Consider the following 144,179-nt stretch of genomic DNA (forward strand, 5'->3'; position numbering starts at 1 on the left):
ATGTTAATCCTTGGATGTATGTTCACTCCCACAACGGCGCAAACATCCCTTTCTAATTGTGCACATAACCAAAGAAGGAAAAAAAAAAAAAAAAAGTTGGACTGCATTTTGTGGATACCAAATTCTTTTGGCAATAATTTCCCTATTGTCGCTAAAATAGCCTGCAGACGTACCAAATGTTATGTCCCCCCCGTCGGTGGACTATTTGACTTTGAGCCCAAAAGCCGATTTGGAGCAATCAATTGCCACCTTTGACATGTGCGGTTTGGAAGGTGATGCAAAAGGGCCATCTGTCCCGTTCACGTCTTTTGTCCCGCTTCTAAATCCGCTCGCCACTCATACTCGACGCTCGTTCCCAGCCCGAGCGACTGGTCAAGAGTTCCTGGCCCTGGAAGCGTGTTTGGTTGGCCCAGGGCCGGCTCGCGAGGGGTAGGGGGGGTCTCGGTCCTCTAATTCGCCGCTTTGTGCGCCAAGAAGCTAATCTGGCTGTGCGAGTGGAAAGTTAAAGATGCTTTCACATGGAAAACTGGAGACGGGGGGCCCACGGGGGGGATTTGGCCTCGCGTCCGTGTGGGAATGTTGGGTTTTTGCGTGCCGCCCTGGCAACGTTCGGCGATGTGGGCGGAGTCAGCAGTTTCAGAGTGACCACTGTGAAGGTGTGGCCATGTTTTTTTTTTTTAACATAACAGCGATAGACGATAGGTGAGTGACATATTTGCAATGAAATTTTACAAACAAATTTTGCCTTGAATCTATCAAGTTGGTCTTAATTTTATTTGCAGGTGTCGCCGATACGCTTAAGCCTCGTGCTCCGAGTGTTCTTGTGTTTTGATAGTTACCTTTAATAATTTACCAGGTTTGCTGCGATCTTGTGCGGCGGCGGGCGCGTGTTCTTTTGTTCTTGTCATAGGGAAGAAAAAAAAAAACGTGTTTGCTTTTGAGACAAGGCTCAGAGCTGCGACTCCAATTATTCGCCCCATAAAATCCCTAATTGGGCTTCGCTTGGCTTTGCTCTACGACGCCTCCCCGCCTCTTTTTTTGAAGGTTTTGCCCTTCCTTCTTCTGCGGCTGCTGCTGCTGCTCCTTACTTTGAAATCTGACTTAATCATTAAAACACGAGCACGGCTTCTGCTTTGTGAAATGAACGGCGCCCGATTTCTTTTATCTTCGTCTTGTGAGGATTTTTTTTTTATATCAGCAGCTTTGCATCCTCTTGATTCAGGTTGTGTGGTTTTTTGGTCGAGAGGTGAGATGTTTGATGCACTGTGTTTTTCTATTTTTGCAGATCTACAGACGAGCTTGGTGTGCGCCGTTGTGGGTGAGAGCACAGCCGACATGATTTGACAGAAATGATAGCGACGCCTTTCTTTCCCTTCAAATGCAGTGTTCAAGAGTTAAAGCATACATTTGAAAAGTTTGAATCCTGTGATGCAAAGCTTCAGTTTAGCAATCATCTAAGTCTGTACACTGGACGCAGATCTCCGGGAAGCTTTTATGCCTGCTTTAGGTTTGGCCCCAGAGAGATTGGCAGTCAGAAAACATAGCCTCTTGCTAACGAGAAAACTTTCTGCTTGAATGAGCCTCTGATTCCCACTGAATGCTAAACAGAACACGCAAGAGCACAGCGACCTGTCATTTGAGTCGCCCCGGTGATTGTCGTTCAGCTGGAGAAAAGGTTTTTTTAAAACGCATTTTCAGCTGTGATGTGCCCGAAATACATCTTGCACCATTTTTTATTTTCTCATTAATATACCGAGTCGCCATCTCTGACATTCTCGCAAGGCTGTAAAAGGATCAGGCCTCTGAGCGCCGTCCATGTGGACTGATGAAAGATTAAAAGGATTGTTGAGATTGAAGGCACATTTAGTACCCCGCTGAGGTCCAATTTGGCGTCCCTGCGCAGCCGGCGAGGCTATAACGACAAAAAAGAAAAAAAAACATGGTGGCGGAACGACGGCGCTCGGTTGTGATGCGACGTGGACGGAGGAAAAGTCGTGGAGACATGGCAACCGCCGCAAGCCCGCAATCATTTGCAGTGTGGCCAATCTCTTTCTGCACTAATGGCTCTGCGGGGGCATACAACCTGCAAACAATAATTGCGCCATGGACACACGCTAATGGAGGAGTTTACATTGTGCCTTGTGTTTTTAGCACAAATCCCTCACGTCATGTTTCCACCAGAATGCGACACAATTTTAACAATATATCATATTTCATCACATAATATCGGATTATAAAATAAAATATAATTTTAAATATATTTATGAGGGGGTCTGGAAAAAAAAATCTGCTCTCCCTGGATCGCAATCATTTTAGAGCTCCTACTCCAAAGACCCAACTATTAGCATACAAACAATCAAGAAGTCTATTTCCATCCCATAATGTGCCATGCTTATTTTGATCACAGTTCTACTCGGTTTGTGACGAGGGAACGGCACTTGCCCTTGAACACTGTCGCCCTTCGAGCCGACACTGAACTGCAAGATGACAAGCAGCGACCAGCGGCGCTAACAACTGCGTGTCCGTCAAGAGGAAGTTGCAGTCTCGACGAGAGCGACAGGTCGGACCTAGTCGAGTGTTTGCCGTCTCGCCGCCACCGCGGGCTTTTATTACGTACCTGGACGTGGGAGCGCAAAATAACAGCATGTCACTGGAGAAGCTCAAGCATTCGAGTCGCTGTTAAGTGCTAATGCGCCGCATGTACTGGTGACTCACTCACTTCCGCAACATCGACTGAGAGTCGTAGATAAAAGAAAAAAGGGGATTAAATGGGCAAAACTAAAGCAACATCAAACTTAAATTTAAAGTGTTACACATTTTGCATATATTCTTTATCCTCTGTTAAAACATCTGCTATTACTGGAGCTTACTTAACTGTTAAAACTCTTCTTTGCATCTGTAGGATTGTAATATACTGCCACCCGGTGGCCAAGGTCCGCAAGCCGAAAATAGCACAAGAGATGCAATGAATTAATGTCATTCTCATTCAATTCGAGTTTAAATTATTCCTCCGTTTCAAACCAGCATTACATGATGTTTCGTTTGGGCATATTTCTATCATAGCTTCGGTTTGTTTTTAGTTCAAAATAAACTTCAATCAGTCAATGGGGAAAGAACATTTGAGTGTTTTGAATGAACCAAAATGGTCACAGAAGAATTTCTAAAAGAAGCTTGAAATGGTAACCAGTTTTGGGCCAAACCATGATGATTTTGATGCTAAAAGTAGAGCCTTAGCTTGCAACGAAGGCACAAGTTGACTAAAAGCTCGGAGCGCTCCCACCGCACACGCTTCCTCCCATAAAAAGCGTCTGAGTTATGACGGGCCGCCGCCTTGTAAAAACGGAAGGCGGCGCATAACCGAGTCGTGTGGCGTGTCATGACCCGCCTATCATTACATTTTATAGCCGCTGATTCCAGGAGCAACCCGGCTTTTGGCTAGCCCGATACATGCTAGCATTAGCGGTAGTTTTGGAAGGAAGGGGGGAAAGCTCTTTTACACTGCGCTCCTCAAAAGCTGAGTACTCTCACGTTGCGTACGCCAAGGTTCACCAATATTGTGACACATGGGGTTACCACGGCAACAGAGGCTATTCTCATTATCGCAACTAAGCTTAGGATCAACCCAATTTCGACAAAGCCGTTCCGTTAAGCGACCAAATGACTGAGTGTCGCCGCTCATCTTTTGAATGTGGATCTTTTATAAAGCGTCTAAACAACGGCGCCGAATGCTAATGCTCATGCAAATCATCACCCGAGGCGGCGATTCAACACAAATAAGAGCCTTACAAGGACTTTCAAGTCAAAGGGACTTTAATATTCATGTTGAGATCTGGGCGACTGCTAAATTAATTAGCCGCAATGTGTAACAGCAAACGCTAACTCAAAGGATGCCCATTAAACACCACCAGTTTGTCTTGCTGGGTCACTTTGAAAATTTACAGATTGGCAGCACAGATCATTTGTGTTCAAGGGAATTAGATGTGGAAAATTCCATTTTGATTGCTTGTAAACAAATACAGCACAGCAATTGTTTTTTTCTTTTAGGAACCTGTTTACAAAATGTCAATAATATTCAATATGGAATAGAAAAGCTTGTCCAAAACAGACTAAGCTTGACAAAAAAAAAAAAATTCTCCCTCAGTCAAAATGTACGACTTAATAAATAAAAGGATGTTAAAGGTTGAGCAGTTGGGCTGACAGATGAAAGAAAATTGAAGGTAACGTTGGCGCTCAATAAACTGGGAATCAGAAACATGAGCACATGTCCCTGGAAATGGCGCTTTTATCAGGCCAGCGGCACGCTATCCTTCAGCGCAAATAAAACAGTTGCTACAAACAAGGCAAATCTATAATTGAGGTTACGGGAAAAAGCGTTCAGGATGGTTTTCTTTTAGCTTTCCTTGTTGAGACAATTTAGTACACTATAATCTATCAATCGGATTGGACAGAAAGAATATTTCGAGAGACCCCGACAACGAGTGCGTGCGGGGCGCTGTAGTAATCCCAGCGGCCAATCAGCAATGATGCCCTTAAAGACTCCAGTTTAACCTTACAGTATCGAGGGAGGCTTGACCTTTGTGTGAAGATGAAGCTTCCTTCAGAACTCCAGCGTGGCGAGTCGACGATGGAGTCTGCGATCAATAGTGTGGCCGCTCGCAACGTCGGGTAAAAATAGCAAGCTGCCACGGTTTTCCTTACATTCTGTGTGGGCCATCTGGTTGGCTAACGTGGTGCGAGGCACCAGGATGAAATACGGAAACATTTTCCAAGATGAAAACTCGGACAGGATGTTTCTTAGTTGGCGCAAAACTCATTGTTTGCTTTTTGTTTTCCTGAGAAATATGATACAGCACCATAAATAATATCTCGGATGTGTTGCTTTTTTTGCATTCTAATTAGAGGCGCTAAAAATCTGGAGTGTTTTAAGAACCGACAAATAAAAAATAAATTAAAAAAAGCTCCCACTTTGTTAAAACTACTCCAAAATACTACATTTAAACATCCAATGATTAACTTTTTTTAATCTTTTTCTTTCTCTTTTCTATCTGCTAATCCCATCTGTGTTTTTCCAAAAGAATTGACAAACTCATTATTTCAAAGGAAACTTTTTAATTAACCTCCTTAATTAACCTTGAGCGCTTTGTGTTGACGGCTCCGTTCCAAAGATCCGGGGTTTTTTTTTCGCTTCCCTAAAATGATATCCCCCAAATCAGTACAGACGCTCACTTTATTGACCGGCCTCTACTTGCGCTTCCACCCATCCGCTCATTGTGAGATGACCCGGCGTAGTCACGTGACCCCGGCCGCCACACGTACACTGGCGAGTTGATGAGTCGTTGATGGAGAGGTCGCCGAGGTTGCGATGCGAACGGAAGCGACGCTCGGCTGGCTTTCTCGTGTCTATCTGGCCCGACGCCCGCCTTAAAGGCAAAACCTGGGCCGACGACTTTTGTTATTTGGAAAGGTGGGGGGAGTCCGATCAGGTCAGAGTCTATTTTCTACTTCTTAGCGCCTACTGTCATCGCTTGCAAATTATTCGCCTCCACGGAGAGAGAAAGGGCGAGGCGCTCGGAGGTGAGGCCGATTTGTCTGCCAGTGAGGCTGCACCAAAAAGTCGCAGCCGTTGACCCGAGAAGTCGAAATCGTAAATTTCAAAAACCAATACGCCGGGAAAGCGACCAATCGGATCAAGCGTTCTTTTTTCGAGTCGGCCTTGGATGCGGCACCTTCCAGGGCCATCTGTTTTTTGCATCTTGGACCGATTTGAACTCGATCAAAAGACAGCGCCTGGCCCGGGAGCCAGCTAATGTGCTCATTAGCATTGGCCATGGCGCCCGCGAGCATTCGCCGGGCATTAATGAAGTAAAGCGCGGCGCTAAACAATGGGAGCCCGGGTCTTGCTTCGGAATGCTTAGCCAGCCGCACACGAGGGCTCCCTAATGACCCGACAATGTCGACTTGGCCGCAGTTCAATAGGCTCTTGTTGTCGACTTGCTTCAACGTCTTCTATGTAGACACGCTAGTTGTTTTTTTTTAATTCACTGGAGCTCCCAGTAATGAGTACAGTCTTTCCTAAAAACACTGGCCATGGCCATAAACGCCACACCCTAAATAATTACGACTCAAACAACCTTATTGATCTTGGGGCAGCTTACGGTACCAAATGCACATTCAACCTAAACAAAAACTCAATAGGACAAGGTCGTAGGAGACCCGCTAACGAGGGGAACGGGCCGCGGCGCAGGTGGAAAGAAAGGAAGAAATGATGCAAGACAATCACGTCGTCAGGAAATTGTATCAGAAAAACATGCCCTAAATAATTGGAACTGTCTTTAGGAAAATGCTCATCACTAAAATAAACCCCGCCCCAAATGGCTGGCAGGTATTTTGTACAATCAAGAATATGTTGAAAGTATTTTCTAATCGGAATATAAATCTGAATATAATCAATCACTTTAAAAATAAATAAGAATAAAATAATAAATACAACAAAATGAATAAATAAATAAATAATATATAAACAATAACACCTCGCCTCTAATAAACTGCTCCTTTCATGCATCAGGAGGATGGCCTCAATTCGAAGAGAAACCTCACTCCAAAGAATCTCAGCTCAACATCACGCCTCCTTATATACCTTCAAAAACACTCTCCGTTCTAAAAGAAACTCATTCCTCACCTCAAATAAATGCTTCTTTTTTTTTTGCCTTAGGGACAATAGCCACAACTCTGAAAGACAATCTTCTAACTAACCGGGTGCGTCAGACCCTTAAATGCAACTTCACGTCAACTTGACGTCTCCTTTGTTTTCCCTTGAGACAACGGCCTTTACCGTAACAGAAACAAGGCCACAAATAACCACCGTAATATAAACCATTCCCCAAGTCCGTCCGTCTGTCCACCGCAATAAATGCCTCGCCTCAAAGAGACACCCGGATTTGTTTTTGGCCGGCGAGATAAACGAGGCGAGGCGGAGGACACGGCGTCTCAGGAGTGCCGCTTGACGGGGCCGCAGCTCGACAGTAGATCACCGAGTCGGACGCTTCGTGGAAATTCCCAATGTCGGAGATGCTTGGGAATATCAATAGACGTGTGATTGAGAGCAACCTGATGGGGGACGCTGGGAGCGGCAAGCAGCCAGATACTAATCAGTCTGCTGTCGCTACAGTGCAGACACACAACATTACGTCCAAGACAGGATTCTACCCTCAGGATCTTACGAGGAAATTCAGACTCTTAGGAAACATGGGCTAACAACAGCATAGTGTTAGCATTTTGGCTAACGCGCTGTGCTAACAGCTACGTGTTACTTTGGTATTTTACAGTAGAACGGCATCAAGTGACACAATGCAAATAAACAAATCACCTTGAATAATATTTCCAAACTGGCTACATGAAAGACACAATGTGTACCACCAGAAAGAAGAAATTGCAATTCCAAATTTAGCATACTAATGATGACTTCAAAAGGTAGCACACCGGGGGAGGAGTGTGACCTTTTCGCTAATGCCGTGTTTATATTAGCTGTGACTTACCGGCTTTGCTTGTGCTGGTCTTGCTTTTGCTTCATATCATTATTACGATGATGCTCTTTTGCTGGCGATGGCAGCAGTGTGGCAAGGCCTCTCACATTTTTTAACAGCATTTCACAAACGCAAAATGGCCGCCAGCAGTCTGTGAAAGCTCACGCTCCTGTGTGGTCGCCATCGAGGCCATCTCGGATACTGAGGAGAATTAACACAAAACAGAGTGGGGGAAAAAAATGTGTTATTCACGTTGTACCTCACACCAACTTGCACACAGGGTGGTGCAGACTTGTTCCACGAAAATGGAGGAGGAGTGGGGGCACTTCCCCTTGTGTTTTGGAAACATGCTAAAAGCAATTCAATATGCCAAGCAGTTGAACAAGAAAAGCAGTCTCGAGATCAGCTTGCACGGCGCTATTAGTGGGTAAGTGTGATCATTTGTGGAAACAATGAGATATTTGATATTCTCTTTTCAATTTAGTAGCTTACCGATAAAGAAAAACACACACAGTGTTGATTCTCTTTGAATAGAATCTTACGTCAAATAATAGAAGCTGCGAATCCATTCCATGCGACGTAAACAGGATTTAAGTCCTCCAGGTGAGTTAAACGTGCCTATCGGCCTAACAAGCTGTTGAACGGTGGCGGTTTTCTGTCCCCTTCAAGGTTACATAGCACAGGTGTCAAACACAAGGCCCCCCCGGGGGCCCGTCACATTATTTTATGTGGCCCGCGAAGACAAATTGTGCATCAAATTTGTGTGTCATTACTCGAATTGCAAATTGTCTTTACTTTTAATATTTATACTCGTCTGATTTGAAAATGAGTTATTTGTCAGTTTGTTATGTAGCTTTTACTGTATATAATATGAGGTGCTCATACATTTATTTGGGTTGACAGTCACAATGGCCCTCTGAAAGAAGCTATGACTACAATGCGGCCCGCCGAAAAAAAGAGTTTGACATCCCTGTCATATACATAGGGCTCTTTTTGAGCGTACGACCTCGCTTAAGTAGTGTTTGTTTGAGGCTTTAGGCTCTCATGCTTTGTTCCTAACAAAAGAGGCCGCCTGTGTGCCTTGCTACGGCGCAGCCCTTCTCAAGGTGTCCTTCAACAAACCGCGTTTATCATCGACCTGTGTGCGTTATGCGTGTGTGCGTGCGTGTAAATGTGTGCTTAGCACGTTTGTGTCACTTCCATCGGCACATCGACAAAAGCTCACCATTGTTTTCACCAGAAGGTCATGAACGTGTCAATTGCGTCTCGCGACAATTGAGCAAAGTGCAGGCAATTTAAACGTATTTGTATGATATGGTAATTATTATCATAATAACTGCAAGTGAAGAATTGTGACTGTCACTGTTCGGGTCTGGAAGCGAAATCGACTCAAGAATCCTGGCAACCGAGGTGGGTGAATACAAATGATGACAAGAGGTTAGCTTGCAAGCTCGCTTGCGAAGATCAGATGGGATGGATTCCAGTCACCTAAGGCAGTTAGGCTGATATATTTTTGTGCTTCAAATAATGAGGAATATTTGCTTTGATTGTCGCTTTGATTGACGGTTGAACGGCCGGGCATTGTCTCGGGGCATTGGGGAGAAACGCCCGCAGCATTCGGGCACGGTTGAACTTTTCCCAATTGTCAAGCCTCATTTTGGGTACTTTGTGATTTCTTTTTGCATCATTCAAATTTGGCAGGCTTGTCAGCACTCTTCTGGGAGGGTCCAATTGAGAAGATATTTGACATGGATTTTGACACTGTCTTTGCAATGATTGGCCGGACTCCATTTTTCCTCTGTGAGGCTTAAGAAACAGAATGTTCTCAGTGGAAAAACGACATTTTTCACAAATCAAAACCCAGATCCTCTTTGAAAATGGAATGGACAAGATGATGTTTCCCGTTTGATAGAAAATGTCACTAGTGAGCTTTTGCCATCAGAACACCGGGGCTATTTAGGTCTCCGACGGACAATACAACAAGCCTTTAAAAGGACTTTAATAAGACTCGCGGATGTGATGGGATTCCCGCGGGGGTGAGAGCGGGGGTCTTGTCTTGACAGAACAAGGAGGGGGGAAGAGGGGGGGCCTGGCTACAGTTCTGCTTCTTGTCCCGAATCTGAGGAGGCTCAGTAAGGCTGTAGCAGCTGAGAAAACATTTCACCGGGAGACAGACGATGCAAAGTAAAACCAATCTTTTCCTACCCCCGGCCAACAGCTGGAACAATAAACGCTGTGATTTAGGACGGGTTAAATCTACCTCCGTCGAACACAAATAATCTGGAGGCTATAAAAGTAAAACAGCGGCGTAAAACCCCGGATTAGCCGGCCCGCCGTTTGGTTTTTAGCAGACGTCTTTTGACGATATATTAACCGACATTTTTATTCATTTGCCCGCTCCTGTTACACGCCGATTCTTCAGTCGCAGCTGCCGCGGCATTTTCACGCCGCTCCTTGATCGCACGCCGTCTGTACTCTGAGGTCATTACGTCCCCATTTCTGTGCGTCAGCTGTGGGAAGTCCAAATACATTGTTTCTGAGGTGAAGCACATTTTCCAGGTATCTACAGTGCATCAATAACTAAATTCCAATTTTTGGATTTAATCTCCCCCTCACCTCGAATCCTAAGAGCTTTCCCTTTCCTCACCTTTGACTAAATTATTTACGCTTTGTTCGGCTAATGAGGCTAACAGCTAAAACCTGCTGACAAAAACAAATAAAAATTTCATCGGGGGGAAGTGGGGAATGTTTTACTCGTGCGTAACTTAAATGAAACCTTACACTGACGTTTTTTTTTTTGCAAAGGCTATCATATTATCCTGAGGTAATTGCGATATTAACCTTATTTATTCCGACTGCCGCACTGTACACAAACGCTATCCCACTAGGCTATTTCCATATATGCAGCGAGCTCCCAAAATTTTTTTTTGGCAGCCACAAGTAGAAAAAGCACATTAGTCGGCTGTAAAATTGACATGGAATTCACACCGAACTCTCATCAAGTCCCTCGGTGGAGGAAAATGACTTCCACATCACGTTAATTTTCATCGGAATGTGCCAAAAGTGCCATGGGCTGTTTAAATCACAACGTATGGGCTCGTGGGCGGGACATTATGGAGCTGAAAAGACCTTAAATGTGGTCTGGGAGAAACGGCCAGGCTTTTAATTAGTTTCCACGCCAAATACAGCATTGGGAACACAGACCTTGCTAGGGTCACGGAGAGTTTGCGCGTTACTAAAATCCAGACATGCAGAGCGAGCAAACGCTACGGAGGAATAAATATAAGTTTTTCAACTCAATTTGTGACGCGCTGTTAAAAATCAGGACCCCTGCTGGGAAGCCAAAGGCCGTGCTGTCGTGCCGTGGCTCCTTCCAGCGCGTTTACTGGACCGCTTTGCGCCAGATTTCCCTCAGCCTGGGACCAGTGACAGCTTAATCTCCCGAGAAACATAAATCCATCTCAAGATTTCCTCCTCCCAGCGGTTTAGGATAATCAGCAGCAGCGTCTGCGCTCGGTTGCAGACAAATCAGTGATTATCAGCGCTGGCGTTGAAGTGGAGAAAAGACGCAGAGAACGTTGGGCAGCCGGCGTTACGAACAGCACGGAGCCAAGGGAAATCTCCATTGTGCGCACAAACTGCACTGAGTCATCCGTCAGATGTTGGTCAACTTGTAATGAAATAGTCCACTCGTGTTAATAAGAATTACTTGTCATTTCCTGAGGCGTTCCGCACTACATTTCCTGCCATAAAGCCTTCTCGGAGGTTTCATTGATTTCACGTCCACAGCCGGCCGGCCGGCGTGTTATTAGACTCCCGGCAATTCAATTCTGGTTATTAAAGGCCAATCGCTGTGGCTGTAAACAGATTATGACTGTTTGCCATGTTTGGACAAGGCAGAAAATACTTGGGGGAGAAGAAATTGGGAATATTTAGAGAAAGGCGACATTTTGGGGGAAGACTCTGTGGACTAGCCACAGCTCTTGTTGCTCTCGTCGATCAAGGAGCTATCGTAGTAGTATTTAGTATTTTAGCACAGACAGACGGCACGGGTAAACTCAAAATCATTGTGCACGCAAAAAGCTGCTTAGTGACTAAAGGACAAACAGGGCCAATAGGAACAAAACCATTAAGTAGAAGCACAACAAAATAACTGTAGAGATCAGAGATGAAGACACACGACTTGAGTTTCATGTGCAGCTAGCTAGCTAGCAGCTAATGCAAAATGTAGGCGTCTGTCTCTTGACTCGAAAACTGCCTAAACACATCATTTATATTTTGGTATTTCTTAGCAAATTGTGGTGGTTAAATATTTTTGTTCTACTTTCTTCCTTCCTTCCACCATGTATTGCAATAGCGTAAAATTAAGCATGTGGCGCTTTCTGACATTTCCTGTTAGAGGCCTTAGATTCCCAGAGAAAGCCACGAGGGGCTCACAGTTGTATGTTTGCAATCCCCGCCTGCCGCTCTTAAACTTCATCTGCAAAGTAATTGGATATTTCTAACGTACGCGTATTAGCGTCCGCTCTGACGGCTGTCGGCACTCGGGCTCGCCCGTCCCACCGAAGGAAAGTTGAGAACTGTCAAGATTTGCGTGGCCCGTCGCCACAAACGGAGGCGAGGTCTGAGCTCGCAACGCTCCGTTTACACGCCACGGTGAAATAGCGCCTGGAAGTCCTCGCCAGTCCAGCGCCGTTTGGTAACATGAGGAACGGGGATATTTCTGCACCGACAGAATGTCAAGCGCCAGGAATGTAATGAGCTTCACCGCCATATAAAATACGCACAAGATACTTAAGGAAAACACTGCTTTAACTGTCCATTTTAAAGATTGGGAATTTGAAAATGTAAATAGTATAATTTATTTGGCTTTAAAAACATTTAATATAATAATCCTAATATAAAATAACATTCTGATTAAACATTTATGAGATAATTTTTTAAAATAATTTTGACTATAATTTTTTGCACATATTAGCGTATTAGTGATCCTGTTTTTTTTTAATTTATAAAAATGCAATTAATCTTCGGCCCTTAAATAATAAATAAGAATGAACTCCGATGGTATGGCGTTTTTTTTTGTCTTTCTAAATCAGATTCCAAAAGAGGAAGATGTCAACCGAAATCAATTCATCTTTGATTAGCGGCGACAACGGAGGAGGGCAGATTGGCGCGACGGCCTTAATTGGAGTCCCGGCACCCCGGGAGATGTTGCGACCTTGCTCTTATCTCTGCCGCCTCATGCATGATTGATAAATAAAGAAGAAACGCAAGATGCCTTCCAAAGCCGAGCTATCTAAGCTCATTACGGGCCGGGGCCCGGCCGTTTAATTTGCCGGCCGCGGATATGACGGGACGGCTCAATAAGCATTTCATCTCATGAAATCCCATATTTGCTCGCTGTGCCGCCGCCGAGTTAAAAATAAAACAAAAAGACAGCAGTTCCACCTTGAGAATCGCTTTTATTACACTCATGAATTATTGAAATTGAAAACGTCGTGTTTACCTCCCAATATCAGCGGGACCATCCCGAGCTTTACTTGCACATTCCGCAACATAAGTAGCACGGGCGCCTCTCCGAAGACTCCCGCTTTTACAGCCTTGTCACCGGCTCGACGCGGCTAAATAAAACAAGCGGCGAGTTTTTTCTTTAGATCTTTTCTTCTGGCAAAATAAACAAATTTAATGCGGCCCCGGCAATAACAGCCGCGCGATGTTATCCCCAAACTCCTTTGGATTGTTTCCTTTATTTGTCAAGGACCATGAACGGAAAAAAAAACGTAAACTTGGCTTTACAGATTCTCTGTCTCAGATTATTACTTTGTAACAAATTTTGATTTGCACTTCCCTGTGGCAGGTAAAAGAAGAAAATGAAAAAAGATAAGGATATGCAAAAGTAATGCACACTGGCGAATTTTGATGCACGGCCCCGATGTCGTAATTGGTCGCAGAGACGTTTGCCAACAGTTTGATGGTCGCAAAGAACTTTTCCTGTCACAGGTCCTTTTGAACATGTCACATGTGTATATAGAGAGAGCGAGAGAGCGATAGATAGATACATATATAGTAACATATATTAAATATTTACATTTATATTAATTATTTATGTTACTGTGACATACTTTAGTCTGCTACACACTTGTTAGAGCACTTAATAATTCAGATCAGAACAGCCTTAGAGAAAGACAGTTACGTCAGTTATGAGATGAAACGGTTTAGGCATCTCACATTCGTCCGGGATAAACAGAGATGTGTCACGCTCAGTATTAGAAAGTGTGTGTCGTGATCATGATAAATGATGCGGTTGATACAGTGAATGAGGATTGACATTCAAAATAATGAGTACCAGCGTGCATTAGTCACAGTCTACACAAATACGAATTGCACGACTCGCTCACAAGTCGTGCCTGGAAAAATAAACTGTAGTTAAAAGGAGTCGATGCTGGCAGGCTTGGTTTCTTGAGCTCGCTTTCGAACCGTTAATCAATAAAGCCCCCCGGGCCAATGAGACTGTCTGGAAATGTTTATTCCAATGTGCTCATATTACCTGGAAAGCCAGCTGATAACTTCAAGATGAATTGCGCCCGCAAACGGGCTATTAGCAGTCGGCCCGCGTGTGCCCGGCCGGCCGAGGGCCTGTGCCGGGCAGCGTGTAAGGAGACACCGCGCGAGGTGGCTTTGCTGTTCCCGGGAGCGATGATTGCGCGTGTAATTGCTTCCATGAACCGGCTTCGCCATGTGTGCCGCATTATCTCAGCCAAAGAGAAATCAAAATACACGCAGGTGAGCATGTCGGTTGTTGTTTGAAATGACTCGCTATTATGTCATGGGATCCTGCCGGAGCCGAACCTTTGAGGCGCCCCTGTGTGATGTTTTTAAATGGCGGGGGGAGTTTGTTCAACCTTTATATAATTGCAAGCCCCTACAAACAAGATGGGACCACATGGAATTTGGGGGTCCACAGAGGGTTCTTGTTCTGACTAAATCAAACACCTAAGGATTGTTGCTGCACGTCAACGCGAGGAGCACGTAAGTTTGGAATGTCTGACATGAGCCGTTGATGTAAATGAGGTCTAAAAACACGTCAAGAATCCTTGCGCCGGATGTAGCAAAGCTGCCTCAGAACATAACGAGATCTCTCCAAACTTGCCGCCATTTTATTAAAAAATATATATAGTTGTGAGATTTTAGTTGCACCCTGCACAGATTCGAGACAGCTGGGTGGAGCAAAAATAATAAATTGAAAAATATATATATATTTTCCTGCCATTTCCTCAGCCACCCCAAGGGCACCCCAAAGTAAAAAAAATCCTAGCTCCGCCAGTGGTCCCGCCGAGCTGTTCAAACAAACCTTTATTTTAGTTTTAGCCAACATGTAAAAAAAGCGCTAACATTTCACACAACGGGAGGTCTCACTCCCGCAGCATGCCAGGATATATATGTAAAAAAAAAAAAAAATCGGGTCACATGGCCACACTCCCCCAACACCTGCCTGGATAACCTTTTTGCAGCTGCACTTCATGAATACATATCAGTTCAATTTAACACTTGGCTGCCTGTTTCAGTGAACTTTTGTATTATCTGCCCGCTGTGCACGCACGTGTCACGTCGTATATGTCAAACATAGAAAGGAAACTGCACAAAATGGAAAGCACTGAGAAAGCATCGCAATCGTTTTGCTAACTACATCATGAGAATTCTGAAGAGCTGACATTGAACTGAAATGATATGATATCTTCTCAGGGGAAAAAAAAAATAGAATGGCACATGTACGTTGCCTTCACGACATTTACGATAACAAGGAGATTCAAAATCTTGAGGATCCCTAAAAGAGTGTCCAGCTCAGATGGTTTGAGAGTGGAACACCTCCACATGCAGCATAATGCAGTCAGTGCACGCATTACAAGGACAACGGGACCTTCCGCGGCAAAGCCCCGCCCCTCCACATCCTGCAACCATATTAGCGACTCAACATTCAATCAGCAGGTGCGTTCAGGCGGCATGACATTTACCGACAAAGAGGGGGCTGGGACCTTCGTGTCACAGGCTAATTATGGACAACGCGCTCTCTGACGCAATTAAGAGCACAGTATGAGCCAGGGCGGGCGCTTTGTGGATGACGCCACCGCCAAGGCGAGAAACGCACGTGAGCTTATCGTTTGATCGTCGATGAGAAAATCATACTGACAGGAAACTTCATTATTTATTTGTCGAGCTGTGCAAAAAGTAGCGACACAATGAACAGTTGCAGTTATGCAAATTAAGATTATAAAAGATGACGTGAACTTTTTTAAAATGAACTGTTTTCATTTGTAGGTGAAGTTCAACAGCAGCCAAAAACCTCGCTTGCCGCCTCCATGTGATCAACTTTCAAAGCGGCAGCTATCGACACCCCCTCGTATGATTTACGATATTTCCCCGCGCGGTAACTGCAAGCAGATTTGAACAACATCAATTCCTCCAGATGCTGATGAGACGGAATTTTAAAGCGTCCGCGGCGGTTCGATACTGATAAACCGCGTTGGCGCACACTCACTCGGGTAAAAAAAATGTTATACGCAGATTTATCGCACAAATCTTTACAGCTATGCTATGGCGCGTAGTAAATTTGGCAAATAAAACAGCATGTGGCGCATTTACGCTGCATTTTAATGCCCAGGCGCAAAACAAGGATGTGAGGGATAATGCATTCATTAAGTCGCGTGGAAGTAGCAAAAAAGAAAATGGGGGTAGGATGTTTTCATAAACATTAATTTTGATACACATAACAAGCACGGAAATTGAACAGCCCAAGAAGGATTTAGAATTTCCCAAAGACAACAAAAAGTCACTCCAAGGTTTATTTGAACCATCGAGGCAACAGCTCTTTGAACACCAATGGTGCAGCAACACGTGTAGACAGACAATGTCATAATATTCACGGGCATATCCTCTCCCAAGAAGATCAACGGCGCTGACTGCTCTTATGTGAAAACCGCTTTTAGACATACAAGATTGATTGGTGTAAACACGGTCACCATCACGAGCAAATTACGTCCCGTCGGCGTGCGACGTCTAGCGGACTAAGAAGGTTAATCACGGGAAGGCATTGCAAAGGCTGTTTTGTCCTGCGTAAATTTGCCGCCGCACTTGTTTTAGGATCATCCAAACAGATGCTTTTGTAAAATAAAAACAAAACAACAACGCTGATCCAATAAGTGTCTAACGGAGCGCAGAGACCGGCAACAAACTTCCCCTTAACGCTTGTCGTTTGCAATTACGTACTCAATGCGAGTAGGCGGCAGGTGATTGACCCCGACATGTTGATTTTTTTTGGTTTTGTTGTGTGTGTGTGTGGGAACACAGCCAAAAACAACAGCAATGATTCAGCTGCGTTGCTGCACATACTTATTGTTGCCTTCCAACACTTTGATATTGGCACTGATGGGGAATTTAAAAGAAAAAAAAAAAAGCCCGGCGTTGGAAGTCGACTTTGATTTGCTGATTGTAGACATGACGCGATGCTTTTGCTTTTCATAATAGCCATCGGGATGATTGATGGAGGCTCATTTGGATCCGGTTCAGCGTTACCAAAAAAAGGAAATTAAGCACACATTTGATTTATGGACATAATTAACGGTAAGATGTGACGACGTACAAAGAGCAAGCCGGACAACTCTGCTATTATTAGATTCAAATGGTTGTTTATCAGTTGAATCCCTTAAAATGGCCATTAATGTCATGTGCAATTGGTTGAATCAAAGCCGGGATGTTTGGCGAGATGCGTTTTTGATGAATATTTAATCATTAATTATTGTTCCGTCTTTGCCTTTTCTGTCAAGCTGTTAAGCATTTTGTCGGACGCGATTGTTCACAGCGTCGGTTTTCATCAAGTATTCATGATATACTGCCTTCGGGTTTGATGCGAGCGGGCAGTTTGAAGGAAATCACGGCATCGGGATAAGAATCGGCGGATTTTACGAGGTGGATATTTTCCAGTCAATTTGCATACGATTGCTAGTAAATTTCCATGGCAAGTTCATGGCAAAAATGGAGGCTCATTTCATGGAAAGATTTTATTCCAGTATAGATTTTGAGCAAAAAGCATTTTGTTTGGTCACAAACCTGACATGAATTGCAAAAATATATATAAGTTAGCAATTAAGAGCCAAACTTTAGTTCATGAAATTTTGACTTAAATGCAAGAATTTGTCATCTGTTTTTTTTTTCTCTCTTTAATGCGTGTGGCCGGGGTATTTCCGTGGCACGATGCTCCCGAATCTCCCGGTTATAGCTCAAGCGTCGCTGACTAGAATCTCCCACGCGGCCACTTCGGTTTCTAAGGACGAGGAAGACGTACGCGTAATGGCATTCATTACAGGCCAGGCAGATGCAAATCGCAACGTGGAAGCCGAGCGGCGTCGACGCTGACCTTGAAGAAGATGAGATGAGGGCGTAATGGATCACACCGCGTGCACGCACTCATCTGTGAAATGCCAGCCAATATGCAAAGGGCGAAAATGTTTCGGCGCTGATGACAAAGCGACAAATCGTCGATGATCTGTGCCTGTGTACTTTCTGGTGCAGCGGTAATGAAGCTAGCTTAGCAACAGTAATGACACTAGTTTAGCAACAGTAATGAAGCTAGCTTATCGTCACCATTCATATCGAATCCATTTTTCAATCATGGGACGGTGACATGAATTTATACATTTGTACACCAGCAGCCGTATTTAAAAAAAATCAATTCTGATTGGAGGCAAGCGTAAACTGGACTAATGTGATCTCTTCGAGCTGCGGCTGTTTGATGCTATTTACGATCTTCAAGTTTACTTTCTCGCTTTTTTTTCCCCCCACAAGTCATCTGGGAGAGACTCCATCAGGGTACGGACGACCTGCTGACCTGCCGTGTTTGAGGCTTAGCTTTTATACCTTCAAAAACAATACATTCTATCGTCATAAAATTGGTGAGGAAAAACAGCGTGAAATAGCATAAAGCCCTCCAGCCGTGACACGTCTCCCCCCCCACCGCGATTCCCTCGCTCTACGCAAGCGCGACTACATTATTAATTATATTGTTGACGCGAGAAGCCAATTGAGGCGCTAATGAAAAGACACAAAAGGCGCTCTTTGAGAATTCCAGCGCAAATCTCATTACATGTGCTTTTTTCAATTTGCTAGCATGCTCTTGGGGGGGGGGGTAGTAGACGTGGGGGCACGCGCAGAAGGTTAAGCACGCGCTCGGATTAAAGCCGGTCAGTCAGACTGCACATGCTGATACAAAACGGCTGACACTTGGCGACATGGGCTCGTCGCCATTTTCTTTTTCTTTTTTTTTTTTACCTTAACAACCCATCTGCCAAATCGGGTCACAGTTAGCGAGAGAACTCTCTTGTTACTTGGCGGTGTTTTTCAATTGCACCGTAAACATCCTTTCATGACAATTCTGTTCAAACTATGCTCTGACTGACACGGAAAAAACAAAGCAGGTTATAACTGTCAAAAAGGAAGAAATGAAAGTCGCCCGAACGGCTGATAAAAGTTAAGATTCTAAAAAGTTCTCAAATATAATAATAAAAATTAAACTAGTTAAATAAAACATAAAAATGTGTAAGATTAAAAAAAGAAAATCTAAATTTACTGTATTAGGAGGAAAAATGTCAAATTGAAACAAAATACAGACACAAATAAACTGAGATGTACAATTAAAGTAAAATAAAAAAGAAAATCAACTTAAACTAAAAATAATAAAAAGTACAGGTTTAGTTCAGACACAAAACAATTGAAATAAAATGAGTAAAGAAGATGAAAATAGTCGTAATAAATTATAAAAATATATATACATAATATATATATTTTTTAAATTAAATATATGGAACTATATAATTAACTTACAATAAAAATGTGAATATGTTCAGGACAAAATGCTCTCTGCAAAGCTGATGTGCCCGTAAATAAAGTTGTATTCTATTGTGTTTATCTAATCTGTATTTATACTAGGGGCAAATATGTGCATTCCATGAAAAGAAAGAAAAAAAAACCTCCTGATGATTTTGGATAGGATTTGACTCAGCTGGTCAAACACAAAGTGATTCACGCAAGCGTCCATGTTTGTTAACCGTGGTCGTCGGTGGCGACAATAGGCCCCTCCCCGCCCCGCCGCTCACGTCGCATGGCTAAGCATCGCAGACACTCGGTGCCGCATCTCGGTTCTAAAATAAAAATGCAAATATCATCATCGCCGCGATTGTCCGCATGCGAGCGTGAGATTAAAGAATTAAAGGATTGTTCTTGTCATATGACAGCGAGGATGTATTTTGGTGCCAGTGAAATAATTATAAACACAAAGTGGCGGCTTGCCGATGAAAGGTGATTTAATACCGAGATTTAATGGTTGTAATTAGTTGGGGGGGGGCGGATGGCGGGGTACAACCCCCCCCATCCTTTTATGGCAGCTCGGATGTCTGCGCCGATAAGGAACTTGTGCATAAAGGACTCCCTCAAGCATGTAAACAGCATTCAGTAAGCCACTTTTGCCAGTAGAAAGTACTTTTAATTAACTTGCTTTCCTTTTTTTTTTTTCATCTGCTCACGAAGGCCACAAGGAGAGTCAAAGTCTTTCTTGTTTACCCAGCAAAAAGCAAGACGCGGCTACGACGCGGGAGAATATTCAATGTAAATAAAGATGCCAAACACTTAATCCCGCAGGAAGATGAAAAGTGACTAAGCCGTTGTGGGCGACCGTGAGACGGCGGCGCTCCAGTTGTGACTCGGTGCGATTATCAAGCCGGGAAGACATCGGGACGCTTCTGGATGCTACGCGAGGACACCGCCGTGCGGCAAAATGGCTTGAAAAGAAGTTTCTCGAAAATACAAGCGGGAATATAAATTAATGCTTTCTCGAGAAATTTGTCAGCGTGTGCCTTCCGAGGCCAGATTTCGTCGCAAACGTGTATCCTCGGCGACTTTCTGCCGTACGATTTGCATGGTAAGATGTCGCTTTGGGCGCAAAGAGTGTTTGATGAAAAGTGGTCTTAATAAGGACAAGGAAGGTGCCATTGCCGCTCAAACTGATGGATGAGCTGCCGGCTGCGATGTGAAAGTGGCCCGGCCTCCTCCTCCTGCTGCCGCTCTTGTTGGCGGGTTCAACAAAGTGCTATTTTCTCCAGGGGAGACGCGGCGTGATTGAAGTATTTTCGACAAGGCAGAAATGCGATGGCACGCACAACGCTGGTGACAGTGACACACGAGGGGACAGATTAGCGTGTACGCTTTGCCTCGCTTTATTGTGAGAGGTGACATAGTTCACCTCCGTGAGAGCTGCGGTACTCTGGACGCACCTCTTGTTGATTTGGCCGAGCCGAAAACCGACACTAAAATGTAGAGGTTTTAGGAGCTTATAGCGTCCAATCAAACAGGTTCGCCGATTAATCGGTCAGGCCCTAATTAATATTTCATATTTATTATTAATGATTATTTATAACAGTATATCTCAACACACTAACCCAGGGGTGTCAAACTCCTTTTTGTCGCGGGCCACATCGTAATGATAGAGGGCCATTATGACTGTCAACGCCATCCATGTATAGGCTACGCAACACTGTTTTGAAATCAGAGATGAGTAAAATTTGCTTAAATATTTTAAAAAGGTGAAAGATTAAAAACAGCAATATCTCTATTCTTGAAAAGTGAAGACAATCTGCAATTTTAGCACTGACACATTAAGTCGATGCACAATTTGTCTTGGCGGGCCACATAAAATGATGTGGCGGGCCGTATCTGGCCCCCAGGCCTTGCGCTAACCCAAACGAACCCTAGTGCTATTTTTTACTATTAACAACATTTTATTTTACCATTGTATTTTAATGACCCTTGTGGTTCGTCGTGACTACCTTGAAGGAGCTTGCCAACTGGCTACATCATCCTTCACTGTGAGAAAGACGTAAGCGATATCCCGTCTCAAAGAATCAAAAGCGCGCTTCTGTCAGATGGATCTGATGCCGGCTGATGTACATATCAGTGTCGGCGTATAAATCCTACTTGTCACCGTCAGCTGCCATCGCCGCTTTTGTGTCGCGGGAAAATGAAACCATTACCTGTTAAGCTGACGCTACGGCCGCGGGGTCATTTTTCTTGCGAGCGACTTTTTGGACACTTGTGATTGAAAACACGTGGCGGCCCGTGAGTGACAGCTGGTGCGGATACTGGAGCTACGCCAGGAATTATTTTTAAATTTTTTTCCCACACAGAAACCAAGCAAAATTTGACAAATACAAAACTATTCTTAAAATTAAATATCTAAAATATGCTGATTATTTTTCTTAGAGCGTCACTTTTTACGATCATGGAATGAGGGCGAGGCAGGCTAAAATATGACGCAATGTATCATGTTCGCCTGTCGCTATTGGGTCCTTCAGCCTTACCAGAAGAGCCCCTGCCCCGCCCATCCTCATCATTTCTCAGCTTTTGACAAGCGGACGATGATACGTATTTCGGGATCTGAAAGATATCTGCAGGTAATTGGTTCTGCACTTTGAGACCAGCGGGAGACGGAGCTGCTTTTTTTTTTTTTTTTGAAGGTGTGATTGAATTTCAGTTGCTGTGGGAAATGGAGGGAGTGTGGGTTGGCTACTTTTGTATTTAATTTGAGTCTGTTCCATTTGCTTACTTTCTAGTGGACTATCTATTTTCATTTTTGAATAGCGTATTTTTTGTTTTTTTCCACTTGCACCTTGTAGCTGTTTGTATGTTCCCCAAAGTGGCTGCCCCCATAATTCACCTGTGAGGATCTTTTGCCAATAGCTGCCATTGATTTTGACTCTGAGGCAACCCAAGCCTCCATCGAAAAACTTTGATACTTATTTTTAAAAGGCTTTTCGACAACTCCGAGACAGGCCACGACACAGGGGAGATGCATCACAACCCAGTGGTGATGTTTTGCTGTTTTTATTTTTATATTTTCAGACAGACAATGGGGAAAACAACCTCAAACATTTTTTCTTTCGCTGTGATATTTTGAGAATCTTGGTTGCGTTTAACACTGATGGACGGAGGAAGCGCGTCCACCGCTGCATCTTGTGCCGCTAATCCCTTAATATGCGTGGCCTTGTAATGACATGCACTGACCCACTTAGTTCCACTCTCACTCCCCTCAGCCGCACTGGCATTTACATTGCCGCCACCGCCGCGCTTTTCGTTACGGAGTAGAATACGCTTCTGCGGCGTTAAAATTTAAAGTGGAGACCTTAAGTGTGAATTTATTCCTTTTACAACCTGTTACGATAAGGAGGAGCTTTGTTCAGTCAGACCTTAGCTTCGTCAAATTGAAAATTCTGCTTTGGCACCATCTTGTGGCGTGCGTAGGCAATTACAAACATGTTTGCCCGAGTATCGCTATTCATGGCAGGATTTGGTGCTTACCTGAAATGCTTTTTGCCACCAATGCCTCTTTAAATGTGTTCTAAATAAATAAATAAAGGCATGTCTCTTTTGAGCGGTTTAACTCGTGACTGCTGTACACAACTAAAACAAAGCTGTGGCACGTGCATAGTGGAATGGATTTTGCGGCGCCGCAACTGTGAATGAAAGCTTCTTTTATCGGTAAATTCCGCAATTTCAACCGGCTGTGATAACAGAGGGGCAAACACCGGCAGGGCCTTGAAGGAATTTCGTCTCCGCCAGCATCCTGCCAGTTTTGTTCCGCTGCCCATTTGTCAACAGGATGTCCAATCGCTCAGTGCCAGGCGGGCAAATCAGCACCTTGTCACTTTTGACATGACAATCGCCGCGCTCAGACAAGTCGGCGCGGCTGGCGTGTGCCTCGCGGCAACGGGGATACATAATAATAAAAAAAGGTACCCAGAATAAAGCCAGGCCCCAGCACGCATGCGATCTGCCAAAGCGGACATATTAGAGTGGCGAGGTGCCTTTGGGATGGAGGACGTTTCTTTTATCACGGGAATCAGAAACCTGATTGAGCGGCGTGACCAAACCTTATTGGGTCTTATCGCGAAATGACAAAGACTTATGTGGCTCGGCATGTGTGTGATATATGCAAGATGACTTGCATGTGACATTTACTTCAAGAGATCATGTGACACGTTTCTCTGGGAGAAAGAACTTAAGTGGATCAATGGGAAAACGAGTCATCGTCATTCGATCATTATTAAGAATTTCATCACTGTCATTTTGTGCTACGGTGATTCCTTGCTTTGACTTGCGAGCGCAACCTTGAGATACTGGCAGGGTTAAAAATGTTGATTTTGAACGCTATGCTAATCTAACATTATTTTCTATGCTACTGTATATTGACCTAATTATTATTGTTGTTCTTTGTCAATAATTCAAATGATTTTCCCTTTCAGGGATTTTTGTAGCTCAAGGAAGTGCAAATGAATTGGACATGGAGAAAGTCTCAACGACGGTAGAAGCCTGGAGGCAAACATTGATACCAGATCTATTTAGTGGCGACTTCACAGAAAGATAATTAGTCCCCCCACACACACACACACTTCTAAGTAATTGGCCTTACTAGTGTCCGAGTGAGCAGGACTGCGATTACACAGGGGAGGGTGTCATTTCGGCGACCCGGCGTGGATGAGTGTTCTCGTATTTTTATGACATTCCCACATCTGCTTTCACATGTTGTGCACTTAGCAGAAATATTCACATATGTTGCTCACACAAATCACAGAGGCCATAAAAGAAGCGCCGCAGATTCATGGTCCAGTGATTTAATATCAAATTTCTCATTCGTTATGAATGTGGGGAAAAGTAGCAATATTTCAAAGAGCTCTTATTAATTTCATGTGAAAATTTTTAAGGGGTCATTTTGTGAATAGGTGGATTACAGTATGTTGTTCAACAATGTATACAACACAATGCTCCAATATTTTATTACACAATTTTACGCTATGCTACGTTGTGTCGTTACGCTACGTCATGCTATGCGAGAGGTTCCACTACGGGGTTTTGTTGTCAAGCCGGAATACAGCAATTTTATGCTAAGCTACTTTATGGTAACTTTGAGAAACAAATGTAATTTTTTTGTTTTTTTTTAATAACTGAAACCACCTCCAGCTCAAATCGTCATTTCCCATTGAAATGAATGCAAATGCCATTAATCTGCTCCACCCTCCCCTTAAAAATAGCACCGTATAAAACTGTAGTTTCAAACTATGACATCATTAAATAGAAAAAACTTTGCTAGCACTTGAGCACAGTACAAGACGTAAGAGAACTGAAGTTGACCGCAACCGCAGTTTTAATGTGTATTCTTCGAGTAGCTGGGACAAAAGCATATGTGGCCAGCTGTACACAATTGGGCAACACAAACTGGCTGAAATGTGTGTGAACGGGGTTCCGCTGGATGGCACTTTCATTTCCGTGATGTGTTTTTAATGGTGCTTCAGGAAGGGGCTATTAAGGTTATGATGGCCTCTCTCGTTGGATGGCAATTTGTAATGCGCTTTTGCGCATAATGTAAGCACGTGTTATTACCTAGGCTGCTAAATATGAGACGTCGTTATGATGTAATTAATGACTTCTCCATTAGCGCCCTGGAGACGGAACCGATGGAATAAAAACAAGAAAATTTAAACTTCTGGCCCTGTAAGGCAACCTTCAGCTTTGATGTTTATCGTGCTCCACCCTGGCAAACACGTTGCGCCGGGTGATTCATTGACGCCGAGTAAAGTCTGCAAACTCAAAGTGCGGCGTGACGAGAATCTCCTCGGGGTGCCATTACCCTGACACTCCACGCAGCAGCCTACTTTTTTTGCCGGTACGATGAACCCGCTTTTTCTCCTTTAGCATATTAAAGGTGTGGTCTCGAACCTGCCACCTTGTAGGTTTCCCACACCGCCAAACGCGGGCGAAGCCAGCCGTTATCATGCAATTACTTGTTGCCCAGCCTTTTGTTTCCCTTGCCAAAGCGTTCACAGCACAAAAGCGACGCAGTCTCATTAAAACATCACTCTGCTCCATCAGGGGGGAGCTCGCGGCCTGCCAGACGGTTCTGCGCCAATGCCGTGGGCCCGTGCCACCTGCCACGTGGAGGCTCAATCACCTCAATTTAAAAACAAACAAAAGACGCCTGCTAAAGTGGCTTCTACTCGTTTGAAATTCAGCTCTCGTTCCCAGAGCGACAATGCGGCCCGACGCCCACCAAGGGACATTAAGTATTTACCTGCAAAGCCACCACAGCTATTTCAGATCAATTTGATGGTGTTCCTTTAATACAAAGTGCTGGTGTGAGGAGGAGGTTCGCAAACTAGCCTGCGCAAGGTATAATCAACGTCCCTTTGATCTCCCGAATTAGTGGCGAGGAAAGATGTTTGTTATAATCATTCCCCAATTAGCCCTTTTTGAATAATTGCTACTTGCCAGCATGTTGTGAAATGAAGCTACGCTACGTGCACCTGATGTAATAGCGGCCTGTCAGGGTGTCAATGCTTCATACTTCATTTTTAAAAATGACAGTACCATGCCGTACAGAGGAGGCTGGCTTTGTATAGATTACCGTTATTTTTGGATACTTTTTCGTTATTTTTATAAAGTGAAGTCTGACAGGAGCCGAGACCTGTCCGACAGCGCTGCAACAGCGCCCCCTAGGCTATGTCGGCCCAACCTTGTCGATGAAAAACGGGTCGTTGGTATTAGCAAAATGAGCTTTTCTGCGCCTGACGGGACCTAATGACACCGAGAGGTGTACGTAATGTGCCGGAACCTCATTACGTCTTCATAATCAACTCGGGCCCGGGGGGCTTGCTTGGCAAAAAGGACGTCACACCCTCGGCACCCTTTGGAAGATGCGGCTATTAATCCGACATTTTCTGCCGTCGCGATCCCTTTTTTGGCGTCCGGTGGAAAAACTGTAAAGAAGCAAAAGCCGGAAGATGCGGCAGTGATCTAATTAGCGTGCCGTCGTTTGCTCGTTTCCAAGGTCACGGTGAACCTTTCCCCTAAATTGGTGACGTTGATTTTCTAATAAGCGGGCTGGGATTGCTTTAGCGCACTTTTGGCGAGGCAAACTCCCATCGGGGGCGGGGGTGCGGTTGTGTTTTTAATTAAAACCAAATTACATTGTTGGCGTAATTAAAGTGGCTCCTAATAACGCATTGTTTAATTAGGAGGTTTCGTTGATTAGATGCCCAAATAAGGATGAAGCTTAACAAGATGTGACATGGGGAAAAACAATCAGCAGCCACCACTCAAGTAAGGATTTTATGGGGCTTTAATTTTCACCGCCCCTTCACCGTGAAAATGGAAACATTCGATATGAAATTAATACAAAGCATATTTATTAATGACGCATGTGAATAATCCAGACGGGGGTGCGCAGGAATGTGAAATGATAAATAAAGCCGCTCAAATCCCGGCGCCTAAATCCAATTTGAGGATTCCATCAAAAGAGTGCTGCCTCTATTACCTATTAATAATCAGCCTGGAACAAAAAGCAATTATCAACCATTCAAGCACGCTGAGTTGTTTTGTTTTTTTTCCTCAACATTGATTACATAGGCAAAACGGGAAAGCGCTCGGTTGATTCCGCATCCTTCATTACGGCATTGGTGCAAATCCAAACAGCAAAAGGTCTCGCCTGCAGACAAGAGCTTGCTCGGCTTCGGAAAGCACTTGTCGGCGCTCATTTACCCCGCTGACCCTGAACGCTATTTACGATGCAATAAAGCCAAAAGCAAAATAATTGCGGCGTCGCGCCCGGAATAGAACTCGTGGGCCAAGAGTGGCCTGCAAGTCGACAGCGTGAGACAAAAGACCCGCACAGGCTCGCCTTAATACGGTCCCATTACATGGCAGAACCCGGCCCGGGATTTGCCTTCCAGAAGCAGACAAGGAGCCCATTAAGGCCACCGCAGATGTATTTCAGCACCTCAGAAAGTCTGGCGGAGACATCTTGAGACGCATACTTTTGTGCGCCGCACGCTTTCTAGCAAATGACCTTCCGCTGGCCGAGTCCATACCGGACATTAGCTTCACATTTTGTATTGACGAGGCCTGTTTTATGGGGCTCGCAAGACCTCGCTGGGTCAGCGCCATAATATGTTTGCGTGAGGGCTGTAAAGCTCATGATGGCAAATAAAATATGTCCTTTAATGAACTTTTATGGGGAGGAGCGGAAGCTTTCGAGAGCCGACGTAAGCATGCGGCGTAATGCGAATTTCCACTGCTGCCCTGATCTGGATGACGCCGAGAGAAATTTCCACACACAGCAGCAATAACAAAAAGGATCTCATTTGTAGTCACTGGTAAAGATTGTGATTTGGCTCATTTATTAAGCGTCGCTGTGTGAAAGAGTGACAATACATGGATGGGTTTTGTATCGAAAGCACCGGCGGACAAATGGCGGATATCTCCTGAGAAACATCACAGTATCTCTGTGAGACTGTTTGCTAGCTGGAAGGCAGAAAAGGTGTTCCATTAATGTGGCCCATTTACCATTCAGTCACTTTCTGGTGTTCACTCCAGTTTTTCCCTAATGAGGCGTTTAAATGTATGATCATTAAAAAAGTATGTCTTTTTTTATGAGGCCATTTACAGATTGCCTATTGGAGCAGATCTTCGAGCGAACCTGCGTCTGTTGTACGCGGCAAATCCAGACGGCGTTATGATGGATGATGGCGGCGGGGGAAGGGAAAGGACTGCTGGACAGGGCGCAGCCTTCCACCTCAGTAGCCGGGGATGGCTCGGCCACATGCTGCTTGCATCATTACACAGCCTCGGCCGGGACCTCGGGTGCCACCCTGATTGATGGGCTCCGTCGGGCCAAATGGCCCAATGGAGGCATTTCGTCCAGACTACGGCCCGGCCCATCCGTCTTGAAAGAGGCCTTGCCGGCTTTATCCGGGCTGCTCCTCTTAATCCCGCCTGCTGATTAAAAAGGCTCGCCGGGCGCCTTGATGAGTCAATATTGCAACAATTGGGAAGAGGCTTGATGTCAAATTCATAAATCAGAAGTGTCACAGCCGGTGTGATCGGCACCTGCGCTACGTCTGTCGCTATGTCATTAGTCATGTGACCGTGCCGCACAACGGCCTGTCATGTGATAATTACGGGAAATCATCTGTCCGATGATGGTAACAGATGGCGACGTGAGAGCGAGGCGCTCTTCGGTTTGTTTGTTCTGATTATCGTGGCGCCGTTAAAGCACGCAAGAGTTTAAAGGACAAGATTCCGCTATCGCCCTCAGCGAGCACTTAAACATGTTTCAAATGCCAAGTATGTCTTTGGTTACCATGACGACTAGGTTGGACCCAGGAGGGTGGTCCTTGTTCAGTTCCCGAGTCTTCAGACCCAAGATCTGACTGTGAGCCAGACGTGCTAACAATGACACAACTGTGCTGCACTGTTTACTAAAATGTGAAACAGAAACAAATCTCAGATGCCAAAGTTTTGGTGCAATCGGTTCGGTAGAGTTTGCGTAATCCGGCTAACAGTGACACAGACAACATAATCCCCGTGGTGGAGGTAATGACAGGATTAAGCTGTGGATCGTGGCCAAGAAAATTTTCATTGTGGGAAGAGAATTCAATATAAAAAAAGCAGGACGCCAGGGAGCGACATACAATTGCAGCCAATTGCCTCGATTGGCTCATTTTGCTCAGTTGCGGCCTCGGTCGAAATTCGTTGCGCGTCGGCCAAGGCGACGTTCCCTGGCAAGCCGTTTGTGCGAGTGTAAACCAATGCGTCACCGTCTGCCCGCTGGATAGCGTAGCCCCGTGCGGCCAGATGCCGTGAGCAGCTGCACGCAGCTTGCCTGCTACCTTAACGCCTCAATAAGTCTCATTACGATAATGGTCGCTTTACGTTTTCATCGTCTGCCGCTTTCGGGAAACTGGACGCAAAACAAAATTGAAAAATACCAAACAAAATTATCGTTTTTTTAAATTTTATTCCGGGAATTTTTGATTCCCAGTTCAATGAATGTCATTTTAGAAAATTTGTGTGGGTTTTTTTTTTTTGGTTTCACTATTCAAAACCGTAATGAAGCAGGAAGCTTTCCAGCTGGCTGCTTCCCAGTTGCCGGTCGGAAAGCCGGGGCGCAGGGAGGGGCGGGAGGGGCACCGAGGCCGCCGTCCGCCTGGCTTAATGAGTTGCTCACGCGTCAACACTGGCACCCGCTCCAGAACATCTGCCTCTCGGGTACACAGTTTACTTACATTTCACCTGCGCCATTACTCCCGATGAGCCATCGTTTACTTAGCTCTGGTCCGGGGCGTCGCCCGATTGTCCGTCCTATAAGAGGGCAGTTTGGCGAGACCCGGGGTAGCTTCTTCAGCAAGTCATCATTGCTGAAGCTTCCCCAAAGCGATTATCGATCATTGTCTGCGATCCAACAAAACGTTGCTAAAGAACAATTTGGGTAAAACTTGTATAACGATCTGTTAGCATGTACTCACTCCCTTTTATACGGTAATGACGAGTGAGCACGGACGACGACATCCTCTAATTACCTCGCATGCACGCGTAACCGGCCCGACCGTGACATTTAGCGAGGGCTTCCTCCGCCGAGTCGCCAGGTGAGCCGAGAAGATGGCATTAGGTGATAAGCTTCATTTCCTGCCGACCTCTCATCAGCACTTTTTCCCGCCGCCTTCAAGTGCGGACGATTAGCATCAGGAAGCGTATCAGGACAAACGTAACAAACGCGCTCTCAAGGTGAACCTATTCAGGCCGCAATCTTTCCTCAACGTAGACGATCGATTTTTTTTTTTTAGGTTTATCTGCGTTTTTGTGTCCTGAGTCCCTCGGTACCCCCGCAACAGGGAACAGCCTTGTTTACGTCGCTACAGATTGCTGTCATTCAATCAAGTCAAAGCGTGTCCTTCATAGTTTGGGCCGTGATGTAATGCCACTGTCGAGGTTTATTAATTGATATAAAAGACGGCTTGGATTAAGCCGGGGCCGTTTGTTCATCGGAACGACCCATTCTTTTCGCCTTCGCCCTTGGGAACGAGGGCTGCAATAAGGTTGTTGCGGGAACGCCGCGAGCTTCCTCCGGCAGGGGTCCGCTCCGTTCCGACGCAAATAAGTTGATTATGTCAGCGAAAAGCACCCCCAGTCGTTGTTTAGCGCTTGTAACGCTTACGACGGCTAATTAGCCGGGTGGGTTGCCTTTGATTTATAGTCCCTGCTATCAGCTTTTAATCAGCCGGGAGCAACGATCCGTGTGCGGCCCCAAAACCTCGTTCAATTACTAAGCGTTTGATCGTGACGGAAATGCCAAAGACCGAGAAGATTGTCACATTTTCTGCATAGATAATTCAGATAATTGAGTCATAATTAGAGCCGACGCATCGTTCGACGATTATGAAGATGACACGCCAGTCTATCATTTATTCAAGAGCCAGCACAACAATGTGGCCTCGGCGGAGCCGTAACACGAGATCTGGCATTTACCCGCCTTCCCCCTTTTTACACACAAGCTGCTAAGCGGCGTACTTTGACTACCGTGTGTACCGGACTATTTCTGAAAATTGTCCGACAGCGTTGGTGCTGTTTATACTGACCAGAAAATGCCGTTTTTACAAGTAGCATAAAAGGCCTTGTAAATGTAAACAAGTCGGCCATTGCTAGCCGAGGTCTTGAGTCGTCTCTCAAACAAACAGCGTCACGTGATCACAGATTTAAAATCAGGCGAGCCAATTCCTCGCCGAGCGCCGCGGCCGTTGTGCGGAACATTTACCGGATCCATGAGATTATGAACGGTCATCATTACACCGACGCCGACGCTTCTGCAACGGCCGTGATAAACACAAAGCAGGAGAGACAAGGAGACGGCTCATGAAACCTAAGAGACTTTCCTGAGAGAAAAAAAAAAAAATCAATCGGTGGAAGAAAAACAAGTCCAAAATGGCAGATATGACGAAACATTATGAAACAAGCAACAATCACCAATGTCGGTTTACAGTACTTGTTTCTATTTTATAACCAGTAACACGATGTTCTTTTCAAAGCGCTGTCGATCTCTATGAGCTATTGGTATTCGAGAAAATATTCCTTTAAAAAAAAAAAAAAGCTTGACATTTTAGCGCTGAACAGGAACACAGGATGGTAAAACAACATCATCTCAATGTCACGCTGCTTGTGATGAAGCTCCGAGCGTGGACTAATAATAGCAAAGGAGCAAGCGCACCAACACAGTCTGCTGTGGCCCACGTTAGGCTGCAGAACTTGATTGTGCTCCAATGTACACGTTCCTCCTCGGCGATGAAGCTTTAGCTCATGACCGTTTTCAACTGTACCTCCTCAGTCCGACGATTTTTCTTTGCGCTAACCTTGGCGGTGAACTTGTCAGTCATAGTTTGGAGTACAAATACACTGGCGTGGTGCTCGGCTACACACTGAGCCGAGTTGCTGAGGTCAATTTGCTCCCCCTTGCTCATCCACAAGCTATTGATTTTTCTCTTTGACGTCTCTGCTTTTTTTTTTCCTCTCCTTGCCCAAAAAAAGCGTACTTTTGTGTGAAGAAACGTGGCACAGCGGTTTCCCTTCCGTGTTGTTATAGAGTAAGAAAAATAAACTAAAACGACTGGCAGTGATTAGACGTGCCCTTGTATTGTAAGTGGCGGCAAGACGGGATTCGTTTTGGCCAAAGTCTGCCTCATGATGATTATTATTCTGACGAGTGAATAGACCTTTGAGGGCTTCGACGTTCCTAAAAATTCAACAATTATTTGCAAATATCCTGGTGAAAATGTGTGCGACAGCTTCAGTGATTGACACAAAGTTGGGTGAGCAGGACGCACTAAAGTGTCTCGAGGTGGCAAATTGAACAGGAATTCCATTTGGGTTTTAAGTGCTTCTCAGGCGAAACCCAGGGGTTTATTTTGATGAAATTCTACTCGAGAATTTTCCTAGAGGAGCTCCGATTGAAAGCAGGTCTCCTACATGATGATTTGTCAAATTAATTCAACCATCATCATCATCAAATGCGGAGGACGTGTAATAATTCAATTTCAGAATTGTGTGTGCTTTTTTTGAGTTCTGACATGATGCCAAGGATAACTGTAGCAGTGACGAATGGAAATGAGGTTGTTTTTTTTTCGTCGAGGGCTCCATCCACAATTTGATATTCATCCCCCATTCTCCGAGAGTGGAGCTTTATGGCGCAATCTAAACCTCCGTGACCCACACTTTCCCTTTGCGGCGGCAATGGCCCGCATGCTACAATTGTGTAATTTTTATCAATCACGGCGCCAGCGGATTGTCGGTGGAAACCGAGGAACTGAGAGACATGAGGATCAGGCTGGATCCGGGGAGCCCGAAATGATATTTATTGGTTTGTGGCTCATCGCTACAACTCGTCAACCTGTGGGCAAACACAGGACTTACGGAAACTCAACTGCAATCCAGATATGCAGCAGTGAATAAACAGGACAAAGCTAAAAAAAGGCACTTTACGAATGAAAATTTACACTTTATGCCTCAATACAACACATAGAATAGCAAAAATGGAGAATCACAGATTCTAAAGCTAGCTAGCTTCAGCTGGCTAGCTCTTTAATGACATAAAGGTGTCAAGGAAGTAAACTGGAGCGATACATCTCGACCGAGAATGTTAACATCTCGGAAAAGTCACACTTGACATGTTAGAAAAATTCAGTTTAGGCTCCTGCGAACGACAGGTTTTAAATTGTACGAATTAGCCCCGCCTCTACATTTGTGTATGTAATGCAGCAGTTTGCCCAATTCAATTCATAGGTGCTAATTTAAATATTATCAAAAGTTGATATGCGGCCAACGTGAAAAGCCACATAAGTGCCGTTGTCTTATCCCACCAGCATTAAATGTCAAGTTCGCACGTACTACGAATATGCCAATCTATCTCATTATCACATTTGCAAGCGAGCGATAAGCCCCAGAAGAGCGAGAAAGAACATTCCCATGTTATTTAAGCATCGGGCTGCTCAAATATTTTCTGAAGCAGCTTTGACATTTCGCCAAATCTAATTGCAACCTCAAAAAGCTCTGAATAAAACAAACGGCATTGAGGAGACGTGGCCCTGATTTATAGACCAGAAATAGACGTCCAAAATAGGTTGATTTTTAGATCTAAAATAGGTTGATATATAGACCTAAAATAGACGCCTAAATTAGGTTGATTTATAGACTCTTAGGTTGATTTATAGACCTAAAGTAGACGTTTAAAATAGGTTTAATTATAGATCTCAAATAGACCAGAAATAGACGTCTAAAATAGGTTGATTTTTAGATCTAAAATAGGTTGATATATAGACCTAAAATAGACGCCTAAATTAGGTTGATTTATAGACCCTTAGGTTGATTTATAGACCTAAAGTAGACGTTTAAAATAGGTTTATTTTTAGATCTAAAATAGGTTGATATATAGACCTAAAATAGACGATTTATAGACCAGAAATAGACGTCTAAAATAGGTTGATTTTTAGATCTAAAATAGGTTGATATATAGACCTAAAATAGACGCCTAAATTAGGTTGATTTATAGACCCTTAGGTTGATTTATAGACCTAAAGTAGACGTTTAAAATAGGTTTATTTATAGATCTAAAATAGGTTGATTTATAGACCTAAAATAGGTTGATTTATAGACCTAAAATAGTCAAAACTAAACTGTCGAGGTAGGGTCATTCAACAAAGTTTCCCAACCCTTGTTAATTTGCAAAATCTTGATCTTGGCTCAATTTACTAGACGTCTAAATTAAAACCATTAAATATGATCATATTTTGCAATTTTGAAGTCTGAACAAGCCGTAAGTTGTATAAATAATGCACAGAAGTTGTTTGGGTTTAACAAGCATACTGATCCGTACATGTGAATTGGTTATTCCTGTACCACTGATAAAGATAAAAATAAGTTGATTTTCAGACCAAAAATAGACGTTTAGAAAAGGTTGATTTTTAAACCCAAAATTGACTAAACAAGGTTGATTTTTAAACCAAACATAGATGTATTAAATAGGTTGAATTTTAAACCAAAAATAGACGTCTAAAAAAGGTTGATTTTTAAACAAAAAATAGACGTCTAAAATAGGTTGATTATTAAACTAAAAATAGACGTCTAAAATACGTTGATTTTAAAACCAAAAATAGACGTCTAAAAAAGGTTGATTTTTAAACCAAAAATAGACGTCTAAAATAGGTTGATTTTTAGACCAAAAATAGACGTCTAAAAAAGGTTGATTTTTAAACCAAAAATAGACGTCTAAAATAGGTTAATTTTTAAACCAGAAATAGACGTCTAAAATAGGTTGATTTTTAGATCTAAAATAGGTTGATATATAGACCTAAAATAGACGCCTAAATTAGGTTGATTTATAGACCCTTAGGTTGATTTATAGACCTAAAGTAGACGTTTAAAATAGGTTTATTTATAGATCTCAAATAGACCAGAAATAGACGTCTAAAATAGGTTAATTTTTAGATCTAAAATAGGTTGATATATAGACCTAAAATAGACGATTTATAGACCAGAAATAGACGTCTAAAATAGGTTGATTTTTAGATCTAAAATAGGTTGATATATAGACCTAAAATAGACGCCTAAATTAGGTTGATTTATAGACCCTTAGGTTGATTTATAGACCTAAAGTAGACGTTTAAAATAGGTTTATTTATAGATCTAAAATAGACCAGAAATAGACGTCTATAATAGGTTGATTTTTAGATCTAAAATAGGTTGATATATAGACCTAAAATAGACGCCTAAATTAGGTTGATTTATAGACCTAAAGTAGACGTTTAAAATAGATCTAAAATAGGTTGATTTATAGACCAGAAATAGACGTCTAAAATAGGTTGATTTTTAGATCTAATATAGGTTGATATATAGACCTAAAATAGACGCCTAAATTAGGTTGATTTATAGACCCTTAGGTTGATTTATAGACCTAAAGTAGACGTTTAAAATAGGTTTATTTATAGATCTAAAATAGACCAGAAATAGACGTCTAAAATAGGTTGATTTTTAGATCTAAAATAGGTTGATATATAGACCTAAAATAGACGCCTAAATTAGGTTGATTTATAGACCCTTAGGTTGATTTATAGACCTAAAGTAGACGTTTAAAATAGATCTGAAATAGGTTGATTTATAGACCAGAAATAGACGTCTAAAATAGGTTGATTTTTAGATCTAAAATAGGTTGGTATATAGACCTAAATAGACGCCTAAATTAGGTTGATTTATAGACCCTTAGGTTGATTTATAGACCTAAAGTAGACGTTTAAAATAGGTTTAATTATAGATCTCAAATAGACCAGAAATAGACGTCTAAAATAGGTTGATTTTTAGATCTAAAATAGGTTGATATATAGACCTAAAATAGACAATTTATAGACCAGAAATAGACGTCTAAAATAGGTTGATTTATAGACCCTTAGGTTGATTTATAGACCTAAAGTAGACGTTTAAAATAGGTTTATTTTTAGATCTAAAATAGGTTGATATATAGACCTAAAATAGACGATTTATAGACCAGAAATAGACGTCTAAAATAGGTTGATTTTTAGATCTAAAATAGGTTGATATATAGACCTAAAATAGACGCCTAAATTAGGTTGATTTATAGACCCTTAGGTTGATTTATAGGCCTAAAGTAGACGTTTAAAATAGATCTAAAATAGGTTGATTTATAGACCAGAAATAGACGTCTAAAAAAGGTTGATTTTTAAACCAAAAATAGACGTCTAAATCAGGTTGATTTTTAAACCAAAAATAGACGTCTAAAATAGGTTAATTTTTAAACCAGAAATAGACTTCTAGAATAGATTGATTTTTAGATCTAAAATAGGTTGATATATAGACCTAAAATAGACACCTAAATTAGGTTGATTTATAGACCCTTAGGTTGATTTATAGACCTAAAGTAGACGTTCAAAATAGGTTTATTTATAGATCTAAAATAGGTTGATTTATAGACCAGAAATAGACGTCTAAAATAGGTTGATTTTTTAGATCTAAAATAGGTTGATATATAGACCTAAAATAGACGCCTAGATTAGGTTGATTTATAGACCCTTAGGTTGATTTATAGACCTAACGTAGACGTTTAAAATAGGTTCATTTATAGATCTAAAATAGGTTGATTTTTAGACCAGAAATAGACGTCTAAAATAGGTTGATTTTTAGATCTAAAATAGGTTGATATATAGACCTAAAATAGACGCCTAAATTAGGTTGATTTATAGACCCTTAGGTTGATTTATAGACCTAAAGTAGACGTTTAAAATAGGTTTAATTATAGATCTCAAATAGACCAGAAATAGACGTCTAAAATAGGTTGATTTTTAGATCTAAAATAGGTTGATATATAGACCTAAAATAGACAATTTACAGACCAGAAATAGACGTCTAAAATAGGTTGATTTATAGATCTAAAATAGGTTGATATATAGACCTAAAATAGACGCCTAAATTAGGTTGATTTATAGACCCTTAGGTTTATTTATAGACCTAAAGTAGACGTTTAAAATAGGTTTATTTATAGATCTAAAATAGGTTGATTTATAGACCAGAAATAGACGTCTAAAATAGGTTGATTATTTAGATCTAAAATAGGTTGATATATAGACCTAAAATAGACGCCTAGATTAGGTTGATTTATAGACCCTTAGGTTGATTTATAGACCTAACGTAGACGTTTAAAATAGGTTTATTTATAGATCTATAATAGGTTGATTTATAGACCAGAAATAGACGTCTAAAATAGGTTGATTTTTAGATCTAAAATAGGTTGATATATAGACCTAAAATAGACGCCTAAATTAGGTTGATTTATAGACCCTTAGGTTGATTTATAGACCTAAAGTAGACGTTTAAAATGGGTTTATTTATAGATCTAAAATAGACCAGAAGTAGACGTCTAAAATAGGTTGATTTTTAGATCTAAAATAGGTTGATATATAGACCTAAAATAGACACCTAAATTAGGTTGATTTATAGACTCTTAGGTTGATTTATAGACCTAAAGTAGACGTTTAAAATAGGTTTATTTATAGATCTAAAATAGACCAGAAATAGACGTCTAAAATAGGTTGATTTTTTAGATCTAAAATAGGTTGATATATAGACCTAAAATAGACGATTTATAGACCAGAAATAGACGTCTAAAATAGGTTGATTTATAGACCCTTAGGTTGATTTATAGACCTAAAGTAGACGTTTAAAATAGGTTTATTTTTAGATCTAAAATAGGTTGATATATAGACCTAAAATAGAAGATTTATAGACCAGAAATAGACGTCTAAAATAGGTTGATTTTTAGATCTAAAATAGGTTGATATATAGACTTAAAATAGACGCCTAAATTAGGTTGATTTATAGACCCTTAGGTTGATTTATAGGCCTAAAGTAGACGTTTAAAATAGATCTAAAATAGGTTGATTTATAGACCAGAAATAGACGTCTAAAAAAGGTTGATTTTTAAACCAAAAATAGACGTCTAAAATAGGTTGATTTTTAAACCAAAAATAGATGTCTAAAATAGGTTAATTTTTAAACCAGAAATAGACTTCTAGAATAGATTGATTTTTAGATCTAAAATAGGTTGATATATAGACCTAAAATAGACACCTAAATTAGGTTGATTTATAGACCCTTAGGTTGATTTATAGACCTAAAGTAGACGTTAAAAATAGGTTTATTTATAGATCTAAAATAGGTTGATTTATAGACCAGAAATAGACGTCTAAAATAGGTTGATTTTTTAGATCTAAAATAGGTTGATATATAGACCTAAAATAGACGCCTAGATTAGGTTGATTTATAGACCCTTAGGTTTATTTATAGACCTAACGTAGACGTTTAAAATAGGTTTATTTAAAGATCTAAAATAGGTTGATTTATAGACCAGAAATAGACGTCTAAAATAGGTTGATTTTTAGATCTAAAATAGGTTGATAAATAGACCTAAAATAGATGCCTAAATTAGGTTGATTTATAGACCCTTAGGTTGATTTATAGACCTAAAGTAGACGTTTAAAATAGGTTTATTTATAGATCTAAAATAGACCAGAAATAGACGTCTAAAATAGGTTGATTTTTAGATCTAAAATAGGTTGATATATAGACCTAAAATAGACGCCTAAATTAGGTTGATTTATAGACCCTTAGGTTGATTTATAGACCTAAAGTAGACGTTTAAAATAGATCTAAAATAGGTTGATTTATAGACCAGAAATAGACGTCTAAAATAGGATGATTTTTAGATCTAAAATAGGTTGATATATAGACCTAAAATAGACGCCTAAATTAGGTTGATTTATAGACCCTTAGGTTGATTTATAGACCTAAAGTAGACGTTAAAAATAGGTTTATTTATAGATCTAAAATAGGTTGATTTATAGACCAGAAATAGACGTCTAAAATAGGTTGATTTTTTAGATCTAAAATAGGTTGATATATAGACCTAAAATAGACGCCTAGATTAGGTTGATTTATAGACCCTTAGGTTGATTTATAGACCTAACGTAGACGTTTAAAATAGGTTCATTTATAGATCTAAAATAGGTTGATTTTTAGACCAGAAATAGACGTCTAAAATAGGTTGATTTTTAGATCTAAAATAGGTTGATATATAGACCTAAAATAGACGCCTAAATTAGGTTGATTTATAGACCCTTAGGTTGATTTATAGACCTAAAGTAGACGTTTAAAATAGGTTTAATTATAGATCTCAAATAGACCAGAAATAGACGTATAAAATAGGTTGATTTTTAGATCTAAAATAGGTTGATATATAGACCTAAAATAGACGATTTATAGACCAGAAATAGACGTCTAAAATAGGTTGATTTTTAGATCTAAAATAGGTTGATATATAGACCTAAAATAGACGCCTAAATTAGGTTGATTTATAGACCCTTAGGTTTATTTATAGACCTAAAGTAGACGTTTAAAATAGGTTTATTTATAGATCTAAAATAGGTTGATTTATAGACCAGAAATAGACGTCTAAAATAGGTTGATTATTTAGATCTAAAATAGGTTGATATATAGACCTAAAATAGACGCCTAGATTAGGTTGATTTATAGACCCTTAGGTTGATTTATAGACCTAACGTAGACGTTTAAAATAGGTTTATTTATAGATCTATAATAGGTTGATTTATAGACCAGAAATAGACGTCTAAAATAGGTTGATTTTTAGATCTAAAATAGGTTGATATATAGACCTAAAATAGACGCCTAAATTAGGTTGATTTATAGACCCTTAGGTTGATTTATAGACCTAAAGTAGACGTTTAAAATGGGTTTATTTATAGATCTAAAATAGACCAGAAGTAGACGTCTAAAATAGGTTGATTTTTAGATCTAAAATAGGTTGATATATAGACCTAAAATAGACACCTAAATTAGGTTGATTTATAGACTCTTAGGTTGATTTATAGACCTAAAGTAGACGTTTAAAATAGGTTTATTTATAGATCTAAAATAGACCAGAAATAGACGTCTAAAATAGGTTGATTTTTTAGATCTAAAATAGGTTGATATATAGACCTAAAATAGACGATTTATAGACCAGAAATAGACGTCTAAAATAGGTTGATTTATAGACCCTTAGGTTGATTTATAGACCTAAAGTAGACGTTTAAAATAGGTTTATTTTTAGATCTAAAATAGGTTGATATATAGACCTAAAATAGAAGATTTATAGACCAGAAATAGACGTCTAAAATAGGTTGATTTTTAGATCTAAAATAGGTTGATATATAGACTTAAAATAGACGCCTAAATTAGGTTGATTTATAGACCCTTAGGTTGATTTATAGGCCTAAAGTAGACGTTTAAAATAGATCTAAAATAGGTTGATTTATAGACCAGAAATAGACGTCTAAAAAAGGTTGATTTTTAAACCAAAAATAGACGTCTAAAATAGGTTGATTTTTAAACCAAAAATAGATGTCTAAAATAGGTTAATTTTTAAACCAGAAATAGACTTCTAGAATAGATTGATTTTTAGATCTAAAATAGGTTGATATATAGACCTAAAATAGACACCTAAATTAGGTTGATTTATAGACCCTTAGGTTGATTTATAGACCTAAAGTAGACGTTAAAAATAGGTTTATTTATAGATCTAAAATAGGTTGATTTATAGACCAGAAATAGACGTCTAAAATAGGTTGATTTTTTAGATCTAAAATAGGTTGATATATAGACCTAAAATAGACGCCTAGATTAGGTTGATTTATAGACCCTTAGGTTTATTTATAGACCTAACGTAGACGTTTAAAATAGGTTTATTTAAAGATCTAAAATAGGTTGATTTATAGACCAGAAATAGACGTCTAAAATAGGTTGATTTTTAGATCTAAAATAGGTTGATAAATAGACCTAAAATAGATGCCTAAATTAGGTTGATTTATAGACCCTTAGGTTGATTTATAGACCTAAAGTAGACGTTTAAAATAGGTTTATTTATAGATCTAAAATAGACCAGAAATAGACGTCTAAAATAGGTTGATTTTTAGATCTAAAATAGGTTGATATATAGACCTAAAATAGACGCCTAAATTAGGTTGATTTATAGACCCTTAGGTTGATTTATAGACCTAAAGTAGACGTTTAAAATAGATCTAAAATAGGTTGATTTATAGACCAGAAATAGACGTCTAAAATAGGATGATTTTTAGATCTAAAATAGGTTGATATATAGACCTAAAATAGACGCCTAAATTAGGTTGATTTATAGACCCTTAGGTTGATTTATAGACCTAAAGTAGACGTTAAAAATAGGTTTATTTATAGATCTAAAATAGGTTGATTTATAGACCAGAAATAGACGTCTAAAATAGGTTGATTTTTTAGATCTAAAATAGGTTGATATATAGACCTAAAATAGACGCCTAGATTAGGTTGATTTATAGACCCTTAGGTTGATTTATAGACCTAACGTAGACGTTTAAAATAGGTTTATTTAAAGATCTAAAATAGGTTGATTTATAGACCAGAAATAGACGTCTAAAATAGGTTGATTTTTAGATCTAAAATAGGTTGATAAATAGACCTAAAATAGATGCCTAAATTAGGTTGATTTATAGACCCTTAGGTTGATTTATAGACCTAAAGTAGACGTTTAAAATAGGTTTATTTATAGATCTAAAATAGACCAGAAATAGACGTCTAAAATAGGTTGATTTTTAGATCTAAAATAGGTTGATATATAGACCTAAAATAGACGCCTAAATTAGGTTGATTTATAGACCCTTAGGTTGATTTATAGACCTAAAGTAGACGTTTAAAATAGATCTAAAATAGGTTGATTTATAGACCAGAAATAGACGTCTAAAATAGGTTAATTTTTAGATCTAAAATAGGTTGATATATAGACCTAAAATAGACGCCTAAATTAGGTTGATTTATAGACCCTTAGGTTGATTTATAGACCTAAAGTAGACGTTTAAAATAGGTTTAATTATAGATCTAAAATAGACCAGAAATAGACGTCTAAAATAGGTTGATTTTTAGATCTAAAATAGGTTGATATATAGACCTAAAATAGACGATTTATAGACCAGAAATAGACGTCTAAAATAGGTTGATTTTTAGATCTAAAATAGGTTGATATATAGACCTAAAATAGACTCCTAAATTAGGTTGATTTATAGACCCTTAGGTTGATTTATAGACCTAAAGTAGACGTTTAAAATAGATCTAAAATAGGTTGATTTATAGACCAGAAATAGACGTCTAAAATAGATTGATTTTTAGATCTAAAATAGGTTGATATATAGACCTAAAATAGACACCTAAATTAGGTTGATTTATAGACTCTTAGGTTGATTTATAGACCTAAAGTAGACGTTTAAAATAGGTTTATTTATAGATCTAAAATAGGTTGATTTATAGACCAGAAATAGACGTCTAAAATAGGTTGATTTTTTAGATCTAAAATAGGTTGATATATAGACCTAAAATAGACGATTTATAGACCAGAAATAGACGTCTAAAATAGGTTGATTTTTTAGACTCTTAGGTTGATTTATAGACCTAAAGTAGACGTTTAAAATAGGTTTATTTATAGATCTAAAATAGGTTGATTTATAGACCAGAAATAGACGTCTAAAATACGTTGATTTTTTAGACTCTTAGGTTGATTTATAGACCTAAAGTAGACGTTTAAAATAGGTTTATTTATAGATCTAAAGTAGGTTGATTTATAGACCAGAAATAGACGTCTAAAATAGGTTGATTTTTTAGATCTAAAATAGGTTGATATATAGACCTAAAATAGACGCCTAGATTAGGTTGATTTATAGACCCTTAGGTTGATTTATAGACCTAACGTAGACGTTTAAAATAGGTTTATTTATAGATCTAAAATAGACCAGATATAGACGTCTAAAATAGGTTGATTTTTAGATCTAAAATAGGTTGATATATAGACCTAAAATAGACGCCTAAATTAGGTTGATTTAGAGACCCTTAGGTTGATTTATAGACCTTAAGTAGACGTTTAAAATAGATCTAAAATAGGTTGATTTATAGACCAGAAATAGACGTCCAAAATAGGTTGATTTTTAGATCTAAAATAGGTTGATATATAGACCTAAAATAGACGCCTAAATTAGGTTGATTTATAGACTCTTAGGTTGATTTATAGACCTAAAGTAGACGTTTAAAATAGGTTTAATTATAGATCTCAAATAGACCAGAAATAGACGTCTAAAATAGGTTGATATATAGACCTAAAATAAACGATTTATAGACCAGAAATAGACGTCTAAAATAGGTTGATTTTTAGATCTAAAATAGGTTGATATATAGACCTAAAATAGACGCCTAAATTAGGTTGATTTATAGACCCTTAGGTTGATTTATAGACCTAAAGTAGACGTTTAAAATAGGTTTATTTTTAGATCTAAAATAGGTTGATATATAGACCTAAAATAGACGATTTATAGACCAGAAATAGACGTCTAAAATAGGTTGATTTTTAGATCTAAATTAGGTTGATATATAGACCTAAAATAGACGCCTAAATTAGGTTGATTTATAGACCCTTAGGTTGATTTATAGACCTACAGTAGACGTTTAAAATAGATCTAAAATAGGTTGATTTATAGACCAGAAATAGACGTCTAAAATAGGTTGATTTTTAGATCTAAAATAGGTTGATATATAGACCTAAAATAGACACCTAAATTAGGTTGATTTATAGACTCTTAGGTTGATTTATAGACCTAAAGTAGACGTTTAAAATAGGTTTATTTATAGATCTAAAATAGGTTGATTTATAGACCAGAAATAGACGTCTAGAATAGTTTGATTTTTTAGATCTAAAATAGGTTGATATATAGACCTAAAATAGACGCCTAGATTAGGTTGATTTATAGACCCTTAGGTTGATTTATAGACCTAACGTAGACGTTTAAAATAGGTTTATTTATAGATCTAAAATAGGTTGATTTATAGACCAGAAATAGACGTCTAAAATAGGTTGATTTTTCGATCTAAAATAGGTTGATATATAGACTTAAAATAGACGCCTAAATTAGGTTGATTTATAGACTCTTAGGTTGATTTATAGACCTAAAGTAGACGTTTAAAATAGGTTTAATTATAGATCTCAAATAGACCAGAAATAGACGTCTAAAATAGGTTGATTTTTAGATCTAAAATAGGTTGATATATAGACCTAAAATAAACGATTTATAGACCAGAAATAGACGTCTAAAATAGGTTGATTTTTAGATCTAAAATAGGTTGATATATAGATCTAAAATAGACGCCTAAATTAGGTTGATTTATAGACCCTTAGGTCGATTTATAGACCTAAAGTAGACGTTTAAAATAGGTTTATTTTTAGATCTAAAATAGGTTGATATATAGACCTAAAATAGACGATTTATAGACCAGAAATAGACGTCTAAAATAGGTTGATTTTTAGATCTAAAATAGGTTGATATATAGACCTAAAATAGACGCCTAAATTAGGTTGATTTATAGACCCTTAGGTTGATTTATAGACCTAAAGTAGACGTTTAAAATAGGTTTATTTATAGATCTAAAATAGGTTGATTTATAGACCTAAAATAGGTTGATTTATAGACCTAAAATAGTCAAAACTAAACTGTCGAGGTAGGGTCATTCAACAAAGTTTCCCAACCCTTGTTAATTTGCAAAATCTTGATCTTGGCTCAATTTACTAGACGTCTAAATTAAAAACATTAAATATGATCATATTTTGGATTTTTGAAGTCTGAACAAGCCGTAAGTTGTATAAATAATGCACAGAAGTTGTTTGGGTTTAACAAGCATACTGATCCGTACATGTGAATTGGTTATTCCTGTACCACTGATAAAGATAAAAATAAGTTGATTTTCAGACCAAAAATAGACGTTTAGAAAAGGTTGATTTTTAAACCCAAAATTGACTAAACAAGGTTGATTTTTAAACCAAACATAGATGTATTAAATAGGTTGAATTTTAAACCAAAAATAGACGTCTAATAAATGTTGATTTTTAAACAAAAAATAGACGTCTAAAATAGGTTGATTTTTAAACTAAAAATAGACGTCTAAAATACGTTGATTTTTAAACCAAAAATAGACGTCTAAAAAAGGTTGATTTTTAAACCAAAAATAGACGTCTAAAATAGGTTGATTTTTAGACCAAAAATAGACGTCTAAAAAAGGTTGATTTTTAAACCAAAAATAGACGTCTAAAATAGGTTAATTTTTAAACCAGAAATAGACGTCTAAAATAGGTTGATTTTTAGATCTAAAATAGGTTGATATATAGACCTAAAATAGACACCTAAATTAGGTTGATTTATAGACCCTTAGGTTGATTTATAGACCTAAAGTAGACGTTTAAAATAGGTTTATTTATAGATCTAAAATAGGTTGATTTATAGACCAGAAATAGACGTCTAAAATAGGTTGATTTTTTAGATCTAAAATAGGTTGATATATAGACCTAAAATAGACGCCTAGATTAGGTTGATTTATAGACCCTTAGGTTGATTTATAGACCTAACGTAGACGTTTAAATTAGGTTTATTTATAGATCTAAAATAGGTTGATTTATAGACCAGAAATAGACGTCTAAAATAGGTTGATTTTTAGATCTAAAATAGGTTGATATATAGACCTAAAATAGACGCCTAAATTAGGTTGATTTATAGACCCTTAGGTTGATTTATAGACCTAAAGTAGACGTTTAAAATGGGTTTATTTATAGATCTAAAATAGACCAGAAATAGACGTCTAAAATAGGTTGATTTTTAGATCTAAAATAGGTTGATATATAGACCTAAAATAGACGCCTAAATAAGGTTGATTTATAGACCCTTAGGTTGATTTATAGACCTAAAGTAGACGTTTAAAATAGATCTAAAATAGGTTGATTTATAGACCAGAAATAGACGTCTAAAATAGGTTGATTTTTTAGATCTAAAATAGGTTGATATATAGACCTAAAATAGACGCCTAGATTAGGTTGATTTATAGACCCTTAGGTTGATTTATAGACCTAACGTAGACGTTTAAAATAGGTTTATTTATAGATCTAAAATAGGTTGATTTATAGACCAGAAATAGACGTCTAAAATAGGTTGATTTTTAGATCTAAAATAGGTTGATATATAGACCTAAAATAGACGCCTAAATTAGGTTGATTTATAGACCCTTAGGTTGATTTATAGACCTAAAGTAGACGTTTAAAATAGGTTTATTTATAGATCTAAAATAGACCAGAAATAGACGTCTAAAATAGGTTGATTTTTAGATCTAAATTAGGTTGATATATAGACCTAAAATAGACGCCTAAATTAGGTTGATTTATAGACCCTTAGGTTGATTTATAGACCTAAAGTAGATGTTTAAAATAGATCTAAAATAGGTTGATTTATAGACCAGAAATAGACGTCTAAAATAGGTTGATTTTTAGATCTAAAATAGGTTGATATATAGACCTAAAATAGACGCCTAAATTAGGTTGATTTATAGACCCTTAGGTTGATTTATAGACCTAAAGTAGACGTTTAAAATAGGTTTAATTATAGATCTCAAATAGACCAGAAATAGACGTCTAAAATAGGTTGATTTTTAGATCTAAAATAGCTTGATATATAGACCTAAAATAGACGATTTATAAACCAGAAATAGACGTCTAAAATAGGTTGATTTTTATATCTAAAATAGGTTGATATATAGACCTAAAATAGACGCCTAAATTAGGTTGATTAATAGACCTAAAGTAGACGTTTAAAATAGGTTTATTTTTAGATCTAAAATAGGTTGATATATAGACCTAAAATAGACGATTTATAGACCAGAAATAGACGTCTAAAATAGGTTGATTTTTAGATCTAAAATAGGTTGATATATAGACCTAAAATAGACGCCTAAATTAGGTTGATTTATAGACCCTTAGGTTGATTTATAGACCTAAAGTAGACGTTTAAAATAGGTTTATTTATAGATCTAAAATAGACCAGAAATAGACGTCTATAATAGGTTGATTTTTAGATCTAAAATAGGTTGATATATAGACCTAAAATAGACGCCTAAATTAGGTTGATTTATAGACCTAAAGTAGACGTTTAAAATAGATCTAAAATAGGTTGATTTATAGACCAGAAATAGACGTCTAAAATAGGTTGATTTTTAGATCTAAAATAGGTTGATATATAGACCTAAAATAGACGCCTAAATTAGGTTGATTTATAGACCCTTAGGTTGATTTATAGACCTAAAGTAGACGTTTAAAATAGGTTTATTTATAGATCTAAAATAGACCAGAAATAGACGTCTAAAATAGGTTGATTTTTAGATCTAAAATAGGTTGATATATAGACCTAAAATAGACGCCTAAATTAGGTTGATTTATAGACCCTTAGGTTGATTTATAGACCTAAAGTAGACGTTTAAAATAGATCTGAAATAGGTTGATTTATAGACCAGAAATAGACGTCTAAAATAGGTTGATTTTTAGATCTAAAATAGGTTGGTATATAGACCTAAAATAGACGCCTAAATTAGGTTGATTTATAGACCCTTAGGTTGATTTATAGACCTAAAGTAGACGTTTAAAATAGGTTTAATTATAGATCTCAAATAGACCAGAAATAGACGTCTAAAATAGGTTGATTTTTAGATCTAAAATAGGTTGATATATAGACCTAAAATAGACAATTTACAGACCAGAAATAGACGTCTAAAATAGGTTGATTTATAGACCCTTAGGTTGATTTATAGACCTAAAGTAGACGTTTAAAATAGGTTTATTTTTAGATCTAAAATAGGTTGATATATAGACCTAAAATAGACGATTTATAGACCAGAAATAGACGTCTAAAATAGGTTGATTTTTAGATCTAAAATAGGTTGATATATAGACCTAAAATAGACGCCTAAATTAGGTTGATTTATAGACCCTTAGGTTGATTTATAGGCCTAAAGTAGACGTTTAAAATAGATCTAAAATAGGTTGATTTATAGACCAGAAATAGACGTCTAAAAAAGGTTGATTTTTAAACCAAAAATAGACGTCTAAAATAGGTTGATTTTTAAACCAAAAATAGACGTCTAAAATAGGTTAATTTTTAAACCAGAAATAGACTCCTAGAATAGATTGATTTTTAGATCTAAAATAGGTTGATATATAGACCTAAAATAGACACCTAAATTAGGTTGATTTATAGACCCTTAGGTTGATTTATAGACCTTAAGTAGACGTTCAAAATAGGTTTATTTATAGATCTAAAATAGGTTGATTTATAGACCAGAAATAGACGTCTAAAATAGGTTGATTTTTAGATCTAAAATAGGTTGATATATAGACCTAAAATAGACGCCTAAATTAGGTTGATTTATAGACCCTTAGGTTGATTTATAGACCTAAAGTAGACGTTTAAAATAGGTTTAATTATAGATCTCAAATAGACCAGAAATAGACGTCTAAAATAGGTTGATTTTTAGATCTAAAATAGGTTGATATATAGACCTAAAATAGACGATTTATAGACCAGAAGTAGACGTCTAAAATAGGTTGATTTTTAGATCTAAAATAGGTTGATATATAGACCTAAAATAGACGCCTAAATTAGGTTGATTTATAGACCCTTAGGTTGATTTATAGACCTAAAGTAGACGTTTAAAATAGGTTTATTTATAGATCTAAAATAGGTTGATTTATAGACCAGAAATAGACGTCTAAAATAGGTTGATTTTTTTAAATCTAAAATAGGTTGATATATAGACCTAAAATAGACGCCTAGATTAGGTTGATTTATAGACCCTTAGGTTGATTTATAGACCTAACGTAGACGTTTAAAATAGGTTTATTTATAGATCTATAATAGGTTGATTTATAGACCAGAAATAGACGTCTAAAATAGGTTGATTTTTAGATCTAAAATAGGTTGATATATAGACCTAAAATAGACGCCTAAATTAGGTTGATTCATAGACCCTTAGGTTGATTTATAGACCTAAAGTAGACGTTTAAAATGGGTTTATTTATAGATCTAAAATAGACCAGAAGTAGACGTCTAAAATAGGTTGATTTTTAGATCTAAAATAGGTTGATATATAGACCTAAAATAGACACCTAAATTAGGTTGATTTATAGACTCTTAGGTTGATTTATAGACCTAAAGTAGACGTTTAAAATAGGTTTATTTATAGATCTAAAATAGACCAGAACTAGACGTCTAAAATAGGTTGATTTTTTAGATCTAAAATAGGTTGATATATAGACCTAAAATAGACGATTTATAGACCAGAAATAGACGTCTAAAATAGGTTGATTTATAGACCCTTAGGTTGATTTATAGACCTAAAGTAGACGTTTAAAATAGGTTTATTTTTAGATCTAAAATAGGTTGATATATAGACCTAAAATAGACGATTTATAGACCAGAAATAGACGTCTAAAATAGGTTGATTTTTAGATCTAAAATAGGTTGATATATAGACCTAAAATAGACGCCTAAATTAGGTTGATTTATAGACCCTTAGGTTGATTTATAGGCCTAAAGTAGACGTTTAAAATAGATCTAAAATAGGTTGATTTATAGACCAGAAATAGACGTCTAAAAAAGGTTGATTTTTAAACCAAAAATAGACGTCTAAAATAGGTTGATTTTTAAACCAAAAATAGACGTCTAAAATAGGTTAATTTTTAAACCAGAAATAGACTTCTAGAATAGATTGATTTTTAGATCTAAAATACGTTGATATATAGACCTAAAATAGACACCTAAATTAGGTTTATTTATAGACCCTTAGGTTGATTTATAGACCTAAAGTAGACGTTAAAAATAGGTTTTTTTATAGATCTAAAATAGGTTGATTTATAGACCAGAAATAGACGTCTAAAATAGGTTGATTTTTTAGATCTAAAATAGGTTGATATATAGACCTAAAATAGACGCCTAGATAAGGTTGATTTATAGACCCTTAGGTTGATTTATAGACCTAACGTAGATGTTTAAAATAGGTTCATTTATAGATCTAAAATAGGTTGATTTATAGACCAGAAATAGACGTCTAAAATAGGTTGATTTTTAGATCTAAAATAGGTTGATAAATAGACCTAAAATAGACGCCTAAATTAGGTTGATTTATAGACCCTTAGGTTGATTTATAGACCTAAAGTAGACGTTTAAAATAGGTTTAATTATAGATCTCAAATAGACCAGAAATAGACGTCTAAAATAGGTTGATTTTTAGATCTAAAATAGGTTGATATATAGACCTAAAATAGACGATTTATAGACCAGAAATAGACGTCTAAAATAGGTTGATTTTTAGATCTAAAATAGGTTGATATATAGAACTAAAATAGACGCCTAAATTAGGTTCATTTATAGACCCTTAGGTTGATTTATAGACCTAAAGTAGACGTTTAAAATAGGTTTATTTATAGATCTAAAATAGGTTGATTTATAGACCAGAAATAGACGTCTAAAATAGGTTGATTTTTTAGATCTAAAATAGGTTGATATATAGACCTAAAATAGACATCTAAATTAGGTTGATTTATAGACTCTTAGGTTGATTTATAGACCTAAAGTAGACGTTTAAAATAGGTTTATTTATAGATCTAAAATAGACCAGAAATAGACGTCTAAAATAGGTTGATTTTTTAGATCTAAAATAGGTTGATATATAGACCTAAAATAGACATCTAAATTAGGTTGATTTATAGACTCTTAGGTTGATTTATAGACCTAAAGTAGACGTTTAAAATTGGTTTATTTATAGATCTAAAATAGACCAGAAATAGACGTCTAAAATAGGTTGATTTTTTAGATCTAAAATAGGTTGATATATAGACCTAAAATAGACGATTTATAGACCAGAAATAGACGTCTAAAATAGGTTGATTTATAGACCCTTAGGTTGATTTATAGACCTAAAGTAGACGTTTAAAATAGGTTTATTTTTAGATCTAAAATAGGTTGATATATAGACCTAAAATAGACGATTTATAGACCAGAAATAGACGTCTAAAATAGGTTGATTTTTAGATCTAAAATAGGTTGATATATAGACCTAAAATAGACGCCTAAATTAGGTTGATTTATAGACCCTTAGGTTGATTTATAGGCCTAAAGTAGACGTTTAAAATAGATCTAAAATAGGTTGATTTATAGACAAGAAATAGACGTCTAAAAAAGGTTGATTTTTAAACCAAAAATAGACGTCTAAAATAGGTTAATTTTTAAACCAGAAATAGACTTCTAGAATAGATTGATTTTTAGATCTAAAATAGGTTGATATATAGACCTAAAATAGACACCTAAATTAGGTTGATTTATAGACCCTTAGGTTGATTTATAGACCTAAAGTAGACGTTAAAAATAGGTTTATTTATAGATCTAAAATAGGTTGATTTATAGACCAGAAATAGACGTCTAAAATAGGTTGATTTTTTAGATCTAAAATAGGTTGATATATAGACCTAAAATAGACGCCTAGATTAGGTTGATTTATAGACCCTTAGGTTGATTTATAGACCTAACGTAGACGTTTAAAATAGGTTCATTTATAGATCTAAAATAGGTTGATTTATAGACCAGAAATAGACGTCTAAAATAGGTTGATTTTTAGATCTAAAATAGGTTGATAAATAGACCTTAAATAGACGCCTAAATTAGGTTGATTTATAGACCCTTAGGTTGATTTATAGACCTAAAGTAGACGTTTAAAATAGGTTTAATTATAGATCTCAAATAGACCAGAAATAGACGTCTAAAATAGGTTGATTTTTAGATCTAAAATAGGTTGATATATAGACCTAAAATAGACGATTTTTAAACCAGAAATAGACGTCTAAAATAGGTTGATATATAGACCTAAAATAGACGCCTAAATTAGGTTGATTTATAGACCCTTAGGTTGATTTATAGACCTAAAGTAGACGTTTAAAATAGGTTTATTTATAGATCTAAAATAGACCAGAAATAGACGTCTAAAATAGGTTGATTTATAGACCCTTAGGTTGATTTATAGACCTAAAGTAGAAGTTTAAAATAGGTTTATTTTTAGATCTAAAATAGGTTGATATTTAGACCTGAAATAGACGATTTAAAGACCAGAAATAGACGTCTAAAATAGGTTGATTTTTAGATCTAAATTAGGTTGATATATAGACCTAAAATAGACGCCTAAATTAGGTTGATTCATAGACCCTTAGGTTGATTTATAGACCTAAAGTAGACGTTTAAAATGGGTTTATTTATAGATCTAAAATAGACCAGAAGTAGACGTCTAAAATAGGTTGATTTTTAGATCTAAAATAGGTTGATATATAGACCTAAAATAGACACCTAAATTAGGTTGATTTATAGACCCTTAGGTTGATTTATAGACCTAAAGTAGACGTTTAAAATAGGTTTATTTATAGATCTAAAATAGACCAGAAATAGACGTCTAAAATAGGTTGATTTTTAGATCTAAAATAGGTTGATATATAGACCTAAAATAGACGCCTAAATTAGGTTGATTTATAGACCCTTAGGTTGATTTATAGACCTAAAGTAGACGTTTAAAATAGGTTTATTTATAGATCTAAAATAGACCAGAAATAGACGTCTAAAATAGGGTGATTTATAGACCCTTAGGTTGATTTATAGACCTAAAGTAGACGTTTAAAATAGGTTTATTTTTAGATCTAAAATAGGTTGATATATAGACCTAAAATAGACGATTTATAGACCAGAAATAGACGTCTAAAATAGGTTGATTTTTAGATCTAAAATAGGTTGATATATAGACCTAAAATAGACGCCTAAATTAGGTTGATTTATAGACCCTTAGGTTGATTTATAGGCCTAAAGTAGACGTTTAAAATAGATCTAAAATAGGTTGATTTATAGACCAGAAATAGACGTCTAAAAAAGGTTGATTTTTAAACCAAAATAGACGTCTAAAATAGGTTGATTTTTAAACCAAAAATAGACGTCTAAAATAGGTTAATTTTTAAACCAGAAATAGACTTCTAGAATAGATTGATTTTTAGATCTAAAATAGGTTGATATATAGACCTAAAATAGACACCTAAATTAGGTTGATTTATAGACCCTTAGGTTGATTTATAGACCTAAAGTAGACGTTAAAAATAGGTTTATTTATAGATCTAAAATAGGTTGATTTATAGACCAGAAATAGACGTTTAAAATAGGTTGATTTTTTAGATCTAAAATAGGTTGATATATAGACCTAAAATAGACGCCTAGATTAGGTTGATTTATAGACCCTTAGGTTGATTTATAGACCTAACGTAGATGTTTAAAATAGGTTCATTTATAGATCTAAAATAGGTTGATTTATAGACCTGAAATAGACGTCTAAAATAGGTTGATTTTTAGATCTAAAATAGGTTGATAAATAGACCTAAGATAGACGCCTAAATTAGGTTGATTTATAGACCCTTAGGTTGATTTATAGACCTAAAGTAGACGTTTAAAATAGGTTTAATTATAGATCTCAAATAGACCAGAAATAGACGTCTAAAATAGGTTGATTTTTAGATCTAAAATAGGTTGATATATAGACCTAAAATAGACGATTTATAGACCAGAAATAGACGTCTAAAATAGGTTGATTTTTAGATCTAAAATAGGTTGATATATAGAACTAAAATAGACGCCTAAATTAGGTTGATTTATAGACCCTTAGGTTGATTTATAGACCTAAAGTAGACGTTTAAAATAGGTTTATTTATAGATCTAAAATAGGTTGATTTATAGACCAGAAATAGACGTCTAAAATAGGTTGATTTTTTAGATCTAAAATAGGTTGATATATAGACCTAAAATAGACGCCTAGATTAGGTTGATTTATAGACCCTTAGGTTGATTTATAGACCTAACGTAGACGTTTAAAATAGGTTTATTTATAGATCTATAATAGGTTGATTTATAGACCAGAAATAGACGTCTAAAATAGGTTGATTTTTAGATCTAAAATAGGTTGATATATAGACCTAAAATAGACGCCTATATTAGGTTGATTTATAGACCCTTAGGTTGATTTATAGACCTAAAGTAGAAGTTTAAAATGGGTTTATTTATAGATCTAAAATAGACCAGAAGTAGACGTCTAAAATAGGTTGATTTTTAGATCTAAAATAAGTTGATATATAGACCTAAAATAGACACCTAAATTAGGTTGATTTATAGACTCTTAGGTTGATTTATAGACCTAAAGTAGACGTTTAAAATAGGTTTATTTATAGATCTAAAATAGACCAGAAATAGACGTCTAAAATAGGTTGATTTTTTAGATCTAAAATAGGTTGATATATAGACCTAAAATAGACGATTTATAGACCAGAAATAGACGTCTAAAATAGGTTGATTTATAGACCCTTAGGTTGATTTATAGACCTAAAGTAGACGTTTAAAATAGGTTTATTTTTAGATCTAAAATAGGTTGATATATAGACCTAAAATAGACGATTTATAGACCAGAAATAGACGTCTAAAATAGGTTGATTTTTAGATCTAAAATAGGTTGATATATAGACCTAAAATAGACGCCTAAATTAGGTTGATTTATAGACCCTTAGGTTGATTTATAGGCCTAAAGTAGACGTTTAAAATAGATCTAAAATAGGTTGATTTATAGACCAGAAATTGACGTCTAAAAAAGGTTGATTTTTAAACCAAAAAAAGACGTCTAAAATAGGTTGATTTTTAAACCAAAAATAGACGTCTAAAATAGGTTAATTTTTAAACCAGAAATAGACTTCTAGAATAGATTGATTTTTAGATCTAAAATAGGTTGATATATAGACCTAAAATAGACACCTAAATTAGGTTGATTTATAGACCCTTAGGTTGATTTATAGACCTAAAGTAGACGTTAAAAATAGGTTTATTTATAGATCTAAAATAGGTTGATTTATAGACCAGAAATAGACGTCTAAAATAGGTTGATTTTTTAGATCTAAAATAGGTTGATATATAGACCTAAAATAGACGCCTAGATTAGGTTGATTTATAGACCCTTAGGTTGATTTATAGACCTAACGTAGACGTTTAAAATAGGTTCATTTATAGATCTAAAATAGGTTGATTTATAGACCAGAAATAGACGTCTAAAATAGGTTGATTTTTAGATCTAAAATAGGTTGATAAATAGACCTAAAATAGACGCCTAAATTAGGTTGATTTATAGACCCTTAGGTTGATTTATAGACCTAAAGTAGACGTTTAAAATAGGTTTATTTATAGATCTCAAATAGACCAGAAATAGACGTCTAAAGTAGGTTAATTTTTAGATCTAAAATAGGTTGATATATAGACCTAAAATAGACGATTTATAGACCAGAAATAGACGTCTAAAATAGGTTGATTTTTAGATCTAAAATAGGTTGATATATAGACCTAAAATAGACGCCTAAATTAGGTTGATTTATAGACCCTTAGGTTGATTTATAGACCTAAAGTAGACGTTTAAAATAGATCTGAAATAGGTTGATTTATAGACCAGAAATAGACGTCTAAAATAGGTTGATTTTTAGATCTAAAATAGGTTGGTATATAGACCTAAAATAGACGCCTAAATTAGGTTGATTTATAGACCCTTAGGTTGATTTATAGACCTAAAGTAGACGTTTAAAATAGGTTTAATTATAGATCTCAAATAGACCAGAAATAGACGTCTAAAATAGGTTGATTTTTAGATCTAAAATAGGTTGATATATAGACCTAAAATAGACAATTTATAGACCAGAAATAGACGTCTAAAATAGGTTGATTTATAGACCCTTAGGTTGATCTATAGACCTAAAGTAGACGTTTAAAATAGGTTTATTTTTAGATCTAAAATAGGTTGATATATAGACCTAAAATAGACGATTTATAGACCAGAAATAGACGTCTAAAATAGGTTGATTTTTAGATCTAAAATAGGTTGATATATGGACCTAAAATAGACGCCTAAATTAGGTTGATTTATAGACCCTTAGGTTGATTTATAGGCCTAAAGTAGACGTTTAAAATAGATCTAAAATAGGTTGATTTATAGACCAGAAATAGACGTCTAAAAAAGGTTGATTTTTAAACCAGAAATAGACTTCTAGAATAGATTGATTTTTAGATCTAAAATAGGTTGATATATAGACCTAAAATAGACACCTAAATTAGGTTGATTTATAGACTCTTAGGTTGATTTATAGACCTAAAGTAGACGTTTAAAATAGGTTTATTTATAGATCTAAAATAGGTTGATTTATAGACCAGAAATAGACGTCTAGAATAGTTTGATTTTTTAGATCTAAAATAGGTTGATCTATAGACCTAAAATAGACGCCTAGATTAGGTTGATTTATAGACCCTTAGGTTGATTTATAGACCTAACGTAGATGTTTAAAATAGGTTTATTTATAGATCTAAAATAGGTTGATTTATAGACCAGAAATAGACGTCTAAAATAGGTTGATTTTTCGATCTAAAATAGGTTGATATATAGACTTAAAATAGACGCCTAAATTAGGTTGATTTATAGACTCTTAGGTTGATTTATAGACCTAAAGTAGACGTTTAAAATAGGTTTAATTATAGATCTCAAATAGACCAGAAATAGACGTCTAAAATAGGTTGATTTTTAGATCTAAAATAGGTTGATATATAGACCTAAAATAAACGATTTATAGACCAGAAATAGACGTCTAAAATAGGTTGATTTTTAGATCTAAAATAGGTTGATATATAGACCTAAAATAGACGCCTAAATTAGGTTGATTTATAGACCCTTAGGTTGATTTATAGACCTAAAGTAGACGTTTAAAATAGGTTTATTTTTAGATCTAAAATAGGTTGATATATAGACCTGAAATAGACGATTTATAGACCAGAAATAGACGTCTAAAATAGGTTGATTTTTAGATCTAAAATAGGTTGATATATAGACCTAAAATAGACGCCTAAATTAGGTTGATTTATAGACCCTTAGGTTGATTTATAGACCTAAAGTAGACGTTTAAAATGGGTTTATTTATAGATCTAAAATAGACCAGAAGTAGACGTCTAAAATAGGTTGATTTTTAGATCTAAAATAGGTTGATATATAGACCTAAAATAGACACCTAAATTAGGTTGATTTATAGACTCTTAGGTTGATTTATAGACCTAAAGTAGACGTTTAAAATAGGTTTATTTATAGATCTAAAATAGACCAGAAATAGACGTCTAAAATAGGTTGATTTTTTAGATCTAAAATAGGTTGATATATAGACCTAAAATAGACGATTTATAGACCAGAAATAGACGTCTAAAATAGGTTGATTTTTAGATCTAAATTAGGTTGATATATAGACCTAAAATAGACGCCTAAATTAGGTTGATTTATAGACCCTTAGGTCTATTTATAGACCTAAAGTAGACGTTTAAAATAGGTTTATTTATAGATCTAAAATAGACCAGAAATAGACGTCTAAAATAGGTTGATTTTTAGATCTAAAATAGGTTGATATATAGACCTAAAATAGACGCCTAAATTAGGTTGATTTATAGACCCTTAGGTTGATTTATAGACCTACAGTAGACGTTTAAAATAGATCTAAAATAGGTTGATTTATAGACCAGAAATAGACGTCTAAAATAGGTTGATTTTTTAGATCTAAAATAGGTTGATATATAGACCTAAAATAGACGCCTAGATTAGGTTGATTTATAGACCCTTAGGTTGATTTATAGACCTAACGTAGACGTTTAAAATAGGTTTATTTATAGATCTAAAATAGGTTGATTTATAGACCAGAAATAGACGTCTAAAATAGGTTGATTTTTAGATCTAAAATAGGTTGATATATAGACCTAAAATAGACGCCTAAATTAGGTTGATTTATAGACCCTTAGGTTGATTTATAGACCTAAAGTAGACGTTTAAAATAGGTTTATTTATAGATCTAAAATAGACCAGAAATAGACGTCTAAAATAGGTTCATTTTTAGATCTAAAATAGGTTGATATATAGACCTAAAATAGACGCCTAAATTAGGTTGATTTATAGACCCTTAGTTTGATTTATAGACCTAAAGTAGACGTTTAAAATAGATCTAAAATAGGTTGATTTATAGACCAGAAATAGACGTCTAAAATAGGTTGATTTTTAGATCTAAAATAGGTTGATATATAGACCTAAAATAGACGCCTAAATTAGGTTGATTTATAGACCCTTAGGTTGATTTATAGACCTAAAGTAGACGTTTAAAATAGGTTTAATTCTAGATCTAAAATAGACCAGAAATAGACGTCTAAAATAGGTTGATTTTTAGATCTAAAATAGGTTGATATATAGACCTAAAATAGACGATTTATAGACCAGAAATAGACGTCTAAAATAGGTTGATTTTTAGATCAAAAATAGGTTGATATATAGACCTAAAATAGACTCCTAAATTAGGTTGATTTATAGACCCTTAGGTTGATTTATAGACCTAAAGTAGACGTTTAAAATAGATCTAAAATAGGTTGATTTATAGACCAGAAATAGACGTCTAAAATAGGTTGATTTTTAGATCTAAAATAGGTTGATATATAGACCTAAAATAGACACCTAAATTAGGTTGATTTATAGACTCTTAGGTTGATTTATAGACCTAAAGTAGACGTTTAAAATAGGTTTATTTATAGATCTAAAATAGGTTGATTTATAGACCAGAAATAGACGTCTAGAATAGGTTGATTTTTTAGATCTAAAATAGGTTGATATATAGACCTAAAATAGACGCCTAGATTAGGTTGATTTATAGACCCTTAGGTTGATTTATAGACCTAACGTAGACGTTTAAAATAGGTTTATTCATAGATCTAAAATAGGTTGATTTATAGACCAGAAATAGACGTCTAAAATAGGTTGATTTTTCGATCTAAAATAGGTTGATATATAGACTTAAAATAGACGCCTAAATTAGGTTGATTTATAGACTCTTAGGTTGATTTATAGACCTAAAGTAGACGTTTAAAATAGGTTTAATTATAGATCTCAAATAGACCAGAAATAGACGTCTAAAATAGGTTGATTTTTAGATCTAAAATAGGTTGATATATAGACCTAAAATAAACGATTTATAGACCAGAAATAGACGTCTAAAATAGGTTGATTTTTAGATCTAAAATAGGTTGATATATAGACCTAAAATAGACGCCTAAATTAGGTTGATTTATAGACCCTTAGGTTGATTTATAGACCTAAAGTAGACGTTTAAAATAGGTTTATTTTTAGATCTAAAATAGGTTGATATATAGACCTAAAATAGACGATTTATAGACCAGAAATAGACGTCTAAAATAGGTTGATTTTTAGATCTAAAATAGGTTGATATATAGACCTAAAATAGACGCCTAAATTAGGTTGATTTATAGACCCTTAGGTTGATTTATAGACCTAAAGTAGACGTTTAAAATAGATCTAAAATAGGTTGATTTATAGACCAGAAATAGACGTCTAAAATAGGTTGATTTTTAGATCTAAAATAGGTTGATATATAGACCTAAAATAGACGCCTAAATTAGGTTGATTTATAGACCCTTAGGTTGATTTATAGACCTAAAGTAGACGTTAAAAATAGGTTTATTTATAGATCTAAAATAGGTTGATTTATAGACCAGAAATAGACGTCTAAAATAGGTTGATTTTTTAGATCTAAAATAGGTTGATATATAGACCTAAAATAGACGCCTAGATTAGGTTGATTTATAGACCCTTAGGTTGATTTATAGACCTAACGTAGACGTTTAAAATAGGTTTATTTAAAGATCTAAAATAGGTTGATTTATAGACCAGAAATAGACGTCTAAAATAGGTTGATTTTTAGATCTAAAATAGGTTGATAAATAGACCTAAAATAGATGCCTAAATTAGGTTGATTTATAGACCCTTAGGTTGATTTATAGACCTAAAGTAGACGTTTAAAATAGGTTTATTTATAGATCTAAAATAGACCAGAAATAGACGTCTAAAATAGGTTGATTTTTAGATCTAAAATAGGTTGATATATAGACCTAAAATAGACGCCTAAATTAGGTTGATTTATAGACCCTTAGGTTGATTTATAGACCTAAAGTAGACGTTTAAAATAGATCTAAAATAGGTTGATTTATAGACCAGAAATAGACGTCTAAAATAGGTTAATTTTTAGATCTAAAATAGGTTGATATATAGACCTAAAATAGACGCCTAAATTAGGTTGATTTATAGACCCTTAGGTTGATTTATAGACCTAAAGTAGACGTTAAAAATAGGTTTATTTATAGATCTAAAATAGGTTGATTTATAGACCAGAAATAGACGTCTAAAATAGGTTGATTTTTTAGATCTAAAATAGGTTGATATATAGACCTAAAATAGACGCCTAGATTAGGTTGATTTATAGACCCTTAGGTTGATTTATAGACCTAACGTAGACGTTTAAAATAGGTTTATTTAAAGATCTAAAATAGGTTGATTTATAGACCAGAAATAGACGTCTAAAATAGGTTGATTTTTAGATCTAAAATAGGTTGATAAATAGACCTAAAATAGATGCCTAAATTAGGTTGATTTATAGACCCTTAGGTTGATTTATAGACCTAAAGTAGACGTTTAAAATAGGTTTATTTATAGATCTAAAATAGACCAGAAATAGACGTCTAAAATAGGTTGATTTTTAGATCTAAAATAGGTTGATATATAGACCTAAAATAGACGCCTAAATTAGGTTGATTTATAGACCCTTAGGTTGATTTATAGACCTAAAGTAGACGTTTAAAATAGATCTAAAATAGGTTGATTTATAGACCAGAAATAGACGTCTAAAATAGGTTAATTTTTAGATCTAAAATAGGTTGATATATAGACCTAAAATAGACGCCTAAATTAGGTTGATTTATAGACCCTTAGGTTGATTTATAGACCTAAAGTAGACGTTTAAAATAGGTTTAATTATAGATCTAAAATAGACCAGAAATAGACGTCTAAAATAGGTTGATTTTTAGATCTAAAATAGGTTGATATATAGACCTAAAATAGACGATTTATAGACCAGAAATTGACGTCTAAAATAGGTTGATTTTTAGATCTAAAATAGGTTGATATATAGACCTAAAATAGACTCCTAAATTAGGTTGATTTATAGACCCTTAGGTTGATTTATAGACCTAAAGTAGACGTTTAAAATAGATCTAAAATAGGTTGATTTATAGACCAGAAATAGACGTCTAAAATAGATTGATTTTTAGATCTAAAATAGGTTGATATATAGACCTAAAATAGACGCCTAAATTAGGTTGATTTATAGACCCTTAGGTTGATTTATAGACCTAAAGTAGACGTTTAAAATGGGTTTATTTATAGATCTAAAATAGACCAGAAGTAGACGTCTAAAATAGGTTGATTTTTAGATCTAAAATAGGTTGATATATAGACCTAAAATAGACATCTAAATTAGGTTGATTTATAGACTCTTAGGTTGATTTATAGACCTAAAGTAGACGTTTAAAATAGGTTTATTTATAGATCTAAAATAGACCAGAAATAGACGTCTAAAATAGGTTGATTTTTTAGATCTAAAGTAGACGTTTAAAATAGGTTTATTTATAGATCTAAAATAGGTTGATTTATAGACCAGAAATAGACGTCTAAAATAGGTTGATTTTTTAGATCTAAAATAGGTTGATATATAGACCTAAAATAGACGATTTATAGACCAGAAATAGACGTCTAAAATAGGTTGATTTTTTAGACTCTTAGGTTGATTTATAGACCTAAAGTAGACGTTTAAAATAGGTTTATTTATAGATCTAAAATAGGTTGATTTATAGACCAGAAATAGACGTCTAAAATAGGTTGATTTTTTAGACTCTTAGGTTTATTTATAGACCTAAAGTAGACGTTTAAAATAGGTTTATTTGTAGATCTAAAATAGGTTGATTTATAGACAAGAAATAGACGTCTAAAATAGGTTGATTTTTTAGATCTAAAATAGGTTGATATATAGACCTAAAATAGACGCCTAGATTAGGTTGATTTATAGACCCTTAGGTTGATTTATAGACCTAACTTAGACGTTTAAAATAGGTTTATTTATAGATCTAAAATAGACCAGATATAGACGTCTAAAATAGGTTGATTTTTAGATCTAAAATAGGTTGATATATAGACCTAAAATAGACGCCTAAATTAGGTTGATTTAGAGACCCTTAGGTTGATTTATAGACCTAAAGTAGACGTTTAAAATAGATCTAAAATAGGTTGATTTATAGACCAGAAATAGACGTCCAAAATAGGTTGATTTTTAGATCTAAAATAGGTTGATATATAGACCTAAAATAGACGCCTAAATTAGGTTGATTTATAGACTCTTAGGTTGATTTATAGACCTAAAGTAGACGTTTAAAATAGGTTTAATTATAGATCTCAAATAGACCAGAAATAGACGTCTAAAATAGGTTGATATATAGACCTAAAATAAACGATTTATAGACCAGAAATAGACGTCTAAAATAGGTTGATTTTTAGATCTAAAATAGGTTGATATATAGACCTAAAATAGACGCCTAAATTAGGTTGATTTATAGACCCTTAGGTTGATTTATAGACCTAAAGTAGACGTTTAAAATAGGTTTATTTTTAGATCTAAAATAGGTTGATATATAGACCTAAAATAGACGATTTATAGACCAGAAATAGACGTCTAAAATAGGTTGATTTTTGGATCTAAATTAGGTTGATATATAGACCTAAAATAGACGCCTAAATTAGGTTGATTTATAGACCCTTAGGTCTATTTATAGACCTAAAGTAGACGTTTAAAATAGGTTTATTTATAGATCTAAAATAGACCAGAAATAGACGTCTAAAATAGGTTGATTTTTAGATCTAAAATAGGTTGATATATAGACCTAAAATAGACGCCTAAATTAGGTTGATTTATAGACCCTTAGGTTGATTTATAGACCTACAGTAGACGTTTAAAATAGATCTAAAATAGGTTGATTTATAGACCAGAAATAGACGTCTAAAATAGGTTGATTTTTAGATCTAAAATAGGTTGATATATAGACCTAAAATAGACACCTAAATTAGGTTGATTTATAGACTCTTAGGTTGATTTATAGACCTAAAGTAGACGTTTAAAATAGGTTTATTTATAGATCTAAAATAGGTTGATTTATAGACCAGAAATAGACGTCTAAAATAGGTTGATTTTTAGATCTAAAATAGGTTGATATATAGACCTAAAATAGACGCCTAAATTAGGTTGATTTATAGACCCTTAGGTTGATTTATAGACCTAAAGTAGACGTTTAAAATAGGTTTATTTATAGATCTAAAATAGACCAGAAATAGACGTCTAAAATAGGTTGATTTTTAGATCTAAATTAGGTTGATATATAGACCTAAAATAGACGCCTAAATTAGGTTGATTTATAGACCCTTAGGTTGATTTATAGACCTAAAGTAGATGTTTAAAATAGATCTAAAATATGTTGATTTATAGACCAGAAATAGACGTCTAAAATAGGTTGATTTTTAGATCTAAAATAGGTTGATATATAGACCTAAAATAGACGCCTAAATTAGGTTGATTTATAGACCCTTAGGTTGATTTATAGACCTAAAGTAGACGTTTAAAATAGGTTTAATTATAGATCTCAAATAGACCAGAAATAGACGTCTAAAATAGGTTGATTTTTAGATCTAAAATAGCTTGATATATAGACCTAAAATAGACGATTTATAAACCAGAAATAGACGTTTAAATTAGGTTTATTTATAGATCTAAAATAGGTTGATTTATAGACCAGAAATAGACGTCTAAAATAGGTTGATTTTTAGATCTAAAATAGGTTGATATATAGACCTAAAATAGACGCCTAAATTAGGTTGATTCATAGACCCTTAGGTTGATTTATAGACCTAAAGTAGACGTTTAAAATGGGTTTATTTATAGATCTAAAATAGACCAGAAGTAGACGTCTAAAATAGGTTGATTTTTAGATCTAAAATAGGTTGATATATAGACCTAAAATAGACACCTAAATTAGGTTGATTTATAGACTCTTAGGTTGATTTATAGACCTAAAGTAGACGTTTAAAATAGGTTTATTTATAGAGCTAAAATAGACCAGAAATAGACGTCTAAAATAGGTTGATTTTTTAGATCTAAAATAGGTTGATATATAGACCTAAAATAGACGATTTATAGACCAGAAATAGACGTCTAAAATAGGTTGATTTATAGACCCTTAGGTTGATTTATAGACCTAAAGTAGACGTTTAAAATAGGTTTATTTTTAGATCTAAAATAGGTTGATATATAGACCTAAAATAAACGATTTATAGACCAGAAATAGACTTCTAAAATAGGTTGATTTTTAGATCTAAAATAGGTTGATATATAGACCTAAAATAGACGCCTAAATTAGGTTGATTTATAGACCCTTAGGTTGATTTATAGGCCTAAAGTAGACGTTTAAAATAGATCTAAAATAGGTTGATTTATAGACCAGAAATAGACGTCTAAAAAAGGTTGATTTTTAAACCAAAAATAGACATCTAAAATAGGTTGATTTATAGACCAAAAATAGACGTCTAAAATAGGTTGATTTTTAAACCAGAAATAGACTTCTAGAATAGATTGATTTTTAGATCTAAAATAGGTTGATATATAGACCTAAAATAGACACCTAAATTAGGTTTATTTATAGACCCTTAGGTTGATTTATAGACCTAAAGTAGACGTTAAAAATAGGTTTTTTTATAGATCTAAAATAGGTTGATTTATAGACCAGAAATAGACGTCTAAAATAGGTTGATTTTTTAGATCTAAAATAGGTTGATATATAGACCTAAAATAGACGCCTAGATTAGGTTGATTTATAGACCCTTAGGTTGATTTATAGACCTAACGTAGATGTTTAAAATAGGTTCATTTATAGATCTAAAATAGGTTGATTTATAGACCAGAAATAGACGTCTAAAATAGGTTGATTTTTAGATCTAAAATAGGTTGATAAATAGACCTAAAATAGACGCCTAAATTAGGTTGATTTATAGACCCTTAGGTTGATTTATAGACCTAAAGTAGACGTTTAAAATAGGTTTAATTATATATCTCAAATAGACCAGAAATAGACGTCTAAAATAGGTTGATTTTTAGATCTAAAATAGGTTGATATATAGACCTAAAATAGACGATTTATAGACCAGAAATAGACGTCTAAAATAGGTTGATTTTTAGATCTAAAATAGGTTGATATATAGAACTAAAATAGACGCCTAAATTAGGTTGATTTATAGACCCTTAGGTTGATTTATAGACCTAAAGTAGACGTTTAAAATAGGTTTATTTATAGATCTAAAATAGGTTGATTTATAGACCAGAAATAGACGTCTAAAATAGGTTGATTTTTTAGATCTAAAATAGGTTGATATATAGACCTAAAATAGACGCCTAGATTAGGTTGATTTATAGACCCTTAGGTTGATTTATAGACCTAACGTAGACGTTTAAAATAGGTTTATTTATAGATCTATAATAGGTTGATTTATAGACCAGAAATAGACGTCTAAAATAGGTTGATTTTTAGATCTAAAATAGGTTGATATATAGACCTAAAATAGACGCCTAAATTAGGTTGATTTATAGACCCTTAGGTTGATTTATAGACCTAAAGTAGACGTTTAAAATGGGTTTATTTATAGATCTAAAATAGACCAGAAGTAGACGTCTAAAATAGGTTGATTTTTAGATCTAAAATAGGTTGATATATAGACCTAAAATAGACATCTAAATTAGGTTGATTTATAGACTCTTAGGTTGATTTATAGACCTAAAGTAGACGTTTAAAATAGGTTTATTTATAGATCTAAAATAGACCAGAAATAGACGTCTAAAATAGGTTGATTTTTTAGATCTAAAATAGGTTGATATATAGACCTAAAATAGACGATTTATAGACCAGAAATAGACGTCTAAAATAGGTTGATTTATAGACCCTTAGGTTGATTTATAGACCTAAAGTAGACGTTTAAAATAGGTTTATTTTTAGATCTAAAATAGGTTGATATATAGACCTAAAATAGACGATTTATAGACCAGAAATAGACGTCTAAAATAGGTTGATTTTTAGATCTAAAATAGGTTGATATATAGACCTAAAATAGACGCCTAAATTAGGTTGATTTATAGACCCTTAGGTTGATTTATAGGCCTAAAGTAGACGTTTAAATTAGATCTAAAATAGGTTGATTTATAGACAAGAAATAGACGTCTAAAAAAGGTTGATTTTTAAACCAAAAATAGACGTCTAAAATAGGTTAATTTTTAAACCAGAAATAGACTTCTAGAATAGATTGATTTTTAGATCTAAAATAGGTTGATATATAGACCTAAAATAGACACCTAAATTAGGTTGATTTATAGACCCTTAGGTTGATTTATAGACCTAAAGTAGACGTTAAAAATAGGTTTATTTATAGATCTAAAATAGGTTGATTTATAGACCAGAAATAGACGTCTAAAATAGGTTGATTTTTTAGATCTAAAATAGGTTGATATATAGACCTAAAATAGACGCCTAGATTAGGTTGATTTATAGACCCTTAGGTTGATTTATAGACCTAACGTAGACGTTTAAAATAGGTTTATTTATAGATCTAAAATAGACCAGAAATAGACGTCTAAAATAGGTTGATTTTTAGATCTAAAATAGGTTGATATATAGACCTAAAATAGACGCCTAAATTAGGTTGATTTATAGACCCTTAGGTTGATTTATAGACCTACAGTAGATGTTTAAAATAGATCTAAAATAGGTTGATTTATAGACCAGAAATAGACGTCTAAAAAAGGTTGATTTATAGACCAGAAATAGACGTCTAAAATAGGTTTTTTTTTTGACCAAAAATAGACGTCTAAAATAGGTTGATTTTTAAACCGAAAATAGACGTCTAAAATAGGTTGATTTTTAAACCAAAAATAGATGTCTAAAAAAGGTTGATTTTTAAACCAAAAATAGACGTCTAAATTAGGTTGATTTTTAAACCAAAATTAGACGTCTAAAATAGGTTAATTTAAAACCAGAAATAGACGTCTAGAATAGATTGATTTTTAGATCTAAAATAGGTTGATATATAGACCTAAAATAGACACCTAAATTAGGTTGATTTATAGACCCTTAGGTTGATTTATAGACCTAAAGTAGACGTTCAAAATAGGTTTATTTATAGATCTAAAATAGGTTGATTTATAGACCAGAAATAGACGTCTAAAATAGGTTGATTTTTAGATCTAAAATAGGTTGATATATAGACCTAAAATAGACGCCTAAATTAGGTTGATTTATAGACCCTTAGTTTGATTTATAGACCTAAAGTAGACGTTTAAAATAGATCTAAAATAGGTTGATTTATAGACCAGAAATAGACGTCTAAAATAGGTTGATTTTTAGATCTAAAATAGGTTGATATATAGACCTAAAATAGACGCCTAAATTAGGTTGATTTATAGACCCTTAGGTTGATTTATAGACCTAAAGTAGACGTTTAAAATAGGTTTATTTATAGATCTAAAATAGACCAGAAATAGACGTCTAAAATAGGTTCATTTTTAGATCTAAAATAGGTTGATATATAGACCTAAAATAGACGCCTAAATTAGGTTGATTTATAGACCCTTAGTTTGATTTATAGACCTAAAGTAGACGTTTAAAATAGATCTAAAATAGGTTGATTTATAGACCAGAAATAGACGTCTCAAATAGGTTGATTTTTAGATCTAAAATAGGTTGATATATAGACCTAAAATAGACGCCTAAATTAGGTTGATTTATAGACCCTTAGGTTGATTTATAGACCTAAAGTAGACGTTTAAAATAGGTTTAATTCTAGATCTAAAATAGACCAGAAATAGACGTCTAAAATAGGTTGATTTTTAGATCTAAAATAGGTTGATATATAGACCTAAAATAGACGATTTATAGACCAGAAATAGACGTCTAAAATAGGTTGATTTTTAGATCAAAAATAGGTTGATATATAGACCTAAAATAGACTCCTAAATTAGGTTGATTTATAGACCCTTAGGTTGATTTATAGACCTAAAGTAGACGTTTAAAATAGATCTAAAATAGGTTGATTTATAGACCAGAAATAGACGTCTAAAATAGGTTGATTTTTAGATCTAAAATAGGTTGATATATAGACCTAAAATAGACACCTAAATTAGGTTGATTTATAGACTCTTAGGTTGATTTATAGACCTAAAGTAGACGTTTAAAATAGGTTTATTTATAGATCTAAAATAGGTTGATTTATAGACCAGAAATAGACGTCTAGAATAGGTTGATTTTTTAGATCTAAAATAGGTTGATATATAGACCTAAAATAGACGCCTAGATTAGGTTGATTTATAGACCCTTAGGTTGATTTATAGACCTAACGTAGACGTTTAAAATAGGTTTATTCATAGATCTAAAATAGGTTGATTTATAGACCAGAAATAGACGTCTAAAATAGGTTGATTTTTCAATCTAAAATAGGTTGATATATAGACTTAAAATAGACGCCTAAATTAGGTTGATTTATAGACTCTTAGGTTGATTTATAGACCTAAAGTAGACGTTTAAAATAGGTTTAATTATAGATCTCAAATAGACCAGAAATAGACGTCTAAAATAGGTTGATTTTTAGATCTAAAATAGGTTGATATATAGACCTAAAATAAACGATTTATAGACCAGAAATAGACGTCTAAAATAGGTTGATTTTTAGATCTAAAATAGGTTGATATATAGACCTAAAATAGACGCCTAAATTAGGTTGATTTATAGACCCTTAGGTTGATTTATAGACCTAAAGTAGACGTTTAAAATAGGTTTATTTTTAGATCTAAAATAGGTTGATATATAGACCTAAAATAGACGATTTATAGACCAGAAATAGACGTCTAAAATAGGTTGATTTTTAGATCTAAAATAGGTTGATATATAGACCTAAAATAGACGCCTAAATTAGGTTGATTTATAGACCCTTAGGTTGATTTATAGACCTAAAGTAGACGTTTAAAATAGATCTAAAATAGGTTGATTTATAGACCAGAAATAGACGTCTAAAATAGGTTGATTTTTAGATCTAAAATAGGTTGATATATAGACCTAAAATAGACGCCTAAATTAGGTTGATTTATAGACCCTTAGGTTGATTTATAGACCTAAAGTAGACGTTAAAAATAGGTTTATTTATAGATCTAAAATAGGTTGATTTATAGACCAGAAATAGACGTCTAAAATAGGTTGATTTTTTAGATCTAAAATAGGTTGATATATAGACCTAAAATAGACGCCTAGATTAGGTTGATTTATAGACCCTTAGGTTGATTTATAGACCTAACGTAGACGTTTAAAATAGGTTTATTTAAAGATCTAAAATAGGTTGATTTATAGACCAGAAATAGACGTCTAAAATAGGTTGATTTTTAGATCTAAAATAGGTTGATAAATAGACCTAAAATAGATGCCTAAATTAGGTTGATTTATAGACCCTTAGGTTGATTTATAGACCTAAAGTAGACGTTTAAAATAGGTTTATTTATAGATCTAAAATAGACCAGAAATAGACGTCTAAAATAGGTTGATTTTTAGATCTAAAATAGGTTGATATATAGACCTAAAATAGACGCCTAAATTAGGTTGATTTATAGACCCTTAGGTTGATTTATAGACCTAAAGTAGACGTTTAAAATAGATCTAAAATAGGTTGATTTATAGACCAGAAATAGACGTCTAAAATAGGTTAATTTTTAGATCTAAAATAGGTTGATATATAGACCTAAAATAGACGCCTAAATTAGGTTGATTTATAGACCCTTAGGTTGATTTATAGACCTAAAGTAGACGTTTAAAATAGGTTTAATTATAGATCTAAAATAGACCAGAAATAGACGTCTAAAATAGGTTGATTTTTAGATCTAAAATAGGTTGATATATAGACCTAAAATAGACGATTTATAGACCAGAAATTGACGTCTAAAATAGGTTGATTTTTAGATCTAAAATAGGTTGATATATAGACCTAAAATAGACTCCTAAATTAGGTTGATTTATAGACCCTTAGGTTGATTTATAGACCTAAAGTAGACGTTTAAAATAGATCTAAAATAGGTTGATTTATAGACCAGAAATAGACGTCTAAAATAGATTGATTTTTAGATCTAAAATAGGTTGATATATAGACCTAAAATAGACGCCTAAATTAGGTTGATTTATAGACCCTTAGGTTGATTTATAGACCTAAAGTAGACGTTTAAAATGGGTTTATTTATAGATCTAAAATAGACCAGAAGTAGACGTCTAAAATAGGTTGATTTTTAGATCTAAAATAGGTTGATATATAGACCTAAAATAGACATCTAAATTAGGTTGATTTATAGACTCTTAGGTTGATTTATAGACCTAAAGTAGACGTTTAAAATAGGTTTATTTATAGATCTAAAATAGACCAGAAATAGACGTCTAAAATAGGTTGATTTTTTAGATCTAAAGTAGACGTTTAAAATAGGTTTATTTATAGATCTAAAATAGGTTGATTTATAGACCAGAAATAGACGTCTAAAATAGGTTGATTTTTTAGATCTAAAATAGGTTGATATATAGACCTAAAATAGACGATTTATAGACCAGAAATAGACGTCTAAAATAGGTTGATTTTTTAGACTCTTAGGTTGATTTATAGACCTAAAGTAGACGTTTAAAATAGGTTTATTTATAGATCTAAAATAGGTTGATTTATAGACCAGAAATAGACGTCTAAAATAGGTTGATTTTTTAGACTCTTAGGTTGATTTATAGACCTAAAGTAGACGTTTAAAATAGGTTTATTTGTAGATCTAAAATAGGTTGATTTATAGACAAGAAATAGACGTCTAAAATAGGTTGATTTTTTAGATCTAAAATAGGTTGATATATAGACCTAAAATAGACGCCTAGATTAGGTTGATTTATAGACCCTTAGGTTGATTTATAGACCTAACTTAGACGTTTAAAATAGGTTTATTTATAGATCTAAAATAGACCAGATATAGACGTCTAAAATAGGTTGATTTTTAGATCTAAAATAGGTTGATATATAGACCTAAAATAGACGCCTAAATTAGGTTGATTTAGAGACCCTTAGGTTGATTTATAGACCTAAAGTAGACGTTTAAAATAGATCTAAAATAGGTTGATTTATAGACCAGAAATAGACGTCCAAAATAGGTTGATTTTTAGATCTAAAATAGGTTGATATATAGACCTAAAATAGACGCCTAAATTAGGTTGATTTATAGACTCTTAGGTTGATTTATAGACCTAAAGTAGACGTTTAAAATAGGTTTAATTATAGATCTCAAATAGACCAGAAATAGACGTCTAAAATAGGTTGATATATAGACCTAAAATAAACGATTTATAGACCAGAAATAGACGTCTAAAATAGGTTGATTTTTAGATCTAAAATAGGTTGATATATAGACCTAAAATAGACGCCTAAATTAGGTTGATTTATAGACCCTTAGGTTGATTTATAGACCTAAAGTAGACGTTTAAAATAGGTTTATTTTTAGATCTAAAATAGGTTGATATATAGACCTAAAATAGACGATTTATAGACCAGAAATAGACGTCTAAAATAGGTTGATTTTTGGATCTAAATTAGGTTGATATATAGACCTAAAATAGACGCCTAAATTAGGTTGATTTATAGACCCTTAGGTCTATTTATAGACCTAAAGTAGACGTTTAAAATAGGTTTATTTATAGATCTAAAATAGACCAGAAATAGACGTCTAAAATAGGTTGATTTTTAGATCTAAAATAGGTTGATATATAGACCTAAAATAGACGCCTAAATTAGGTTGATTTATAGACCCTTAGGTTGATTTATAGACCTACAGTAGACGTTTAAAATAGATCTAAAATAGGTTGATTTATAGACCAGAAATAGACGTCTAAAATAGGTTGATTTTTAGATCTAAAATAGGTTGATATATAGACCTAAAATAGACACCTAAATTAGGTTGATTTATAGACTCTTAGGTTGATTTATAGACCTAAAGTAGACGTTTAAAATAGGTTTATTTATAGATCTAAAATAGGTTGATTTATAGACCAGAAATAGACGTCTAAAATAGGTTGATTTTTAGATCTAAAATAGGTTGATATATAGACCTAAAATAGACGCCTAAATTAGGTTGATTTATAGACCCTTAGGTTGATTTATAGACCTAAAGTAGACGTTTAAAATAGGTTTATTTATAGATCTAAAATAGACCAGAAATAGACGTCTAAAATAGGTTGATTTTTAGATCTAAATTAGGTTGATATATAGACCTAAAATAGACGCCTAAATTAGGTTGATTTATAGACCCTTAGGTTGATTTATAGACCTAAAGTAGATGTTTAAAATAGATCTAAAATATGTTGATTTATAGACCAGAAATAGACGTCTAAAATAGGTTGATTTTTAGATCTAAAATAGGTTGATATATAGACCTAAAATAGACGCCTAAATTAGGTTGATTTATAGACCCTTAGGTTGATTTATAGACCTAAAGTAGACGTTTAAAATAGGTTTAATTATAGATCTCAAATAGACCAGAAATAGACGTCTAAAATAGGTTGATTTTTAGATCTAAAATAGCTTGATATATAGACCTAAAATAGACGATTTATAAACCAGAAATAGACGTTTAAATTAGGTTTATTTATAGATCTAAAATAGGTTGATTTATAGACCAGAAATAGACGTCTAAAATAGGTTGATTTTTAGATCTAAAATAGGTTGATATATAGACCTAAAATAGACGCCTAAATTAGGTTGATTCATAGACCCTTAGGTTGATTTATAGACCTAAAGTAGACGTTTAAAATGGGTTTATTTATAGATCTAAAATAGACCAGAAGTAGACGTCTAAAATAGGTTGATTTTTAGATCTAAAATAGGTTGATATATAGACCTAAAATAGACACCTAAATTAGGTTGATTTATAGACTCTTAGGTTGATTTATAGACCTAAAGTAGACGTTTAAAATAGGTTTATTTATAGAGCTAAAATAGACCAGAAATAGACGTCTAAAATAGGTTGATTTTTTAGATCTAAAATAGGTTGATATATAGACCTAAAATAGACGATTTATAGACCAGAAATAGACGTCTAAAATAGGTTGATTTATAGACCCTTAGGTTGATTTATAGACCTAAAGTAGACGTTTAAAATAGGTTTATTTTTAGATCTAAAATAGGTTGATATATAGACCTAAAATAAACGATTTATAGACCAGAAATAGACTTCTAAAATAGGTTGATTTTTAGATCTAAAATAGGTTGATATATAGACCTAAAATAGACGCCTAAATTAGGTTGATTTATAGACCCTTAGGTTGATTTATAGACCTAAAGTAGACGTTTAAAATAGGTTTAATTATAGATCTCAAATAGACCAGAAATAGACGTCTAAAATAGGTTGATTTTTAGATCTAAAATAGCTTGATATATAGACCTAAAATAGACGATTTATAAACCAGAAATAGACGTCTAAAATAGGTTGATTTTTAGATCTAAAATAGGTTGATATATAGACCTAAAATAGACGCCTAAATTAGGTTGATTTATAGACCTAAAGTAGACGTTTAAAATAGGTTTATTTTTAGATCTAAAATAGGTTGATATATAGACCTAAAATAGACGATTTATAGACCAGAAATAGACGTCTAAAATAGGTTGATTTTTAGATCTAAAATAGGTTGATATATAGACCTAAAATAGACGCCTAAATTAGGTTGATTTATAGACCCTTAGGTTGATTTATAGACCTAAAGTAGACGTTTAAAATAGATCTAAAATAGGTTGATTTATAGACCAGAAATAGACGTCTAAAATAGGTTGATTTTTAGATCTAAAATAGGTTGATATATAGACCTAAAATAGACGCCTAAATTAGGTTGATTTATAGACCCTTAGGTTGATTTATAGACCTAAAGTAGACGTTTAAAATAGGTTTATTTATAGATCTAAAATAGACCAGAAATAGACGTCTAAAATAGGTTGATTTTTAGATCTAAAATAGGTTGATATATAGACCTAAAATAGACGCCTAAATTAGGTTGATTTATAGACCCTTAGGTTGATTTATAGACCTAAAGTAGACGTTTAAAATAGATCTGAAATAGGTTGATTTATAGACCAGAAATAGACGTCTAAAATAGGTTGATTTTTAGATCTAAAATAGGTTGGTATATAGACCTAAAATAGACGCCTAAATTAGGTTGATTTATAGACCCTTAGGTTGATTTATAGACCTAAAGTAGACGTTTAAAATAGGTTTAATTATAGATCTCAAATAGACCAGAAATAGACGTCTAAAATAGGTTGATTTTTAGATCTAAAATAGGTTGATATATAGACCTAAAATAGACAATTTATAGACCAGAAATAGACGTCTAAAATAGGTTGATTTATAGACCCTTAGGTTGATTTATAGACCTAAAGTAGACGTTTAAAATAGGTTTATTTTTAGATCTAAAATAGGTTGATATATAGACCTAAAATAGACGATTTATAGACCAGAAATAGACGTCTAAAATAGGTTGATTTTTAGATCTAAAATAGGTTGATATATGGACCTAAAATAGACGCCTAAATTAGGTTGATTTATAGACCCTTAGGTTGATTTATAGGCCTAAAGTAGACGTTTAAAATAGATCTAAAATAGGTTGATTTATAGACCAGAAATAGACGTCTAAAAAAGGTTGATTTTTAAACCAAAAATAGACGTCTAAAATAGGTTGATTTTTAAACCAAAAATAGACGTCTAAAATAGGTTAATTTTTAAACCAGAAAGACTTCTAGAATAGATTGATTTTTAGATCTAAAATAGGTTGATATATAGACCTAAAATAGACACCTAAATTAGGTTGATTTATAGACCCTTAGGTTGATTTACAGACCTAAAGTAGACGTTTAAAATAGGTTTATTTATAGATCTAAAATAGGTTGATTTATACACCAGAAATAGACGTCTAGAATAGTTTGATTTTTTAGATCTAAAATAGGTTGATCTATAGACCTAAAATAGACGCCTAGATTAGGTTGATTTATAGACCCTTAGGTTGATTTATAGACCTAACGTAGACGTTTAAAATAGGTTTATTTATAGATCTAAAGTAGGTTGATTTATAGACCAGAAATAGACGTCTAAAATAGGTTGATTTTTAGATCTAAAATAGGTTGATATATAGACCTAAAATAGACACCTAAATTAGGTTGATTTATAGACCCTTAGGTTGATTTATAGACCTAAAGTAGACGTTTAAAATACGTTTAATTATAGATCTCAAATAGACCAGAAATAGACGTCTAAAATAGGTTGATTTTTAGATCTAAAATAGGTTGATATATAGACCTAAAATAGACGATTTATAGACCAGAAATAGACGTCTAAAATAGGTTGATTTATAGACCCTTAGGTTGATTTATAGACCTAAAGTAGACGTTTAAAATAGGTTTATTTTTAGATCTAAAATAGGTTGATATATAGACCTAAAATAGACGATTTATAGACCAGAAATAGACGTCTAAAATAGATTGATTTTTAGATCTAAAATAGGTTGATATATAGACCTAAAATAGACGCCTAAATTAGGTTGATTTATAGACCCTTAGGTTGATTTATAGACCTAAAGTAGACGTTTAAAATACGTTTATTTATAGATCTAAAATAGGTTGATTTATAGACCAGAAATAGACGATTTATAGACCAGAAATAGACGTCTAAAATAGGTTGATTTTTAGATCTAAAATAGGTTGATATATAGACCTAAAATAGACGCCTAAATTAGGTTGATTTATAGACCCTTAGGTTGATTTATAGGCCTAAAGTAGACGTTTAAAATAGATCTAAAATAGGTTGATTTATAGACCAGAAATAGACGTCTAAAAAAGGTTGATTTTTAAACAAAAAATAGACGTCTAAAATAGGTTGATTTTTAAACCAAAAATAGACGTCTAAAATAGGTTAATTTTTAAACCAGAAATAGACTTCTAGAATAGATTGATTTTTAGATCTAAAATAGGTTGATATATAGACCTAAAATAGACACCTAAATTAGGTTGATTTATAGACCCTTAGGTTGATTTATAGACCTAAAGTAGACGTTCAAAATAGGTTTATTTATAGATCTAAAATAGGTTGATTTATAGACCAGAAATAGACGTCTAAAATAGGTTGATTTTTTAGATCTAAAATAGGTTGATATATAGACCTAAAATAGACGCCTAGATTAGGTTGATTTATAGACCCTTAGGTTGATTTATAGACCTAACGTAGACGTTTAAAATAGGTTCATTTATAGATCTAAAATAGGTTGATTTATAGACCAGAAATAGACGTCTAAAATAGGTTGATTTTTAGATCTAAAATAGGTTGATATATAGACCTAAAATAGACGCCTAAATTAGGTTGATTTATAGACCCTTAGGTTGATTTATAGACCTAACGTAGACGTTTAAAATAGGTTTATTTATAGATCTAAAATAGACCAGAAATAGACGTCTAAAATAGGTTGATTTTTAGATCTAAATTAGGTTGATATATAGACCTAAAATAGACGCCTAAATTAGGTTGATTTATAGACCCTTAGGTTGATTTATAGACCTAAAGTAGATGTTTAAAATAGATCTAAAATAGGTTGATTTATAGACCAGAAATAGACGTCTAAAATAGGTTGATTTTTAGATCTAAAATAGGTTGATTTTTAGATCTAAAATAGGTTGATATATAGACCTAAAATAGACGCCTAAATTAGGTTGATTTATAGACCCTTAGGTTGATTTATAGACCTAAAGTAGACGTTTAAAATAGGTTTAATTATAGATCTCAAATAGACCAGAAATAGACGTCTAAAATAGGTTGATTTTTAGATCTAAAATAGCTTGATATATAGACCTAAAATAGACGATTTATAGACCAGAAATAGACGTCTAAAATAGGTTGATTTTTAGATCTAAAATAGGTTGATATATAGACCTAAAATAGACGCCTAAATTAGGTTGATTTATAGACCCTTAGGTTGATTTATAGACCTAAAGTAGACGTTTAAAATAGGTTTATTTATAGATCTAAAATAGACCAGAAATAGACGTCTATAATAGGTTGATTTTTAGATCTAAAATAGGTTGATATATAGACCTAAAATAGACGCCTAAATTAGGTTGATTTATAGACCTAAAGTAGACGTTTAAAATAGATCTAAAATAGGTTGATTTATAGACCAGAAATAGACGTCTAAAATAGGTTGATTTTTAGATCTAAAATAGGTTGATATATAGACCTAAAATAGACGCCTAAATTAGGTTGATTTATAGACCCTTAGGTTGATTTATAGACCTAAAGTAGACGTTTAAAATAGGTTTATTTATAGATCTAAAATAGACCAGAAATAGACGTCTAAAATAGGTTGATTTTTAGATCTAAAATAGGTTGATATATAGACCTAAAATAGACGCCTAAATTAGGTTGATTTATAGACCCTTAGGTTGATTTATAGACCTAAAGTAGACGTTTAAAATAGATCTGAAATAGGTTGATTTATAGACCAGAAATAGACGTCTAAAATAGGTTGATTTTTAGATCTAAAATAGGTTGGTATATAGACCTAAAATAGACGCCTAAATTAGGTTGATTTATAGACCCTTAGGTTGATTTATAGACCTAAAGTAGACGTTTAAAATAGGTTTAATTATAGATCTCAAATAGACCAGAAATAGACGTCTAAAATAGGTTGATTTTTAGATCTAAAATAGGTTGATATATAGACCTAAAATAGACAATTTATAGACCAGAAATAGACGTCTAAAATAGGTTGATTTATAGACCCTTAGGTTGATTTATAGACCTAAAGTAGACGTTTAAAATAGGTTTATTTTTAGATCTAAAATAGGTTGATATATAGACCTAAAATAGACGATTTATAGACCAGAAATAGACGTCTAAAATAGGTTGATTTTTAGATCTAAAATAGGTTGATATATAGACCTAAAATAGACGCCTAAATTAGGTTGATTTATAGACCCTTAGGTTGATTTATAGGCCTAAAGTAGACGTTTAAAATAGATCTAAAATAGGTTGATTTATAGACCAGAAATAGACGTCTAAAAAAGGTTGATTTTTAAACCAAAAATAGACGTCTAAAATAGGTTGATTTTTAAACCAAAAATAGACGTCTAAAATAGGTTAATTTTTAAACCAGAAATAGACTTCTAGAATAGATTGATTTTTAGATCTAAAATAGGTTGATATATAGACCTAAAATAGACACCTAAATTAGGTTGATTTATAGACCCTTAGGTTGATTTATAGACCTAAAGTAGACGTTCAAAATAGGTTTATTTATAGATCTAAAATAGGTTGATTTATAGACCAGAAATAGACGTCTAAAATAGGTTGATTTTTTAGATCTAAAATAGGTTGATATATAGACCTAAAATAGACGCCTAGATTAGGTTGATTTATAGACCCTTAGGTTGATTTATAGACCTAACGTAGACGTTTAAAATAGGTTCATTTATAGATCTAAAATAGGTTGATTTATAGACCAGAAATAGACGTCTAAAATAGGTTGATTTTTAGATCTAAAATAGGTTGATATATAGACCTAAAATAGACGCCTAAATTAGGTTGATTTATAGACCCTTAGGTTGATTTATAGACCTAAAGTAGACGTTTAAAATAGGTTTAATTATAGATCTCAAATAGACCAGAAATAGACGTCTAAAATAGGTTGATTTTTAGATCTAAAATAAGTTGATATATAGACCTAAAATAGACGATTTATAGACCAGAAATAGACGTCTAAAATAGGTTGATTTTTAGATCTAAAATAGGTTGATATATAGACCTAAAATAGACGCCTAAATTAGGTTGATTTATAGACCCTTAGGTTTATTTATAGACCTAAAGTAGACGTTTAAAATAGGTTTATTTATAGATCTAAAATAGGTTGATTTATAGACCAGAAATAGACGTCTAAAATAGGTTGATTTTTTAGATCTAAAATAGGTTGATATATAGACCTAAAATAGACGCCTAGATTAGGTTGATTTATAGACCCTTAGGTTGATTTATAGACCTAACGTAGACGTTTAAAATAGGTTTATTTATAGATCTATAATAGGTTGATTTATAGACCAGAAATAGACGTCTAAAATAGGTTGATTTTTAGATCTAAAATAGGTTGATATATAGACCTAAAATAGACGCCTAAATTAGGTTGATTTATAGACCCTTAGGTTGATTTATAGACCTAAAGTAGACGTTTAAAATGGGTTTATTTATAGATCTAAAATAGACCAGAAGTAGACGTCTAAAATAGGTTGATTTTTAGATCTAAAATAGGTTGATATATAGACCTAAAATAGACACCTAAATTAGGTTGATTTATAGACTCTTAGGTTGATTTATAGACCTAAAGTAGACGTTTAAAATAGGTTTATTTATAGATCTAAAATAGACCAGAAATAGACGTCTAAAATAGGTTGATTTTTTAGATCTAAAATAGGTTGATATATAGACCTAAAATAGACGATTTATAGACCAGAAATAGACGTCTAAAATAGGTTGATTTATAGACCCTTAGGTTGATTTATAGACCTAAAGTAGACGTTTAAAATAGGTTTATTTTTAGATCTAAAATAGGTTGATATATAGACCTAAAATAGACGATTTATAGACCAGAAATAGACGTCTAAAATAGGTTGATTTTTAGATCTAAAATAGGTTGATATATAGACTTAAAATAGACGCCTAAATTAGGTTGATTTATAGACCCTTAGGTTGATTTATAGGCCTAAAGTAGACGTTTAAAATAGATCTAAAATAGGTTGATTTATAGACCAGAAATAGACGTCTAAAAAAGGTTGATTTTTAAACCAAAAATAGACGTCTAAAATAGGTTGATTTTTAAACCAAAAATACATGTCTAAAATAGGTTAATTTTTAAACCAGAAATAGACTTCTAGAATAGATTGATTTTTAGATCTAAAATAGGTTGATATATAGACCTAAAATAGACGCCTAAATTAGGTTGATTTATAGACCAGAAATAGACGTCTAAAATAGGTTGATTTTTTAGATCTAAAATAGGTTGATATATAGACCTAAAATAGACGCCTAGATTAGGTTGATTTATAGACCCTTAGGTTGATTTATAGACCTAACGTAGACGTTTAAAATAGGTTTATTTAAAGATCTAAAATAGGTTGATTTATAGACCAGAAATAGACGTCTAAAATAGGTTGATTTTTAGATCTAAAATAGGTTGATAAATAGACCTAAAATAGATGCCTAAATTAGGTTGATTTATAGACCCTTAGGTTGATTTATAGACCTAAAGTAGACGTTTAAAATAGGTTTATTTATAGATCTAAAATAGACCAGAAATAGACGTCTAAAATAGGTTGATTTTTAGATCTAAAATAGGTTGATATATAGACCTAAAATAGACGCCTAAATTAGGTTGATTTATAGACCCTTAGGTTGATTTATAGACCTAAAATAGACGCCTAAATTAGGTTGATTTATAGACCCTTAGGTTGATTTATAGACCTAAAGTAGACGTTTAAAATAGGTTTATTTTTAGATCTAAAATAGGTTGATATATAGACCTAAAATAGACGATTTATAGACCAGAAATAGACGTCTAAAATAGGTTGATTTTTAGATCTAAAATAGGTTGATATATAGACTTAAAATAGACGCCTAAATTAGGTTGATTTATAGACCCTTAGGTTGATTTATAGACCTAACGTAGACGTTTAAAATAGGTTTATTTATAGATCTAAAATAGGTTGATTTATAGACCAGAAATAGACGTCTAAAATAGGTTGATTTTTAGATCTAAAATAGGTTGATATATAGACCTAAAATAGACGCCTAAATTAGGTTGATTTATAGACCCTTAGGTTGATTTATAGACCTAAAGTAGACGTTTAAAATAGGTTTAATTATAGATCTCAAATAGACCAGAAATAGACGTCTAAAATAGGTTGATTTTTAGATCTAAAATAGCTTGATATATAGACCTAAAATAGACGATTTATAAACCAGAAATAGACGTCTAAAATAGGTTGATTTTTAGATCTAAAATAGGTTGATATATAGACCTAAAATAGACGCCTAAATTAGGTTGATTTATAGACCCTTAGGTTGATTTATAGACCTAAAGTAGACGTTTAAAATAGGTTTAATTATAGATCTCAAATAGACCAGAAATAGACGTCTAAAATAGGTTGATTTTTAGATCTAAAATAGCTTGATATATAGACCTAAAATAGACGATTTATAAACCAGAAATAGACGTCTAAAATAGGTTGATTTTTAGATCTAAAATAGGTTGATATATAGACCTAAAATAGACGCCTAAATTAGGTTGATTTATAGACCCTTAGGTTGATTTATAGACCTAAAGTAGACGTTTAAAATAGGTTTATTTTTAGATCTAAAATAGGTTGATATATAGACCTAAAATAGACGATTTATAGACCAGAAATAGACGTCTAAAATAGGTTGATTTTTAGATCTAAAATAGGTTGATATATAGACCTAATATAGACGCCTAAATTAGGTTGATTTATAGACCCTTAGGTTGATTTATAGACCTAAAGTAGACGTTTAAAATAGGTTTATTTATAGATCTAAAATAGACCAGAAATAGACGTCTATAATAGGTTGATTTTTAGATCTAAAATAGGTTGATATATAGACCTAAAATAGACGCCTAAATTAGGTTGATTTATAGACCTAAAGTAGACGTTTAAAATAGATCTAAAATAGGTTGATTTATAGACCAGAAATAGACGTCTAAAATAGGTTGATTTTTAGATCTAAAATAGGTTGATATATAGACCTAAAATAGACGCCTAAATTAGGTTGATTTATAGACCCTTAGGTTGATTTATAGACCTAAAGTAGACGTTTAAAATAGATCTGAAATAGGTTGATTTATAGACCAGAAATAGACGTCTAAAATAGGTTGATTTTTAGATCTAAAATAGGTTGGTATATAGACCTAAAATAGACGCCTAAATTAGGTTGATTTATAGACCCTTAGGTTGATTTATAGACCTAAAGTAGACGTTTAAAATAGGTTTAATTATAGATCTCAAATAGACCAGAAATAGACGTCTAAAATAGGTTGATTTTTAGATCTAAAATAGGTTGATATATAGACCTAAAATAGACGATTTATAGACCAGAAATAGACGTCTAAAATAGGTTGATTTTTAGATCTAAAATAGGTTGATATATAGACCTAAAATAGACGCCTAACTTAGGTTGATTTATAGACCCTTAGGTTGATTTATAGACCTAAAGTAGACGTTTAAAACAGGTTTATTTTTAGATCTAAAATAGGTTGATATATAGACCTAAAATAGACGATTTATAGACCAGAAATAGACGTCTAAAATAGGTTGATTTTTAGATCTAAAATAGGTTGATATATAGACCTAAAATAGACGCCTAAATTAGGTTGATTTATAGACCCTTAGGTTGATTTATAGACCTAAAGTAGACGTTTAAAATAGGTTTATTTATAGATCTAACATAGACCAGAAATAGACGTCTATAATAGGTTGATTTTTAGATCTAAAATAGGTTGATATATAGACCAGCCGGGAGCAACGATCCGTGTGCGGCCCCAAAACCCCGTTCAATTACTAAGCGTTTGATCGTGACGGAAATGCCAAAGACCGAGAAGATTGTCACATTTTTTGCATAGATAATTCAGATAATTGAGTCATAATTAGAGCCGACGCATCGTTCGACGATTATGAAGATGACACGCCAGTCTATCATTTATTCAAGAGCGAGCACAACAATGTGGCCTCGGCGGAGCCGTAACACGAGATCTGGCATTTACCCGCCTTCCCCCTTTTTACACACAAGCTGCTAAGCGGCGTACTTTGACTACCGTGTGTACCGGACTTTTTCTGAAAATTGTCCGACAGCGTTGGTGCTGTTTATACTGACCAGAAAATGCCGTTTTTACAAGTAGCATAAAAGGCCTTGTAAATGTAAACAAGTCGGCCATTGCTAGCCGCGGTCTTGAGTCTGCTCTCAAACAAACAGTGTCACGTGATCGCAGATTTAAAATCAGGCAAGCCAATTCCTCGCCGAGCGCCGCGGCCGTTGTGCGGAACATTTACCGGATCCATGAGATTATGAACGGTCATTACACCGACGCCGACGCTTCTGCAACGGCCGTGATAAACACAAAGCAGGAGAGACAAGGAGACGGCTCATGAAACCTAAGAGACTTTCCAGAGAGAAAAAAAAAAATAATCAATCGGTGGAAGAAAAACAAGTCCAAAATGGCAGATATGACGAAACATTATGAAACAAGCAACAATCACCAATGTCGGTTTAAAGTACTTGTTTCTATTTTATAAGCAGTAACACGATGTTCTTTTCAAAGCGCTGTCGATCTCTATGAGCTATTGGTATTCGAGAAAATATTCCTTTAAAAAAAAAAAAAAGCTTGACATTTTAGCGCTGAACAGGAACACAGGATGGTAAAACAACATCATCTCAATGTCACGCTGCTTGTGATGAAGCTCCGAGCGTGGACTAATAATAGCAAAGGAGCAAGCGCACCAACACAGTCTGCTGTGGCCCACGTTAGGCTGCAGAACTTGATTGTGCTCCAATGTACACGTTCCTCCTCGGCGATGAAGCTTTAGCTCATGACCGTTTTCAACTGTACCTCCTCAGTCCGACGATTTTTCTTTGCGCTAACCTTGGCAGTGAACTTGTCAGTCATAGTTTGGAGTACAAATACACTGGCGTGGTGCTCGGCTACACACTGAGCCGAGTTGCTGAGGTCAATTTGCTCCCCCTTGCTCATCCACAAGCTATTGATTTTTCTCTTTGACGTCTCTGCTTTTTTTTTTTCCTCTCCTTGCCCAAAAAAAGCGTACTTTTGTGTGAAGAAACGTGGCACAGCGGTTTCCCTTCCGTGTTGTTATAGAGTAAGAAAAATAAACTAAAACGACTGGCAGTGATTAGACGTGCCCTTGTATTGTAAGTGGCGGCAAGACGGGATTCGTTTTGGCCAAAGTCTGCCTCATGATGATTATTATTCTGACGAGTGAATCGCCCTTTGAGGGCTTCGACGTTCCTAAAAATTCAACAATTATTTGCGAATATCCTGGTGGAAATGTGTGCGACAGCTTCAGTGATTGACACAAAGTTGGGTGAGCAGGACGCACTAAAGTGTCTCGAGGTGGCAAATTGAACAGGAATTCCATTTGGGTTTTAAGTGCTTCTCAGGCGAAACCCTGGGGTTTATTTTGATGAAATTCTACTCGAGAATTTTCCTAGAGGAGCTCCGATTGAAAGCAGGTCTCCTACATGATGATTTGTCAAATTAATTCAACCATCATCATCATCAAATGCGGAGGACGTGTAATAATTCAATTTCAGAATTGTGTGTGCTTTTTTTGAGTTCTGACATGATGCCAAGGATAACTGTAGCAGTGACGAATGGAAATGAGGTTGTTTTTTTTTCGTCGAGGGCTCCATCCACAATTTGATATTCATCCCCCATTCTCCGAGAGTGGAGCTTTATGGCGCAATCTAAACCTCCGTGACCCACACTTTCCCTTTGCGGCGGCAATGGCCCGCATGCTACAATTGTGTAATTTTTATCAATCACGGCGCCAGCGGATTGTCGGTGGAAACCGAGGAACTGAGAGACATGAGGATCAGGCTGGATCCGGGGAGCCCGAAATGATATTTATTGGTTTGTGGCTCATCGCTACAACTCGTCAACCTGTGGGCAAACACAGGACTTACGGAAACTCAACTGCAATCCAGATATGCAGCAGTGAATAAACAGGACAAAGCTAAAAAAAGGCACTTTACGAATGAAAATTTACACTTTATGCCTCAATACAACACATAGAATAGCAAAAATGGAGAATCACAGATTCTAAAGCTAGCTAGCTTCAGCTGGCTAGCTCTTTAATGACATAAAGGTGTCAAGGAAGTAAACTGGAGCGATACATCTCGACCGAGAATGTTAACATCTCGGAAAAGTCACACTTGACATGTTAGAAAAATTCAGTTTAGGCTCCTGCGAACGACAGGTTTTAAATTGTACGAATTAGCCCCGCCTCTACATTTGTGTATGTAATGCAGCAGTTTGCCCAATTCAATTCATAGGTGCTAATTTAAATATTATCAAAAGTTGATATGCGGCCAACGTGAAAAGCCACATAAGTGCCGTTGTCTTATCCCACCAGCATTAAATGTCAAGTTCGCACGTACTACGAATATGCCAATCTATCTCATTATCACATTTGCAAGCGAGCGATAAGCCCCAGAAGAGCGAGAAAGAACATTCCCATGTTATTTAAGCATCGGGCTGCTCAAATATTTTCTGAAGCAGCTTTGACATTTCGCCAAATCTAATTGCAACCTCAAAAAGCTCTGAATAAAACAAACGGCATTGAGGAGACGTGGCCCTGATTTATAGACCAGAAATAGACGTCCAAAATAGGTTGATTTTTAGATCTAAAATAGGTTGATATATAGACCTAAAATAGACGCCTAAATTAGGTTGATTTATAGACTCTTAGGTTGATTTATAGACCTAAAGTAGACGTTTAAAATAGGTTTAATTATAGATCTCAAATAGACCAGAAATAGACGTCTAAAATAGGTTGATTTTTAGATCTAAAATAGGTTGATATATAGACCTAAAATAGACGCCTAAATTAGGTTGATTTATAGACCCTTAGGTTGATTTATAGACCTAAAGTAGACGTTTAAAATAGGTTTATTTTTAGATCTAAAATAGGTTGATATATAGACCTAAAATAGACGATTTATAGACCAGAAATAGACGTCTAAAATAGGTTGATTTTTAGATCTAAAATAGGTTGATATATAGACCTAAAATAGACGCCTAAATTAGGTTGATTTATAGACCCTTAGGTTGATTTATAGACCTAAAGTAGACGTTTAAAATAGGTTTATTTATAGATCTAAAATAGGTTGATTTATAGACCTAAAATAGGTTGATTTATAGACCTAAAATAGTCAAAACTAAACTGTCGAGGTAGGGTCATTCAACAAAGTTTCCCAACCCTTGTTAATTTGCAAAATCTTGATCTTGGCTCAATTTACTAGACGTCTAAATTAAAACCATTAAATATGATCATATTTTGCAATTTTGAAGTCTGAACAAGCCGTAAGTTGTATAAATAATGCACAGAAGTTGTTTGGGTTTAACAAGCATACTGATCCGTACATGTGAATTGGTTATTCCTGTACCACTGATAAAGATAAAAATAAGTTGATTTTCAGACCAAAAATAGACGTTTAGAAAAGGTTGATTTTTAAACCCAAAATTGACTAAACAAGGTTGATTTTTAAACCAAACATAGATGTATTAAATAGGTTGAATTTTAAACCAAAAATAGACGTCTAAAAAAGGTTGATTTTTAAACAAAAAATAGACGTCTAAAATAGGTTGATTATTAAACTAAAAATAGATGTCTAAAATACGTTGATTTTAAAACCAAAAATAGACGTCTAAAAAAGGTTGATTTTTAAACCAAAAATAGACGTCTAAAATAGGTTGATTTTTAGACCAAAAATAGACGTCTAAAAAAGGTTGATTTTTAAACCAAAAATAGACGTCTAAAATAGGTTAATTTTTAAACCAGAAATAGACGTCTAAAATAGGTTGATTTTTAGATCTAAAATAGGTTGATATATAGACCTAAAATAGACGCCTAAATTAGGTTGATTTATAGACCCTTAGGTTGATTTATAGACCTAAAGTAGACGTTTAAAATAGGTTTATTTATAGATCTCAAATAGACCAGAAATAGACGTCTAAAATAGGTTAATTTTTAGATCTAAAATAGGTTGATATATAGACCTAAAATAGACGATTTATAGACCAGAAATAGAGGTCTAAAATAGGTTGATTTTTAGATCTAAAATAGGTTGATATATAGACCTAAAATAGACGCCTAAATTAGGTTGATTTATAGACCCTTAGGTTGATTTATAGACCTAAAGTAGACGTTTAAAATAGGTTTATTTATAGATCTAAAATAGACCAGAAATAGACGTCTATAATAGGTTGATTTTTAGATCTAAAATAGGTTGATATATAGACCTAAAATAGACGCCTAAATTAGGTTGATTTATAGACCTAAAGTAGACGTTTAAAATAGATCTAAAATAGGTTGATTTATAGACCAGAAATAGACGTCTAAAATAGGTTGATTTTTAGATCTAATATAGGTTGATATATAGACCTAAAATAGACGCCTAAATTGGGTTGATTTATAGACCCTTAGGTTGATTTATAGACCTAAAGTAGACGTTTAAAATAGGTTTATTTATAGATCTAAAATAGACCAGAAATAGACGTCTAAAATAGGTTGATTTTTAGATCTAAAATAGGTTGATATATAGACCTAAAATAGACGCCTAAATTAGGTTGATTTATAGACCCTTAGGTTGATTTATAGACCTAAAGTAGACGTTTAAAATAGATCTGAAATAGGTTGATTTATAGACCAGAAATAGACGTCTAAAATAGGTTGATTTTTAGATCTAAAATAGGTTGGTATATAGACCTAAATAGACGCCTAAATTAGGTTGATTTATAGACCCTTAGGTTGATTTATAGACCTAAAGTAGACGTTTAAAATAGGTTTAATTATAGATCTCAAATAGACCAGAAATAGACGTCTAAAATAGGTTGATTTTTAGATCTAAAATAGGTTGATATATAGACCTAAAATAGACAATTTATAGACCAGAAATAGACGTCTAAAATAGGTTGATTTATAGACCCTTAGGTTGATTTATAGACCTAAAGTAGACGTTTAAAATAGGTTTATTTTTAGATCTAAAATAGGTTGATATATAGACCTAAAATAGACGATTTATAGACCAGAAATAGACGTCTAAAATAGGTTGATTTTTAGATCTAAAATAGGTTGATATATAGACCTAAAATAGACGCCTAAATTAGGTTGATTTATAGACCCTTAGGTTGATTTATAGGCCTAAAGTAGACGTTTAAAATAGATCTAAAATAGGTTGATTTATAGACCAGAAATAGACGTCTAAAAAAGGTTGATTTTTAAACCAAAAATAGACGTCTAAAATAGGTTGATTTTTAAACCAAAAATAGACGTCTAAAATAGGTTAATTTTTAAACCAGAAATAGACTTCTAGAATAGATTGATTTTTAGATCTAAAATAGGTTGATATATAGACCTAAAATAGACACCTAAATTAGGTTGATTTTTAGACCCTTAGGTTGATTTATAGACCTAAAGTAGACGTTCAAAATAGGTTTATTTATAGATCTAAAATAGGTTGATTTATAGACCAGAAATAGACGTCTAAAATAGGTTGATTTTTTAGATCTAAAATAGGTTGATATATAGACCTAAAATAGACGCCTAGATTAGGTTGATTTATAGACCCTTAGGTTGATTTATAGACCTAACGTAGACGTTTAAAATAGGTTCATTTATAGATCTAAAATAGGTTGATTTTTAGACCAGAAATAGACGTCTAAAATAGGTTGATTTTTAGATCTAAAATAGGTTGATATATAGACCTAAAATAGACGCCTAAATTAGGTTGATTTATAGACCCTTAGGTTGATTTATAGACCTAAAGTAGACGTTTAAAATAGGTTTAATTATAGATCTCAAATAGACCAGAAATAGACGTCTAAAATAGGTTGATTTTTAGATCTAAAATAGGTTGATATATAGACCTAAAATAGACGATTTATAGACCAGAAATAGACGTCTAAAATAGGTTGATTTTTAGATCTAAAATAGGTTGATATATAGACCTAAAATAGACGCCTAAATTAGGTTGATTTATAGACCCTTAGGTTTATTTATAGACCTAAAGTAGACGTTTAAAATAGGTTTATTTATAGATCTAAAATAGGTTGATTTATAGACCAGAAATAGACGTCTAAAATAGGTTGATTTTTTAGATCTAAAATAGGTTGATATATAGACCTAAAATAGACGCCTAGATTAGGTTGATTTATAGACCCTTAGGTTGATTTATAGACCTAACGTAGACGTTTAAAATAGGTTTATTTATAGATCTATAATAGGTTGATTTATAGACCAGAAATAGACGTCTAAAATAGGTTGATTTTTAGATCTAAAATAGGTTGATATATAGACCTAAAATAGACGCCTAAATTAGGTTGATTTATAGACCCTTAGGTTGATTTATAGACCTAAAGTAGACGTTTAAAATGGGTTTATTTATAGATCTAAAATAGACCAGAAGTAGACGTCTAAAATAGGTTGATTTTTAGATCTAAAATAGGTTGATATATAGACCTAAAATAGACACCTAAATTAGGTTGATTTATAGACTCTTAGGTTGATTTATAGACCTAAAGTAGACGTTTAAAATAGGTTTATTTATAGATCTAAAATAGACCAGAAATAGACGTCTAAAATAGGTTGATTTTTTAGATCTAAAATAGGTTGATATATAGACCTAAAATAGACGATTTATAGACCAGAAATAGACGTCTAAAATAGGTTGATTTATAGACCCTTAGGTTGATTTATAGACCTAAAGTAGACGTTTAAAATAGGTTTATTTTTAGATCTAAAATAGGTTGATATATAGACCTAAAATAGAAGATTTATAGACCAGAAATAGACGTCTAAAATAGGTTGATTTTTAGATCTAAAATAGGTTGATATATAGACTTAAAATAGACGCCTAAATTAGGTTGATTTATAGACCCTTAGGTTGATTTATAGGCCTAAAGTAGACGTTTAAAATAGATCTAAAATAGGTTGATTTATAGACCAGAAATAGACGTCTAAAAAAGGTTGATTTTTAAACCAAAAATAGACGTCTAAAATAGGTTGATTTTTAAACCAAAAATAGATGTCTAAAATAGGTTAATTTTTAAACCAGAAATAGACTTCTAGAATAGATTGATTTTTAGATCTAAATTAGGTTGATATATAGACCTAAAATAGACACCTAAATTAGGTTGATTTATAGACCCTTAGGTTGATTTATAGACCTAAAGTAGACGTTAAAAATAGGTTTATTTATAGATCTAAAATAGGTTGATTTATAGACCAGAAATAGACGTCTAAAATAGGTTGATTTTTTAGATCTAAAATAGGTTGATATATAGACCTAAAATAGACGCCTAGATTAGGTTGATTTATAGACCCTTAGGTTTATTTATAGACCTAACGTAGACGTTTAAAATAGGTTTATTTAAAGATCTAAAATAGGTTGATTTATAGACCAGAAATAGACGTCTAAAATAGGTTGATTTTTAGATCTAAAATAGGTTGATAAATAGACCTAAAATAGATGCCTAAATTAGGTTGATTTATAGACCCTTAGGTTGATTTATAGACCTAAAGTAGACGTTTAAAATAGGTTTATTTATAGATCTAAAATAGACCAGAAATAGACGTCTAAAATAGGTTGATTTTTAGATCTAAAATAGGTTGATATATAGACCTAAAATAGACGCCTAAATTAGGTTGATTTATAGACCCTTAGGTTGATTTATAGACCTAAAGTAGACGTTTAAAATAGATCTAAAATAGGTTGATTTATAGACCAGAAATAGACGTCTAAAATAGGTTGATTTTTAGATCTAAAATAGGTTGATATATAGACCTAAAATAGACGCCTAAATTAGGTTGATTTATAGACCCTTAGGTTGATTTATAGACCTAAAGTAGACGTTTAAAATAGGTTTAATTATAGATCTAAAATAGACCAGAAATAGACGTCTAAAATAGGTTGATTTTTAGATCTAAAATAGGTTGATATATAGACCTAAAATAGACGATTTATAGACCAGAAATAGACGTCTAAAATAGGTTGATTTTTAGATCTAAAATAGGTTGATATATAGACCTAAAATAGACTCCTAAATTAGGTTGATTTATAGACCCTTAGGTTGATTTATAGACCTAAAGTAGACGTTTAAAATAGGTTTAATTATAGATCTCAAATAGACCAGAAATAGACGTCTAAAATAGGTTGATTTTTAGATCTAAAATAGGTTGATATATAGACCTAAAATAGACAATTTATAGACCAGAAATAGACGTCTAAAATAGGTTGATTTATAGACCCTTAGGTTGATTTATAGACCTAAAGTAGACGTTTAAAATAGGTTTATTTTTAGATCTAAAATAGGTTGATATATAGACCTAAAATAGACGATTTATAGACCAGAAATAGACGTCTAAAATAGGTTGATTTTTAGATCTAAAATAGGTTGATATATAGACCTAAAATAGACGCCTAAATTAGGTTGATTTATAGACCCTTAGGTTGATTTATAGGCCTAAAGTAGACGTTTAAAATAGATCTAAAATAGGTTGATTTATAGACCAGAAATAGACGTCTAAAAAAGGTTGATTTTTAAACCAAAAATAGACGTCTAAAATAGGTTGATTTTTAAACCAAAAATAGACGTCTAAAATAGGTTAATTTTTAAACCAGAAATAGACTTCTAGAATAGATTGATTTTTAGATCTAAAATAGGTTGATATATAGACCTAAAATAGACACCTAAATTAGGTTGATTTATAGACCCTTAGGTTGATTTATAGACCTAAAGTAGACGTTCAAAATAGGTTTATTTATAGATCTAAAATAGGTTGATTTATAGACCAGAAATAGACGTCTAAAATAGGTTGATTTTTTAGATCTAAAATAGGTTGATATATAGACCTAAAATAGACGCCTAGATTAGGTTGATTTATAGACCCTTAGGTTGATTTATAGACCTAACGTAGACGTTTAAAATAGGTTCATTTATAGATCTAAAATAGGTTGATTTTTAGACCAGAAATAGACGTCTAAAATAGGTTGATTTTTAGATCTAAAATAGGTTGATATATAGACCTAAAATAGACGCCTAAATTAGGTTGATTTATAGACCCTTAGGTTGATTTATAGACCTAAAGTAGACGTTTAAAATAGGTTTAATTATAGATCTCAAATAGACCAGAAATAGACGTCTAAAATAGGTTGATTTTTAGATCTAAAATAGGTTGATATATAGACCTAAAATAGACGATTTATAGACCAGAAATAGACGTCTAAAATAGGTTGATTTTTAGATCTAAAATAGGTTGATATATAGACCTAAAATAGACGCCTAAATTAGGTTGATTTATAGACCCTTAGGTTTATTTATAGACCTAAAGTAGACGTTTAAAATAGGTTTATTTATAGATCTAAAATAGGTTGATTTATAGACCAGAAATAGACGTCTAAAATAGGTTGATTATTTAGATCTAAAATAGGTTGATATATAGACCTAAAATAGACGCCTAGATTAGGTTGATTTATAGACCCTTAGGTTGATTTATAGACCTAACGTAGACGTTTAAAATAGGTTTATTTATAGATCTATAATAGGTTGATTTATAGACCAGAAATAGACGTCTAAAATAGGTTGATTTTTAGATCTAAAATAGGTTGATATATAGACCTAAAATAGACGCCTAAATTAGGTTGATTTATAGACCCTTAGGTTGATTTATAGACCTAAAGTAGACGTTTAAAATGGGTTTATTTATAGATCTAAAATAGACCAGAAGTAGACGTCTAAAATAGGTTGATTTTTAGATCTAAAATAGGTTGATATATAGACCTAAAATAGACACCTAAATTAGGTTGATTTATAGACTCTTAGGTTGATTTATAGACCTAAAGTAGACGTTTAAAATAGGTTTATTTATAGATCTAAAATAGACCAGAAATAGACGTCTAAAATAGGTTGATTTTTTAGATCTAAAATAGGTTGATATATAGACCTAAAATAGACGATTTATAGACCAGAAATAGACGTCTAAAATAGGTTGATTTATAGACCCTTAGGTTGATTTATAGACCTAAAGTAGACGTTTAAAATAGGTTTATTTTTAGATCTAAAATAGGTTGATATATAGACCTAAAATAGAAGATTTATAGACCAGAAATAGACGTCTAAAATAGGTTGATTTTTAGATCTAAAATAGGTTGATATATAGACTTAAAATAGACGCCTAAATTAGGTTGATTTATAGACCCTTAGGTTGATTTATAGGCCTAAAGTAGACGTTTAAAATAGATCTAAAATAGGTTGATTTATAGACCAGAAATAGACGTCTAAAAAAGGTTGATTTTTAAACCAAAAATAGACGTCTAAAATAGGTTGATTTTTAAACCAAAAATAGATGTCTAAAATAGGTTAATTTTTAAACCAGAAATAGACTTCTAGAATAGATTGATTTTTAGATCTAAAATAGGTTGATATATAGACCTAAAATAGACACCTAAATTAGGTTGATTTATAGACCCTTAGGTTGATTTATAGACCTAAAGTAGACGTTAAAAATAGGTTTATTTATAGATCTAAAATAGGTTGATTTATAGACCAGAAATAGACGTCTAAAATAGGTTGATTTTTTAGATCTAAAATAGGTTGATATATAGACCTAAAATAGACGCCTAGATTAGGTTGATTTATAGACCCTTAGGTTTATTTATAGACCTAACGTAGACGTTTAAAATAGGTTTATTTAAAGATCTAAAATAGGTTGATTTATAGACCAGAAATAGACGTCTAAAATAGGTTGATTTTTAGATCTAAAATAGGTTGATAAATAGACCTAAAATAGATGCCTAAATTAGGTTGATTTATAGACCCTTAGGTTGATTTATAGACCTAAAGTAGACGTTTAAAATAGGTTTATTTATAGATCTAAAATAGACCAGAAATAGACGTCTAAAATAGGTTGATTTTTAGATCTAAAATAGGTTGATATATAGACCTAAAATAGACGCCTAAATTAGGTTGATTTATAGACCCTTAGGTTGATTTATAGACCTAAAGTAGACGTTTAAAATAGATCTAAAATAGGTTGATTTATAGACCAGAAATAGACGTCTAAAATAGGATGATTTTTAGATCTAAAATAGGTTGATATATAGACCTAAAATAGACGCCTAAATTAGGTTGATTTATAGACCCTTAGGTTGATTTATAGACCTAAAGTAGACGTTAAAAATAGGTTTATTTATAGATCTAAAATAGGTTGATTTATAGACCAGAAATAGACGTCTAAAATAGGTTGATTTTTTAGATCTAAAATAGGTTGATATATAGACCTAAAATAGACGCCTAGATTAGGTTGATTTATAGACCCTTAGGTTGATTTATAGACCTAACGTAGACGTTTAAAATAGGTTTATTTAAAGATCTAAAATAGGTTGATTTATAGACCAGAAATAGACGTCTAAAATAGGTTGATTTTTAGATCTAAAATAGGTTGATAAATAGACCTAAAATAGATGCCTAAATTAGGTTGATTTATAGACCCTTAGGTTGATTTATAGACCTAAAGTAGACGTTTAAAATAGGTTTATTTATAGATCTAAAATAGACCAGAAATAGACGTCTAAAATAGGTTGATTTTTAGATCTAAAATAGGTTGATATATAGACCTAAAATAGACGCCTAAATTAGGTTGATTTATAGACCCTTAGGTTGATTTATAGACCTAAAGTAGACGTTTAAAATAGATCTAAAATAGGTTGATTTATAGACCAGAAATAGACGTCTAAAATAGGTTAATTTTTAGATCTAAAATAGGTTGATATATAGACCTAAAATAGACGCCTAAATTAGGTTGATTTATAGACCCTTAGGTTGATTTATAGACCTAAAGTAGACGTTTAAAATAGGTTTAATTATAGATCTAAAATAGACCAGAAATAGACGTCTAAAATAGGTTGATTTTTAGATCTAAAATAGGTTGATATATAGACCTAAAATAGACGATTTATAGACCAGAAATAGACGTCTAAAATAGGTTGATTTTTAGATCTAAAATAGGTTGATATATAGACCTAAAATAGACTCCTAAATTAGGTTGATTTATAGACCCTTAGGTTGATTTATAGACCTAAAGTAGACGTTTAAAATAGATCTAAAATAGGTTGATTTATAGACCAGAAATAGACGTCTAAAATAGATTGATTTTTAGATCTAAAATAGGTTGATATATAGACCTAAAATAGACACCTAAATTAGGTTGATTTATAGACTCTTAGGTTGATTTATAGACCTAAAGTAGACGTTTAAAATAGGTTTATTTATAGATCTAAAATAGGTTGATTTATAGACCAGAAATAGACGTCTAAAATAGGTTGATTTTTTAGATCTAAAATAGGTTGATATATAGACCTAAAATAGACGATTTATAGACCAGAAATAGACGTCTAAAATAGGTTGATTTTTTAGACTCTTAGGTTGATTTATAGACCTAAAGTAGACGTTTAAAATAGGTTTATTTATAGATCTAAAATAGGTTGATTTATAGACCAGAAATAGACGTCTAAAATACGTTGATTTTTTAGACTCTTAGGTTGATTTATAGACCTAAAGTAGACGTTTAAAATAGGTTTATTTATAGATCTAAAGTAGGTTGATTTATAGACCAGAAATAGACGTCTAAAATAGGTTGATTTTTTAGATCTAAAATAGGTTGATATATAGACCTAAAATAGACGCCTAGATTAGGTTGATTTATAGACCCTTAGGTTGATTTATAGACCTAACGTAGACGTTTAAAATAGGTTTATTTATAGATCTAAAATAGACCAGATATAGACGTCTAAAATAGGTTGATTTTTAGATCTAAAATAGGTTGATATATAGACCTAAAATAGACGCCTAAATTAGGTTGATTTAGAGACCCTTAGGTTGATTTATAGACCTTAAGTAGACGTTTAAAATAGATCTAAAATAGGTTGATTTATAGACCAGAAATAGACGTCCAAAATAGGTTGATTTTTAGATCTAAAATAGGTTGATATATAGACCTAAAATAGACGCCTAAATTAGGTTGATTTATAGACTCTTAGGTTGATTTATAGACCTAAAGTAGACGTTTAAAATAGGTTTAATTATAGATCTCAAATAGACCAGAAATAGACGTCTAAAATAGGTTGATATATAGACCTAAAATAAACGATTTATAGACCAGAAATAGACGTCTAAAATAGGTTGATTTTTAGATCTAAAATAGGTTGATATATAGACCTAAAATAGACGCCTAAATTAGGTTGATTTATAGACCCTTAGGTTGATTTATAGACCTAAAGTAGACGTTTAAAATAGGTTTATTTTTAGATCTAAAATAGGTTGATATATAGACCTAAAATAGACGATTTATAGACCAGAAATAGACGTCTAAAATAGGTTGATTTTTAGATCTAAATTAGGTTGATATATAGACCTAAAATAGACGCCTAAATTAGGTTGATTTATAGACCCTTAGGTTGATTTATAGACCTACAGTAGACGTTTAAAATAGATCTAAAATAGGTTGATTTATAGACCAGAAATAGACGTCTAAAATAGGTTGATTTTTAGATCTAAAATAGGTTGATATATAGACCTAAAATAGACACCTAAATTAGGTTGATTTATAGACTCTTAGGTTGATTTATAGACCTAAAGTAGACGTTTAAAATAGGTTTATTTATAGATCTAAAATAGGTTGATTTATAGACCAGAAATAGACGTCTAGAATAGTTTGATTTTTTAGATCTAAAATAGGTTGATATATAGACCTAAAATAGACGCCTAGATTAGGTTGATTTATAGACCCTTAGGTTGATTTATAGACCTAACGTAGACGTTTAAAATAGGTTTATTTATAGATCTAAAATAGGTTGATTTATAGACCAGAAATAGACGTCTAAAATAGGTTGATTTTTCGATCTAAAATAGGTTGATATATAGACTTAAAATAGACGCCTAAATTAGGTTGATTTATAGACTCTTAGGTTGATTTATAGACCTAAAGTAGACGTTTAAAATAGGTTTAATTATAGATCTCAAATAGACCAGAAATAGACGTCTAAAATAGGTTGATTTTTAGATCTAAAATAGGTTGATATATAGACCTAAAATAAACGATTTATAGACCAGAAATAGACGTCTAAAATAGGTTGATTTTTAGATCTAAAATAGGTTGATATATAGATCTAAAATAGACGCCTAAATTAGGTTGATTTATAGACCCTTAGGTCGATTTATAGACCTAAAGTAGACGTTTAAAATAGGTTTATTTTTAGATCTAAAATAGGTTGATATATAGACCTAAAATAGACGATTTATAGACCAGAAATAGACGTCTAAAATAGGTTGATTTTTAGATCTAAAATAGGTTGATATATAGACCTAAAATAGACGCCTAAATTAGGTTGATTTATAGACCCTTAGGTTGATTTATAGACCTAAAGTAGACGTTTAAAATAGGTTTATTTATAGATCTAAAATAGGTTGATTTATAGACCTAAAATAGGTTGATTTATAGACCTAAAATAGTCAAAACTAAACTGTCGAGGTAGGGTCATTCAACAAAGTTTCCCAACCCTTGTTAATTTGCAAAATCTTGATCTTGGCTCAATTTACTAGACGTCTAAATTAAAAACATTAAATATGATCATATTTTGGATTTTTGAAGTCTGAACAAGCCGTAAGTTGTATAAATAATGCACAGAAGTTGTTTGGGTTTAACAAGCATACTGATCCGTACATGTGAATTGGTTATTCCTGTACCACTGATAAAGATAAAAATAAGTTGATTTTCAGACCAAAAATAGACGTTTAGAAAAGGTTGATTTTTAAACCCAAAATTGACTAAACAAGGTTGATTTTTAAACCAAACATAGATTTATTAAATAGGTTGAATTTTAAACCAAAAATAGACGTCTAATAAATGTTGATTTTTAAACAAAAAATAGACGTCTAAAATAGGTTGATTTTTAAACTAAAAATAGACGTCTAAAATACGTTGATTTTTAAACCAAAAATAGACGTCTAAAAAAGGTTGATTTTTAAACCAAAAATAGACGTCTAAAATAGGTTGATTTTTAGACCAAAAATAGACGTCTAAAAAAGGTTGATTTTTAAACCAAAAATAGACGTCTAAAATAGGTTAATTTTTAAACCAGAAATAGACGTCTAAAATAGGTTGATTTTTAGATCTAAAATAGGTTGATATATAGACCTAAAATAGACACCTAAATTAGGTTGATTTATAGACCCTTAGGTTGATTTATAGACCTAAAGTAGACGTTTAAAATAGGTTTATTTATAGATCTAAAATAGGTTGATTTATAGACCAGAAATAGACGTCTAAAATAGGTTGATTTTTTAGATCTAAAATAGGTTGATATATAGACCTAAAATAGACGCCTAGATTAGGTTGATTTATAGACCCTTAGGTTGATTTATAGACCTAACGTAGACGTTTAAATTAGGTTTATTTATAGATCTAAAATAGGTTGATTTATAGACCAGAAATAGACGTCTAAAATAGGTTGATTTTTAGATCTAAAATAGGTTGATATATAGACCTAAAATAGACGCCTAAATTAGGTTGATTTATAGACCCTTAGGTTGATTTATAGACCTAAAGTAGACGTTTAAAATGGGTTTATTTATAGATCTAAAATAGACCAGAAATAGACGTCTAAAATAGGTTGATTTTTAGATCTAAAATAGGTTGATATATAGACCTAAAATAGACGCCTAAATAAGGTTGATTTATAGACCCTTAGGTTGATTTATAGACCTAAAGTAGACGTTTAAAATAGATCTAAAATAGGTTGATTTATAGACCAGAAATAGACGTCTAAAATAGGTTGATTTTTTAGATCTAAAATAGGTTGATATATAGACCTAAAATAGACGCCTAGATTAGGTTGATTTATAGACCCTTAGGTTGATTTATAGACCTAACGTAGACGTTTAAAATAGGTTTATTTATAGATCTAAAATAGGTTGATTTATAGACCAGAAATAGACGTCTAAAATAGGTTGATTTTTAGATCTAAAATAGGTTGATATATAGACCTAAAATAGACGCCTAAATTAGGTTGATTTATAGACCCTTAGGTTGATTTATAGACCTAAAGTAGACGTTTAAAATAGGTTTATTTATAGATCTAAAATAGACCAGAAATAGACGTCTAAAATAGGTTGATTTTTAGATCTAAATTAGGTTGATATATAGACCTAAAATAGACGCCTAAATTAGGTTGATTTATAGACCCTTAGGTTGATTTATAGACCTAAAGTAGATGTTTAAAATAGATCTAAAATAGGTTGATTTATAGACCAGAAATAGACGTCTAAAATAGGTTGATTTTTAGATCTAAAATAGGTTGATATATAGACCTAAAATAGACGCCTAAATTAGGTTGATTTATAGACCCTTAGGTTGATTTATAGACCTAAAGTAGACGTTTAAAATAGGTTTAATTATAGATCTCAAATAGACCAGAAATAGACGTCTAAAATAGGTTGATTTTTAGATCTAAAATAGCTTGATATATAGACCTAAAATAGACGATTTATAAACCAGAAATAGACGTCTAAAATAGGTTGATTTTTATATCTAAAATAGGTTGATATATAGACCTAAAATAGACGCCTAAATTAGGTTGATTAATAGACCTAAAGTAGACGTTTAAAATAGGTTTATTTTTAGATCTAAAATAGGTTGATATATAGACCTAAAATAGACGATTTATAGACCAGAAATAGACGTCTAAAATAGGTTGATTTTTAGATCTAAAATAGGTTGATATATAGACCTAAAATAGACGCCTAAATTAGGTTGATTTATAGACCCTTAGGTTGATTTATAGACCTAAAGTAGACGTTTAAAATAGGTTTATTTATAGATCTAAAATAGACCAGAAATAGACGTCTATAATAGGTTGATTTTTAGATCTAAAATAGGTTGATATATAGACCTAAAATAGACGCCTAAATTAGGTTGATTTATAGACCTAAAGTAGACGTTTAAAATAGATCTAAAATAGGTTGATTTATAGACCAGAAATAGACGTCTAAAATAGGTTGATTTTTAGATCTAAAATAGGTTGATATATAGACCTAAAATAGACGCCTAAATTAGGTTGATTTATAGACCCTTAGGTTGATTTATAGACCTAAAGTAGACGTTTAAAATAGGTTTATTTATAGATCTAAAATAGACCAGAAATAGACGTCTAAAATAGGTTGATTTTTAGATCTAAAATAGGTTGATATATAGACCTAAAATAGACGCCTAAATTAGGTTGATTTATAGACCCTTAGGTTGATTTATAGACCTAAAGTAGACGTTTAAAATAGATCTGAAATAGGTTGATTTATAGACCAGAAATAGACGTCTAAAATAGGTTGATTTTTAGATCTAAAATAGGTTGGTATATAGACCTAAAATAGACGCCTAAATTAGGTTGATTTATAGACCCTTAGGTTGATTTATAGACCTAAAGTAGACGTTTAAAATAGGTTTAATTATAGATCTCAAATAGACCAGAAATAGACGTCTAAAATAGGTTGATTTTTAGATCTAAAATAGGTTGATATATAGACCTAAAATAGACAATTTACAGACCAGAAATAGACGTCTAAAATAGGTTGATTTATAGACCCTTAGGTTGATTTATAGACCTAAAGTAGACGTTTAAAATAGGTTTATTTTTAGATCTAAAATAGGTTGATATATAGACCTAAAATAGACGATTTATAGACCAGAAATAGACGTCTAAAATAGGTTGATTTTTAGATCTAAAATAGGTTGATATATAGACCTAAAATAGACGCCTAAATTAGGTTGATTTATAGACCCTTAGGTTGATTTATAGGCCTAAAGTAGACGTTTAAAATAGATCTAAAATAGGTTGATTTATAGACCAGAAATAGACGTCTAAAAAAGGTTGATTTTTAAACCAAAAATAGACGTCTAAAATAGGTTGATTTTTAAACCAAAAATAGACGTCTAAAATAGGTTAATTTTTAAACCAGAAATAGACTCCTAGAATAGATTGATTTTTAGATCTAAAATAGGTTGATATATAGACCTAAAATAGACACCTAAATTAGGTTGATTTATAGACCCTTAGGTTGATTTATAGACCTTAAGTAGACGTTCAAAATAGGTTTATTTATAGATCTAAAATAGGTTGATTTATAGACCAGAAATAGACGTCTAAAATAGGTTGATTTTTAGATCTAAAATAGGTTGATATATAGACCTAAAATAGACGCCTAAATTAGGTTGATTTATAGACCCTTAGGTTGATTTATAGACCTAAAGTAGACGTTTAAAATAGGTTTAATTATAGATCTCAAATAGACCAGAAATAGACGTCTAAAATAGGTTGATTTTTAGATCTAAAATAGGTTGATATATAGACCTAAAATAGACGATTTATAGACCAGAAGTAGACGTCTAAAATAGGTTGATTTTTAGATCTAAAATAGGTTGATATATAGACCTAAAATAGACGCCTAAATTAGGTTGATTTATAGACCCTTAGGTTGATTTATAGACCTAAAGTAGACGTTTAAAATAGGTTTATTTATAGATCTAAAATAGGTTGATTTATAGACCAGAAATAGACGTCTAAAATAGGTTGATTTTTTTAAATCTAAAATAGGTTGATATATAGACCTAAAATAGACGCCTAGATTAGGTTGATTTATAGACCCTTAGGTTGATTTATAGACCTAACGTAGACGTTTAAAATAGGTTTATTTATAGATCTATAATAGGTTGATTTATAGACCAGAAATAGACGTCTAAAATAGGTTGATTTTTAGATCTAAAATAGGTTGATATATAGACCTAAAATAGACGCCTAAATTAGGTTGATTCATAGACCCTTAGGTTGATTTATAGACCTAAAGTAGACGTTTAAAATGGGTTTATTTATAGATCTAAAATAGACCAGAAGTAGACGTCTAAAATAGGTTGATTTTTAGATCTAAAATAGGTTGATATATAGACCTAAAATAGACACCTAAATTAGGTTGATTTATAGACTCTTAGGTTGATTTATAGACCTAAAGTAGACGTTTAAAATAGGTTTATTTATAGATCTAAAATAGACCAGAACTAGACGTCTAAAATAGGTTGATTTTTTAGATCTAAAATAGGTTGATATATAGACCTAAAATAGACGATTTATAGACCAGAAATAGACGTCTAAAATAGGTTGATTTATAGACCCTTAGGTTGATTTATAGACCTAAAGTAGACGTTTAAAATAGGTTTATTTTTAGATCTAAAATAGGTTGATATATAGACCTAAAATAGACGATTTATAGACCAGAAATAGACGTCTAAAATAGGTTGATTTTTAGATCTAAAATAGGTTGATATATAGACCTAAAATAGACGCCTAAATTAGGTTGATTTATAGACCCTTAGGTTGATTTATAGGCCTAAAGTAGACGTTTAAAATAGATCTAAAATAGGTTGATTTATAGACCAGAAATAGACGTCTAAAAAAGGTTGATTTTTAAACCAAAAATAGACGTCTAAAATAGGTTGATTTTTAAACCAAAAATAGACGTCTAAAATAGGTTAATTTTTAAACCAGAAATAGACTTCTAGAATAGATTGATTTTTAGATCTAAAATAGGTTGATATATAGACCTAAAATAGACACCTAAATTAGGTTTATTTATAGACCCTTAGGTTGATTTATAGACCTAAAGTAGACGTTAAAAATAGGTTTTTTTATAGATCTAAAATAGGTTGATTTATAGACCAGAAATAGACGTCTAAAATAGGTTGATTTTTTAGATCTAAAATAGGTTGATATATAGACCTAAAATAGACGCCTAGATAAGGTTGATTTATAGACCCTTAGGTTGATTTATAGACCTAACGTAGATGTTTAAAATAGGTTCATTTATAGATCTAAAATAGGTTGATTTATAGACCAGAAATAGACGTCTAAAATAGGTTGATTTTTAGATCTAAAATAGGTTGATAAATAGACCTAAAATAGACGCCTAAATTAGGTTGATTTATAGACCCTTAGGTTGATTTATAGACCTAAAGTAGACGTTTAAAATAGGTTTAATTATAGATCTCAAATAGACCAGAAATAGACGTCTAAAATAGGTTGATTTTTAGATCTAAAATAGGTTGATATATAGACCTAAAATAGACGATTTATAGACCAGAAATAGACGTCTAAAATAGGTTGATTTTTAGATCTAAAATAGGTTGATATATAGAACTAAAATAGACGCCTAAATTAGGTTCATTTATAGACCCTTAGGTTGATTTATAGACCTAAAGTAGACGTTTAAAATAGGTTTATTTATAGATCTAAAATAGGTTGATTTATAGACCAGAAATAGACGTCTAAAATAGGTTGATTTTTTAGATCTAAAATAGGTTGATATATAGACCTAAAATAGACATCTAAATTAGGTTGATTTATAGACTCTTAGGTTGATTTATAGACCTAAAGTAGACGTTTAAAATAGGTTTATTTATAGATCTAAAATAGACCAGAAATAGACGTCTAAAATAGGTTGATTTTTTAGATCTAAAATAGGTTGATATATAGACCTAAAATAGACATCTAAATTAGGTTGATTTATAGACTCTTAGGTTGATTTATAGACCTAAAGTAGACGTTTAAAATTGGTTTATTTATAGATCTAAAATAGACCAGAAATAGACGTCTAAAATAGGTTGATTTTTTAGATCTAAAATAGGTTGATATATAGACCTAAAATAGACGATTTATAGACCAGAAATAGACGTCTAAAATAGGTTGATTTATAGACCCTTAGGTTGATTTATAGACCTAAAGTAGACGTTTAAAATAGGTTTATTTTTAGATCTAAAATAGGTTGATATATAGACCTAAAATAGACGATTTATAGACCAGAAATAGACGTCTAAAATAGGTTGATTTTTAGATCTAAAATAGGTTGATATATAGACCTAAAATAGACGCCTAAATTAGGTTGATTTATAGACCCTTAGGTTGATTTATAGGCCTAAAGTAGACGTTTAAAATAGATCTAAAATAGGTTGATTTATAGACAAGAAATAGACGTCTAAAAAAGGTTGATTTTTAAACCAAAAATAGACGTCTAAAATAGGTTAATTTTTAAACCAGAAATAGACTTCTAGAATAGATTGATTTTTAGATCTAAAATAGGTTGATATATAGACCTAAAATAGACACCTAAATTAGGTTGATTTATAGACCCTTAGGTTGATTTATAGACCTAAAGTAGACGTTAAAAATAGGTTTATTTATAGATCTAAAATAGGTTGATTTATAGACCAGAAATAGACGTCTAAAATAGGTTGATTTTTTAGATCTAAAATAGGTTGATATATAGACCTAAAATAGACGCCTAGATTAGGTTGATTTATAGACCCTTAGGTTGATTTATAGACCTAACGTAGACGTTTAAAATAGGTTCATTTATAGATCTAAAATAGGTTGATTTATAGACCAGAAATAGACGTCTAAAATAGGTTGATTTTTAGATCTAAAATAGGTTGATAAATAGACCTTAAATAGACGCCTAAATTAGGTTGATTTATAGACCCTTAGGTTGATTTATAGACCTAAAGTAGACGTTTAAAATAGGTTTAATTATAGATCTCAAATAGACCAGAAATAGACGTCTAAAATAGGTTGATTTTTAGATCTAAAATAGGTTGATATATAGACCTAAAATAGACGATTTTTAAACCAGAAATAGACGTCTAAAATAGGTTGATATATAGACCTAAAATAGACGCCTAAATTAGGTTGATTTATAGACCCTTAGGTTGATTTATAGACCTAAAGTAGACGTTTAAAATAGGTTTATTTATAGATCTAAAATAGACCAGAAATAGACGTCTAAAATAGGTTGATTTATAGACCCTTAGGTTGATTTATAGACCTAAAGTAGAAGTTTAAAATAGGTTTATTTTTAGATCTAAAATAGGTTGATATTTAGACCTGAAATAGACGATTTAAAGACCAGAAATAGACGTCTAAAATAGGTTGATTTTTAGATCTAAATTAGGTTGATATATAGACCTAAAATAGACGCCTAAATTAGGTTGATTCATAGACCCTTAGGTTGATTTATAGACCTAAAGTAGACGTTTAAAATGGGTTTATTTATAGATCTAAAATAGACCAGAAGTAGACGTCTAAAATAGGTTGATTTTTAGATCTAAAATAGGTTGATATATAGACCTAAAATAGACACCTAAATTAGGTTGATTTATAGACCCTTAGGTTGATTTATAGACCTAAAGTAGACGTTTAAAATAGGTTTATTTATAGATCTAAAATAGACCAGAAATAGACGTCTAAAATAGGTTGATTTTTAGATCTAAAATAGGTTGATATATAGACCTAAAATAGACGCCTAAATTAGGTTGATTTATAGACCCTTAGGTTGATTTATAGACCTAAAGTAGACGTTTAAAATAGGTTTATTTATAGATCTAAAATAGACCAGAAATAGACGTCTAAAATAGGGTGATTTATAGACCCTTAGGTTGATTTATAGACCTAAAGTAGACGTTTAAAATAGGTTTATTTTTAGATCTAAAATAGGTTGATATATAGACCTAAAATAGACGATTTATAGACCAGAAATAGACGTCTAAAATAGGTTGATTTTTAGATCTAAAATAGGTTGATATATAGACCTAAAATAGACGCCTAAATTAGGTTGATTTATAGACCCTTAGGTTGATTTATAGGCCTAAAGTAGACGTTTAAAATAGATCTAAAATAGGTTGATTTATAGACCAGAAATAGACGTCTAAAAAAGGTTGATTTTTAAACCAAAATAGACGTCTAAAATAGGTTGATTTTTAAACCAAAAATAGACGTCTAAAATAGGTTAATTTTTAAACCAGAAATAGACTTCTAGAATAGATTGATTTTTAGATCTAAAATAGGTTGATATATAGACCTAAAATAGACACCTAAATTAGGTTGATTTATAGACCCTTAGGTTGATTTATAGACCTAAAGTAGACGTTAAAAATAGGTTTATTTATAGATCTAAAATAGGTTGATTTATAGACCAGAAATAGACGTCTAAAATAGGTTGATTTTTTAGATCTAAAATAGGTTGATATATAGACCTAAAATAGACGCCTAGATTAGGTTGATTTATAGACCCTTAGGTTGATTTATAGACCTAACGTAGATGTTTAAAATAGGTTCATTTATAGATCTAAAATAGGTTGATTTATAGACCTGAAATAGACGTCTAAAATAGGTTGATTTTTAGATCTAAAATAGGTTGATAAATAGACCTAAGATAGACGCCTAAATTAGGTTGATTTATAGACCCTTAGGTTGATTTATAGACCTAAAGTAGACGTTTAAAATAGGTTTAATTATAGATCTCAAATAGACCAGAAATAGACGTCTAAAATAGGTTGATTTTTAGATCTAAAATAGGTTGATATATAGACCTAAAATAGACGATTTATAGACCAGAAATAGACGTCTAAAATAGGTTGATTTTTAGATCTAAAATAGGTTGATATATAGAACTAAAATAGACGCCTAAATTAGGTTGATTTATAGACCCTTAGGTTGATTTATAGACCTAAAGTAGACGTTTAAAATAGGTTTATTTATAGATCTAAAATAGGTTGATTTATAGACCAGAAATAGACGTCTAAAATAGGTTGATTTTTTAGATCTAAAATAGGTTGATATATAGACCTAAAATAGACGCCTAGATTAGGTTGATTTATAGACCCTTAGGTTGATTTATAGACCTAACGTAGACGTTTAAAATAGGTTTATTTATAGATCTATAATAGGTTGATTTATAGACCAGAAATAGACGTCTAAAATAGGTTGATTTTTAAATCTAAAATAGGTTGATATATAGACCTAAAATAGACGCCTAAATTAGGTTGATTTATAGACCTAAAGTAGACGTTTAAAATAGGTTTATTTTTAGATCTAAAATAGGTTGATATATAGACCTAAAATAGACGATTTATAGACCAGAAATAGACGTCTAAAATAGGTTGATTTTTAGATCTAAAATAGGTTGATATATAGACCTAAAATAGACGCCTAAATTAGGTTGATTTATAGACCCTTAGGTTGATTTATAGACCTAAAGTAGACGTTTAAAATAGGTTTATTTATAGATCTAAAATAGACCAGAAATAGACGTCTATAATAGGTTGATTTCTAGATCTAAAATAGGTTGATATATAGACCTAAAATAGACGCCTAAATTAGGTTGATTTATAGACCTAAAGTAGACGTTTAAAATAGATCTAAAAGAGGTTGATTTATAGACCAGAAATAGACGTCTAAAATAGGTTGATTTTTAGATCTAAAATAGGTTGATATATAGACCTAAAATAGACGCCTAAATTAGGTTGATTTATAGACCCTTAGGTTGATTTATAGACCTAAAGTAGACGTTTAAAATAGGTTTATTTATAGATCTAAAATAGACCAGAAATAGACGTCTAAAATAGGTTGATTTTTAGATCTAAAATAGGTTGATATATAGACCTAAAATAGACGCCTAAATTAGGTTGATTTATAGACCCTTAGGTTGATTTATAGACCTAAAGTAGACGTTTAAAATAGATCTGAAATAGGTTGATTTATAGACCAGAAATAGACGTCTAAAATAGGTTGATTTTTAGATCTAAAATAGGTTGGTATATAGACCTAAAATAGACGCCTAAATTAGGTTGATTTATAGACCCTTAGGTTGATTTATAGACCTAAAGTAGACGTTTAAAATAGGTTTAATTATAGATCTCAAATAGACCAGAAATAGACGTCTAAAATAGGTTGATTTTTAGATCTAAAATAGGTTGATATATAGACCTAAAATAGACAATTTATAGACCAGAAATAGACGTCTAAAATAGGTTGATTTATAGACCCTTAGGTTGATCTATAGACCTAAAGTAGACGTTTAAAATAGGTTTATTTTTAGATCTAAAATAGGTTGATATATAGACCTAAAATAGACGATTTATAGACCAGAAATAGACGTCTAAAATAGGTTGATTTTTAGATCTAAAATAGGTTGATATATGGACCTAAAATAGACGCCTAAATTAGGTTGATTTATAGACCCTTAGGTTGATTTATAGGCCTAAAGTAGACGTTTAAAATAGATCTAAAATAGGTTGATTTATAGACCAGAAATAGACGTCTAAAAAAGGTTGATTTTTAAACCAGAAATAGACTTCTAGAATAGATTGATTTTTAGATCTAAAATAGGTTGATATATAGACCTAAAATAGACACCTAAATTAGGTTGATTTATAGACTCTTAGGTTGATTTATAGACCTAAAGTAGACGTTTAAAATAGGTTTATTTATAGATCTAAAATAGGTTGATTTATAGACCAGAAATAGACGTCTAGAATAGTTTGATTTTTTAGATCTAAAATAGGTTGATCTATAGACCTAAAATAGACGCCTAGATTAGGTTGATTTATAGACCCTTAGGTTGATTTATAGACCTAACGTAGATGTTTAAAATAGGTTTATTTATAGATCTAAAATAGGTTGATTTATAGACCAGAAATAGACGTCTAAAATAGGTTGATTTTTCGATCTAAAATAGGTTGATATATAGACTTAAAATAGACGCCTAAATTAGGTTGATTTATAGACTCTTAGGTTGATTTATAGACCTAAAGTAGACGTTTAAAATAGGTTTAATTATAGATCTCAAATAGACCAGAAATAGACGTCTAAAATAGGTTGATTTTTAGATCTAAAATAGGTTGATATATAGACCTAAAATAAACGATTTATAGACCAGAAATAGACGTCTAAAATAGGTTGATTTTTAGATCTAAAATAGGTTGATATATAGACCTAAAATAGACGCCTAAATTAGGTTGATTTATAGACCCTTAGGTTGATTTATAGACCTAAAGTAGACGTTTAAAATAGGTTTATTTTTAGATCTAAAATAGGTTGATATATAGACCTGAAATAGACGATTTATAGACCAGAAATAGACGTCTAAAATAGGTTGATTTTTAGATCTAAAATAGGTTGATATATAGACCTAAAATAGACGCCTAAATTAGGTTGATTTATAGACCCTTAGGTTGATTTATAGACCTAAAGTAGACGTTTAAAATGGGTTTATTTATAGATCTAAAATAGACCAGAAGTAGACGTCTAAAATAGGTTGATTTTTAGATCTAAAATAGGTTGATATATAGACCTAAAATAGACACCTAAATTAGGTTGATTTATAGACTCTTAGGTTGATTTATAGACCTAAAGTAGACGTTTAAAATAGGTTTATTTATAGATCTAAAATAGACCAGAAATAGACGTCTAAAATAGGTTGATTTTTTAGATCTAAAATAGGTTGATATATAGACCTAAAATAGACGATTTATAGACCAGAAATAGACGTCTAAAATAGGTTGATTTTTAGATCTAAATTAGGTTGATATATAGACCTAAAATAGACGCCTAAATTAGGTTGATTTATAGACCCTTAGGTCTATTTATAGACCTAAAGTAGACGTTTAAAATAGGTTTATTTATAGATCTAAAATAGACCAGAAATAGACGTCTAAAATAGGTTGATTTTTAGATCTAAAATAGGTTGATATATAGACCTAAAATAGACGCCTAAATTAGGTTGATTTATAGACCCTTAGGTTGATTTATAGACCTACAGTAGACGTTTAAAATAGATCTAAAATAGGTTGATTTATAGACCAGAAATAGACGTCTAAAATAGGTTGATTTTTTAGATCTAAAATAGGTTGATATATAGACCTAAAATAGACGCCTAGATTAGGTTGATTTATAGACCCTTAGGTTGATTTATAGACCTAACGTAGACGTTTAAAATAGGTTTATTTATAGATCTAAAATAGGTTGATTTATAGACCAGAAATAGACGTCTAAAATAGGTTGATTTTTAGATCTAAAATAGGTTGATATATAGACCTAAAATAGACGCCTAAATTAGGTTGATTTATAGACCCTTAGGTTGATTTATAGACCTAAAGTAGACGTTTAAAATAGGTTTATTTATAGATCTAAAATAGACCAGAAATAGACGTCTAAAATAGGTTCATTTTTAGATCTAAAATAGGTTGATATATAGACCTAAAATAGACGCCTAAATTAGGTTGATTTATAGACCCTTAGTTTGATTTATAGACCTAAAGTAGACGTTTAAAATAGATCTAAAATAGGTTGATTTATAGACCAGAAATAGACGTCTAAAATAGGTTGATTTTTAGATCTAAAATAGGTTGATATATAGACCTAAAATAGACGCCTAAATTAGGTTGATTTATAGACCCTTAGGTTGATTTATAGACCTAAAGTAGACGTTTAAAATAGGTTTAATTCTAGATCTAAAATAGACCAGAAATAGACGTCTAAAATAGGTTGATTTTTAGATCTAAAATAGGTTGATATATAGACCTAAAATAGACGATTTATAGACCAGAAATAGACGTCTAAAATAGGTTGATTTTTAGATCAAAAATAGGTTGATATATAGACCTAAAATAGACTCCTAAATTAGGTTGATTTATAGACCCTTAGGTTGATTTATAGACCTAAAGTAGACGTTTAAAATAGATCTAAAATAGGTTGATTTATAGACCAGAAATAGACGTCTAAAATAGGTTGATTTTTAGATCTAAAATAGGTTGATATATAGACCTAAAATAGACACCTAAATTAGGTTGATTTATAGACTCTTAGGTTGATTTATAGACCTAAAGTAGACGTTTAAAATAGGTTTATTTATAGATCTAAAATAGGTTGATTTATAGACCAGAAATAGACGTCTAGAATAGGTTGATTTTTTAGATCTAAAATAGGTTGATATATAGACCTAAAATAGACGCCTAGATTAGGTTGATTTATAGACCCTTAGGTTGATTTATAGACCTAACGTAGACGTTTAAAATAGGTTTATTCATAGATCTAAAATAGGTTGATTTATAGACCAGAAATAGACGTCTAAAATAGGTTGATTTTTCGATCTAAAATAGGTTGATATATAGACTTAAAATAGACGCCTAAATTAGGTTGATTTATAGACTCTTAGGTTGATTTATAGACCTAAAGTAGACGTTTAAAATAGGTTTAATTATAGATCTCAAATAGACCAGAAATAGACGTCTAAAATAGGTTGATTTTTAGATCTAAAATAGGTTGATATATAGACCTAAAATAAACGATTTATAGACCAGAAATAGACGTCTAAAATAGGTTGATTTTTAGATCTAAAATAGGTTGATATATAGACCTAAAATAGACGCCTAAATTAGGTTGATTTATAGACCCTTAGGTTGATTTATAGACCTAAAGTAGACGTTTAAAATAGGTTTATTTTTAGATCTAAAATAGGTTGATATATAGACCTAAAATAGACGATTTATAGACCAGAAATAGACGTCTAAAATAGGTTGATTTTTAGATCTAAAATAGGTTGATATATAGACCTAAAATAGACGCCTAAATTAGGTTGATTTATAGACCCTTAGGTTGATTTATAGACCTAAAGTAGACGTTTAAAATAGATCTAAAATAGGTTGATTTATAGACCAGAAATAGACGTCTAAAATAGGTTGATTTTTAGATCTAAAATAGGTTGATATATAGACCTAAAATAGACGCCTAAATTAGGTTGATTTATAGACCCTTAGGTTGATTTATAGACCTAAAGTAGACGTTAAAAATAGGTTTATTTATAGATCTAAAATAGGTTGATTTATAGACCAGAAATAGACGTCTAAAATAGGTTGATTTTTTAGATCTAAAATAGGTTGATATATAGACCTAAAATAGACGCCTAGATTAGGTTGATTTATAGACCCTTAGGTTGATTTATAGACCTAACGTAGACGTTTAAAATAGGTTTATTTAAAGATCTAAAATAGGTTGATTTATAGACCAGAAATAGACGTCTAAAATAGGTTGATTTTTAGATCTAAAATAGGTTGATAAATAGACCTAAAATAGATGCCTAAATTAGGTTGATTTATAGACCCTTAGGTTGATTTATAGACCTAAAGTAGACGTTTAAAATAGGTTTATTTATAGATCTAAAATAGACCAGAAATAGACGTCTAAAATAGGTTGATTTTTAGATCTAAAATAGGTTGATATATAGACCTAAAATAGACGCCTAAATTAGGTTGATTTATAGACCCTTAGGTTGATTTATAGACCTAAAGTAGACGTTTAAAATAGATCTAAAATAGGTTGATTTATAGACCAGAAATAGACGTCTAAAATAGGTTAATTTTTAGATCTAAAATAGGTTGATATATAGACCTAAAATAGACGCCTAAATTAGGTTGATTTATAGACCCTTAGGTTGATTTATAGACCTAAAGTAGACGTTTAAAATAGGTTTAATTCTAGATCTAAAATAGACCAGAAATAGACGTCTAAAATAGGTTGATTTTTAGATCTAAAATAGGTTGATATATAGACCTAAAATAGACGATTTATAGACCAGAAATAGACGTCTAAAATAGGTTGATTTTTAGATCAAAAATAGGTTGATATATAGACCTAAAATAGACTCCTAAATTAGGTTGATTTATAGACCCTTAGGTTGATTTATAGACCTAAAGTAGACGTTTAAAATAGATCTAAAATAGGTTGATTTATAGACCAGAAATAGACGTCTAAAATAGGTTGATTTTTAGATCTAAAATAGGTTGATATATAGACCTAAAATAGACACCTAAATTAGGTTGATTTATAGACTCTTAGGTTGATTTATAGACCTAAAGTAGACGTTTAAAATAGGTTTATTTATAGATCTAAAATAGGTTGATTTATAGACCAGAAATAGACGTCTAGAATAGGTTGATTTTTTAGATCTAAAATAGGTTGATATATAGACCTAAAATAGACGCCTAGATTAGGTTGATTTATAGACCCTTAGGTTGATTTATAGACCTAACGTAGACGTTTAAAATAGGTGTATTCATAGATCTAAAATAGGTTGATTTATAGACCAGAAATAGACGTCTAAAATAGGTTGATTTTTCGATCTAAAATAGGTTGATATATAGACTTAAAATAGACGCCTAAATTAGGTTGATTTATAGACTCTTAGGTTGATTTATAGACCTAAAGTAGACGTTTAAAATAGGTTTAATTATAGATCTCAAATAGACCAGAAATAGACGTCTAAAATAGGTTGATTTTTAGATCTAAAATAGGTTGATATATAGACCTAAAATAAACGATTTATAGACAAGAAATAGACGTCTAAAATAGGTTGATTTTTAGATCTAAAATAGGTTGATATATAGACCTAAAATAGACGCCTAAATTAGGTTGATTTATAGACCCTTAGGTTGATTTATAGACCTAAAGTAGACGTTTAAAATAGGTTTATTTTTAGATCTAAAATAGGTTGATATATAGACCTAAAATAGACGATTTATAGACCAGAAATAGACGTCTAAAATAGGTTGATTTTTACATCTAAAATAGGTTGATATATAGACCTAAAATAGACGCCTAAATTAGGTTGATTTATAGACCCTTAGGTTGATTTATAGACCTAAAGTAGACGTTTAAAATAGATCTAAAATAGGTTGATTTATAGACCAGAAATAGACGTCTAAAATAGGTTGATTTTTAGATCTAAAATAGGTTGATATATAGACCTAAAATAGACGCCTAAATTAGGTTGATTTATAGACCCTTAGGTTGATTTATAGACCTAAAGTAGACGTTAAAAATAGGTTTATTTATAGATCTAAAATAGGTTGATTTATAGACCAGAAATAGACGTCTAAAATAGGTTGATTTTTTAGATCTAAAATAGGTTGATATATAGACCTAAAATAGACGCCTAGATTAGGTTGATTTATAGACCCTTAGGTTGATTTATAGACCTAACGTAGACGTTTAAAATAGGTTTATTTAAAGATCTAAAATAGGTTGATTTATAGACCAGAAATAGACGTCTAAAATAGGTTGATTTTTAGATCTAAAATAGGTTGATAAATAGACCTAAAATAGATGCCTAAATTAGGTTGATTTATAGACCCTTAGGTTGATTTATAGACCTAAAGTAGACGTTTAAAATAGGTTTATTTATAGATCTAAAATAGACCAGAAATAGACGTCTAAAATAGGTTGATTTTTAGATCTAAAATAGGTTGATATATAGACCTAAAATAGACGCCTAAATTAGGTTGATTTATAGACCCTTAGGTTGATTTATAGACCTAAAGTAGACGTTTAAAATAGATCTAAAATAGGTTGATTTATAGACCAGAAATAGACGTCTAAAATAGGTTAATTTTTAGATCTAAAATAGGTTGATATATAGACCTAAAATAGACGCCTAAATTAGGTTGATTTATAGACCCTTAGGTTGATTTATAGACCTAAAGTAGACGTTTAAAATAGGTTTAATTATAGATCTAAAATAGACCAGAAATAGACGTCTAAAATAGGTTGATTTTTAGATCTAAAATAGGTTGATATATAGACCTAAAATAGACGATTTATAGACCAGAAATTGACGTCTAAAATAGGTTGATTTTTAGATCTAAAATAGGTTGATATATAGACCTAAAATAGACTCCTAAATTAGGTTGATTTATAGACCCTTAGGTTGATTTATAGACCTAAAGTAGACGTTTAAAATAGATCTAAAATAGGTTGATTTATAGACCAGAAATAGACGTCTAAAATAGATTGATTTTTAGATCTAAAATAGGTTGATATATAGACCTAAAATAGACGCCTAAATTAGGTTGATTTATAGACCCTTAGGTTGATTTATAGACCTAAAGTAGACGTTTAAAATGGGTTTATTTATAGATCTAAAATAGACCAGAAGTAGACGTCTAAAATAGGTTGATTTTTAGATCTAAAATAGGTTGATATATAGACCTAAAATAGACATCTAAATTAGGTTGATTTATAGACTCTTAGGTTGATTTATAGACCTAAAGTAGACGTTTAAAATAGGTTTATTTATAGATCTAAAATAGACCAGAAATAGACGTCTAAAATAGGTTGATTTTTTAGATCTAAAGTAGACGTTTAAAATAGGTTTATTTATAGATCTAAAATAGGTTGATTTATAGACCAGAAATAGACGTCTAAAATAGGTTGATTTTTTAGATCTAAAATAGGTTGATATATAGACCTAAAATAGACGATTTATAGACCAGAAATAGACGTCTAAAATAGGTTGATTTTTTAGACTCTTAGGTTGATTTATAGACCTAAAGTAGACGTTTAAAATAGGTTTATTTATAGATCTAAAATAGGTTGATTTATAGACCAGAAATAGACGTCTAAAATAGGTTGATTTTTTAGACTCTTAGGTTTATTTATAGACCTAAAGTAGACGTTTAAAATAGGTTTATTTGTAGATCTAAAATAGGTTGATTTATAGACAAGAAATAGACGTCTAAAATAGGTTGATTTTTTAGATCTAAAATAGGTTGATATATAGACCTAAAATAGACGCCTAGATTAGGTTGATTTATAGACCCTTAGGTTGATTTATAGACCTAACTTAGACGTTTAAAATAGGTTTATTTATAGATCTAAAATAGACCAGATATAGACGTCTAAAATAGGTTGATTTTTAGATCTAAAATAGGTTGATATATAGACCTAAAATAGACGCCTAAATTAGGTTGATTTAGAGACCCTTAGGTTGATTTATAGACCTAAAGTAGACATTTAAAATAGATCTAAAATAGGTTGATTTATAGACCAGAAATAGACGTCCAAAATAGGTTGATTTTTAGATCTAAAATAGGTTGATATATAGACCTAAAATAGACGCCTAAATTAGGTTGATTTATAGACTCTTAGGTTGATTTATAGACCTAAAGTAGACGTTTAAAATAGGTTTAATTATAGATCTCAAATAGACCAGAAATAGACGTCTAAAATAGGTTGATATATAGACCTAAAATAAACGATTTATAGACCAGAAATAGACGTCTAAAATAGGTTGATTTTTAGATCTAAAATAGGTTGATATATAGACCTAAAATAGACGCCTAAATTAGGTTGATTTATAGACCCTTAGGTTGATTTATAGACCTAAAGTAGACGTTTAAAATAGGTTTATTTTTAGATCTAAAATAGGTTGATATATAGACCTAAAATAGACGATTTATAGACCAGAAATAGACGTCTAAAATAGGTTGATTTTTGGATCTAAATTAGGTTGATATATAGACCTAAAATAGACGCCTAAATTAGGTTGATTTATAGACCCTTAGGTCTATTTATAGACCTAAAGTAGACGTTTAAAATAGGTTTATTTATAGATCTAAAATAGACCAGAAATAGACGTCTAAAATAGGTTGATTTTTAGATCTAAAATAGGTTGATATATAGACCTAAAATAGACGCCTAAATTAGGTTGATTTATAGACCCTTAGGTTGATTTATAGACCTACAGTAGACGTTTAAAATAGATCTAAAATAGGTTGATTTATAGACCAGAAATAGACGTCTAAAATAGGTTGATTTTTAGATCTAAAATAGGTTGATATATAGACCTAAAATAGACACCTAAATTAGGTTGATTTATAGACTCTTAGGTTGATTTATAGACCTAAAGTAGACGTTTAAAATAGGTTTATTTATAGATCTAAAATAGGTTGATTTATAGACCAGAAATAGACGTCTAAAATAGGTTGATTTTTAGATCTAAAATAGGTTGATATATAGACCTAAAATAGACGCCTAAATTAGGTTGATTTATAGACCCTTAGGTTGATTTATAGACCTAAAGTAGACGTTTAAAATAGGTTTATTTATAGATCTAAAATAGACCAGAAATAGACGTCTAAAATAGGTTGATTTTTAGATCTAAATTAGGTTGATATATAGACCTAAAATAGACGCCTAAATTAGGTTGATTTATAGACCCTTAGGTTGATTTATAGACCTAAAGTAGATGTTTAAAATAGATCTAAAATATGTTGATTTATAGACCAGAAATAGACGTCTAAAATAGGTTGATTTTTAGATCTAAAATAGGTTGATATATAGACCTAAAATAGACGCCTAAATTAGGTTGATTTATAGACCCTTAGGTTGATTTATAGACCTAAAGTAGACGTTTAAAATAGGTTTAATTATAGATCTCAAATAGACCAGAAATAGACGTCTAAAATAGGTTGATTTTTAGATCTAAAATAGCTTGATATATAGACCTAAAATAGACGATTTATAAACCAGAAATAGACGTTTAAATTAGGTTTATTTATAGATCTAAAATAGGTTGATTTATAGACCAGAAATAGACGTCTAAAATAGGTTGATTTTTAGATCTAAAATAGGTTGATATATAGACCTAAAATAGACGCCTAAATTAGGTTGATTCATAGACCCTTAGGTTGATTTATAGACCTAAAGTAGACGTTTAAAATGGGTTTATTTATAGATCTAAAATAGACCAGAAGTAGACGTCTAAAATAGGTTGATTTTTAGATCTAAAATAGGTTGATATATAGACCTAAAATAGACACCTAAATTAGGTTGATTTATAGACTCTTAGGTTGATTTATAGACCTAAAGTAGACGTTTAAAATAGGTTTATTTATAGAGCTAAAATAGACCAGAAATAGACGTCTAAAATAGGTTGATTTTTTAGATCTAAAATAGGTTGATATATAGACCTAAAATAGACGATTTATAGACCAGAAATAGACGTCTAAAATAGGTTGATTTATAGACCCTTAGGTTGATTTATAGACCTAAAGTAGACGTTTAAAATAGGTTTATTTTTAGATCTAAAATAGGTTGATATATAGACCTAAAATAAACGATTTATAGACCAGAAATAGACTTCTAAAATAGGTTGATTTTTAGATCTAAAATAGGTTGATATATAGACCTAAAATAGACGCCTAAATTAGGTTGATTTATAGACCCTTAGGTTGATTTATAGGCCTAAAGTAGACGTTTAAAATAGATCTAAAATAGGTTGATTTATAGACCAGAAATAGACGTCTAAAAAAGGTTGATTTTTAAACCAAAAATAGACATCTAAAATAGGTTGATTTATAGACCAAAAATAGACGTCTAAAATAGGTTGATTTTTAAACCAGAAATAGACTTCTAGAATAGATTGATTTTTAGATCTAAAATAGGTTGATATATAGACCTAAAATAGACACCTAAATTAGGTTTATTTATAGACCCTTAGGTTGATTTATAGACCTAAAGTAGACGTTAAAAATAGGTTTTTTTATAGATCTAAAATAGGTTGATTTATAGACCAGAAATAGACGTCTAAAATAGGTTGATTTTTTAGATCTAAAATAGGTTGATATATAGACCTAAAATAGACGCCTAGATTAGGTTGATTTATAGACCCTTAGGTTGATTTATAGACCTAACGTAGATGTTTAAAATAGGTTCATTTATAGATCTAAAATAGGTTGATTTATAGACCAGAAATAGACGTCTAAAATAGGTTGATTTTTAGATCTAAAATAGGTTGATAAATAGACCTAAAATAGACGCCTAAATTAGGTTGATTTATAGACCCTTAGGTTGATTTATAGACCTAAAGTAGACGTTTAAAATAGGTTTAATTATATATCTCAAATAGACCAGAAATAGACGTCTAAAATAGGTTGATTTTTAGATCTAAAATAGGTTGATATATAGACCTAAAATAGACGATTTATAGACCAGAAATAGACGTCTAAAATAGGTTGATTTTTAGATCTAAAATAGGTTGATATATAGAACTAAAATAGACGCCTAAATTAGGTTGATTTATAGACCCTTAGGTTGATTTATAGACCTAAAGTAGACGTTTAAAATAGGTTTATTTATAGATCTAAAATAGGTTGATTTATAGACCAGAAATAGACGTCTAAAATAGGTTGATTTTTTAGATCTAAAATAGGTTGATATATAGACCTAAAATAGACGCCTAGATTAGGTTGATTTATAGACCCTTAGGTTGATTTATAGACCTAACGTAGACGTTTAAAATAGGTTTATTTATAGATCTATAATAGGTTGATTTATAGACCAGAAATAGACGTCTAAAATAGGTTGATTTTTAGATCTAAAATAGGTTGATATATAGACCTAAAATAGACGCCTAAATTAGGTTGATTTATAGACCCTTAGGTTGATTTATAGACCTAAAGTAGACGTTTAAAATGGGTTTATTTATAGATCTAAAATAGACCAGAAGTAGACGTCTAAAATAGGTTGATTTTTAGATCTAAAATAGGTTGATATATAGACCTAAAATAGACATCTAAATTAGGTTGATTTATAGACTCTTAGGTTGATTTATAGACCTAAAGTAGACGTTTAAAATAGGTTTATTTATAGATCTAAAATAGACCAGAAATAGACGTCTAAAATAGGTTGATTTTTTAGATCTAAAATAGGTTGATATATAGACCTAAAATAGACGATTTATAGACCAGAAATAGACGTCTAAAATAGGTTGATTTATAGACCCTTAGGTTGATTTATAGACCTAAAGTAGACGTTTAAAATAGGTTTATTTTTAGATCTAAAATAGGTTGATATATAGACCTAAAATAGACGATTTATAGACCAGAAATAGACGTCTAAAATAGGTTGATTTTTAGATCTAAAATAGGTTGATATATAGACCTAAAATAGACGCCTAAATTAGGTTGATTTATAGACCCTTAGGTTGATTTATAGGCCTAAAGTAGACGTTTAAATTAGATCTAAAATAGGTTGATTTATAGACAAGAAATAGACGTCTAAAAAAGGTTGATTTTTAAACCAAAAATAGACGTCTAAAATAGGTTAATTTTTAAACCAGAAATAGACTTCTAGAATAGATTGATTTTTAGATCTAAAATAGGTTGATATATAGACCTAAAATAGACACCTAAATTAGGTTGATTTATAGACCCTTAGGTTGATTTATAGACCTAAAGTAGACGTTAAAAATAGGTTTATTTATAGATCTAAAATAGGTTGATTTATAGACCAGAAATAGACGTCTAAAATAGGTTGATTTTTTAGATCTAAAATAGGTTGATATATAGACCTAAAATAGACGCCTAGATTAGGTTGATTTATAGACCCTTAGGTTGATTTATAGACCTAACGTAGACGTTTAAAATAGGTTTATTTATAGATCTAAAATAGACCAGAAATAGACGTCTAAAATAGGTTGATTTTTAGATCTAAAATAGGTTGATATATAGACCTAAAATAGACGCCTAAATTAGGTTGATTTATAGACCCTTAGGTTGATTTATAGACCTACAGTAGATGTTTAAAATAGATCTAAAATAGGTTGATTTATAGACCAGAAATAGACGTCTAAAAAAGGTTGATTTATAGACCAGAAATAGACGTCTAAAATAGGTTTTTTTTTTGACCAAAAATAGACGTCTAAAATAGGTTGATTTTTAAACCGAAAATAGACGTCTAAAATAGGTTGATTTTTAAACCAAAAATAGATGTCTAAAAAAGGTTGATTTTTAAACCAAAAATAGACGTCTAAATTAGGTTGATTTTTAAACCAAAATTAGACGTCTAAAATAGGTTAATTTAAAACCAGAAATAGACGTCTAGAATAGATTGATTTTTAGATCTAAAATAGGTTGATATATAGACCTAAAATAGACACCTAAATTAGGTTGATTTATAGACCCTTAGGTTGATTTATAGACCTAAAGTAGACGTTCAAAATAGGTTTATTTATAGATCTAAAATAGGTTTATTTATAGACCAGAAATAGACGTCTAAAATAGGTTGATATCTTAGATCTAAAATAGGTTGATATATAGACCTAAAATAGACGCCTAGATTAGGTTGATTTATAGACCCTTAGGTTGATTTATAGACCTAACGTAGACGTTTAAAATAGGTTTATTTATAGATCTAAAATAGGTTGATTTATAGACCAGAAATAGACGTCTAAAATAGGTTGATTTTTAGATCTAAAATAGGTTGATATATAGACCTAAAATAGACGCCTAAATTAGGTTGATTTATAGACCTTTAGGTTGATTTATAGACCTAAAGTAGACGTTTAAAATAGGTTTATTTATAGATCTCAAACAGACCAGAAATAGACGTCTAAAATAGGTTGATATATAGACCTAAAATAAACGATTTATAGACCAGAAATAGACGTCTAAAATAGGTTGATTTTTAGATCTAAAATAGGTTGATATATAGACCTAAAATAGACGCCTAAATTAGGTTGATTTATAGACCCTTAGGTTGATTTATAGACCTAAAGTAGACGTTTAAAATAGGTTTATTTTTAGATCTAAAATAGGTTGATATATAGACCTAAAATAGACGATTTATAGACCAGAAATAGACGTCTAAAATAGGTTGATTTTTAGATCTAAATTAGGTTGATATATAGACCTAAAATAGACGCCTAAATTAGGTTGATTTATAGACCCTTAGGTCTATTTATAGACCTAAAGTAGACGTTTAAAATAGGTTTATTTATAGATCTAAAATAGACCAGAAATAGACGTCTAAAATAGGTTGATTTTTAGATCTAAAATAGGTTGATATATAGACCTAAAATAGACGCCTAAATTAGGTTGATTTATAGACCCTTAGGTTGATTTATAGACCTACAGTAGACGTTTAAAATAGATCTAAAATAGGTTGATTTATAGACCAGAAATAGACGTCTAAAATAGGTTGATTTTTTAGATCTCAAATAGGTTGATATATAGACCTAAAATAGACGCCTAGATTAGGTTGATTTATAGACCCTTAGGTTGATTTATAGACCTAACGTAGACGTTTAAAATAGGTTTATTTATAGATCTAAAATAGGTTGATTTATAGACCAGAAATAGACGTCTAAAATAGGTTGATTTTTAGATCTAAAATAGGTTGATATATAGACCTAAAATAGACGCCTAAATTAGGTTGATTTATAGACCCTTAGGTTGATTTATAGACCTAAAGTAGACGTTTAAAATAGGTTTATTTATAGATCTAAAATAGACCAGAAATAGACGTCTAAAATAGGTTCATTTTTAGATCTAAAATAGGTTGATATATAGACCTAAAATAGACGCCTAAATTAGGTTGATTTATAGACCCTTAGTTTGATTTATAGACCTAAAGTAGACGTTTAAAATAGATCTAAAATAGGTTGATTTATAGACCAGAAATAGACGTCTCAAATAGGTTGATTTTTAGATCTAAAATAGGTTGATATATAGACCTAAAATAGACGCCTAAATTAGGTTGATTTATAGACCCTTAGGTTGATTTATAGACCTAAAGTAGACGTTTAAAATAGGTTTAATTCTAGATCTAAAATAGACCAGAAATAGACGTCTAAAATAGGTTGATTTTTAGATCTAAAATAGGTTGATATATAGACCTAAAATAGACGATTTATAGACCAGAAATAGACGTCTAAAATAGGTTGATTTTTAGATCAAAAATAGGTTGATATATAGACCTAAAATAGACTCCTAAATTAGGTTGATTTATAGACCCTTAGGTTGATTTATAGACCTAAAGTAGACGTTTAAAATAGATCTAAAATAGGTTGATTTATAGACCAGAAATAGACGTCTAAAATAGGTTGATTTTTAGATCTAAAATAGGTTGATATATAGACCTAAAATAGACACCTAAATTAGGTTGATTTATAGACTCTTAGGTTGATTTATAGACCTAAAGTAGACGTTTAAAATAGGTTTATTTATAGATCTAAAATAGGTTGATTTATAGACCAGAAATAGACGTCTAGAATAGGTTGATTTTTTAGATCTAAAATAGGTTGATATATAGACCTAAAATAGACGCCTAGATTAGGTTGATTTATAGACCCTTAGGTTGATTTATAGACCTAACGTAGACGTTTAAAATAGGTTTATTCATAGATCTAAAATAGGTTGATTTATAGACCAGAAATAGACGTCTAAAATAGGTTGATTTTTCAATCTAAAATAGGTTGATATATAGACCTAAAATAGACACCTAAATTAGGTTGATTTATAGACTCTTAGGTTGATTTATAGACCTAAAGTAGACGTTTAAAATAGGTTTATTCATAGATCTAAAATAGGTTGATTTATAGACCAGAAATAGACGTCTAAAATAGGTTGATTTTTTAGATCTAAAATAGGTTGATATATAGACCTAAAATAGACGCCTAGATTAGGTTGATTTATAGACCCTTAGGTTGATTTATAGACCTACAGTAGACGTTTAAAATAGCGAGCCGGGAACCCGTAGCCATTGGTGCTGGGCCATGCGGTGTAGAACTGCAGCGCTCCAGAATTCCACAAAGTCTGTCGGGCATCTCGCCGACCCATCATGCACTGGTTTGATGGAAACATGTCTGAAAACGGACATGAAATGTGACACAATCACTTGATTGTCTTTGAATTCTTCTTCTGATGCGAATTACTGGGACTCGTCAGCGGTTGAGTTTTGCCAGTAACCTAATTTGCATGCACGGGTTTGAAGATCTCAATGGGATAAAAAGAATAACCAGCAGCATGCATCCAATCAAAACGGAATCGGATTTAATTGGAAAAAAATGGATTCAAAATTCTATAAGAACCAATATTCATTTGTCTGTAGCCTTCATTTTGCGGACGACATTGTGAGGACAACGCTGGCGAGACTGTGAGAACCTGTGGGGTCATTCTGCAACCTCGCCGCATTCCCGTCACGGCGTTCGCGTCGGAACAACGGCGGCGTTTGTACGGGGGAGGTTGAAGCGCCGTCTTTGTCTCGGGCTTTGTGAGCCTCTCTGTTCGCCCGTGAGCAAGGCATCGTTACAACAACGACCCGGCCTGAGGTGTTCCTTCCTTCCTCCGTCTTGTTTCATTAGTTAGCGTAACCTGCTGAACGGTTTTACGACACGAGGACAATGGCGCTGCGTTGTCCTTAACTTGTGATGTCGTAATGATCTGTTTTTTTTTATCCAACTGTGAAACTGAAGGTATGCTGATCAGGTGGCAAGGTGCCAACAGTTCAGGTCGAAACTTCCCGCGACGCAAAACAGACGTCGGCCATTTTGTTTTTACAGTCTGATATCATTTGACTTATACTGGTTTAGCTAGCACACTGAGGGCAAGATGGAGTCACATAAAATCGGTTTCTGGCAAAACAACAAACCGCTTGTTTTCGTGTGGACTTTGGTCCAACCAGTCAATCAGATCCATTTTGGGACTTGAAAGAGATGTCCCAGGAAGAGGCTGCAGACCGTGGATGAGCATTCACTTTCACTTTGCGTCGGTCAAGAGAGCGCGCCACCGCTGAGAGGAGGTTAGCGCACCCCGGCTTTGAAGTGGTGCCTCCGAGCAGACAATGTTGACATTCTTCCCGCACATCGCTTTGCTCCTGAACGCCCCGTCAAAACACTCCTGTCTCTTCCGCTGTCAAGCCAAACCAAAGCTATGAATGCTAATTTTATTTAGACACGTTGTTGTCTATTAATGAAAGGAGTAGTAGTAGTAATAATTATACATAAATTATGGAAATTATGAATATTTATTTATTTATTTATTTATTTATTTATTTATTTATTTATTTATTTATTTATTTATTTATTTATTTATTTGAAACCCGCCAATGAAGCACTGCAAGCAATGCCCAGATTGGCCGCTAGGTGTCGCAACATCCAACCATCACAGACAGATAGTTCCCCATATGACTTGGCAAATTAGCTGTGACTCAGACATGAGTGACCAGATTGTGTGTGTGCCCCGTGCAAATATAATAGCGTGCAACAAGTCACACGTGCACACACGACGATGGCGTGCAAATCTTTGGCGACTCTTGTGTGCCTGTTTAGCTTTGCTTCACCTTTAAAGGCATTTCAATCACCTGCAGTCACCGACACAATTGAGATGCATCATTTTGCCGACTCATCCTGATCTTTTTTTGTGTGCGTGTGTCCAGTCTGCCGAGAGATCCCACATGTCCCCGTTGGAGAAGTTCACCCGCCAAAATGTCAATAATATCAGCTGACTAAATATGAGGAAGTGGCACATGAGGAACTTATGCCGGAGGAAGATTTTCCTGCTGTGTCATCCTGACCTTCCACTCCTGGATGACGAGCCAACACAAACTGTGTTGATATTGGTATGATATTTTGATTATGGGAGAAATAACCAGCAACCAACCCGTGAAATGGGATGTACAGATATAAGTCAAAATCATGGTCAATCATGTCCAAATGTAATAATAATAATAATCATAATAATAATAATAAAAGGAGCCTATTGTAGGCAAGTAGTAATTAGTAATCATTTTAAACTCTGCATACACATAAGGGAATTCAGTTGAGTTTGTAAATAAATAAATAAATAAATACACGAATAAATAAAAATAATGCAATAAATAAATCATGCAGTAAGAAAAAAAAAAATAGATCACCTGTAATTTTGCAGGGTTCTTAACTCTTTGGTGACGAGCTTCTGTTTACGTTTGGCGATTGATTCCTCAAAGTATGGCCAAGTGAAAGGGGCATGGAGATTTTAAGCATTGTGAGTTTCCTCTTTTTTTGACGGGCACCGTTTTGGAGCTGGGTGCAAAATTGAGGCCGGCGATTGCGTCAACTGACCCATATACCAGGCTTTCTTTTATTCTGGCAAATCGCCTTTGTAAGATACGCTGCATAGATGATACACTTGCTATCAAAAGTCTACACACCCCTTTTCAATCCCCCATTATAATTACTCTGTTGTCAAAACTCAAATGCAATGCGATGCTACTTAAAACCCTTAAAGTGCTACCTTGACTTTCATATTTGTGTTTTTTGCCGACACTTTAGCACACACACAGGTGTCTAACTCAAGGCCCGGGGGCCAGACGGGGCCCGCCACATCATTTGATGTGGCCCGCCAAGACAAATTGTGCATCAAATTGGTGTGTCATTACTAGAATTGCAAATTGTCTTCACTTTTAATATCGTAAAATATTTGACCAGTTTTGACTAGTCTGATTTAAAAAAAAAAAAGTTATTTTTCATTTTGTAGCTTTTGCTGTATATAATATGAGGTGCTCATACATTTATTTGGACTGACAGTCATAATGGCCCTCCGAAAGTTTAGCACAAAAGGGCGCCGCCATCTGCATAATGATCGCCGTGATGTTTGTTCACGCCAGTTAAGGTTGATGAGGGCACAAAACGGAGGAGGCCGGATGGACACTCGTGAAAGTAGCAACAAACGACGCTGCCGTATGGCAATATGCAAATTCAAAGGCACTCCAACAGTTGTTTTTGTCCGGGTGACGTCCGAGAGAGCTCAATCAAGACCGAAATGGATGTGAAGGGCCTGGAAGAGGTTGCCTTGCTTAAATAAAAGCAATATTTTAGGGGGTGGGGGGGGGTAAGTACACCCACTACAAAATTAGATGCCGACTGTCTTGAGAGGACACACTAGAATAACAATGCTCAGAGATTCTGTGAAGAATTGATTTAAACGAGTTTTACTAGTTAGGCAGAATTTCTTCTAATATTGTTTTTATTTTGTTAGTTTTTATTGTGATTACATTTGCAAAGGGAAATTGAAATTTAGATTCCAGCCTCATCGCAAACCTAGTCAAAACCTATTTTAAACGTCTACTTTAGGTCTATAAATCAACCTAAGGGTCTATAAATCAACCTAATTTAGGCGTCTATTTTAGGTCTATATATCAACCTATTTTAGATCTAAAAATCAACCTATTTTAGACGTCTATTTCTGGTCTATAAATCGTCTATTTTAGGTCTATATATCAACCTATTTTAGATCTAAAAATAAACCTATTTTAAACGTCTACTTTAGGTCTATAAATCAACCTAAGGGTCTATAAATCAACCTAATTTAGGCGTCTATTTTAGGTCTATATATCAACCTATTTTAGATCTAAAAATCAACCTATTTTAGACGTCTATTTCTGGTCTATATATCAACCTATTTTAGATCTATTTTAAACGTCTACTTTAGGTCTATAAATCAACCTAAGGGTCTATAAATCAACCTAATTTAGGCGTCTATTTTAGGTCTATATATCAACCTATTTTAGATCTAAAAATCAACCTATTTTAGACGTCTATTTCTGGTCTATTTTAGATTTATAAATAAACCTATTTTAAACGTCTACTTTAGGTCTATAAATCAACCTAAGGGTCTATAAATCAACCTAATTTAGGCGTCTATTTTAGGTCTATATATCAACCTATTTTAGATCTAAAAATCAACCTTTTTTAGACGTCTATTTCTGGTCTATTTTAGATCTATAAATAAACCTATTTTAAACGTCTACTTTAGGTCTATAAATCAACCTAAGGGTCTATAAATCAACCTAATTTAGGCGTCTATTTTAGGTCTATATATCAACCTATTTTAGATCTAAAAATCAACCTATTTTAGACGTCTATTTCTGGTCTATAAATCGTCTATTTTAGGTCTATATATCAACCTATTTTAGATCTAAAAATAAACCTATTTTAAACGTCTACTTTCGGTCTATAAATCAACCTAAGGGTCTATAAATCAACCTAATTTAGGCGTCTATTTTAGGTCTATATATCAACCTATTTTAGATCTAAAAATCAACCTATTTTAGACGTCTATTTCTGGTCTATATATCAACCTATTTTAGATCTATTTTAAACGTCTACTTTAGGTCTATAAATCAACCTAAGGGTCTATAAATCAACCTAATTTAGGCGTCTATTTTAGGTCTATATATCAACCTATTTTAGATCTAAAAATCAACCTATTTTAGACGTCTATTTCTGGTCTATTTTAGATTTATAAATAAACCTATCTTAAACGTCTACTTTAGGTCTATAAATCAACCTAAGGGTCTATAAATCAACCTAATTTAGGCGTCTATTTTAGGTCTATATATCAACCTATTTTAGATCTAAAAATCAACCTATTTTAGACGTCTATTTCTGGTCTATTTTAGATTTATAAATAAACCTATTTTAAACGTCTACTTTAGGTCTATAAATCAACCTAAGGGTCTATAAATCAACCTAATTTAGGCGTCTATTTTAGGTCTATATATCAACCTATTTTAGATCTAAAAATCAACCTATTTTAGACGTCTATTTCTGGTCTATAAATCAACCTATTTTAGATCTATAAATAAACCTATTTTAAACGTCTACGTTAGGTCTATAAATCAACCTAAGGGTCTATACATCAACCTAATCTAGGCGTCTATTTTAGGTCTATATATCAACCTCTTTTAGATCTAAAAAATCAACCTATTTTAGACGTCTATTTCTGGTCTATAAATCAACCTATTTTAGATCTATAAATAAACCTATTTTAAACGTCTACTTTAGGTCTATAAATCAACCTAAGGGTCTATAAATCAACCTAATTTAGGTGTCTATTTTAGGTCTATATATCAACCTATTTTAGATCTAAAAATCAACCTATTTTAGACGTCTATTTCTGGTCTATAAATCGTCTACTTTAGGTCTATATATCAACCTATTTTAGATCTAAAAATCAACCTATTTTAGACGTCTATTTCTGGTCTATTTTAGATCTACAAATAAACCTATTTTAAACGTCTACTTTAGGTCTATAAATCAACCTAAGGGTCTATAAATCAACCTAATTTAGGCGTCTATTTTAGGTCTATATATCAACCTATTTTAGATCTAAAAATCAACCTATTTTAGACGTCTATTTCTGGTCTATTTTAGATCTATAAATAAACCTATTTTAAACGTCTACTTTAGGTCTATAAATCAACCTAAGGGTCTATAAATCAACCTAATTTAGGCGTCTATTTTAGGTCTATATATCAACCTATTTTAGATCTAAAAATCAACCTATTTTAGACGTCTATTTCTGGTCTATAAATCGTCTATTTTAGGTCTATATATCAACCTATTTTAGATCTAAAAATAAACCTATTTTAAACGTCTACTTTAGGTCTATAAATCAACCTAAGGGTCTATAAATCAACCTAATTTAGGCGTCTATTTTAGGTCTATATATCAACCTATTTTAGATCTAAAAATCAACCTATTTTAGACGTCTATTTCTGGTCTATATATGAACCTATTTTAGATCTATTTTAAACGTCTACTTTAGGTCTATAAATCAACCTAAGGGTCTATAAATCAACCTAATTTAGGCGTCTATTTTAGGTCTATATATCAACCTATTTTAGATCTAAAAATCAACCTATTTTAGACGTCTATTTCCGATCTAAAATAGGTTGATATATAGACCTAAAATAGACGCCTAAATTAGGTTGATTTATAGACCCTTAGGTTGATTTATAGACCTAAAGTAGACGTTTAAAATAGGTTTATTTATAAATCTAAAATAGACCAGAAATAGACGTCTAAAATAGGTTGATTTTTAGATCTAAAATAGGTTGATATATAGACATAAAATAGACGCCTAAATTAGGTTGATTTATAGACCCTTAGGTTGATTTATAGACCTAAAGTAGACGTTTAAAATAGATCTAAAATAGGTTGATATATAGACCAGAAATAGACGTCTACAATAGGTTGATTTTTAGATGTAAAATAGGTTGATATATAGACCTAAAATAGACGCCTAAATTAGGTTGATTTATAGACCCTTAGGTTGATTTATAGACCTAAAGTAGACGTCTAAAATAGGTTGATTTTTAGATCTAAAATAGGTTGATATATAGACCTAAAGTAGACGATTTATAGACCAGAAATAGACGTCTAAAATAGGTTGATTTTTAGATCTAAAATAGGTTGATATATAGACCTAAAATAGACACCTAAATTAGGTTGATTTATAGACCCTTAGGTTGATTTATAGACCTAAAGTAGACGTTTAAAATAGGTTTATTTATAGATCTAAAATAGGTTGATTTATAGACCAGAAATAGACGTCTAAAATAGGTTGGTTTTTTAGATCTAAAAGAGGTTGATATATAGACCTAAAATAGACGCCTAGATTAGGTTGATGTATAGACCCTTAGGTTGATTTATAGACCTAACGTAGACGTTTCAAATAGGTTTATTTATAGATCTAAAATAGGTTGATTTATAGACCAGAAATAGACGTCTAAAATAGGTTGATTTTTAGATCTAAAATAAGTTGATATATAGACCTAAAATAGACGTCTAAATTAGGTTGATTTATAGACCCTTAGGTTGATTTATAGACCTAAAGTAGACGTTTAAAATAGGTTAATTTATAAATCTAAAATAGACCAGAAATAGACGTCTAAAATAGGTTGATTTTTAGATCTAAAATAGGTTGATATATAGACCTAAAATAATAGCCTAAATTAGGTTGATTTATAGACCCTTAGGTTGATTTATAGACCTAAAGTAGACGTTTAAAATAGATCTAAAATAGGTTGATATATAGACCAGAAATAGACGTCTAAAATAGGTTGATTTTTAGATCTAAAATAGGTTGATATATAGACCTAAAATAGACGCCTAAATTAGGTTGATTTATAGACCCTTAGGTTGATTTATAGACCTAAAGTAGACGTTTAAAATAGGTTTATTTTTAGATCTAAAATAGGTTGATATATAGACCTAAAAAAGACGCCTAAATTAGGTTGATTTATAGACCCTTAGTTTGATTTATAGACCTAAAGTAGACGTTTAAAATAGGTTTATTTATAGATCTAAAATAGGTTGATTTATAGACCAGAAATAGACGTCTAAAATAGGTTGGTTTTTTAGATCTAAAAGAGGTGGATATATAGACCTAAAATAGACGCCTAGATTAGGTTGATGTATAGACCCTTAGGTTGATTTATAGACCTAACGTAGATGTTTAAAATAGGTTTATTTATAGATCTAAAATAGGTTGATTTATAGACCAGAAATAGACGTCTAAAATAGGTTGATTTTTAGATCTAAAATAGGTTGATATATAGACCTAAAATAGACGCCTAAATTAGGTTGATTTATAGACCCATAGGTTGATTTATAGACCTAAAGTAGACGTTTAAAATAGGTTTATTTATAAATCTAAAATAGACCAGAAATAGACGTCTAAAATAGGTTGATTTTTAGATCTAAAATAGGTTGATATATAGACATAAAATAGACGCCTAAATTAGGTTGATTTATAGACCCTTAGGTTGATTTATAGACCTAAAGTAGACGTTTAAAATAGATCTAAAATAGGTTGATATATAGACCAGAAATAGACGTCTACAATAGGTTGATTTTTAGATCTAAAATAGGTTGATATATAGACCTAAAATAGACGCCTAAATTAGGTTGATTTATAGACCCTTAGGTTGATTTATAGACCTAAAGTAGACGTCTAAAATAGGTTGATTTTTAGATCTAAAATAGGTTGATATATAGACCTAAAGTAGACGATTTATAGACCAGAAATAGACGTCTAAAATAGGTTGATTTTTAGATCTAAAATAGGTTGATATATAGACCTAAAATAGACACCTAAATTAGGTTGATTTATAGACCCTTAGGTTGATTTATAGACCTAAAGTAGACGTTTAAAATAGGTTCATTTATAGATCTAAAATAGGTTGATTTATAGACCAGAAATAGACGTCTAAAATAGGTTGATTTTTTAGATCTAAAAGAGGTTGATATATAGACCTAAAATAGACGCCTAGATTAGGTTGATGTATAGACCCTTAGGTTGATTTATAGACCTAACGTAGACGTTTAAAATAGATTTATTTATAGATCTAAAATAGGTTGATTTATAGACCAGAAATAGACGTCTAAAATAGGTTGATTTTTAGATCTAAAATAGGTTGATATATAGACCTAAAATAGACGTCTAAATTAGGTTGATTTATAGACCCTTAGGTTGATTTATAGACCTAAAGTAGACGTTTAAAATAGGTTTATTTATAAATCTAAAATAGACCAGAAATAGACGTCTAAAATAGGTTGATTTTTAGATCTAAAATAGGTTGATATATAGACCTAAAATAATAGCCTAAATTAGGTTGATTTATAGACCCTTAGGTTGATTTATAGACCTAAAGTAGACGTTTAAAATAGATCTAAAATAGGTTGATATATAGACCAGAAATAGACGTCTAAAATAGGTTGATTTTTAGATCTAAAATAGGTTGATATATAGACCTAAAATAGACGCCTAAATTAGGTTGATTTATAGACCCTTAGGTTGATTTATAGACCTAAAGTAGACGTTTAAAATAGGTTTATTTTTAGATCTAAAATAGGTTGATATATAGACCTAAAATAGACGATTTATAGACCAGAAATAGACGTCTAAAATAGGTTGATTTTTAGATCTAAAATAGGTTGATATATAGACCTAAAATAGACGCCTAAATTAGGTTGATTTATAGACCCTTAGGTTGATTTATAGACCTAACGTAGATGTTTAAAATAGGTTTATTTATAGATCTAAAATAGGTTGATTTATAGACCACAAATAGACGTCTAAAATAGGTTGATTTTTAGATCTAAAATAGGTTGATATATAGACCTAAAAAAGACGCCTAAATTAGGTTGATTTATAGACCCTTAGTTTGATTTATAGACCTAAAGTAGACGTTTAAAATAGGTTTATTTATAGATCTAAAATAGACCAGAAATAGACGTCTAAAATAGGTTGATCTTTAGATCTAAAATAGGTTGATATATAGACCTAAAATAGACGCCTAAATTAGGTTGATTTATAGACCCTTAGGTTGATTTATAGACCTAAAGTAGACGTTTAAAATAGGTTTATTTGTAGATCTAAAATAGACCAGAAATAGACGTCTAAAATAGGTTGATTTTTAGATCTAAAATAGGTTGATATATAGACCTAAAGTAGACGATTTATAGACCAGAAATAGAGGTCTAAAATAGGTTGATTTTTAGATCTAAAATAGGTTGATATATAGACCTAAAATAGACACCTAAATTAGGTTGATTTATAGACCCTTAGGTTGATTTATAGACCTAAAGTAGACGTTTAAAATAGGTTTATTTATAGATCTAAAATAGGTTGATTTATAGACCAGAAATAGACGTCTAAAATAGGTTGGTTTTTTAGATCTAAAAGAGGTTGATATATAGACCTAAAATAGATGCCTAGATTAGGTTGATGTATAGACCCTTAGGTTGATTTATAGACCTAACGTAGACGTTTAAAATAGGTTTATTTATAGATCTAAAATAGGTTGATATATAGACCTAAAATAGACGATTTATAGACCAGAAATAGACGTCTAAAATAGGTTGATTTTTAGATCTAAAATAGGTTGATATATAGACCTAAAATAGACGCCTAAATTAGGTTGATTTATAGACCCTTAGGTTGATTTATAGACCTAAAGTAGACTTTTAAAATAGGTTTATTTATAGATCTAAAATAGACCAGAAATAGACGTCTAAAATAGGTTGATTTTTAGATCTAAAATAGACACCTAAATTAGGTTGATTTATAGACCCTTAGGTTGATTTATAGACCTAAAGTAGACGTTTAAAATAGATCTAAAATAGGTTGATTTGTAGACCAGAAATAGACGTCTAAAATAGGTTGATTTTTAGATCTAAAATAGGTTGATATATAGACCTAAAATAGACATCTAAATTAGGTTGATTTATAGACCCTTAGGTTGATTTATAGACCTAAAGTAGACGTTTAAAATAGGTTTATTTATAGATCTAAAATAGGTGGATTTATAGACCTAAAATAGGTTGATTTATAGACCTAAAATAGTCAAAACTAAACTGTCGAGGTAGGGTCATTCAACAAAGTTTCCCAACCCTTATTAACCTGCAAAATCTTGATCTTGGCTCAATTTACTAGACGTCTAAATTAAAAACATTAAATATGATCATATTTTGGAATTTTGAAGTCTGAACAAGCCGTAAGTTGTATAAATAATGCACAGAAGTTGTTTGGGTTTAACAAGCATATCGATCCGTACATGTGAATTGGTTATTCCTGTACCACTGATAAAGATAAAATTAAGTTGATTTTCAGACCAAAAATAAACGTTTAAAAAAGGTTGATTTTTAAACCAAAAATTGACTAAACAAGGTTGATTTTTAAACCAAACATAGATGTATTAAATAGGTAGAATTTTAAACCAAAAATAGACGTCTAAAATAGGTTGATTTTTAAACCAAAAATAGACGTCTAAAAAAGGTTGATTTTTAAACCAAAAATAGACGTCTAAAATAGGTTGATTTTTAGATCTAAAATAGGTTGATATATAGACCTAAAATAGACACCTAAATTAGGTTGATTTATAGACCCTTAGGTTGATTTATAGACCTAAAGTAGACGTTTAAAATAGGTTTATTTATAGATCTAAAATAGGTTGATTTATAGACCAGAAATAGACGTCTAAAATAGGTTGATTTTTTAGATCTAAAATAGGTTCATATATAGACCTAAATTAGACGCCTAAATTAGGTTGATTTATAGACCCTTAGGTTGATTTATAGACCTAACGTAGATGTTTAAAATAGGTTTATTTATAGATCTAAAATAGGTTGATTTATAGACCACAAATAGACGTCTAAAATAGGTTGATTTTTAGATCTAAAATAGGTTGATATATAGACCTAAAAAAGACGCCTAAATTAGGTTGATTTATAGACCCTTAGTTTGATTTATAGACCTAAAGTAGACGTTTAAAATAGGTTTATTTATAGATCTAAAATAGACCAGAAATAGACGTCTAAAATAGGTTGATCTTTAGATCTAAAATAGGTTGATATATAGACCTAAAATAGACGCCTAAACTAGGTTGATTTATAGACCCTTAGGTTGATTTATAGACCTAAAGTAGACGTTTAAAATAGGTTTATTTGTAGATCTAAAATAGACCAGAAATAGACGTCTAAAATAGGTTGATTTTTAGATCTAAAATAGGTTGATATATAGACCTAAAGTAGACGATTTATAGACCAGAAATAGAGGTCTAAAATAGGTTGATTTTTAGATCTAAAATAGGTTGATATATAGACCTAAAATAGACACCTAAATTAGGTTGATTTATAGACCCTTAGGTTGATTTATAGACCTAAAGTAGACGTTTAAAATAGGTTTATTTATAAATCTAAAATAGACCAGAAATAGACGTCTAAAATAGGTTGATTTTTAGATCTAAAATAGGTTGATATATAGACATAAAATAGACGCCTAAATTAGGTTGATTTATAGACCCTTAGGTTGATTTATAGACCTAAAGTAGACGTTTAAAATAGATCTAAAATAGGTTGATATATAGACCAGAAATAGACGTCTACAATAGGTTGATTTTTAGATCTAAAATAGGTTGATATATAGACCTAAAATAGACGCCTAAATTAGGTTGATTTATAGACCCTTAGGTTGATTTATAGACCTAAAGTAGACGTCTAAAATAGGTTGATTTTTAGATCTAAAATAGGTTGATATATAGACCTAAAGTAGACGATTTATAGACCAGAAATAGACGTCTAAAATAGGTTGATTTTTAGATCTAAAATAGGTTGATATATAGACCTAAAATAGACACCTAAATTAGGTTGATTTATAGACCCTTAGGTTGATTTATAGACCTAAAGTAGACGTTTAAAATAGGTTTATTTATAAATCTAAAATAGACCAGAAATAGACGTCTAAAATAGGTTGATTTTTAGATCTAAAATAGGTTGATATATAGACCTAAAATAATAGCCTAAATTAGGTTGATTTATAGACCCTTAGGTTGATTTATAGACCTAAAGTAGACGTTTAAAATATATCTAAAATAGGTTGATATATAGACCAGAAATAGACGTCTAAAATAGGTTGATTTTTAGATCTAAAATAGGTTGATATATAGACCTAAAATAGACGCCTAAATTAGGTTGATTTATAGACCCTTAGGTTGATTTATAGACCTAAAGTAGACGTTTAAAATAGGTTTATTTTTAGATCTAAAATAAGTTGATATATAGACCTAAAATAGACGATTTATAGACCAGAAATAGACGTCTAAAATAGGTTGATTTTTAGATCTAAAATAGGTTGATATATAGACCTAAAATAGACGCCTAAATTAGGTTGATTTATAGACCCTTAGGTTGATTTATAGACCTAACGTAGATGTTTAAAATAGGTTTATTTATAGATCTAAAATAGGTTGATTTATAGACCACAAATAGACGTCTAAAATAGGTTGATTTTTAGATCTAAAATAGGTTGATATATAGACCTGAAAAAGACGCCTAAATTAGGTTGATTTATAGACCCTTAGTTTGATTTATAGACCTAAAGTAGACGTTTAAAATAGGTTTATTTATAGATCTAAAATAGACCAGAAATAGACGTCTAAAATAGGTTGATCTTTAGATCTAAAATAGGTTGATATATTGACCTAAAATAGACGCCTAAATTAGGTTGATTTATAGACCCTTAGGTTGATTTATAGACCTAAAGTAGACGTTTAAAATAGGTTTATTTGTAGATCTAAAATAGACCAGAAATAGACGTCTAAAATAGGTTGATTTTTAGATCTAAAATAGGTTGATATATAGACCTAAAGTAGACGATTTATAGACCAGAAATAGAGGTCTAAAATAGGTTGATTTTTAGATCTAAAATAGGTTGATATATAGACCTAAAATAGACACCTAAATTAGGTTGATTTATAGACCCTTAGGTTGATTTATAGACCTAAAGTAGACGTTTAAAATAGGTTTATTTATAGATCTAAAATAGGTTGATTTATAGACCAGAAATAGACGTCTAAAATAGGTTGGTTTTTTAGATCTAAAAGAGGTTGATATATAGACCTAAAATAGACGCCTAGATTAGGTTGATGTATAGACCCTTAGGTTGATTTATAGACCTAACGTAGACGTTTAAAATAGGTTTATTTATAGATCTAAAATAGGTTGATTTATAGACCAGAAATAGACGTCTAAAATAGGTTGATTTTTAGATCTAAAATAGGTTGATATATAGACCTAAAATAGACGCCTAAATTAGGTTGATTTATAGACCCTTAGGTTGATTTATAGACCTAAAGTAGACGTTTAAAATAGGTTTATTTATAAATCTAAAATAGACCAGAAATAGACGTCTAAAATAGGTTGATTTTTAGATCTAAAATAGGTTGATATATAGACATAAAATAGACGCCTAAATTAGGTTGATTTATAGACCCTTAGGTTGATTTATAGACCTAAAGTAGACGTTTAAAATAGATCTAAAATAGGTTGATATATAGACCAGAAATAGACGTCTACAATAGGTTGATTTTTAGATCTAAAATAGGTTGATATATAGACCTAAAATAGACGCCGAAATTAGGTTGATTTATAGACCCTTAGGTTGATTTATAGACCTAAAGTAGACGTCTAAAATAGGTTGATTTTTAGATCTAAAATAGGTTGATATATAGACCTAAAGTAGACGATTTATAGACCGGAAATAGACGTCTAAAATAGGTTGATTTTTAGATCTAAAATAGGTTGATATATAGACCTAAAATAGACACCTAAATTAGGTTGATTTATAGACCCTTAGGTTGATTTATAGACCTAAAGTAGACGTTTAAAATAGGTTCATTTATAGATCTAAAATAGGTTGATTTATAGACCAGAAATAGACGTCTAAAATAGGTTGATTTTTTAGATCTAAAAGAGGTTGATATATAGACCTAAAATAGACGCCTAGATTAGGTTGATGTATAGACCCTTAGGTTGATTTATAGACCTAACGTAGACGTTTAAAATAGGTTTATTTATAGATCTAAAATAGGTTGATTTATAGACCAGAAATAGACGTCTAAAATAGGTTGATTTTTAGATCTAAAATAGGTTGATATATAGACCTAAAATAGACGTCTAAATTAGGTTGATTTATAGACCCTTAGGTTGATTTATAGACCTAAAGTAGACGTTTAAAATAGGTTTATTTATAAATCTAAAATAGACCAGAAATAGACGTCTAAAATAGGTTGATTTTTAGATCTAAAATAGGTTGATATATAGACCTAAAATAATAGCCTAAATTAGGTTGATTTATAGACCCTTAGGTTGATTTATAGACCTAAAGTAGACGTTTAAAATAGATCTAAAATAGGTTGATATATAGACCAGAAATAGACGTCTAAAATAGGTTGATTTTTAGATCTAAAATAGGTTGATATATAGACCTAAAATAGACGCCTAAATTAGGTTGATTTATAGACCCTTAGGTTGATTTATAGACCTAAAGTAGACGTTTAAAATAGGTTTATTTTTAGATCTAAAATAGGTTGATATATAGACCTAAAATAGACGATTTATAGACCAGAAATAGACGTCTAAAATAGGTTGATTTTTAGATCTAAAATAGGTTGATATATAGACCTAAAATAGACGCCTAAATTAGGTTGATTTATAGACCCTTAGGTTGATTTATAGACCTAACGTGGATGTTTAAAATAGGTTTATTTATAGATCTAAAATAGGTTGATTTATAGACCACAAATAGACGTCTAAAATAGGTTGATTTTTAGATCTAAAATAGGTTGATATATAGACCTAAAAAAGACGCCTAAATTAGGTTGATTTATAGACCCTTAGTTTGATTTATAGACCTAAAGTAGACGTTTAAAATAGGTTTATTTATAGATCTAAAATAGACCAGAAATAGACGTCTAAAATAGGTTGATCTTTAGATCTAAAATAGGTTGATATATAGACCTAAAATAGACACCTAAATTAGGTTGATTTATAGACCCTTAGGTTGATTTATAGACCTAAAGTAGACGTTTAAAATAGATCTAAAATAGGTTGATTTATAGACCAGAAATAGACGTCTAAAATAGGTTGATTTTTAGATCTAAAATAGGTTGATATATAGACCTAAAATAGACATCTAAATTAGGTTGATTTATAGACCCTTAGGTTGATTTATAGACCTAAAGTAGACGTTTAAAATAGGTTTATTTATAAATCTAAAATAGACCAGAAATAGACGTCTAAAATAGGTTGATTTTTAGATCTAAAATAGGTTGATATATAGACCTAAAATAATAGCCTAAATTAGGTTGATTTATAGACCCTTAGGTTGATTTATAGACCTAAAGTAGACGTTTAAAATAGATCTAAAATAGGTTGATATATAGACCAGAAATAGACGTCTAAAATAGGTTGATTTTTAGATCTAAAATAGGTTGATATATAGACCTAAAATAGACGCCTAAATTAGGTTGATTTATAGACCCTTAGGTTGATTTATAGACCTAAAGTAGACGTTTAAAATAGGTTTATTTTTAGATCTAAAATAGGTTGATATATAGACCTAAAATAGACGATTTATAGACCAGAAATAGACGTCTAAAATAGGTTGATTTTTAGATCTAAAATAGGTTGATATATAGACCTAAAATAGACGCCTAAATTAGGTTGATTTATAGACCCTTAGGTTGATTTATAGACCTAACGTAGATGTTTAAAATAGGTTTATTTATAGATCTAAAATAGGTTGATTTATAGACCACAAATAGACGTCTAAAATAGGTTGATTTTTAGATCTAAAATAGGTTGATATATAGACCTAAAAAAGACGCCTAAATTAGGTTGATTTATAGACCCTTAGTTTGATTTATAGACCTAAAGTAGACGTTTAAAATAGGTTTATTTATAGATCTAAAATAGACCAGAAATAGACGTCTAAAATAGGTTGATCTTTAGATCTAAAATAGGTTGATATATAGACCTAAAATAGACGCCTAAATTAGGTTGATTTATAGACCCTTAGGTTGATTTATAGACCTAAAGTAGACGTTTAAAATAGGTTTATTTGTAGATCTAAAATAGACCAGAAATAGACGTCTAAAATAGGTTGATTTTTAGATCTAAAATAGGTTGATATATAGACCTAAAGTAGACGATTTATAGACCAGAAATAGAGGTCTAAAATAGGTTGATTTTTAGATCTAAAATAGGTTGATATATAGACCTAAAATAGACACCTAAATTAGGTTGATTTATAGACCCTTAGGTTGATTTATAGACCTAAAGTAGACGTTTAAAATAGGTTTATTTATAGATCTAAAATAGGTTGATTTATAGACCAGAAATAGACGTCTAAAATAGGTTGGTTTTTTAGATCTAAAAGAGGTTGATATATAGACCTAAAATAGACGCCTAGATTAGGTTGATGTATAGACCCTTAGGTTGATTTATAGACCTAACGTAGACGTTTAAAATAGGTTTATTTATAGATCTAAAATAGGTTGATATATAGACCTAAAATAGACGATTTATAGACCAGAAATAGACGTCTAAAATAGGTTGATTTTTAGATCTAAAATAGGTTGATATATAGACCTAAAATAGACGCCTAAATTAGGTTGATTTATAGACCCTTAGGTTGATTTATAGACCTAAAGTAGACTTTTAAAATAGGTTTATTTATAGATCTAAAATAGACCAGAAATAGACGTCTAAAATAGGTTGATTTTTAGATCTAAAATAGGTTGATATATAGACCTAAAATAGACACCTAAATTAGGTTGATTTATAGACCCTTAGGTTGATTTATAGACCTAAAGTAGACGTTTAAAATAGATCTAAAATAGGTTGATTTGTAGACCAGAAATAGACGTCTAAAATAGGTTGATTTTTAGATCTAAAATAGGTTGATATATAGACCTAAAATAGACATCTAAATTAGGTTGATTTATAGACCCTTAGGTTGATTTATAGACCTAAAGTAGACGTTTAAAATAGGTTTATTTATAGATCTAAAATAGGTGGATTTATAGACCTAAAATAGGTTGATTTATAGACCTAAAATAGTCAAAACTAAACTGTCGAGGTAGGGTCATTCAACAAAGTTTCCCAACCCTTATTAACTTGCAAAATCTTGATCTTGGCTCAATTTACTAGACGTCTAAATTAAAAACATTAAATATGATCATATTTTGGAATTTTGAAGTCTGAACAAGCCGTAAGTTGTATAAATAATGCACAGAAGTTGTTTGGGTTTAACAAGCATATTGATCCGTACATGTGAATTGGTTATTCCTGTACCACTGATAAAGATAAAATTAAGTTGATTTTCAGACCAAAAATAAACGTTTAAAAAAGGTTGATTTTTAAACCAAAAATTGACTAAACAAGGTTGATTTTTAAACCAAACATAGATGTATTAAATAGGTTGAATTTTAAACCAAAAATAGACGTCTAAAATAGGTTGATTTTTAAACCAAAAATAGACGTCTAAAAAAGGTTGATTTTTAAACCAAAAATAGACGTCTAAAATAGGTTGATTTTTAGATCTAAAATAGGTTGATATATAGACCTAAAATAGACACCTAAATTAGGTTGATTTATAGACCCTTAGGTTGATTTATAGACCTAAAGTAGACGTTTAAAATAGGTTTATTTATAGATCTAAAATAGGTTGATTTATAGACCAGAAATAGACGTCTAAAATAGGTTGATTTTTTAGATCTAAAATAGGTTGATATATAGACCTAAATTAGACGCCTAAATTAGGTTGATTTATAGACCCTTAGGTTGATTTATAGACCTAACGTAGATGTTTAAAATAGGTTTATTTATAGATCTAAAATAGGTTGATTTATAGACCACAAATAGACGTCTAAAATAGGTTGATTTTTAGATCTAAAATAGGTTGATATATAGACCTAAAAAAGACGCCTAAATTAGGTTGATTTATAGACCCTTAGTTTGATATATAGACCTAAAGTAGACGTTTAAAATAGGTTTATTTATAGATCTAAAATAGACCAGAAATAGACGTCTTAAATAGGTTGATCTTTAGATCTAAAATAGGTTGATATATAGACCTAAAATAGACGCCTAAACTAGGTTGATTTATAGACCCTTAGATTGATTTATAGACCTAAAGTAGACGTTTAAAATAGGTTTATTTGTAGATCTAAAATAGACCAGAAATAGACGTCTAAAATAGGTTGATTTTTAGATCTAAAATAGGTTGATATATAGACCTAAAGTAGACGATTTATAGACCAGAAATAGAGGTCTAAAATAGGTTGATTTTTAGATCTAAAATAGGTTGATATATAGACCTAAAATAGACACCTAAATTAGGTTGATTTATAGACCCTTAGGTTGATTTATAGACCTAAAGTAGACGTTTAAAATAGGTTTATTTATAGATCTAAAATAGGTTGATTTATAGACCAGAAATAGACGTCTAAAATAGGTTGGTTTTTTAGATCTAAAAGAGGTTGATATATAGACCTAAAATAGACGCCTAGATTAGGTTGATGTATAGACCCTTAGGTTGATTTATAGACCTAACGTAGACGTTTAAAATAGGTTTATTTATAGATCTAAAATAGGTTGATTTATAGACCAGAAATAGACGTCTAAAATAGGTTGATTTTTAGATCTAAAATAGGTTGATATATAGACCTAAAATAGACGCCTAAATTAGGTTGATTTATAGACCCTTAGGTTGATTTATAGACCTAAAGTAGACGTTTAAAATAGGTTTATTTATAAATCTAAAATAGACCAGAAATAGACGTCTAAAATAGGTTGATTTTTAGATCTAAAATAGGTTGATATATAGACATAAAATAAACGCCTAAATTATGTTGATTTATAGACCCTTAGGTTGATTTATAGACCTAAAGTAGACGTTTAAAATAGATCTAAAATAGGTTGATATATAGACCAGAAATAGACGTCTACAATAGGTTGATTTTTAGATCTAAAATAGGTTGATATATAGACCTAAAATAGACGCCTAAATTAGGTTGATTTATAGACCCTTAGGTTGATTTATAGACCTAAAGTAGACGTCTAAAATAGGTTGATTTTTAGATCTAAAATTGGTTGATATATAGACCTAAAGTAGACGATTTATAGACCAGAAATAGACGTCTAAAATAGGTTGATTTTTAGATCTAAAATAGGTTGATATATAGACCTAAAATAGACACCTAAATTAGGTTGATTTATAGACCCTTAGGTTGATTTATACACCTAAAGTAGACGTTTAAAATAGGTTCATTTATAGATCTAAAATAGGTTGATTTATAGACCAGAAATAGACGTCTAAAATAGGTTGATTTTTTAGATCTAAAAGAGGTTGATATATAGACCTAAAATAGACGCCTAGATTAGGTTGATGTATAGACCCTTAGGTTGATTTATAGACCTAACGTAGACGTTTAAAATAGGTTTATTTATAGATCTGAAATAGGTTGATTTATAGACCAGAAATAGACGTCTAAAATAGGTTGATTTTTAGATCTAAAATAGGTTGATATATAGACCTAAAATAGACGTCTAAATTAGGTTGATTTATAGACCCTTAGGTTGATTTATAGACCTAAAGTAGACGTTTAAAATAGGTTTATTTATAAATCTAAAATAGACCAGAAATAGACGTCTAAAATAGGTTGATTTTTAGATCTAAAATAGGTTGATATATAGACCTAAAATAATAGCCTAAATTAGGTTGTTTTATAGACCCTTAGGTTGATTTATAGACCTAAAGTAGACGTTTAAAATAGATCTAAAATAGGTTGATATATAGACCAGAAATAGACGTCTAAAATAGGTTGATTTTTAGATCTAAAATAGGTTGATATATAGACCTAAAATAGACGCCTAAATTAGGTTGATTTATAGACCCTTAGGTTGATTTATAGACCTAAAGTAGACGTTTAAAATAGGTTTATTTTTAGATCTAAAATAGGTTGATATATAGACCTAAAATAGACGATTTATAGACCAGAAATAGACGTCTAAAATAGGTTGATTTTTAGATCTAAAATAGGTTGATATATAGACCTAAAATAGACGCCTAAATTAGGTTGATTTATAGACCCTTAGGTTGATTTATAGACCTAACGTAGATGTTTAAAATAGGTTTATTTATAGATCTAAAATAGGTTGATTTATAGACCACAAATAGACGTCTAAAATAGGTTGATTTTTAGATCTAAAATAGGTTGATATATAGACCTGAAAAAGACGCCTAAATTAGGTTGATTTATAGACCCTTAGTTTGATTTATAGACCTAAAGTAGACGTTTAAAATAGGTTTATTTATAGATCTAAAATAGACCAGAAATAGACGTCTAAAATAGGTTGATCTTTAGATCTAAAATAGGTTGATATATAGACCTAAAATAGACGCCTAAATTAGGTTGATTTATAGACCCTTAGGTTGATTTATAGACCTAAAGTAGACGTTTAAAATAGGTTTATTTGTAGATCTAAAATAGACCAGAAATAGACGTCTAAAATAGGTTGATTTTTAGATCTAAAATAGGTTGATATATAGACCTAAAGTAGACGGTTTATAGACCAGAAATAGAGGTCTAAA

Source organism: Syngnathus typhle, linkage group LG6, assembly GCF_033458585.1.
Source record: "Syngnathus typhle isolate RoL2023-S1 ecotype Sweden linkage group LG6, RoL_Styp_1.0, whole genome shotgun sequence".
Taxonomy (NCBI): domain Eukaryota; kingdom Metazoa; phylum Chordata; class Actinopteri; order Syngnathiformes; family Syngnathidae; genus Syngnathus; species Syngnathus typhle.